Source organism: Podarcis gaigeae (genome assembly GCF_964106915.1).
Source record: "Podarcis gaigeae genome assembly, chromosome: 7".
Lineage (NCBI taxonomy): Eukaryota > Metazoa > Chordata > Lepidosauria > Squamata > Lacertidae > Podarcis > Podarcis gaigeae.
In genome coordinates, this window is record NC_139683.1 from 46,401,669 (window position 1) to 46,536,410 (window position 134,742).

At 40.2% G+C, this 134,742-nt stretch overlaps 4 protein-coding genes across 6 annotated transcripts; 2 read left to right on the plus strand and 2 right to left on the minus strand.

Annotated features, from left to right (window-relative positions):
• The first annotated feature begins 13,018 nt into the window (after positions 1 to 13,018).
• Positions 13,019 to 38,558, plus strand: CLUL1 (clusterin like 1). The gene is made up of 10 exons (XM_083748355.1): positions 13,019 to 13,076; positions 14,458 to 14,527; positions 25,845 to 25,952; positions 26,982 to 27,130; positions 28,955 to 29,122; positions 29,906 to 30,350; positions 34,662 to 34,799; positions 35,244 to 35,458; positions 36,812 to 37,000; positions 37,926 to 38,558. Exons 2-9 carry the CDS (start codon positions 14,509 to 14,511, stop codon positions 36,989 to 36,991), a joined length of 1,422 nt encoding a protein of 473 aa, XP_083604481.1. The 5' UTR covers positions 13,019 to 13,076; positions 14,458 to 14,508; the 3' UTR covers positions 36,992 to 37,000; positions 37,926 to 38,558.
• Positions 38,559 to 39,759: 1,201 nt separating this feature from the next.
• On the plus strand, positions 39,760 to 48,787 carry TYMS (thymidylate synthetase). The gene is made up of 7 exons (XM_083748351.1): positions 39,760 to 40,071; positions 41,652 to 41,725; positions 42,129 to 42,303; positions 43,141 to 43,242; positions 43,726 to 43,901; positions 45,403 to 45,474; positions 46,033 to 48,787. Exons 1-7 carry the CDS (start codon positions 39,882 to 39,884, stop codon positions 46,168 to 46,170), a joined length of 927 nt encoding a protein of 308 aa, XP_083604477.1. The 5' UTR covers positions 39,760 to 39,881; the 3' UTR covers positions 46,171 to 48,787.
• On the minus strand, positions 46,882 to 68,326 carry ENOSF1 (enolase superfamily member 1). 2 transcript variants are annotated; one of them, XM_083748350.1, is made up of 16 exons: positions 67,937 to 68,321; positions 66,729 to 66,837; positions 63,183 to 63,298; positions 61,593 to 61,679; positions 60,318 to 60,344; positions 59,004 to 59,076; positions 57,810 to 57,848; positions 57,243 to 57,325; positions 55,989 to 56,023; positions 53,866 to 53,953; positions 52,644 to 52,778; positions 51,838 to 51,879; positions 49,821 to 49,950; positions 49,424 to 49,523; positions 48,436 to 48,517; positions 46,882 to 47,339 (listed from the first exon to the last, which is right to left on the minus strand). In XM_083748350.1, exons 1-16 carry the CDS (start codon positions 68,018 to 68,020, stop codon positions 47,229 to 47,231), a joined length of 1,341 nt encoding a protein of 446 aa, XP_083604476.1. In that variant the 5' UTR covers positions 68,021 to 68,321; the 3' UTR covers positions 46,882 to 47,228. The 2 variants fall into 2 exon arrangements, 1 of the variants encoding a protein (XP_083604476.1); XR_014566631.1 differs by having other exon boundaries at positions 47,249 to 47,339; positions 48,436 to 48,557; positions 67,937 to 68,326.
• Positions 68,327 to 72,164: 3,838 nt separating this feature from the next.
• Positions 72,165 to 101,792, minus strand: YES1 (YES proto-oncogene 1, Src family tyrosine kinase). 2 transcript variants are annotated; one of them, XM_083748341.1, is made up of 13 exons: positions 101,133 to 101,792; positions 89,653 to 89,925; positions 86,889 to 86,972; positions 84,893 to 84,992; positions 83,549 to 83,647; positions 81,116 to 81,219; positions 80,867 to 81,016; positions 80,528 to 80,683; positions 79,958 to 80,137; positions 78,187 to 78,263; positions 77,679 to 77,832; positions 76,989 to 77,120; positions 72,165 to 75,933 (listed from the first exon to the last, which is right to left on the minus strand). In XM_083748341.1, the coding sequence occupies exons 2-13, from the start codon at positions 89,915 to 89,917 to the stop codon at positions 75,725 to 75,727; spliced, it is 1,710 nt and encodes a 569-aa protein (XP_083604467.1). In that variant the 5' UTR covers positions 89,918 to 89,925; positions 101,133 to 101,792; the 3' UTR covers positions 72,165 to 75,724. The 2 variants fall into 2 exon arrangements, with proteins under 2 accessions (XP_083604467.1, XP_083604466.1); XM_083748340.1 differs by lacking the exon at positions 86,889 to 86,972 and having other exon boundaries at positions 101,133 to 101,787.
• Positions 101,793 to 134,742: the final 32,950 nt, after the last annotated feature.

Consider the following 134,742-nt stretch of genomic DNA (forward strand, 5'->3'; position numbering starts at 1 on the left):
AAAATAAATAAATGGAGGAATAATCGAGGCACACGTGTGCTGAAGGTTGAAGAATCACCACAGAAGTAGCTAATGTCGCTTCAGCTTCGATTGGGTCTTCATTCGAAAATACAGCACAAATGGCATTAAAAAAAAAGTTGATGTGTTTCCCCCCGTTTATAAAACGATGTGAAAAACATAGGTTCAATTTTTAATGCCAGTTTAAAATAAGAACAAACCACATAGGATAAGTTAAGCTTCCTGCCAGTAAACATGCTCTGCAGTCTCAGACATGTTGTAGTCAACATTCACAGTGTAAGTTTAAAGCACATGGCTTCCTCAAAAAATCCCCCGGGGCCATAGTTTACCCCCTTATAGAAGTACAGTTCCCAGGATTATTTGGGAGAAGCCATGAGGTTATCTAGTAGACGCCAAATATACGGAACATTTGACAAAGACAGTCTCTCACAAAAGATCCTCAAATAAGTTTTCTAGTCATGGGATAAGATGGGTAGCCTGTGTGGTGCCCTCCAGATGCTACTGAACCATGATTCCCATAATCCCTGACCATTGGCCCTACTGGCTCTGGCAGATGGGAGCTGTAGTCCAACAGCATTTGTGCCCTCACCATGTTGGCTACCCCTTGGATCAGAGGTCAAAGTGGGGCAGTCATCTCCACCCCTTGGCCATGACTCTAGCTACACACTCTTAGTCTGAGCAATTTCAGCATAGGCTGTGTTGCTTCTATCTTTGTAGAGGAGATCTAGGACTGCACGGTGCAGTCTCCCCGGGACAGTACCATTTTAGGTTGCAAGCAACGCTGCCAAATCGACAGCCCAGAAACCCTGTTTCTCCTCCAAGAGTTGGAGTTGGAGTTGGCTGCTGATACTGAAAAGCATTTGAAGTGGAGGTGATCTGTACATCCTCACCAGAAGAGATTCAAGGCTGCAAGTCAACAGAGGAAATAGATGTTTAAATACTGTTTTCAATGTATATGCTGCTGCCTTCATCTCCTTTGATTTGGGACTGCTGACTATGTCATTTTTAACGGAGATTCCTTGGTCATTTTGTGTGCTTACAGCATGTGTGTGTGTGTGGTTTTTTCATAAACAAATAAATACCACAAATACCAACAGCTCCCCACAAAAATGGCAAAACAAAGATAAGGAAAGGGGGGGCATCAGCCTAATATATGTATACAATTCTATTCCATGGGTACATAATCAGAAGTAATTACGGTATATTGCATTTTAATTCACGCATTCCAAATTTCCGAGGATGCTGCAGGCAGGTGCACTCATTATAGTTTTTACTGGGCATTACACAATGCACAAAAAACTCATTTCAAAACACATTAGATATGACAGGGCACTAGGCGTGTCATAGAAACAACACCATAAAAAATGTTGGAGAACCTTTGGTATTCTGGCATCTGAGAAGGGGACTCCCACTCCCATTACAATGTGTCAGAACTGGTGTAAAAAGAATAATATTGTTTAAGAATAATTAGATTAGTAAGGATCGTGAGAGCAGAGATCTAAAATATTTCCGGATGAAGCATTTGTTGACAATATTTGCAATTGTCGAGATGTGATTTTTAGGAAATTGAGAACAGTAATGCAGGCCTTGCTGAATTGGGCATTTCTTTATTATTCTTTATTGAATTTAAATACCGCCATATACCTGGAGGTCTAACGGCGGTTCACAGAATAAACTATGTCTGCTTAAAAGAAAAATGGAGATGGACATTATTTTTTAATAAGCCTGTTTACATTCTTAAGCATATTGATTCATTTATGTTGTCAGTCTACATTCCAGAAAGAATGACTTAAAGGTGAATAAGTTAAAAAAAAGGGGTTTACATAGTGTAAGCAGGCCGATCCACAACCCAGTTATGACAGAATGTTTGGATGTAAGATGATTTACAGTTTGCTCCTATGTAAACTTGCACAGGATATGGCTGTATGTCATCTTCATCCCAGTTACCTAAGCAATAAATAGAACTGGGGAACCTGATAATGTGCAGCCTGATCCTATGTTTGTTTAAGTAGAAGGAAGCCCCACTGAATCCTATGGGACTTACTCTGAAGTTAGTGTCAGAATTTAGTCCTTCCCAGAAATTGATCCTGAGCTCTCCTCAGATGAACAAGGGGAGCAGGACCCTCCAGCATCTCTCCACACTGCCAATGTCCCTGACCCCCAGGGCTTTGAACAGCTGTTGTTAAACAAGTTATGTGGGAGGAATGGTCCCCATCTGCACAGATAACCAGTTTGAAGGGAGACTGTGCTACAGTCTCGGACTGTTTGTAGTGCATGTGTTAGTTCCATCATTTGAACAAGCAGATACCATTACAGGAGCTGACACAATATCTGTGTGATGGACTTACACGTGCCAGATATGATGATTCGGTTCCGCTTTACCCAGAAACGCCTCAGTCTGGAAGTTCTTTAACTAAACCTGTTGCAGCAGCAGAGCAGCATCGCTGTCACTCAAATGAATGGGGAAGCACAGCTTGCAAAGAATTCTATCCACATGCCAGAGTCCCTGCACATGTACCAGAACTGCTGAATCAACATTATATTTCATGTTTTCTCTCTGGAAAGATAGAATGTGTGTGTGTGATGGGGGAGCCAAGCCTTAAACTGGATCAAAACTGATGAAGCTACAGTGGCTTCAACCCTCATAATTTGTCCTTACTCAAAGAAAATAAAACCTGTATGACGGCCAAGGGGAAATGCTTTTCAAGATACGTACCTGGCTCTGTTCCTAATTATACTCAGCTGGTTTTGTTATCTAAGCTACTGCAGGTCACAAATGCATTGTGATGCATTTTTTTGCCAGTGGCAATTAACTAATTAAAAGACACTGAAGCCTTGTTAGAATGTATACTCTCCCGTTTCCCCTTCTTCAATGGATTCCACAATTAATTGTCTTTTCTGACTAGCTTCTTCTAACTTCATGTGCCACTCCATTATTTATAGAGGAGCTGTAGCAGATGTCCACAGTTTTCCATGCCATTAACCCCAGGGTGAGCTGCAAGCACACAAAGGGTGATTCTTCTCTAGATGCCCCTACCCAGAGTTAGGGGGAAATTATCCCTCACAAGTAGAGTTTGATGAGTTCCCTTGGCTCCTGTTCATAAGACTGGCTCCAGTTATTGCCAGGATCATCTCCACCCCCCTACACACTAACAGATAATGTTCCAGTGGAACAACAAAAATTGCAAGCCAATATGTAAAGTGTCCTCCTGAGTACAAAGGAGATCCCAAACGTGTGAACTGAGACTTTTTCTTTCTAAATGTATGAATGAACTTGAGCAATTCTGTTCTGAAGGCAATTCTTAAATACATGCATAGCAAACACACACTTAATGCACTGCTATTCTGAAAAAAATATATTAAAAAGTGATAGCAGTCACAATTAAAAATTATGGGCCAGATTCATCTAAACAGTTGCACTAGTGAAAGCCAACACAACTAGCACAGTAGTTTGAGAAGTCTTTTCCTCCCCTCCCATACATCCCCCACCCAAATCAGTTCTGGGAGATTGTGAGGACTGCGGGGGGAGGGGAAGAGATTGTTCTATCTAGCAAGACGAAAAGCTTGCACTGATGGAACTATTGTAATAGTATGATGTTGAATTCCACCCCATGTCTAAAATATCATTTATCATTAATAAATTAAGGGCTACTGTTTTACAAGGTGAAAAAATACTGTGTGGCAGGAAAGAGAGATCAACACCTTGACCATGAGACCAAAAGCACACATGGAGGTGCCAAGCATTGCTCCCCCTTTCCCAATAATGCCAAAACAGTTCTGTTTCTTCATGAAACATAAGCGTGAATGCAGCACAGTTCCTGACATTGCAATAAATGGAGGAATCTGTATGTGCATGCACTAGTTGTTCCATATGTTCATTGGAACACCTGCATGCAGGTTTACTGCCCAAATATAGCAGTCTTACTCTTTGCATACTAGGCTATGGGATAGCAGCAGGCAAAGCAAGGAGGCTGTGTAGCAGAGCTAAAATGTCTCCCAGAGATCTGGGTTACTGAATTCTATCAAGGGATTGGGGAGGGGGCGTCACTGTCAGAAATGGAAATACTAACACACCAGACAGGGGCCCCAATTTCCCTTACTGGCACAATGAATGGAATCTATGACAGTGTCTGGGATAGTTGTTTCCCATGTGTCAGGGCAAATTTGAGGCATCTGTAATGTACATCTGATCTATGTAATCTGCACTGTAAACATCTGGAAATCACTACTGGTGCAATGCTACCACCACCCTTCAATGCTAACATTGAGAAGAGGAGCCTGCTATACTTACTACACAAATGTGTGGGGCTGGGCATTCTGAAAACTTGACTATGACCATTGCAATGATGGGTGTGTTTTTGTGTGCCACCATCTCCCCGCCCCTGCCCCCGTTATTACATTGTGCATGTGTGTGTATCTGCATGCTTGTTTCTTCATTTGCTCTGTCTTTTAACATGCACATCTCCGTATCTTCCCACCTCACCCTCTAGCAAAATCCATCCAGGAATTAACAGGTGAGCAATTGGGATATTGGGAATGAGAGATGATGCATGGCAAATGGTGTAAGCCAGTGGTTTTCAACCAGTGTGCCATGGCACCCTGGGATGCTTTGAATGATAGTCCAGGGTGCTGTAGGTGACAGTTTCTTTCTTTCTCCCCCTTCCTCTTCTGATGCCCTCTTGTGTCTCTGCCTCCCAAAGGCTTGCACACCTGTTTGTTGCAGCAGCCCTGGTTAAAAGCTCAGGTGAATGGTGTCTCTGGGTCTGGCCAGGGATGCTTCTCAGGCCCTGGTGGCGCAGTGTGGGGAGGCACCTCTTTTTGGGGCAGGATGGGCACAGCTCAGAGACCAGCGGTGGCAGTTACAGCTTCTCAGAGAACTCCCAAGAAGAGAGGAAACTGAGGAACACTCCCCAAGGGAGGGTGTTTGAAAAGGAGTGAAGGGTTGCTGGCTCTGCAGGCAAGGGGTGATATATGAGGGCTCCTGAGCCCCACAGGGGTGCCGCAGAAAGAATGTAGCTGGTCAAAAAAGGACCCAAAAGATTGAAAATCTCTGGTGTAAGCAACACATATCCAAAATGTGCAGAGCAGAAAAGGAAATACTGTAGTGCCAATACAGCCGAAGAGAAAACAAGGGAGGCAGAGTTACTACTGTAATATAGATTGAGCAATATATTAGAGATTTCTTCCTTCCCCTTCTTATTTGGCTGCATATAAACACATTCCCCTTGTCCACTAAGAATACTGGAAACTAGTTTTTTAAAGGGTGTACTGTAGTTTTAAAGGGGAATTGTGCTGTAAAGGGCAAACTACAGTTCCCAGGATTATTGGTGCGTGTGTGTTTTAAATATATGGTATGTATGCAACCTTCTTCTGGTATGTCTGTTCTTTCTGAAGCCTGCTCAGCTCCCACCCTCTCACCACTACTCCAAAACAATCAAGGTCAAAGAAGAGTAGAAACACTTACTAAAGCAGTTATCCTAGCCAGGAAAGCAAAACATCAAAGGCTCAGTACGTTCATAAACAGTCATTTACATGAATTACAGAGGCACTGACCAAAATACTGTATGATCAGCATCATGCTTAAACAGTTTACAAAGCCTTTGTATGCTCTCCAGTTTCAAATTAGGAGGGAGTAGTGTGTTTCAACACTTATTTTCTCTAAGCTTAGTTATGTTCGCTTTTTGGATGGTAAATCTTAATGACTACAACTGGAATCCGCAAATATTAAAATAGGATACTTGAGTAACAAATCTACATTTCTTGCAGTGATCTTACCATCTTGGCAAGTTTATACATTAAAGTCCAAACATAGCTGTTGATTGAGGCCACATTCCATAGCAGATAAAAGGAACTACAATGCCTTTCAGATATAAGTGTTTCATCGTCTAAAGAAACATCCAGCTTTTGTACACAGCATCACTTCTTAAGGAATGTTCTTCATATCTTGTATTTATTTGATTCTGCATTTTTTAGGCTTGTTGCTGGCTTTCCAGTCAACCACTTCTAAGGGGAAGTCACTGTGATTTAGGCAGTGTACACACTATAGCTTTTAAACCACAATTGAAGCCTATTCTTTGCCTCAAAGAGTTCTGGGTACTGTAGTTTCTTAAGGATTTCTGGGATTTGTAACTCTGTGAGGGGTAAACTACACTGTCCAGAATTGTTTGATCCTTCGAATGTGCTTTGAAAGTATGGCATGTATGCAGGTTTAGTTAAGCAAATGTATCAGAGGAGCCTTGGCCAACCTGGCTCCCTCCAGATCTTTTGGACTACAACTCCCATCAGGCCCAGCCAGCAAGTCCAAAACATCTGGAGGTGAAGGCTGTGTTGGTTCCCACCCTTGGACAAAAGATCTGGGCTATTCAGACTTTAAGATCACCAAATTTGCAGATGACACCAAACTGGCAGGGGTAGCCAATACCACAGAAGATAGAATCAGGATTAACAGATTGCAGAACTGGGGCCAAACAAACAAAATAAATTTCCATAAATTTCCTGCACTTAGGCAGGAAGAACCAGCTGTAACAGAAGAATAGTGTTTTGATCAAGGGAAGTAATAGTCCTACTCTATTCTGCCTTAGCCAGATTCACCACACCTGGAATACTGTGCCCAGTTCTGGGCATCACACTTTAAGAAGGACATTTGCTCCTGCATTGCTTTTAAATAGTGGAGTGGGACCAGTCAGCCACAAAGTTCTCAACCAAAGGGAGAAGTCTGTGCTTTCAAGTGAGCACTCCAATAAGCGGGGGCTGCTGTGCTGGCACAGACAGCAGAGCACCCTTGGCGATTCTACTGAATATAACAAGTGTGTGATTTTTCAGTGCAACCTTATTGTTCTAGTAGGGCTGTCCTAAGTGATTCAGGACTCAATGCATCAAGAAGACAAATACTAAATCATCATAATTTCCAGGAAACATTGAGAAGTTACCCTGTATGCATGCAATATATTTCTCAGTATTTATTTAGATTTTTATCTCATCCTTCAAATACATTATCAGAACAGCATACTGAAATGCTGGAGTTATCATTAAAAGTAGTCCAATAAAATAAAAATATTTTAAAGTAGCATCAAAATCATGCAAGTAATACAGATCCAACTGTGTTTAAATGCCTGTGAGAATAAAAATATATTTGTCTGACACCAGGAAGACATTAGGGTGGATGCCAATGAGAGAATTCAAAGCTCGGGTGCCACCACTGAAAATATTCTCTCTGCAACAGCTACACGCCAAACCTCAGATGTTGGCAAAGATGCAGATGATGGCCTCTGGTGATGATTTCAAAGTATGGGCAAGCACACGTAGTATAAGGTAGAGTGCTGAAGGTAATACATACTTCATCTGTCTTTGATTTAACATAGCATTTGCTTTCCCTCACTGCCCTTTCAAAAATAATGTATGTGGTGAACTATGGAACTTCTTCAAATTAGAAACATAAATTGCAAAGCTCTCTCTTTCAGGAACAAATGTCTGCTTTAAAGCTAAATCCTAAGCAGCAGTCCAAAAATAAGACCTTGGTGTATTTGATTTACAAACATATTTTTGTTATTAATGTTTGCAAGCTTTCCAGCATACTCTGAAGTTTTGCTGTAATGTTATTCCTATTAAGTCACTGATTTCCACATGGCGAGCATGTTAGCTAAAAACACTTTTGCCACTACAATGAAAACACAGAAAGACTGCAGTGCAGCAATATCCAGAATCTAAAAAATCAATTATGCAGCGCAGCTTGTTTAAACCTGAAATTGCATGTGACTTACCTAGAGCTCCCCATATCCTAGGCAACATGTTTAGAACAGCTTTTAAGCAGAAAACCGAAAAAGTGGCAAAAAGAAAACAAAATGCAGTTTTTTTAAAAAAGGGTTAACTTTGTTTGAGATATGTAGACATGGATAATTTATCTGCTTGACAAATAAATGTTTCGGTGCTTTCAGATGAAAACTGTTAACAATGAAATCAGACTTATTTTCAAAGAAGGGGGTTGGGGAAACATCAACCTCCTGAGGTTGTTGGGCTGTAACTCCATTATCCCTGACCATTGACCATGCTGCCTGGGGTTTATGGGAGCTAGAGTTCAACATCATCTCAACAGCTACAGGTTGGCCACTTTTCAAAGTATCATCTTCATCCAACTGTTCTTCAGCTTTGGTGCTAAGGAAGAGAGGAGTGTTGTTTCCAAGATCCAGACTTATGCACGGACATCCCATAGTGATTGCTCTACAGTACTTCCATTTTCCCCCTTTTGGAGGTGTCAGTGAGCAGTAGGAAGAGAATAGTGAACAAGTTGCAGGGCGTGAGGTATAGCTTTGTCAAATACCCTTCAGCTATGAACAAACCTGAACAACCGCCCAATTTTCCAGGAGCTGGTGCTGGTTATATACAGATAGTGCACACATGCTTTCATCAGTAGTACTGAGTAACTCATGAATGTGAACGAGAAACTGGAACCCAGTAAAAACATATGACTGCCATATGTATCATTCCATTGATCACCACAGAGTTTGGCTCAAACTTTTAAATTATTTAAGTTGAGTTTCTTTCTCTCTTCCCCACTCCCAATTTTTGGGCATGGAGAAACCAGAGCACTGTTTGCTTGGCATGCAGAATGTTTTTGCATTCAGCTGAATAGCTTGGATTACATATTATGATTTTAAAGTCACCTTTGGACCAATGAAAGCTGCTGCAGATACCCTGTGTTTGTGCTGTGAGAGCACATTTCCATTTCAGCATAATGAAAGATATGGTAAATGCAAGACAGTGAATAACTTTCTAGAGTCATCTTCAAAGGCAAAAAATATAACTAGTAATGAACAGGTACGCAATAATTTCTTTTGATCGTTCTCCTCTAATTGAGGGTTCATCATATATCAGACATGCCATAATCCTTAAAACGCATGGCGCAAGACATTTGGGGGGAAAGGAAAGAGTATGAAACAAGGTCAGCAAATGTGTGCTATAGTTTTCCTAGAAAGTTCCACTTTCCTCTCGCTCCCATCCAAGACTGTGTGTGTGTGTGTGTGAGAGAGAGAGAGAGAGAGAGAGAGAGATCAGCATTTGGATCGCAAAAATTGCCTCCTCCTGTTCAAAGGAACCTTATGTTTGGATACAATTTGATGCCCTTTTCAAATTATATGCCAGAAGTTTTACTTAATAATTTGTAATTAAAAGAAAGCTTAGTGTTCCCATGGTGAATAAAAGCTCATGTATTACATAAAATAACAATAAAGTAATATTATATAGTTCCTAGATCTGCATTTTATAAGTATCTGTTTGTAATTCCATGAATCTATTATTGGCAAGAGGACGAAAATATATTGCTTAAAACAAACACTGGATTGAGAGCTACTGTAATGGTACCTCAGTGGTGTGTTAGGAATGTGTGATTAATTCTGCATCCGTTATTTCAACAGGAAGAATATCACAGATTTCCATATGGTTGCATGGCTATTTAAGGGCCCCCATAGTAGTTCTGAATAACAGCAACTAAGTAGATTTTTAAACTTTGTTTTTGAGAGCATTACTGGATATTTTATAGACAGAAAATCCATGTCACTGAATCTCCTATATCTGACCTCTCCCCTGCACAGTCAGGGTTCTAAATTGCATGGGGAACCTCCCTGGGTACAGTTTTCATGGTGCAAACATTTGCTGTCTATTGGGTGTAGGATGCTGGGATGGCCCCGGCAAGCATGCTTCCTGTTTCTCCCTTTCATGACTTTATTCAGAGAGAAATAGGGCTGGTGACAGGCAATTTGTCATCCATGTTTCAGTGCCATCCAGCAGAGTCTACATAGCTGCACAGTTCTACCTTGCATTTCATATTCCTTTCCATAATAGTTCAGTGGTGGGGGGGAATCCCATTCTCATCAGTGTTTTCCTTCTTTATCCAGGGGTCACCTTTAGGGGATATTGGGGACATCTGGAATTTTTTTTGGGGGGGTGGGAAATGCTGAGGGGGCTAGTCACAAAATGGCTGGTCATGGGGATGTGGCATAACACAAAATGGCAATTGTTAAGGGGTGTAAAAGAGGTCGATCCGGTCAAAATATTAACTGAGCAGGAGCAGTCTCTCACTCATTGTGCATTGAGAAGATACTTACTGACACCTTTCATGGGTGCCAGAGGAGGTTGGGTGCTGTCCTGGCAGACGGTGACCCCTGGTTCAGCCGTTCATTATGTGGTTTGAGGAACAGCGGGTGGCGCTGTGGTCTAAACCACTGAGTCTAGGGCTTGCCAATCAGAAGATCGGTGGTTCGAATCCCCGCGACGGGGTGAGCTCCCATTGCTCGGTCCCTGCTCCTGCCCACCTAACAGTTCGAAAGCATATCAAGTGCAAATAGATAAAGAGGTACTGCTCTGGTGGGAAGGTAAACAGCATTTCCGTGAGCTGCTCTGGTTCGCCAGAAGCGGCTTAGTCATGCTAGCAACATGACCCGGAAGCTGTACGCCGGCTCCCTTGGCCAATAAAGCGAGATGAGTGCCGCAACCCCAGAGTCGTCCGCGACTGGACCTAATGGCCAGGGGTCCCTTTACTTTTTCACCATGTTTACAGATTACAGGTGTGTTAGGCAACTTGGCCAAGGGGCTTACAATCCTGAAGTAAAGATACAGGTAAACAAAAGGAGAAGTCTGTTGTTAGCTGCACTGGAGCTTCATGTGCTAAATGTGGGATACAGACTGAAGGGAACACACTGTTGCTGCATTTCTGATATAACTCATAGCTGAGAATTACACTGGAAAATTCAAATCCATTTTTTCAGTCTATAAGTAACGTTGAAGTTGTGTTTACAGGCATGTGTTCCATTACATTTTCTTTTTAAGTAACACACAAGAATCAAATATCAAAACTATACATTGAACTATTAAAAGTTGCTACTGGGTCTATGCGTGGGCTAGAAGTAACTTCTGGAACTGCTATGGAGACCCTTATAGGAGACATTAGACACAGAAACATTTGACTAACTAAAACTGCAAAATGAGTTTCTGCATATATATATAATGCCCTAAAGTTGCCACACAACATTGCATTCCATACAATGTGCCCCGTGAATGGCAACTGCATTTACAAACAAAGGGACTTCCATGTGGAATCAGTTAAAATTTGCCTCTGCTGCTTTTTGTATAGGTGATTGCTGAACTGATTTAAAGAGTAAAACACTAAAATAAAAATTATTAGGGTCAATAGACACATAGCAGGAGAGTGCCTGTGCCAAGGACAGTTATTAGACTTCCTGACTCCTCATCCCAGCGGACAACCTTCTTCTTTCCCTTTCAAAATGTGGATGGTTTACTGGAAGAGAAAAATCTACAAACAAGACACATTCCTCTGTCATAGGGTTCCTTTGTTACTTGATATAGGAACTCTTTTAATTACTTAAATAACTTCACTGTATGTGGTGGAGTATGGTAAATTTGTTAGTGGCTTTTATTAACAGTCTGTGTATACTAAGAGTATGGAAACACTCTGAAAATGCTAGGAAGATAGCCCAAGAATATATTGAAGTTCTTTAATTAAGTAATTAAAAGAGTTCTTATATTATCCCCCTTCTCTCTCTCTCTTTTAAAAAAATAGATTACATATGGTTTTCGGATGGACAAATATATTGACTTTTGTTTCCCTCAGTTTTTCAATTTCATGTTCTGTCCACTACTTTTCCCCATCAGTTTGTAATTTATTTTGTGGAAAGATCCTCACAAAAATCCTCAGCATCTCAGTACCCATGCCTCCTAATGTATATACTTTGGGGTTTTGTTTTTGCTTTTTTGCGATTTTTGTCTTGCACCCTGAGTTCCCCATGCTTCGCCCCTACCTGTTGGTTAACTGCAGCAATACAGTCTTACCTTGGATCTCAAATGCCTTGGCTCCCAAACAAATCAGCTCCTGAATGATCGAAACCCAGAAGTCAGTGTTGTGCTTTTTGAATGATTTTCGGAAGCCGAACATCCGGCCCAGCTTCCATGGTTTCCATGGTTTCCATGGAAGCTGTGCCTTGGTTTTCAAACAGTTTCAGGAGTCGAACAGACTCCCGGAACACATTCTGTTTGAGAACCAAGGTACGACTGTACTGGGAATTGGGAAGCCAGGTGAGGAACATCATTCTGCCTCTGCCACTCTTCCAGCCACTACTGCTGCCCCAGGAGAAACGTGACAGTTTCTCAACATGCTTTCTGACATCAACTTTCTTGGCTGTGCCAGTAAAGTGGCTCAGAAGGAAACAGCAGACACTCACAGATGGAAATGTGAGTGCTTTCAGTCATCTGTATTCTACAGATCACATATGACTCCTGTGTTTCCCCTCGAAATAAGAATGCACAGAAAGTGTTTGATTGTACTTTTGTAACATCTACCAAACAGGGTGGGGGCTTGTTTTGTTTTTAACTCATCACAGTTGCTATGGTTCACAAACACAATGGAATTTTTCAATAACTTTTTAGGGAAATCTCTTTCCCCAAAGTAACAAATAATAACGCTGTTACAGCACAGCAAGCTTGGATTGGTTTTGTGATTATTTATTTGCAATTAGACAACAATGCTGGCTCTTAAAAAGACTAGTCAGCAAAACTGGCATAGCTGAGAAGCAGATCAGCTCCGTGGAATGTGGTTTCCTCAAAATCCTCAGGACTGTGAAACATTACAGAACCAGCTAATGTATCTAGAGGTTTGTTTTACATTTGTCTATGTTTTAAATGTCAGCGTCATTGTCTTGATGGTCCCCATATTCAGGCTTAGCAAAATAAAAATACCATTGGTTCCCTAGATGAAGATCACTTATTTTTCCATAAAATTCATCAGCACATCTCACTAACTTTTAAAAAATAACCAGAGAAAATAATTGGTTTCCAGAAAACAATATATTGAGTATTGAAACTAAAGCCTGGCAGCTAATTTCCCCAAGTAATTCCATCTAGAAGCAGCTGTTTTTAATACACAACTAGAGCAGTGGCAATCATTGTCAGTGGAATGAGGGCAGTGCTGTAGTTAGGGCTGAGCCTTGGGGGTGAAGTCTGAAACTGAACAATCCTGCCCTCCTCAAAATGATCGCCCAGATCAGTGACAGGTGGGACTGCAGCGACAAGCAGGTACCGGTAAATGGCAGGTACTCACTAAAGTGAGATATGCACAAAGAGACACCACTGGGATGTGTGCACACACACTCTTGTGTTTTGTTTCTTGTTACAATGTTTAGAATATATGATATGAATACATCATATAATTTGTGAAGATACCTTGTATGAATGAACAAGATTTCATAAAATGTGAATGTTCCAAGGTACCTTCTGTTTTAACGCAGTTCTGATGTCACTGAATACAAATCTGTACTTGAACCAAACTTTCCTCCATAGTTTCATCAGTTTAAGTCTGGGAAATAGAACTGCCTTGTAAACAGCACACAAAAGTTACTAGACTGCTTGCCTACACACCTAATGCTATATTAGGTTCCAGTCCTCTATACAAGCAGCAGGGAATAAGTCTCATTGAAGCCAATGGGGCTTACTTCTAAGTAGACAGGTAAGTCTAAAGGTAAAGGAACCCCTGACCATTAGGTCCAGTCGTGACTGACTCTGGGGTTGCGGCACTCATCTCCCTTTACTGGTCGAGGGAGTCAGCATACAGCTTCCGGGTCATGTGGCCAGCATGACTAAGCCACTTCTGGCGAACCAGAGCAGTGCACGGAAACACCGTTTACCTTCCCGCCAGAGCGGTACCTATTTATCTACTTGCACTTTGACGTGCTTTTGAACTGCTAGGTGGGCAGGAGCAGGGACTGAGCAACGGGAGCTCACCCCGTCACGGAGATTCGAACCACTGACCTTCTGATCGGCAAGTCCTAGGCTCTGTGGTTTAACCCACAGCGCCACCCACGTCCCACGATATGTCTAGTTAGAAGCAATTCTTATTTGTCACAGATGACCAAGCCACTGGCTATTTACAAGCTTGATTTCATGTATATTCAAGGAGATGGCATCATTTACTCTAATAGACAATGCTAGCATTTTAAAGATATGCTTTCCAATAGGTGACTTCACTGCCCTTAATGGTTAAAATAACAAAAGAAAAAGGAACATATTCAAGTAAATTAATTTACTTTTAGTAGCACTTGAGGAATGCTTGCCTGATGGAAGCCCTATTTTAAGCACACTTATGTGCATTTGCATTTTATTGAATCTGTATACATGAAGCCACAGTATGAATGTTCAGGATTAGCATGTTACACTTTTTCAATATTGGAAGAGCTTACACTTTGCCTTAAAAGTTTTCCTCTAGAGTCTACAGAATAATGGAATAATGTTTCTGCCATCACTATTAATAGAACTAGGTAAGACTGATTAGTCAAGCTTAACCTACTTGCTTTGATACCATCTTTCAACTCTGCTGCCTTCTGAAAACAGGCATAAAGCTCAGTATTGAAAAATGTTGTTTAAAACTCTTTTTGACAGGCACGGGGAAGAAAACGTCTAGTTACACCAAAACCCTGAAGGTTTCAATGCATGGAGTTGATAACATCTGGTATGCCTTCCTTAAAAAATCATACGTAATTTCCGAGAAATTGATTAAAGTCTCAATGGTCATACTGTAGAACTAGAAGCAAAATAGAACTGATTTGTACATTTGTTTGTTGACAGATAATGACATAAATAAATAGAGGCAGATAAAAGAGGCACAGGAAGTGAGCATATATGAAATGACCAGCTGGAATGCTATGAAGCAAATATCTTTCAATATGGAATTCTAAGTTCTGAATGTCATTTTAGACATTAAACAGAGATGGAAATGTTGGTGTTTATAAGATATTTGAACCATTGTACAAGTAAATATATCTGTTTACTATGTTTTGGTGTTTTGTTTGCCATTGCCTCCTTCATAGATGCTTTTGACTGATATTATTAATTCTGCATTTTCCACTACCTCATCTTTCTTAGCTTTTGGACAAATAAATAAGGCAGTAGCAATTTATAAGACAATTAAAACCACGTTGTCATTTTCTTATTCAAGACGGGATTTTATAATGCAGAACAGCATCCACAATCGGGTTTAATAGGGTGAAAGCTTCATGAAACAGTTTACAGTGGTACCTCGGGTTAAGAACTTAATTCGTTCTGGAGGTCCGTTCTTAACCTGAAACTGTTCTTAACCTGAAGCACCACTTTAGCTAATGGGGCCTCCTGCTGCCGCCACATGATTTCTGTTCTCCTCCTGAAGCAAAGTTCTTAACCTGAGGTACTATTTCTGGGTTAGCAGAGTCTGTAACCTGAAGCGTATGTAACCTGAAGCGTATGTAACCCGAGGTACCACTGTATATCTATAATAAAAACATTTGACATCTTTCATTGGCTCTCTTTTTAGTTACAGAATATCAGTTTAAGAATAAACTATAGTATGCACACTCATGGACATCTTAAGGTTTGTAACTGAAAGGGTATAATGTTTCAACATTTTGTTTCTTTGTGGGGGCAAATGCATCAGTTGGAATCATATACATTAAACAGTTGAAGAGAAGGAATCTAAATTGTCAACATTTAAAATCTAGATCATATGCAGTTCATCAGTGTGGATATGCCACAGCACAAGTTGCTTTAGATTACTGCTGTATCCTTAAATGTGTGAAATGTTAACAGGCAAAGAGAGCAGTGGTGGATTATCTAAAGGATATGAAACACATCCTTTATATTGCATCAAAATCTCATAAACCACACTGAACTCAATGGGGTTTGCATGCTCCTGGGTACTGTAATTGAAATATCAGATATGCAGTGGTCAGTTTCTAACAGCAAACATGTGGAGGCATGTCTCTATCTTATAACTTAAGATATTCCAGAAATGAACCCAGGTATTTTAAAAATGGTTCTGGGGTTGAGCCCTCAGAGTTCTGCAGTCACCTAGTAATTTTGAAATTTGCACTGTGGGATTCTTCTCTTTTTTTAACTTTTCACTGACCCAGCACATATCACATTAAACCTTCGTTTCAGTCATACAATGGTTTAATGTGAGCAAGCAGCATGCTTAGAGGACAACAAACTCCTGAAAAGTTCCTCTTGCTGCCGCCACAATGTTCTGGATGAAACAAGCCAGTCTAGCTTGTTGGTGTCATCTGAATGAACTTGGGTGCATGGTTTCTTTCTTTCCAAACAAATCAGTATAGTAGTAATCAAAATTTGACCTGGGCTTACCATTTGTGGTTTGCTTGGGGAAAACAAATCATAAGCCCAGGTTCACACAATGACACTGAATGCTGTGGGAGCTTTGAGGAGCGTGCCCATTAACTTTGCTTGTTTGTGTTAAAAAAAAGTTTTATGTGTGACATATGAGCTTGGCAACTCTGTCGCTCATGGATTTGATCTGGATGTAATAGCTGTCGCTCATCTGTTGTTTTGTTATTGGGCTGCCTGTTTATTATCCACGTTAATACATGGTAGCTAATGTTACATATAAATGTTGTTGTTTAGAGGGTAGTCTGCTGATAATTGGGAATCTTCTTGAGCTTTTTAATAAGATAACCTACTGAGTAGATGGGGAGGGCAGAGAAATGGCCAAAAAAGGCAATTGGCAGGTTATGAAAACATAAAAAGAGAATGAGGAGAGAAAGAAAGAAAGAAAGGGAAAGTGTGCAAGTGTTGAGTTTGCTAGATGTACAACTTCTTGGTCTCCAGGCTATTTTTCCTTTAGATGGTCAGATTTGCCTGCTGATGAATGTAGTTGGTAGGGTCCAGTTTGATTCAGTAGGTTTTCTAGGAGTTCCATTTTCTTATAATGATGTCAAATTATAACTATTACTCTCCTACTACTACTCCTCTACCACCTTTACTGGCACAGGATTTAAGTCACCTATCATGAGAAATTATCATGGGATTATGTAGAACAAGACACAGGAGTCTTCTTCAAAGCAAAATAATACTTGTGCTTCAAATGTTTATTTTATTTGAAGAAGTGATAACTTCAGACGCATCCGTTCTTAAGGAAATTAGCCCTGAGTGCTCACTGGAAGGACAGATCATGAAGCTGAGGCTCCAGTACTTTGGCCACCTCATGAGAAGAGAAGACTCCCTGGAAAAGACCCTGATGTTGGGAAAGATGGAGGGCACAAGGAGAAGAGGACGACAGAGGACGAGATGGTTGGACAGTGTTCTTGGAGCTACAAACATGAGTCTGACCAAACTGCGCGAGGCAGTGGAAGACAGGAGTGCCTGGCGTGCTCTGGTCCATGGGGTCACGAAGAGTCTGACATGACTAAACGACTAAACAACAACTCCAGACCCTGACTTGGTTAAGTATCTCCTGTTGTTAGGTAAATTCAAGGTGATATGTTGCCATGAGAACTAACATGGCACAAGAACGCAGAGGTGATAAAGGGTAGAGAAGATCTATATTCTTTCTTCCATTTAGCCAGGGGAAGGAGCAAGGAATCTCTGTGTGAAAAGAACAGATATGCAGTTTTGGAAGCAGAAACAGAGACAACTTTGAGGTTTCCCTATTATTTTTGACATTGATATGCCATCCTTCCTCTGAAAGGAACCCAGATCAGCAAACAAATTAATAACAATACATCCAAAACCATCCAAACGCAATTCCAATACAGATGCAGACTGAGAAATATCTCTACTTAAAAACCCTTTCCAATAGGCACTGAAAAGACAACAAGAACCATTCCCTACTTTGTTCAGAAACATTTCCTCATTTGCCTGTATTTGTAGCTTCCCCCCACTGTCATCTTGTGGTTTAACAGTTTTAAAAATTCTAAACCGATTTTAATTGCAAACAGCTATCTCAAGTCTGTGAACTAATTGAATTTGTTGTCCAGTCACAAGAGTCAGTTCCTGGTTTTAGATCCCAGCAAAGCAGATCTATCTACTAGGCTTGCCTGCTGTCTAGGGCAACTTTGTGCAGGGCCCACATTCTGGCAATGAAATGCATGGACTTACACATAATAGCTTTTCAATCATCTCTCAGCTCTGGGTTATACATGTTTCTGTCAAGCTCCACCATAAAAAGGAAAGCTCAGTGCATATGGTAGCAAATGTGGTGGCAGAATAGATAGCTGAGGGTCAGTGGCATGCAAGGCAAGCTGGGAAGGATGGTAGATGAAGAGTGGACTGCCAGTCCCTAAGGATCAGCAGTCTCAGGAAGCAAAGAGTTGTTGCAGGAATGTGTGAGAAGCAGGTGTCTGTGAAGGAGAAGCAACAGATGGAGAGGAGCTCCAGGATCAATAGGAAGATCTTGCCCCCTAAGGGTGGCTAAGCTTTTTGGGGAGCCTAACACCTTGTGGCAAAGCCCCCGGGGGTTGTGTGCTGAAGTACATGGGGCCACACACACAGGCATAAACACACATACCAACAGACAGGCGCTGTTTGTCCATTCTCAAGTATCTCACCAAGTCCACAACACAGGATGCATCAGTGAAACTGTGTTAAAAGTTACACAATAATGTTAATGCAACCTACACAGATATGGGCTGCGATCCAGCTGTTCTGGTGTGCATCAAAACACTCTGCGTGTACTGTGAGGAAAGGTTTTCAGGAGGCACTGAAACACATCCCTCTCGGCTCCTCTGCAGATCTGCGATTCACAGTGATCACAGGAGACAATTTGCCCAATTCTCCACTGATTGGGGCCCTGATCTGAAATGAGCTCTGTTGGAAAGTGCTCAATGCTCTGAGAAGTACTAAAGGCTTCTGCCTTGACCAGGAAGGGCACCCTGGAGGTCTCTCTTGAAAAATTCTTTGCTCTGCAGATGTGTTCATGCAAAGACTATTGAGTGCTCAGATGGCACTCAGCAATGTGGAAGCAGTTGTGGAACTGATACAATCATGCTGCCATGGTCATGACAGCAAAGACCCCATTCTGCACTCTAAATCCAAGAAAGAAAAACGATGCTGATTCTTACACCACAGCACTTAAGATCTCCATTCCATTGCAGAGCCCCAATGCAGTTTGCAAACTTTAGAAAAATGTTTGGGAGGTTTTTGGATCTGCAGAAAATCACTTGCCAGGGACAGGGGATGAATCAGACCCTCAGGCTGGGTGGTCACCACTCCTGAGCTAGAGCACCAAACCTCTTGTATCCAGCTCTGTCCAAATGAGTTTCCAGCTTGGACCAACACTTCCCAGAGTTGAATGCCATGGCCTTAATAAGAGCTGGAGAAGGCATGATCCACCACACCCAAAACATTTCTAGGAAACCAGCTCATAAGAGTACAAGAGCACAACTCTGTCCCTGAACAATGGCGACAACAGTGACTTACTTCATGGGAACTTTGTGTAGATATATGAGAGGCATCTTATAAATCAGTTCATACGTTAAAAGGGTCTATGGAAATGATATAATAACTCCTCTTTAAGTTGATATGTAAAACGATATATATTGGATCATGCTTCATTGCTTTTGAGGGCAGCGTGACTCAAAGCAAAGTGGCAAATTACAATGGGAAAATGAATCCTAGCCAGTGAAAGTGAGATTTAGAGTCATGCCATCCCCTTTCCCCCTAATATCCTTCTAATTGTCCTTTATAGGAAACATATGGGGGCAGGCAAGACATCCCTCAAACACAATCTGTTTTGAATCTTAACATGACATTGGGCAAGCCTAGTAATGGGGATATTATGACAGGATTAATAGTTGGTTAGCTCCCTCTAAACATTGCCCCGAGCTATGCGTCATTGCCAGCAACCTTAGAATTCAAAAACTTTAAGCTTGGAGGTTGGCACCACCATGCTTGTCTTTATACAGCAGCCATTTTCTAAACGCTGAACGCAGAAGATTATTGATAATGCAGAATCAAGGCATGACTGGTAAGCAAAAAATGGTGGCTGCTGGTAGCAACAGAGGTGGGAAGGTTGCAGTACAATGCCAACTCAGCATATTTTTTTAAAAAAGGTTATCAGTAGCACCTGTACACTTCAGTTAAGGGATAGTTTAGGGGCGTTGGGAGTCCTACGCCATGTGGAAAGCCACAGGTTCCTTCTCTGCTCTTTCAGGTATATGACTCCACTCACTATGGCTGCTACTACTTACAGCAGTGGCATGCATTAGCCTTCCACTGAATATTTCTTTCCCGGAATATATGTGAGCTCATCTTTCTAACTTTCTCTCTGTTAATTCTCCACAATAGTAGTCCTTACCTATCCTCCCGGCAATTCTCCTTCCATCTATGTATGCTCCAATGATGAGTTCCATCTTTCCCCACCACAACCAGTGTTTATATGTAAGAACTTCAAAACATTATGAAATTACATGCTAGCAATAAATGGGCAGCAAAGCAGTCAAATCCCTAGCTGTAAAAACACACATTAATAAGATAATTTTAAAGAAAAGACACTCTTTTCCAGTGTGGTGTAGTGGTTAAGAGCGGTAGTCTCGTAATCTGGGGAACCGGGTTCGAGTCTCCGCTCCTCCACATACAGCTGCTGGGTGACCTTGGGCCAGTCACACTTCTTTGAAGTCTCTCAGCCCCACTCACCTCACAGAGTGTTTGTTGTGGGGGAGGAAGGGAAAGGAGAATGTTAGCCGCTTTGAGACTCCTTAAAGGGAGTGAAAGGCGGGATATCAAATCCAAACTCTTCTTCTCCTCTTCTTCTTCTTCTTCAAGTCATCATTCTAAATTGCAGCAACTTTTACTTCGTACAATTAGAACTGGAATTAACTTTATCCTGCTTATAATTATTATAACTTACAAAGGATTGGATCCAGATTTGCTGTTCTATGCTGAGAAGGGCTCCTTCCATTAACCAAAGTACCAACTCCATTGCTGCATTAGAGGATCCCCAACTTTATGGAACAGATTTAGGAGCGGGGCAGAGGGAATCAGCAAAAATCATATCTTCCCTCCCCATTTAGTGGAATTCTGTTCCAGGCAGAAATCAGCAAATGTAGATTGGGGGAAGGGGGTAAGAATAAATAAAAAACTATCAGTTTCAGGCAGAACTGTAACTGCTTCCTGAAGCCACTTCTGTTCAGCTTCAGCTATGAGTAGAGTGTGGTCATACAAAATATTTTGAAGAAGTGATGCTTTTAAGCATCAGTCATAGGGGAATCCCCCCCCCCCTTTAGACTTTTGGAAACATGACAATGTTACAAACTTAGCCCAAGACAAGGGATCTGGGGTGGTATCTGACTGAGCAGACTTATTGCTGCAGTGAGGTGGGGCACCTTCTGTTGCAGCCTTATGAGAAATGCTATGTGGCACAGGTACTATTTGAAATAGATAAAGTTCTTGGAATTTATAGCACTCACAGGGTGAAAGCCAATGTACTGCTAAATGAATGTTCTCTCGGTGTAAAGATTTCTGCTTGTACAATTAATATTCTCCCTTCCTTCTCCTCTGTACCCCCAATCAAATTTGTCCCAACCCTCTTAAGGAGATTTGGAGCGCGTACAAGGCACACACAGGGGCAGGAGATGGAGGGAAAATCCAGTTGCCCAAGCAGGAATCCTTGCAGCAATAATACTGCCCAGAATTGGTTTGGCTGCATGTGTGTGGAGGTAGGGTATTGGAGGTAGGTGTTTGTTTGTTTGTTTGTTTGTTTGCTTGCTTGCTTGCTTGCTTGCTTGCTTCCTGCAGTAGCCTTTTGTATGGTCTGTAGAGCACATCTGTTTTGGGGAACCTACTTCTGCATGTAGAACATTATCACTGGATCAGAGGATGACCCACACACAAAAGAATTTTCTTCATGTTAATTTACCGTATTTTTCGCTCTATAAGATGCACCACACCACAAGACACATCTAGTTTTTGGAGGGGGAAAACAATAAAAAAAAATATTCTGAATCTCAGAAGCCAGAACAGCAAGAGGGATCGCTGTGCAGTGAAAGCAGCGATCCCTCTTGCTGTTCTGGCTTCTGGGATAGCTGCGCAGCCTGCATTTGCTCCATAAGATGCACACACATTTCCCCTTACTTTTTAGGAGGGAAAAAGTGAGTCTTATAGAGCAAAAAATACGGTAATTTACTTTTGGGCAACTCTGGGCAAAACAAACAATAACAATAGAAATGGTATAAGACATTAGTAGGAATATTATTATTATAGGGTGCATGCCAAACCAAATTTCTTGAGACAGTTTTGTAAGTTTTAAGAATATTGAATGAGAATTTTTTTTTTAAATTGCAACATATATTCTCACTTTAGGGACTTAAGGTTCTTGAATGTTTCCAATACCCTTTTAAAAGCTTTCAAATATCATTGTCTCCTAAAAGGGTATTTATTATTTGTTAATTCCCACAAGGCATTTTCACACACTTCATGAGTAAGTGGCTCCCCCCCCCCCACGCACACCACACACACACTTTTTACTATGTTAACATCCACAACGAAAGCCAAAGGAATTTGCAGACCTTTGTGCATTCCATGTCATATTACTTGGGGCTGGAATGCTGTGTCACAACCTGGGTGGCTTAGAGTAAAATAATGCATTTCTTTCCCCCTTAATATTTGGAATCCACGCATTTTCTAACAGATCATTTATTCTCAGTAATTCACATTTTATCATAGCAAATATTTTATAACAGATGCTTTCCTTATTCTGTGCTCGCTCACTGTCATAACACTGCTAGTTTATGATGCAAGATTATTCCTGCTTCCTGGATTTAGCTGGGTTGCTTCCACACTACTCATTTCCCCTGGAATGGAAGCCAAACTTCATGTAATGCTAAGGGCACAATATCTCTTTCAGAAATAGTGTGTGAGTGTGATCTGGATCGGGACTCTAAAATAGGTGAGTAGGAGGACTCCAGCCTTTGCCCCCTACTGCCGCTGATTTGTATGAGGCCCTCACTTTTCTGCAGTTTGCATGAGGAAAAGTTCCCATTTGCTTCTGTGGGAGCTTTTTTTTTTTTTTGCAATGCAAATTGCATAGGTCTAAGATTTAAAGATACAGGTGGCGCTGTGGTCTAAACCACTGAGCCTCTTGGGCTTGCAGTTCAGGAGGTCAGCGGTTTGAATCCCCGCGATGGGATGAGCTCCCATCAGTCCCAGCTCCTGCCCACCTAGCAGTTTGAAAGCACATCAAAGTGCAAGTAGATAAATAGGTACCGCTCCGGTGGGAAGGTAAACAGCATTTCCGTGCACTGCTCTGGTTTGCCAGAAGCGGCTTAGTCATGCTGGCCACATGACCCGGAAGCTGTCTGTGGACAAACGCTGGCTCCCTCGGCCTGTAAAGCAAGATGAGCGCCGCAACCCCAGAGTCGTTCGCAACTGGACTTAACTGTCAGGGGTCCTTTACCTTTTAAAGATTTAAAGCTCCCCAATACCCCACTCTAAAACACTGGCCAGAATCTCCCCTCCCCCATTTCTTGGGGGGAAACCAAGTTAAGGGCAAAACACTTGATCAACATCACATGTGGTTTGGCTCTCTTTCACTCAGTTATTATGAGGAATTCAGATGTCGTCACTGACAAACTGCTGCATCCCCATGTTTTCTATATTGTACTCCAATCAAGACCTGGTTTGAGTCATTAATCTGGCTTGCTCAGTGGGTAGACAGGTCCTTGAGACTGTTATTGATGCCTGCCCACCTACATTGCTGTCTTGCCTTGATTTTTTTGTATTGCTTGAAGCTGGCCCTTATCATCACTCATAAGTTGCATCCACCCCGTACATTTTAAGAACATGGCTTCCTCCAAAGAACCCTGGGAACTGTAGTTTGTTAAGGATGCTGGGGATTGTAGCTCTGTGAGGGGTACTGTTTGGGGGAAGTTATGTACTTAAAATGTATGAGGTGAATGTAGCCTAAGCAAATTTGTTTTTGATTTATTTTAAATTTAAAATAAATATTTTTAATAAAGATAAAATAAACAAGCAAGTAAGCTCCCATGGAAATGAACAGGCTGATAAAACATATTTGGGATAATTTTGTAATAAAGGTCTAAATTCAAAGACTTGGTCAAAGGGGAAAAGGCAGACATTCCGTTGGGTATGCCCCCAGGGCCTTGAGTTTATCTAAAGTAAATTGTTAGACCCCTAGCAAAAATCTTGTACTGTCGGGCTGTCTGAAAACAGAACAACATATAAAGCACACCATTAAATTGTTCCAGAGTTATAAGAAACAGGCCAGGTTAAAAATAGATGAATTATACATTTCAAAAGGCCTAAAAAGAAGGGCTGTTGCAATATTTTGGCTTTTATCTCTGGCTTTAAGAAGCAGGAAGCCATTGACAATTACATCTAGCTTGCTCTACCCAAGAAAACAGTAAATCCACTTTCCCACAGTTGTGTCTTATGCTCCCTCTAGTGTTTATTTTTGGATGTAAGCACAGGCAGGCTGGAGAGGAAAATCCTGGAGTCTAATCACAACATGTCCCATTAATAGGATTAAGTACCTTGTCATTAGATAAGTAGTACATGGCAAAATCTGTGACACTCATGGAAATTAGAACAGCATCCTGCCTTGGTCTTCCCTGAAGCTTGAAAGAGGTTTGCAAGAAGACGCATCAGAATTTGTGGTAAATATCACATCTTGTTGGTTCTATTACTAAACAGCATCTTTTTTCCCCATAAAATGTGCTGGCCACCTGCTATTGCTGGGCCTACAAATATAAAATCCATGACCTACATTTGTAGGTCTGAATTGTAACTGATTTTATTACTATTCGTTTGATATCACTACACCTTCTAAAAATAAATAAATAAAAACCTAGGTACAATTACTTGAAAAGGAGAAGAAACTAATACAAAACTTTATTTTTTTTCCCTTAGTGAAACAAGAATTGTGTGGTATATATTAATAATATATTGCAAAAAGTGAAATATTTTACAAAATGTAAAAGGGAACATTATGACTTGGGCAGGCATGATCCAGCCAAAGTCAAGCAGTTTAAATTCACCCTTGATATCAGTGGGAAAATTAAGCATGTGCATAAATTTCCTGACCTGGAATGAATGGGACTGAAAGGTGTTTTATTAGACTCCAGAGCATATAGTGGAGAAGGTGGAAGAAAAAATATATGTGTTTTAGTCATTAACTTCAATAGGAAGTTGATTACACTGGATACATTTTCATTGATACTGATACCCCACACATATTACATGTTCTGCATTATTTTAAATAACACCGAAAACAGCTTTAGATCGTGGAAAAGCTAGTTATTTTCAGGAGAGTTAATGAATCCCATTTTAACATGTATATTATTTGCAAAATCATCTCTGCTTAACAAAATGGGAACCCTTTTGGTTTTAATTTTTACACTTCCTGAAGCGGCAAAAGAATGGAAAAGGTTTTCATTAAGGTTAATATATATTATTGGGAGGGGGGGAGAAGAGGAGACACTTTGATACAAAATGTCAGGTTTAGCATCATTTGAAACATTGCCACAATGTTGTTGCACTGTGTGTTTCCACTGTTATAAGATATTGTTACATACTAAAGCATTTTACTACTGGCAGAAGCAGTCTTAAAACTGGGCCATTCTTTGAAGAATTTTTTTTTTTTTTACAAAATGCTGGGGGGAAATATATATTATCATCACAGTAAGAAAATACTAAATGCACAATATTTCTAAATTACCGTATTTTTTGTTCTATAAGACGCACCAGACTACAAGACGCACCTAGGTTTTGGAGGAGGAAAACAAGAAAAAAAATATTCTGAATCCCAGAAGCCAGAACAGCAAGAGGGATCGCTGTGCAGTGAAAGCAGCAATCCCTCTTGCTGTTCTGGCTTCTGGGATAGCTGTGCAGCCTGCATTCGCTCCCTAAGACGCACACACATTTCCCCTTACTTTTTAGGAGGGAAAAAGTCAGTCTTATAGAGCAAAAAAACCGGTAATCTTCCTAGCTGTCTGAGATGTATCTGAAAACCAACTCATTAACCTATTGTATTGTACTCATTCCTAATGCAGAAAACATGAAGCCTGCACTGTTCTTAATAACGTACTTATTATGTCTGAGGGGACATCAGTGTGCACCTACTGTGGAGGGAGACATAAATTTTGTGGAAAACCTGAAAGGTATGTACATGTTAAACCTCTGTGCTGGCCACTATATTTCTGAATAGACAAGTGAATAAAGAAGCCTCATTTGAACCTGGGAACTTCCTACCTCTTTGCTAGGGAGACATTCTCAAGATCACTGTAAACAGATTAGCTATCGCTTAACCCCATTTTACTGTCCTGCTGTAATAACTGTGAGCATTCTAGTCCATGCTGGTAATTGCAAATATAACACCACAACATGTTAACCATTCTACACAAATTGACATGGACCACCAAGATATAGTCTTCTGTATATGGATTATAAGATGATTAGTATCACTTCTAGATCAAATAAATAGGGCAATAATACTATTCTGTGCATATCGACTCAGAGGTAAACTCCACTGAGTTCAATAGGACTTGGCTTTCCTGTCAGTGTGAATTGCCTAGAGCCTAAATTAATGGGAAATCAGCAAAACTCTTGGTTGGTCGTAAGCCCTCTGTATGGAATTAGTTACCTCAGTTATCAATCTGATGGTTTCTGGGGCTATTTTTATTGCAAAGCCTGATTTGAAAAGGACCAAGTCATTTTAAAAAATCAGCAAGAGAATCTGCAGTGATATTAACATAGTTTGTTCAGTAACTAACAGAACAGTAATTCTATACAGTAACAAGATGGCCTGGCTGAATTGCTCATGAAATCCATTGGCTTTTTGCCATTGGGAATAATGCCAAGATGCCTACATTATTTTGACAAAATGTGTTGACACTTGTATGAAATATAGTTTATATGATGAGCATTCTGTAACTTTATTTGAAAATTAAGGTTCAGTAAGTTGAAACATATGATTGTTGAAAAGCATAAACTGCATATGATTAACAGTAGATTCTAGTCCAGATTATCTGTTTGTATATACATTGAGGACAGAAGCAGAAAGACCCAGTATTATTATTATTTTTCTAAGTAGCATGTGTTAATTGTAATTCAGCACCTAGGCCACAATTTAAGGGATTGTTCATTAAAATTATTACTAATAATAATAATAATATGGCGTTTCCCCTCAGTTTTATCTGAAGTTGGAGAGAAATATGTAGATGAAGAGGTAAAGAATGCACTGATTGGCATTAAACAGATGAAAATTATGATGGAAAGAAATGAAGTCAAGCACACTGATCTGATGAAAACTTTAAAGAAGAGCAGTGAAGAAAAAGAGGTGAATTTAGTCATCACAGTTTTAGACCTGGAGTGACTCAAATGTATGACATAACTGTTTTCAATGCTGGGACAAAGGGTATGACCCTTTTTTGAATGCTGTTTTGTTACTTAAATGGAGATGTGATAAAATGGCAATCTTTCTAAATCAGATAATTGAAGCTTGGAGAATAAGCACTCCGAGTCACAAAACATGGGCCTTTAAAGGAATGCAGCACTCTAATTTTCAGAACGTTACCTTGGACAACCTCCACATAGAATAAGTTGCTCAAAGAAATAAACATTTGAGCTATATGATAACTACATATTTTGCTGCACGTGTGTGAGAGAAATGTTTTTCATGTGCCCAAACAATTGTAAGTCAGTGCTTGTTTATTAGGGTAGTTAGGAATGTTGAATAAATGCAGCACTTTGTTATTAAAAACAATATTGTTCAAAATTCCTTGTGCGTTAATCCCTTTAAAAGGAAGCATGCATGTTTTCTAGGAAATCCTCTCCAAACGATAATAAATTGCCAGGAGTCCCTAGTATCTATTTTGGAATAAAACAACAGATGACTGCCATATGGTATGGAGCTGAGGTTTGCTTACCTGACTAACTGTTTGTACGGCTGTGGTTAAGAAGTAATCACTCTCTAGAATTGGAACACAACCATGCTAAGGGCACCCCTAGCAGGACCATGGAAATGGAGGGAAGGGGATTTCAGAGTCTTCAGGAACAACAAATGCCTTGGACTCAGGGAGTTAATGTACCTTACCATGTTCATCTTCTGAGACACAGACAAGTCTCTACCGTCAGCTATACCCTTCTGCTATCAAATCCAGGAGGGGCTGGACAGCCGATCCTATAGTATCACTGCTCAAAGGAGCAGCTGAGGTTGTGATTTGCCCCTGTGATTTGCCAGCTCTATCGAGAAGAGCTGTCAACCAGTGGTAGAACATGTGCTTTTCATGTTCCATGTTCATTCCCCAGCATCTCCAAGTAGAGCTGGGAAAGATTCCTGTCTTCAGGGCAAGACCTGTTGCCAATCAGGGTTGCAGATAACTCTGAGTTAAATGAACCAGTGACCTGACTCATATGGCAGTTTCACGTGCTCATATGGCATGGTGGTGGTGGGGTTAATGGAGGGGGGATAAAAGGAGGGGAAATAGCCTTGCTTTTGCAGTGCCTATCCACAGGTCATTGTGTTGCAAGATCCCACCTGATTTACCGTATTTCTCTGTGTATTAGACTAGGTTCCCCCCCTCAAAAATAATGTAAAAAATTAGGGCGCGTCTTATACACGGATAGTGTCTTCCCCCATTTTCTTAAATCTGAGTCCCCCCAAACAGGGGGCGTCATATACATGGGGGCGTCTTATAGACGAAAAAATATGGTATATGCTCGTTAGGAAGGCACAAAGGAAGCTGCCTTATCCAGAGTCAAACCAATAGTTCATCTTTCTCAATATTGTGGACGCTGACTGGCAAAGGCTCTCCATGGGTTTCAGGAAGGAGGCTCTCCCACCCTGCCAGGCATTGAACCTGAGACCTTCTGCATGCAAGGCAGATGTTCTACCACTGGGCTATGGCCCTTCGCCATGATCTAGTTGTTGACTGAAGCAGGGGAAAAATATGACTGGTACTATCCTTGAACACGGAAATGCAGAAATCTTAACTTGAGGATTATTAAGCACAAACATTTATTGTGTCCTAAAGTGTTTCAGGATGGGACACAGCAATTCTGTAGAAATAATGTATAACTAAGGCCGATTTTCAAAATGCTGACCTGTATTCTGAATTAAGTAACTTTGTAATCCATAAGTTATAACCAATTCCTTAATTAGGAAGCTCTAAGACTTATGAATGAGGTCAAAGAAAGACTGGAAGACGAAGAGCAAATATGCCAGGGGTCTCTGAAGAATTTATGGGACGAGTGCCAATCTTGTCTAGAAAGTAACTGCATGAGATTTTATACCACCTGCCGCCATGGCTTCTCCACATTTACAAGTAAGGTAAGAGGCATGTGAGGGGAAGCAGCATAACTGTATATAGTACGTATTCTGCTAAAAGCCAGGGCTGTGTGCATGCCATCATCTTGAGAGCCCACAGAGAAAAAAGGAGTAGAGTTGAAATTGCAACTTTCTCCAGCTTTATTTTTATTTTATTCAGCATCTTCAAAAGTGGAGCTTTAGTGCATCACATAACCCTTTGCTCTTTGTTTTGATCATCAAAAGCAGATTAAAATATAATCAAGATGCATGCAAATTTTGCCTGGGTTCATAAATTATAGGAGCCACACAGCTTTCCTTGGTGTAGAATTTGAGTTACCTTTTGCAAAGTGTTGACCGGAGGGTTTGACAGTGCCGAAACAGCTCCTTCAGGCTGTAATTATAAAAACAAGAAGAGTAAAATCAGTTGGGCACAGTGGGACTTGCTTCCAAATAAACATAGGATAGCACTGTATATCCCACGGACTGCCACTTACCCTAAACTGGATCAGAATTTTCAGTAATGATATTCATTGTCCAAGTAAAACGCTTGATTTTCTGGTCCTTGGTTAATTTGAAAGATAATACTTGCTTTTGTGCATTTCATTTTAAGGTTAAATGAATATAGCTGCCATGACATATTAGAGTATGGCGTCTCAGCATAATTCAGTTAATATTGAAAATTTGCATTTCAAAAAGTTTGGGGTGTGTCCATGCATGTGCTTTCCAAACATTCCTTTGCACCAATTACCAAAGGATGAGAATTGGACAATTTGCTGACATGAATTATTTTCTCTCTACACGCAGGTTGAAGATTTTTTCAAGAAATTGACTCCATTATCACTTCCTGTTTATGAGCTTCAAGAGCGAGATCTCCAGTTTAAGAAGAAACCTGAAGAAGAGGATGCCCAGCTGGCACAAATGGAACACTTGTTCAACCAGCTGTTATCTGACGTGGGCACAATCTTTGAAAAAAGCTTTGTTTTTTTCAAACGGATGCAAAAAGAATTTGATCAGTCTTTTCAAATGTATTTCATGTCTGATCCAGACTTGACGGAGCCCTACTTTTTGCCAGCTTTTTCTGAGGTAACTGTAAGAAACCCCATTCCCCCTAAAGACTGGGAGGCGCCAGGCTTCCTCCAACTAGTTTTTGACTTCAGCAAAACTGTCCTGGAAGGTGTTGGAGAAGTGATTACTGAGGTATTTGAAGAATACCGAGAGACTGCAAGAGACATGGCAGAACAACTTAAAGGCAAGTTGTAAAACTCGCGTTTTAATATCAGTAGCATTGAACCTTTACTGTAGTTTTTTGCATTTTTAGGAGCATATCTATTCAGGCTGGTGTAAATCACTGCAATGCTATTGTAATATGTTTTATAATATTCTTGTTCTTGTTCTTGTTATTATTTATTGCATTTACATTCCACCTTTTTTGCCAAGGGGCTCAAGGTGGTGTACATCATTCTCTCCCTCATTATTTAATCCCAACAGCTGCCGTATGAGGTAGATTAGGCTTAGAGTTAGTGACAGGCCCAAGATCATACAGTGATATTCATGGCCAAGTGGGGTTTGGATCCTGGTCTCCCAGGTCTTAGTCCAACACTCTATTTTTTTTTAAAAAAAAATATTTACTGAGTTTAACAATTACAAAGAAAGAAAAACAAACAGTAATAATAATAGAAAAGATTACAATACTTCAAAAATACAGAAAAATACAATGCTAAAAAAAAGAGAAAAGAAAAAAAAGAAAACCCCAAAACAATACAGCTAAGCAATAACATTTAAAGACAATAACATCCAGTATTTTCATATCTTTATCTTTCATTTACTTATTTCCATGACTTCCTCACACCTCCCTTTTTGTATTCTTAATTCATAATTGTTTCAGCAAGTCCTTTCCCTCTTTCTCAAATTTTATTCCATAATTTATCTTTTTTTTATGAATATTTTATTAAGATTTTTGAATAAAAATGCAAAGATAAAGAAACAGAATAACATATATCATAACATACTTTCTTAACATCTTTGGACTCCCTCACACCTCCCGCTCCCATTTGCATCGTTGTCAATTCTTGCTCGCAATTTATCATCTTGTTTGCGCTCTTGTGTCAGGTTCATTTAAATATAATCTGTTAGTTCTCCAATAGGTTTATAATTTTTCCTCAAACTTACTTATCATCTTAATTCCATCTAATTTAGTGGTGCACAATTATTTATGATCTAGCATCCTTTCTTAACATTCAACCAAATTACAATGTTTTTTTAAATAAGTCTTGAATTTCTTCCAATCTTCTTCGACCCTCTCCTCTCCCAGGTCTCGGATTCTGCCAGTCATCTCAGCTAGTTCCATATAGTCCATCAGTTGCATCTGCCACTCTTCCAGCGTGGGTAGATCTTGAGTTTTCCAATTCTTAGCGATGAGTATCCTTGCTGCCGTTGTTGCGTACATGAAAAATGTTCGGTCCTTCTTTAACACCTTCTGACCGACAATGCCCAAAAGGAAGGCCTCTGGTTTCTTAGTGAAGGTATACTTAAATACATTTTTCAGCTCATTATATATCATTTCCCAGAAGGCCTTCACCCTAGGGCAGGTCCACCAGAGGTGAAAGAATGTTCCTTCATTTTCTTTACATTTCCAACATTTATTATCAGACATATGGTATATCTTGGCAAGTTTAACTGGGGTCATGTACCATCTATATATCATTTTCATTACATTTTCCTTCAAAGCATTACATGCAGTGAAGTTCAACCCAGTGGTCCACAACCTTTCCCAGTCCTCGAACATGATATTATACCCAATGTCCTGTGCCCACTTTATCATAGCTGATTTAACCATTTCATCTTGTGTGTTCCATTTTAACAGCAAGTTATACATTCTTGAGAGTACCTTAGTCTTTGGTTCTAACAATTCTGTTTCCAACTTTGATTTCTCCACCTGGAACCCTAGCTTTTTGTCGTTTTTAAAGACTTCTTTAATCTGAGCATAATGTAACCAGTCTCGCACTTTATCCTTCATTTTCTCCAAACTCTGCAATTTCCAATTGTCTCCATCTTTTTCTAATATTTCCCAATATTTTGGCCATTTGGCCTCCATATTGGGTCTTTTTCGGGCCTTAGCTTCCAGAGGTGAAAGCCACCTTGGAGTTTTGTTTTCCAATAAGTGTTTGTATTTTGTCCAGACATTAAACACTGCTTTCCTGACAATATGGTTCTTAAAGGCCTTATTGCTCTTAACCTTATCATACCATAAGTATGCATGCCAACCAAAAGCATTATTAAAACCTTCCAAGTCCAGTACATCAGTGTCTTCGAGAAGTAGCCAGTCTTTTAGCCAACAGAAAGCTGCGGCTTCATAGTACAACTTTAAGTCTGGCAGGGCAAAGCCCCCTCTTTCTTTCGCATCAGTTAATATCTTAAACTTAATTCTGGGCTTTTTGCCCTGCCAGACAAATTTAGAGATATCTCTCTGCCACTTCCGGAAGCACTCCGTCTTGTCCACAATCTGTAGTGTTTGAAACAAAAACAACATTTTTGGCAATACATTCATCTTAATAGCAGCAATTCGGCCTAGCAAAGAAAGCTTCAATTTTGTCCAACTGTCCAAATCTCTCTTAATTTCAGACCAACATTTTTCATAGTTATCCTTAAATAGACTCAGATTTTTTGCTGTTATGTTTACCCCTAGGTACTTTACTTTTTTAACCACAGTTAGTTCTGTTTCTCTCTGAAACCGTTCTGACTCTGTATCTGTCAAATTTTTCCCCAACACCTTGGTTTTCTGTTTATTTAATTTAAATCCCGCTACCCGACCAAAGTCTTGTATCAGTTGCAATACTCTTTTTGTACTAGATTCTGGCTCCTGCAGAGTCAAAACTAGGTCATCTGCAAAAGCTTTAAGTTTATATTGTTTCGTTCCGACCTGGATCCCTTCCACCAACCCCTCTGATCATATTCAAGAGCACCTCCAGAACCGATATAAATAGCAGAGGGGAAATCGGGCAGCCTTGTCGTGTTCCTTTTTCAATTTTAAACTCTTCTGTAACCACATTGTTAACTATCAATTTAGCCTTTTGTTCTGAATATATTGCATCAATCCCATTCTCAAAACCCCGTCCCACTCCCATTTCTTTTAGATTTCCCTTCATAAATTTCCAAGAGATATTATCAAAGGCCTTCTCCGCATCTATAAAAATTAACACTGCTTTTGTATTTATGTCTGTTTGCAAAAGTTCCAAGAGGTCAATAATGTTCCTTGTGTTAGCAAACATGTGTCTACCTGGGAGAAAGCCTGCCTGGTCTTTATGGATTACTTCATTTAAAACTCTTTTAAGTCTGCTTCCCAAGACATCTGCAAATATTTTGTAATGCACATTTAAAAGGGAGATGGAATGATAGTTCTTGAGTTGTGTCTTTTCAGTTTCCGATTTTGGTATCAATGTGATGAAAGCTTCCTTCCACGATTCCGGCGCCCTCTTCCCCTCCATGATTTCGTTGCTGACCTCCATCATTGGTTGAATCAAATAGTCTTTTAATGTCTTATAATACTTGGCGGTCAGGCCAGATTCCATAATTTATCTTAACGCAATTTAACCTTAAATTTTACACTTTAACCCATTAACAATCCATTTTAACTTAATTCTTTATAACCTTTCTGCTAAGACCATGCAGGTTCATTCCAGCATCTTTCTAACATTCTTTAATTTTACAATACTTTTTAAAATATACTTTAAATTTTTTCCAATCTGCTTCCATCAACTCTTCTCCCTGGTCTCGGATTCTGCCAGTCATTTCCGCCATTTCCATGTAGTCCATCAGTTTCATCTGCCATTCTTCCCTGGTGGGTAGATCTTGCGTCTTCCAATACTTTGCAATAAGTATTCTTGCTGCTGTTGTGGCATACATAAAGAAAGTTCTATCCTTCTTTGGCACCAATTGGCCGACCATGCCCAGGAGAAAAGCCTCTGGTTTCTTCAGACTTAGTCCAACACTCTAACCCATAGGTAGGGAAACTAAGGCCCGGGGGCCAGATCTGGCCCAATCACCTTCTTAATCCAGCCTGCAGACAGTCCGGGAATCAGTGTGTTTTTACATGAGTAGAATGTGTGCTTTTATTTAAATGTATCTCTGGGTTATTTGTGGGGCATAGGAATTCGTTCATACTTTTTTTTCAAAATACAGTCCAGCCCCCCACAAGGTCTGAGGGACAGTGGACCGGCCCACAGCTGAAAAAGGTTGCTGACCCCTGCTCTAACCACTACACCACACTGGCTATCCAAAAAGCAGCAATTGTATTCACTGGATTGATTTCCATTCCGGACAGGGGATGAACAAACTTGATTTCCCATCCACCTCGTTTTAGGTTACTGACAGTTCCCTATGCGAACACCACCAGACTGCCACTGTCAGCCTCATAAATAGGTCTGCTGCTTTAAAGTTGGTTGTTTCATGTCTACTTTCACGTTTAAACCACTCAAGATCATATTTTACTTAATTATATCTATGTTATCATTAATGTAGTGTACCATGTGTATTGTTAACATCCTATGCATGTTTACTCTAGAGTCTGATGGAAGTGGAATGTTCTCTAAGAACATGGCAGACCATGAGAGAACTCCATGCAATAAGCTGCGTCAGAATTCATCGGGATGCCCTCAATTTCATGAGAGATGCCAAAAATGTCAGGATCATTTTATGCGAGGTAAATAACGGCCCTGTTCATCATCAACAATAGTACTGTCAATTTCTGTTTTGCAAAATAGTCATAACTATTTAGATTTAATTGCTGATGAAATGATTTTGAGAAGCCACAAAAACTTAGTCAAATGATTCAGTAAAACTTTCCTAAGGACAAAATATATTGTAGTAGGTGTTTCTACTTGCTATAGTAAAACCAGGGTTAATATCAACTACATACATACATGTCCAAAATTACATACATGTCCAAAACTACATACTGATAAGCCCACAACAGAATCCAGCTGCATAGACACTGCTCTGCCACTTAAGACTTTTTATAACAATTCTGAGAATAGGTACTTCTATAGATTGATAAGCAATTACACTTTTAAAAAATATATGAATTTTTAAGAATGTTTCTTAAATTTCTTAAGGAAGTTTTCTACATTTTGTTTGATTCCTATAGTTTGCCCCGATGTTCCTGAACTACATACAAAGTATGATGATGCCTCTAAGCTGGTGAACATCTCTGGTGAGCAATACCAACAGATTCTCCAGATGGTCAAACGTCACACAGAAGACACAGCCTACCTGTTGAATAAAATGAAAGAAAGATTTGGCTGGGTGTCCGAACTTTCCAACATGACTATTGGACCAGAAAACATTTTCAATATAGTAAAGGTAAATGCCACCCATTAAAATGCCACTGCACAATGATCTCTCTGTTCTGTTTCACTGATATTTATTGCTTCAGTACTGCCTAGGGAAAATGTGTGTGTGTTATTTTTGTTCTTTAAAATACTAAGATCTTGTGGAGGTAGATTTTAAGTATACTTGATAATCCCTTGATGATCTGAAACTCCAGAGCTTAGACACTAGCCTACTCTAAATCCTTTTAGTGTGATGATGGTTAACTGACCTTTATCACCATCTGACAGCAATGAAATGGCACAAACTGGTTTGAATTTCTGTAAATTACTTTTCAAGAAGAGAGTTTTGCTAGCGTCTGACAGGCGTCTTCTTTAGATCAATATAACAAAAACATAGCTCAGGGCAAAGGGAATGTTATAATCCTTCAGGCACATAGGGTACAAGTCATGCAGTGCCTCCAGTAATTTTCCAAAAGGTGTTTCTAAAAAAAATAAAACCCAAGCTCTCACTTGCACTGAAAATTATAAAGGAAAGATAAATTATGCTATATTGCATGTAATTTACATAGTACCCCCATGGTGACTTAAGAAGGGGAAAAAACCCAGTTGTTGGGAAGTTTGTTTTGTAATCCATGGATGAGGAACTGGCATCACCAAGACCAGGGGTCTAGGAGGTATTGTTCTGGTTGTGCCCATCTGGGAGCTCAGTGCAGAACCAACATATGCTGGAGGGTTCAGGAGGTGCAACGGCTGTAGTCTCTGGAAATTCATATTTCTCTGTCCAGGACTCCTGGCTGCTTGAGTACCAATTTGGAGAATCTGTACCTTAATTGGGCTCTTGGAACAGACAAATTTTGCTGCTAAAAATTGTTTAATGCTGCATTCTACTGTTTATATTGATGCATTTTAATTATGGTAATAAGGGTATTTATATACTGCTTAATAATAACATATAATGCATTGTATAGTATACTTTATTTTACTCTTTTATTTTTGCAAGCCCCCCCCCCCCGAGAACATATGTTGATTGGTGCCTCCATGAATATGGCAAATGAAATAGAGAAAAGAAATAACTGAAATGTGGACAATATATTATCAAATATCACTGAAACTATGCCCCAAATTGCTATCTTTTTTCTGGGCCTCTGCATCCCTAATAGCTACCATCAAACTGTTAGAAATGTATTTCCCATCATCAAAATAATGATGATGATGATGATAAACAAAACCAAGTCAAACAATATAATTTTAGATTGCATTTGATTAATAAACTAATTTAAGAGGGGCACTTTATTATTCCTCCCCTTAAAACTGAGAAGTTTAAAAAATGATGGTGTGTCTTGAGGTGCCGTATTCTCACATATGTCATTTGGTTCTCCTTCAGGTGTCATCAAGTGTCAAAGGAGGTGAAGCTGCCAGTCCAAATGAAACTGTCGTAGATGTGAATATTTTGACTTCACCTACTTTTACTGTCAAGGTTCCCCAAGATCTGGACACTGAGAGTTCAGAATTCATTGAATATGTAGCAGGGAAGGCTTTACAGCTTTACAAAAAGAATTTCTAGGCAAGGCAAGTTGATTGTCTTTACATTAAAAAAGCAACACAACAGTTAAATTGTAATTTGTAAAAAAATTTTATAGACAGGCTTTCGTTACTGAGAATGGGAGGTTGAAAGCAATCATTTACCACAGGTGCACTTGTTGTGGCAAAAGTTTCCTTAACACTTGACAGGATGAGATGACTAAGCAAGTCCACTAAGCAAGGGAACACACTGGTGGTTTGGTCATCTGAATAGCTTCTATGCCAGAGTTTATTGAAATACAGCCCCTCTTTATGTTCCACCCACTGCTTTTTTAGTTACCAGTGGATATACACTCCCACAATGGATTCTCTATTTGTGTGGTTGTGTGTGTGAGAGTGTGTGTGTGTGTGTGTGTGTGAGAGAGAGAGAGAGAGAGAGAGAGGGGGGGGGGCAGACAAAATGAGTTTAGCAGCATGGGACTAGTGGATCTTGCCTGTGTGAGTAGACTCCATTACAGGATGGAATGGCATAATAAATAAAAATAAATAGCTCATTCTCAAGCCTGAACCTCAGGAAGATAGTGACAAAACCAAAGGTTGTTAGATTTTCTAAGTCCAAAGGCCTGATGTTTTCCTAACGAATGTAAAAGTCCTGCACTGCTGCTGAGGAGTGAAGAGATGCATTGGTGCAGTGGCATACATTATATCCTTACAACTTTGGGAAGTTTTCAATGTTTGATGTTTTATTGTGTTTTGAATTTTCTATTGGGAGCCACCTGGAGTGGCTGGGGAAACCCAGTACAATAAATAAACAAACAAACAAACAAACAAACAAACAAACAAACAAACAATAAATAAATAAATTGTTGTTGTTGTTTGTTATTAAAAGCATTTAATGATTTTTTTTAGGTTTGTTATGAAACTTTATTCATAGTTAATTAATACTATTTGTTTTTCTTTTTTATCTCCCTAGAGAGGAAGAAGTGAGCAGTGATTCCTACTTTGAATCCAGCATATTCTCCTTTAGCAAAGTACACCAAAAGTCATCATACAGAAAAAACCTGCAGATGATAAAATGTTTAATAAATGTGTTGAATATCAGTATGAATGTAACTCTTATGATTTCTCTCTGCATTCAGTTGTTGAGAGCACATCTAAAGAGATATAGCTGGTGAATACTGAAAATGTTTCTCCTTAGCATTTGGATTATGTGTCCAAAGAGAGGGGGTAAGAAATACATGCATAGATTTCAGTTGTATTATTTCCAGTAATGTAGACGTTGGAAGAGGTATTTTCAAAGTATACTAAAGTCCTGAATATGTAGTTCCACTTATTAATGATTTAAATCAGTTTTGCATGTGTGCTCTGGTTAAAGAACCTGTCATTACAGTAAACCATAATGGCCAGTATCCAAAGCATGGTATCAAGTCTTTACATTGTAATGGCAATGAAAGAATAGGCTGTGGTCCTTCTCTACTTGACAGGGTTCACTGTGTAGAGGGTGAAATCGCAAAGAGCAAACTTGAAGTGCACATACAAGCCATCTTCAATAGTGTATGAATATTCATATTTTTCATTCATTAAAAAAATACTTATTATTTATATTCTTACTTCCCAAATAAACAAAAAATGCATCAACCTCTTATTTGTAGTTTGAATAATTTTATAACTAGAATCAATTCACTCATTGTGGGACCAAGTTATATCTTATGAGGACAATCAAAACGCCACAAATTAACTGTGCAACTTTTGACTTCTCCAGAACTCTTTATTAGGCTGGTCTAATAAACATGTTGTTCTAAGAGGGATTATTCTCTATTTTGTTTTCTCTTTTTCTCTATTTTGTTTTCATGGCCAAATCCAGGCAATTTCCTATTAAACAAAGAACAAGTAACTTTATGCAAAATTAATATTGTATTCTTTGTGATATTCAAATAGTTGGACATTGCTGGAACAAGATTTTGAGTTTTACTCAGCAGTGCATCTTATCTGACCGCTCATACATTATAAGAATGCAGGTGCAGTCAATTTTGTGCTTGTGTTTTAAGAATGTAACATGGGAAACCTGCTGTACTCCATACATATATACATCCAATGTAATCTAAAGGTATATTCCCTAATATCAGAATATTCCCAATTTCAAAAACTGATTAAGAATCACCATCGTTCATATAAGCTAGAATTTATAAAGTGTGGAAGAGAAAAACCAGTTATATCCACACTACACATGCAAACCATACTTATACCACTTTAACAGTCATGGCTTCCACCAAATAATCCCTAAAATTGTAGTTTACTAAAGGTGTTTAGTTATTAAGAGACCCCCTTCATAGCTGTCAACTTTTCCCTTTTCTTGCGAGGAGTCCTATTCGGAATAAGGGAATTTCTCTTAAAAAAAGGAAAACGTTGACAGCTATGGACCCCTCACAGCACTCCAAAGGAGAGGACCCCAAAATCCAGCCTAATAAGGACTGAGCATGCTCGTTGTAGGGTAATCCACACCCCCGCAAAAGGGTACTGCAACTTTAATAGTTGTGTAAACGGGATTTCCGCCGGCACATCTTGTATAGCAAGCTGGTTGACTGTTGGCGTGGGGAAATGGAACTGGAGTACCCAGAATGCTGCAAAATCTTGTTGCAGCTCCCATTTGTCCCGCCTAATTGAGGGCGGCCGCGTATTCCAAACGACCAACAGCGCGGGCGGCGAGAGGGAAACGCATCTCCCTTCAACTAGAGCCGCGGAGGATATAGGAAACGTGAAAGCCAATAGCAAAGCGGGATCTGCAGCGGTGTCCGCCTCCACACCTCTCTTATTGGCTCGAAGGGGAAATGGGTGGGTGAGCGCGCCAATTCCGAAGTTGCGCCTCTTCAGAAGCGGGAGGCCCTCGTCGTCGCGCTGGGTTTTCCCGCTCGCTTCCTCGTCGCCTCTTCGCTATGCCCGCTGTGGTGACCGAGACCGAAGGCCCTCGCGAGGAGTCCTCCGGCGCGGCGGCGGCGCCTCACGGGGAGCTCCAGTACCTGAGGCAAGTGGAGCAGATCCTGCGCTTCGGGCACAGGAAGGAGGACCGCACGGGCACCGGCACCCTCTCCGTCTTCGGGCTGCAGGCGCGCTACAGCCTCCGAGGTGAGCCTCTCCTCACTCGGCCCCGGCTCTTTCTCCCTCAGCAGAAAGAAACGAGGAGACGCTGCTCCTTCCTTTGAGGGGATAATGGCGCCTCTCGGTCCTGTGGAGACGCTCTTCGATACCTAGCAATCGGCAAGCGTAGTGGGACTGACGACACCATGAAAATAAAGCCCTAAACCTCTTTAAAATGTTCGTTCGTGGGGTTTCTTTCCCTGTTTGAGGAAGGAAGGAATGGACGCCGCCCTGTTTTCACTTCCTCCCAGCAGCAGCAGCAGCAGCAGAGGAAGGACGCAGCGTTTCCCCGCTAAAAACCGGATTATTAACGGCAGAGCGCATTTTGAGTGTGTTTGTTTATGTGCGCGCGATTATTTCCCTCCCAGCTGCCGACTCCCCGATTCCAGGATTATTGGCACAAGCCAAAAGTTAAATGTCAGAATCGTACCATTTCTCTCATCTTGGGGCCGAGGGGTCTTCGGCTCCCTCGCATAAAATATTTGAGCCCCCATAGTTGATGGGCGTGCACCACGCCATGTGGGCTTACCTGCTACCTTCCACCGCCCATATTTTATTTAAGTTGGCACCCCTGTCATAGACAGGCTGGAGCAATCCAGACCCAGGACTGCTTCTTTTGATCCAGGGTGCTGTAGAGGAAAGGGGGGTCAAGCTGGGAAGTTGGCCCATCTAGGAGAAGGAAAGCTCTGGTCCTAAACCTCTGCTGCCTTGCGGGATATCTTGGGGAGAAGAAAAGGCTAAGGCTTACACAAATCTGGAGTGGAGTCCCTTGGATGGCACCTTGTATGCCTCCTTTCTGGCAACTCCTGCAGCCAAGCTGGTGCCAAATGTACTGCTCTGCTTTCCTTTGGACCACATCAGTGAGGTCGAGAGGGGGCTCTTTTCTGGACAGCCCTGGATCTCTATACAACACTTGCGCCCCTGGGAGGTCACTTTGGCAATCTGATGCTTCCTGAAAGGATGTTTCAACAGGTGCATATGATTCGGTGGACCTCCCTCTGTTGGCAGCAAATCCAGAAACAGGATAGGATGTGAATCCACCAGATTTTGCTGCTCTGATGTTACCACCGTAATAGATCTGGATATGACATAGTAAATTGTCTCACTGGAGTCCATTGGGCAGAAGGTAAAGGTTAAAGGAGAACAAATAAAACCATAATCCACCTTCTTCCCTTGCTGCAGCAAAACAACTGGCCTTTAGATGTAACAGCTGGTCTACCATAGATTCTTCTTTTCTCTGCCCCTTCCTACGAATAGAATTCCTCTGTCCATATTTAATATATTTGGTAGGTAATGTTTCATTCCTCTTAAATGTGTACAGTGGTACCTCAGGTTACAGACACTTCAGGTTACAGACTCCGCTAACCCAGAAATAGTACCTCAGGTTAAGAACTTGCTTCAGGATGAGAACAGAAATTGCGCGGCGGTGGAGAGGCAGCAGCGGGAGGCCCCATTAGCTAAAGTGGTGCCCTCTGAAACGAATTAAGTACTTAACCTGAGGTACCACTGTACTGATGAATTACAGATGTTCTCTTATCTGCTCTAACTTTCTTAAAATTTATTTTCAGATAATTTTCCATTGCTAACAACTAAAAGGGTTTTCTGGAAGGGAGTACTTGAAGAACTACTTTGGTTTATCAAGGTATGGTATATAACTGGTCTATACTAGTATGCAGCAATATTCTATGTATTACTTTTAGCTCAGAACTAGTAGATAGATTTAAATTTTTACTGTGTGCTAGGTTTGACAAGGTATGGTGGTCCTTTTTGTGTGTGTTCAAGTCTTCTATATCACCCTTGCTATCTTTGTTCCTGTAGTGTTAAAAAACTGCAGAATGTACTATGCCACACACATTTCTGTACAGTACTGCCTTTTTAACATAAATGCTCACAGAATTGCAGAATTGGAACAGATCCCGAGGGTCATCTAATCCAACCTTTTGCAATGCAGGAAACTCAGCTAATAATAATAATAATTCAGGAAGCATCTTAAAATTATGTTCTTAATTAACATTAATAAATATTTCTTTTTTTACCCCCCACAGGGTTCTACAAATGCAAAAGAACTTTCTGCAAAAGGTGTTAAGATCTGGGATGCCAATGGTTCTCGTGAATTCTTAGACAAACAGGGATTCTTTTCTAGGGAGGAAGGAGACTTGGGCCCAGTTTATGGCTTCCAGTGGAGACATTTTGGAGCTGAGTACAAAGATATGCATACAGGTAATGACACATTCCATTGGTTTCCTATATTTAGGTATCCTCCGTACTGAGGACAGGATTAACTGCTTAATTGAAAATCCAATATTCTAGGTACTGAAGAGATTATGGTAAAATAGTGGATTCATGCCTTAAATAGAACACATTTTCCTCTCTATGGTACACCCCCCACCCTCAGTACAGCTGCACTGGGAAAGAATTAATGTTCCTAAAATATGCCTTTCTGTTCATTTGCCCATTTCACATATTATTGTGGAGATCTTGGGTAAATAAAGAGTACACAAGTATTTAGTACCTTAGCAGAAAGGTACTAGATATGGCTGCAGAGGGCATGCATATAACTACTATCACAATCACTTCCTTCTCACAGACTCCCACCTATCTTATGATAAAGATGTGGTGGGGGTAAAAGGGTGTCAAAAATAGTTCTTCATCATTCAAGCCACTAACCATCAATAATAGTAAATGGCACACATAAGTTCATATGGAAATCTGCACTGAGGGAACACAATAAGCAAAAAGTTATCATAAAAGTAGTGTGAAGTCATAGACTGAAGGGGCAGTATTACTGCAGGTTCTGTGCTTCATGAGCAAGGAAGAAGCAGTAGTACCAGAAAAAGCACTGTTGGATTCAACCTTGCTGTGCATTCAGATCCTTTGTGTTTCTTAGTAGAGGAAAACTATCTCACTATTAAGTAGTTTTGGAAATTTTAGTGGGGTAGTATGAAAATAAATTATATGAATTGCCTCCTAAGAATGAGCCTGACAATTGACGGTTTCACAGATAATTAAAAATTTATCAGTTGTCACATTGTTACACTTTTCCTTCCGTATTTTCAGATTACACAGGGCAAGGAGTAGATCAGCTGCAGCAAGTAATTGATACAATCAGAAACAATCCAGATAACAGAAGAATAATCATGTGTGCATGGAATCCTAAAGGTATGGTTGTGGAATTAATTATGTAATGTCATTGTACCTTGTAGTTGTGCATGATAATCCTTTTCTCAAAAACAGTGGAATAGCTTGCATATGTTGTTTGTAAACTGACTTCTTGTTGGCTTTTGTATGCCTTGTGGTTATGATCAAAGTAAAATATATTTTAAATGTATTTTTAAATTTAAAAAATACACTCAGCTTTTCTTTATAAAATAATCAACAAACTACTGTGTTCACCTGGGAAAAGGGATTGTTCTCAAGCTGCCACTACAATACTCTACACAAATGTATTAAGAACTGGCCAGTTCTTTAGAATTTTGTTTTAACATTCTTTTTCCGTTTTTGTCATTTTCTAACAATGACACACTGTTGCTATGTTGGGAAATGGTAATTGCTAGTTTACAAAACAAGCCAATAAGATCATACTGTGGGTGGAATTTTGCCATTGGACATATTGTAATTTTTGCCGTGTTGTTTGCTTCTCAGATATATCCTCAATGGCCTTGCCTCCATGTCATGCTCTATGCCAGTTCTATGTTTTAAATGGTGAACTCTCTTGTCAGCTGTATCAGCGTTCTGGAGATATGGGATTAGGAGTACCTTTCAACATTGCCAGTTACTCATTGCTCACTTCAATGGTTGCCCATGTTACAGGCTTGAAGGTATTTTTAATGCTTTTATCTATTTTCATTTTCAAAATAAAAAATAAATAAACTAGAAAGAATGTAGTAGTTAATGAAGACTTTCTAAAATGGAGGGTATATAAATTGAAAACCTGAAAATGTGTACATGGTGTTGAACATCAGAACAAGTTTTATATTTCTTTGACAGTGCAATTGTATACACTTCTCAGAAGTATGCCCTATTAAGTTCAGTGTCACTTGACTCCCTAAGTGTGTGTAGGATCTCAGCCTTCATTATTTGGATGGCCTCTTACTTTAACTATTGAAGAGTCAAAAGTAGCTTGTTGGCGTAATTTGTAGAAAAAGATATCTGTCAGTGGTTCTATCAGGTCAAGCATTTTATAGTCCCGTGTGCTTGTTTGTATCTGGCTGCCATAACTTGAGAATCGAAAGACTGTTGTGATGTTGCCAAAATGTCCTGAAAGTTAATACAGCTGCTGTTCTAATATTTCTGTTTATAAAAGCAAGTTATGAGGAACTTGGGAAATGTTTGTAGCAAAGCTAAACATCTCATCACTATAATGGATCAAGGTACAGATGTTCAAACTCCATTTCCTGTGCCCCTTGTGAGAAGCACTTGAATTTTCCATGGCTGCAATTCTGCTCTTTGTGATTATACAGCACAGGGTGCAGAGCAACTCCCAGGTTCTGAAAATTCTCCAAAAACTACTTCTGTGTAAAGCAGGGCAGATCAGTGCCAGACTAGCCTGCCTGTATCTTCTTGGCATGCTGTGCTGGCTTTTGTTCAGGTCCTCTAGTGCAACCTGTTATTGCTTCAAGTGGGAAAAACCTGTGGGGTTCTGCTCCATCTTGCTGGGAGAGTGCTGCTCAGATGTAGGATTTCTGTTAGTTGGCCCCAGTGGATTAAGCAAAAGAGTTATGCAGAGAAGGGATGTTGTCATATCGACTTGTAGGAACCATTAAGCACCTTATAGTCTCTGTAAACATAGCATACAGGATTGCACCATATGTGGGTGGCTGTTTCTTGAGCCAGTAGAACAATTTATCCCACAGAAAGTCATTAATGTTAACAATTTATAGCTGCTACTCTAATGAGACAGATATCCACTAGAAAATTATGAACCACAGATTTTATCTAGAGTATGCAAACATTTCTCCATGTGCTTGTGATAGCAGACCAAGGTTATTGTACACATTTATTGTAATGTATTAACTTGCCTTCAAACCAGTTCAGAATAAGGAATATAACATCTAATTTTGTGTGTATTAAATGACTTGCTGAGGAATCTGGTTAGAGCAATCTTGCTTAAGAAATATATCAGCATGTACAGGGTGGCCCAAAAGTAGGTATACAATTAATTAATTATTTTTTTTTCCTTTACTGATATTGTGAATGATGAGAACTTGAATCAAGAACAAAGAATGTGGATTTTAAAGCAGTATACCTACTTCTGGGCCACCCTATATATTCTTGTTCATTCTGTTTCTAATATTAAGGCTGTGTTTCTTTTTTATATAGCCTGGCGAGTTTATACATACACTAGGAGACGCTCATATTTACCTGAATCATATTGAACCTTTGAAAATCCAGGTAAATAGTTTGGCAAATAGCCAGCCTTACTACTCACACTGTGTATTTCCTTCCATAGCTATATATATATTGAATTAGTTCAATCTTGGAGTTAAAGGAATGATGGAATGCATTACTCATAGTGCTTGTCATTTGCTTAATAATATAAGAACTGCTGAACATGACCAATACATTATGGATGTGATCTCCATGGGCTTTGAGTGGGTTGAACACAGCTTACTAAAAGGTGAAAGGCTGTGCAGTTTACTGGACTGTTCACATTTCTGCAAGCGCTGGAGACAAAACAGGCACAATCTGGCCAAAATGTGACTTTAACATCAGCTGTTCTCCAGCATTGACTAATTGGGCTTATATTGGAGCATTTGTGGGTAGATAAAGCAGCAGCAGAGCAACTACTGGCCATTAAGTGTGCAGTTGATATTCCTAATCAAGTATAATGTTTAATTATACAAGTATTAACATGAAATTTGTTGCTAAAGTGAATACCCCTTGCATAATTAGTTTATTTTATATGAATGCCATCCCTCTGAAATAACCAACTCTACTTTAAAATTTCAGCTTCAGAGGCAACCAAGACCTTTTCCAAAACTGAAAATTCTTCGCAATGTTGAAAACATCAATGACTTCAATGCGGATGACTTTGAACTAGAAGGTTATGATCCTCATCCAGCTATTAAAATGGAAATGGCTGTCTAGGTGACTTGTAACAGTGCTTACTTGCCTTAAGGTCCAATTTGCAGTAGTGCCCTTAGAAGAACCATATTTTGACTTTCTAAATATTAGAAAATACTAAAGATATTTCGTGATAAATTATCATGGTTTTCTTATGGAGTTTGAAGTATGCACTGTATCCAATGAAATACTCTCTCCCCGCCCCCAGGATACTTTTTTCAGCTTCACTTGCTGTGAGAGGTTAACTTTCTAGGTTGTATAATAGAAAAGCACTTTCTACAATTTCTGAACTATGCAATAAAATGCACATATATTGCTTTAGTACATATGTGTTATGTACATCACCTGTATTCTATTACCATAATTTACATAGGTTTCAAGTTTACCTGACAAGGTAATAAAAGGGAAGGGGATGCTGTGTAAAATATGGAACAATTGGATAAGTAGTTGGCAATTGAATAATAATAATAATAATATGCCAAGCCCTCCCCCCACATTCTAGGCTATCAAATAGAAATGATATTTCCTAATGGAACTAGAATGATAGTTCCTAATAAATTGTAGTGATAACTTCCAGTGTCTCCTTCCATTGTAGTTATGGCAGAAGGTGAAAGCAGCAGCCTCTTCCTCCTTTATGATTAATTTTGTATGTATGATATACCCTATACACCACTTCCCCCACCTCCGACATTCCTGAAAACATCCTTAGTATATATGACAGAACAAAACACAGCATCTAGTCATCGTTTCTTTATTTGAAACTTCTAAACTCAGCAGATGCACATTCAAAGTGCAATCTTGCATTATATAATCCTGTAGTTCCTGGAACAGTGTCAGGAAAAATGAATCATGTACCCTTTCAGCTTAACTATTAAAAAGGCTCTTATTTTTTCTTAAAGTGATCGGGAGTTCTATAGTTGGGGCTGCAATCTATTCTTGTTATGTAAGTAGAGGAAAGCTTTCTAAAAGCATTAATTTGAATCCGAAATCATCTTGTAGCTTCAGCAAAACCAACCATTTGTTGTGGTAAATATAGCTCTGGGGAGTTTAAACCTCACCCTGAAAACTTTCAGTGTTTAAGCTTATTTTAGCTGTATTTTATGTTCACAGAGGAGCTTCTGCCAGACTTCTCCTTGTGGAAACTGGTATTTCCTTGCAGAATCTTCTTTCATTTCAGTGGAATATCCAGCTGCCTGAAAGAATGAATTATTATTATTATTATTATTATTATTATTATTATTCCCATTTCATATAAAGATCACAGGGCAGTTTATAGGATAAAAACACAAATAACGTAGCACAACAACAGACAAATTTAAAAGGTCATAGATTTTTTTTTCTATTTAAAACATTCCTCTTCACCAGAGGTGATTAAACAATCTTGCACCTTTGGCTAACTTGCAGCACTTAGGAAACAGGAAGCATGACTAAAGCTGTAATGGAGCTATATCATAGTAGGAGAATAGACACTGCAAGAAGAACAAAATCCCCATTTTTCTTGCTGCCTGATCTTCTACTTCAGCCCTGCTGTGGGGTGAGAAAACAAATATCTGTGTTGGCCACACCTACTCTGACATAGAGACCTCAGAGGCATGACTAACGTTCGGTGTGACACTTGGGTGAAAAAGATTAGCTACTGAAGACAATTTTCATGTAAACTAGTGCATAGAATGAGCCTTAAACATCTTCAGGTTGTATATCCCCACCTCTACTTTGTCACTATTTTGGCAGGTCTGCCTAGAAACAAGCTAGTATGATACAGAACCTGTTAACTTCTGTATAGGTTGCGAATATATTTAGCAGCAACTTACGTATTGCATTCAATAATGCATTTTGGTTTGTGTTTTGCATTAATTGGGCATAGCGTTCACTAGGTTATAGTGAACAAAAATTAATGTTAACATCTGGAAGCTTACTCAAGGACCCTTAATTTCAATAGTAAAATTGTAAATACAAAGCAGCCATATATTTTGTGGATTTGCAAAATATTCTTGAACACTGCTTCAGCAAGAGCCCTAATCCAAACTTCAGAAGCTGTCCTGAGTCTCCTTTATGGGTGGGGAACAGGATCCTGTTAGCAGAACCTAAACTTGCCCACTCCCTACAGGTGTATGGGGCCATCTATCTGTCAATCACCTGATATTGCCATGACATGGCGACCAAATCTAGCCTGTGGGCTGTTTTAAAACAATGACAACTTGCACATGCTGTGGATAGGATATATGTGGATTTCCCTCTTGCTTCCATTAAAGGTTTGAGGAAATACTTGCATTCTGGGAGCACAAATACCTGCGGCGGCATATAGGATGCATTCTTGATTACTACAGGGTACTTGAAGTGTTCATGTAGATGGTCAACATATTCACACATCCTGAAAGGAAAACATTGGTTCACTAGACCCCTTTAAAGTCCTACCAAAAAATAAAGTTATTTCATAATGACTCCAGTTTAACAAAAAGTATTACATTCTGACACAAAAGCTATTTGAGTATAATGTTAACTTAAATTTGTTGGGCTACCAGGAAATATGTAAAGTGAAATACTGAGCTCCTAATAATGGAAGGAGACCATTGTAACCCAGTAAGTTTACCCCCTCAAAAAATATAAATAATAAATTGAGTGTTGTAGCTTTTCACTGTGATAACGTTAACTGCTGCATCAAAATAAAGCCAGCTTGGAGCAGAAATGAATAGCATTGGGGGGGGGGAATTATTTCTGAGCTCCATCATTGCGGTGCTGTACATTTTAGTTACATATAGAAATATATAGGGGGAAATACAAAACCAATATTACAAAACACTTCAAGTACTATATCAACACACAAAGAGAATGTATGATATTGGCAAAAGGCTGTTATTCTGAGAAGTTGCTGAAGATGGAATGGACACCCCACCAATTAGCTGAGTGGTGATTTCACTGTTCATTCCAGTAATAGTATACTGATATTTTTTAAAAAGAACATTGGGGTGGGGAAATGAAACACTACAGGTAGTCGATCCTGTAACTATTGAGAAATACATGGGAGTATGATGGTTGCTCAGATTTGCTAAGTAAACAAAAGTTTTAGAAAGACTTCAGACTATGGCTGGGATTAACAACAAGGGTTAAAGGGAGGGATAAAAATGAAAACCAGGGCTACGGTTGTGGCAAAGAAGGGTAAAGCTTTATCCTGAATTTCTCTATCAAAAAGAACCTAGGCATCGGGTCCAAGAGTCAAAAGCCAGGACTCTTGGAGACTGTTCCAATAGGGAAGAATCAGATAAATACTACTACTAACCTGTTCTCAAGGCTACCAGATATTGAAATGTAGTCAAATATTATCAAGTGCTGTACCAGCTCACAGAGCCCAACCCCTCCAGCATGAGGACACACAGGGACTGAAAACAAAGGATACAAGCTGCATTAGCACTGCTGACAAGACAGCACAACTTGTCATCCCTCTAGCCTAAAATATGCTTTGTGGCACTTAATTCATTTCTTTAGCCTTTTAAAAATATATTTATCATAGATGATTCCTGGAAAAAGCCAAACTTCACTAATACTACCTACTTCTGCTATTAAAAAAATCACATAAAAATCATGCTTACATACAGAAAACCAAATGCTATGCCAGCAGCAGAAATGACCAGAAAACACACCTAGTACTTTTACAGCAGAATTTTCAAGAGCCTTACCTTGAAATTTCTTGGCCATCAGCAGCACAGACAAGTTTTCATTGACACTGCCCAACCTGCAACTATCCACCTGGACGTAACTCAAGGCCTGAGCCTGAAGGAGCTGCTTAAATATCACTCTGTTATGGCACTGCAGATGATGAAAAAAATTGCTTAGCCCAAATAAGATCAAAATATTTGAAGGTTAGCGGTTAGCTTAAAATATATAGAAACGACAGCATTTTATTATAGAGACTATGCTGTTGCCTTTTAAAGCAATGCATATTGAATTTCTGCATCCTAAAAAAAAAAAAAACAGCTGAAGAGACAACTGAAAAGATTCTGTCTGCCCTGTTCCATATGAAGGCTTTAAACTACAGTGGTGCCTCGCAAGACGAAATTAATTCGTTCCGCAAGTCTTTTCGTCTTGCGAGTTTTTCGTCTTGCGAAGCACGGTTTCCCATAGGAATGCATTAAAAATCAATTAATGCGTTCCTATGGAAACCGCCTTCAGACCAGGTCCGGGGACAGTCTGTCCCCCGACCTCTTCTGAAGGCCGGCGGGGGGGGCGAAAGTCTTTGCTCCCCCCCCCGCCTGCCTTCAAAAGCCGTCCGGGGGCTTTTAAATCGCCCTGGGACAGTCCCGGGCGATTTAAAAGCCACCAGGAAGGCAGGCAGGAAGGAACAAAGACTTTTGCCCCCCCCCCACCTTCGGAAGAGGTCCTGGACCTCTTCCGAAGGCGGGCGGGGGGCAAAAGTCTTTGTCCCCCCTGCCTGCCTTCAAAAGCCATCCGGGATAGCGGGAAGCGCTTCCCTGCTATCCCGGACTGCTTTTAAAATGCTGGCGGTGGGGAGCAGAGCCTTTCGGCCCCCGCCGGCCTTCCTGGACCTCTTCTGAAGGCCGGAGAGGGGGGAAAGGCTTTGCTCCCCACCGCTAGCATTTAAAAGAGGCCCCCGGAGATTTCCCTATGGGCTTTCTTCTTGCGAAGCAAGCCCATAGGGAAATTCGTTTTGCGAAGCACCTCCAAAACGGAAAACCCTTTCGTCTAGCGGGTTTTTCGTCTTGCGAGGCGTTCGTCTTGCGGGGCACCACTGTATATGAGGAATGGAACAGGGTGTTATTTTTAGCAATGCACACTCATAAAACAAATGAATGCAGTTGTAATTAACGTATCTAAGGTGACTGCCCCAAAGAAGCATGCATGCATATTTAAAAACAGTGGTACCTCTGGTTATGTACTTAATTCGTTCCGGAGGTCCGTTCTTAACCTGAAACTCTTCTTAACCTGAAGCATCACTTTAGCTAATGGGGCCTCCCACTGCCACTGCGCTGCTGGAGCACAATTTCTGTTCTCATCCTGAAGCAAAGTTCTTAACCCAATGTTTTATTTCTGGGTTAGCGGAGTCTGTAACCCGAGGTACCACTGTATAAAATACATAGCACTTCAGGTGTGCTAAAACTGGTTTCTTGACAATTTTGATTTGTTCCATTTTTTTTCTTAAATGACAATTCAGTAAATATACTTCCATAAGTTGTTTAAATTTTAAGTAGTAGTACAAGGAAATATTTTCCAAGCAAAGCTTTGAATGTAACATTTTATCACAATTGTCATGGCTCCTAAGATAAGCTAGCATAATTTTTTTTAAAGAGAGTTTCCTCCCCACAGATCCATTCCACATAGTTCTGGCACCACCATCATCCTAGCCCTCCAGAGATACTTTTTGTAGGAGAATGAAGGGGACAGGAAACTTTCCTTCCATGAATTTCCTTAAGGTTGCAGTATGTTTTTCCCTGGGAGAAAGTCCCATTGAATTCCAGGGGGCTTACTTCCAATTAGACATCTATTGGATTGCTCTGTAAATTAACTTTGGATCTCTAGCTGATAGGCACACTTTATTTGGCACTTTCTCATAAACAAATATTTCAGTTCAAGGAAATACGATGGGAAGATTTTACCCAATCACACATTTCAGGAAAGTTCGATGGAATGGCTTCCAAGACAACTAATATAAAACAAGACATTTATAAGGAAACTTACTTGTTCTCCTGTTGCAACACCAATCCCTAATGGCGCTAAAGCCTAAAAACAAGAACAGCTTGTGACATGCCATAGGTTTCTGAGTTTTTCCAAATCCAGATATTCACAGGGGGGAAACAAAATGTAATGGTTCAGCAATCATTTCATACAATTAGAAGAAAGCTAAAGGAAATGATAGAATTATTAGCACAGTTGATACTTTCTTTGCTTAATCAATTAGGTGTGAAGAATTACATAAGCGGGTGTGTGCGACCATATGGAATATCCTTGGACTGTAACTGAGCAGTTATGCACACAAATCCCACTGAAATCAATGGTGCTTAAGCATTACTAACTTGGTGTTGGATTTTGGCTATGGTGTACATGCGAGACCACTGGTGCTCTAATAAGTTTTGATCACACATCCTTGGCTAGTATTATATTTCTCATATAATTTGAACTTCAGGCCAAACGTATTAAAGAGCGCTTGAATCACATGCATTTTAGAAGCACTGCTGGTTGGCTTGCACACGGATGTATATATTTTTCAGTCTTTTATTAGCCTTCACAAATATGTTACTCATTTAAAGTTTAATGGAATATATGCTGCATGTGTGACAGGATATTGTAGCAAGTAGATGTTAATGACTTTTGACAACTGTTTGAGCCTGAACTCTGAGTGTTCTAAAGAAAACCACAAGTCAATAAATCATCAAAGTTCTCTGTTATGTAGAGAGTCCAATGCCCTGATTCAGTTGGGACAAAACATAAATCCTAGATCTCAATTAGGTTGTCATCTCACCGAAATGGAAAACAACTCCTCTGACCTTGGCAATGGTTGCGTGCCCAAGAATATCGTCGGGGGAAGTTGGTTCCTCGATCCACAGTGGTTTGAATTCAGCTAGTTTTGTGACCCATTCTATGGCTTCTTTCACTTCCCATCTTTGGTTAGCGTCCAGCATCTGAGAATAGTTACAGACTGCATTCACTCAACTATGTCATTGAACTCAGTGTTGTAACAATGGTGATGTTGATTTTAGACAGATGGAAAGTAAGGAGAATTTGAGTCAAGCTTCTCTTATGACACACGCTAGGTTCATACTGCTGAGGTGTTAAACAATTTGAATCATCTGGTATCTGCTAGCTAGCATTTTCTATTGAAGTAGGAAGAAATAATGTACCCAATTCTCCAAACCACACATTTATTCTAAAGAAATGACGTCCTAATTAATTGACCAACACAGGACTCAAATGTAGTGAAAAATCCTAGCAGTTATGCTTTGGCTAAGGCTGCAGTCCTGTGCATGCTTCAGTCGGACTTGCTTCCAAGTAAATGCACACAATGTGTTAACCTTATTACAATGAATAAGAAAACAAAATACTATACAGTGGAACCTCGGGTTGCGAACGTGATCCATGTCTGTGCATGCATGGGTCATGATTCTGCGCATGCGCAAAGCATGATTTTTTGTTTCTGCGCATGCGCGAGCGCCGAAACCTGGAAGTAACCTGTTCTGTGCTTTTATGTTTGTACATATTTTATGGGCTAACAGCCGTAAATAAATAAATTGAATTGAACCTGTTCTGGTACTTCCGGGTTCGGCGCGGTGCACAACCTAAAAATGCGCAACCTGAAGCGTCTGTAAGCCGAGGTACCACTGTACTAAAGACAGTGCCAGAAGAAAGTTTTGGAGGGCCACATAATTAAAATGTATATTTTTAAACATTAAGTCCATCAAAGCTGATTCCAAAAAATAAAGAGACTCAGATTTGTCAGTATGCGCAAAGCAGGCTTCTTCAACCTTGGCCCTCCAGATGTTTTTGGCCTACAACTCCCATGATCCCTAGCTAGGAGGACCAGTGGTCAGGGATGATGGGAATTGTAGTCTTAAAACATCTGGAGGGCCGAGGTAGAGGAAGCCTGGCCAAAATCAATGGCTGGTTTCTTTCCACCCCAACATAGGGATGGATTCCAACCATCCACATGATCGACAGTGACAGGCAGCATGATATTACAACAAAACATAGCCCTAGATATGTGATATATACCAGTATATTTTCAGGACCAATCATTTCTCTAACAAGTCTGCATCTCCGAATGTCATCCTGGAGATCCGCTCCAACTTTTACTTTGAACCTAGAGACACATTTGTAATAAAATTAAGATGGCTAAAAGTTTGTAAGTTTTTTTCTTCTTCTATGATCACTCATTTCTTTTATCTTTTATGTAACAGCATAAAATGAGAACTGGAGAAGGCCAAGCTTTTCAAGGCTAAACTCAAGTCTTTGCTTGCTTAGAAGGAGCTAATATAGACTCAGTTTAGATCAGGGCAGAATTAATTTATTTTAAACCTGGCCCATCATGTGCTCTGTAACTTGTTGCAGGCCTAGAATACTTCTCTCCCACAATATCCTTGTAAAACACACCCACAGGAACTCAAGGGATTAAGGCCTCCTAGACTCTCTAAAAGCACTCCTGATGCCCCTTTCTACTTTCTCCCAAAATTTATCATGAAATGTTACTTTTTAAGGCCTGCTCCAGGAGCCTTGATTACTTAACTGCTGTAGTAACGATGTTCTGAATGCAAGGATCCCGAGTTCTTAGAAATGATCTGCAAAGTGTGAATAACTATATTTCCCACGAGTCTTGGTGCCCACAATGTTGCTGCCACTTAATACTTCTGAAGGAACAGCCTTTCTTATAGACACCTCTTCCAGGTGTGTGTGTGGGTGTGTGGGTGTATTTGAAAAAATAGGAAATGGCTGTCTGTGGCACTGAGGAACACTGTTGTTAAGAGATGAACTAATTGTGAACCGAGACTGAACTTGTGAAAGACTTGGTTTGGGCTCAGAATTAGCCCAGGAATTCCAAACTGGAAAAGTTTATACTCTACTCTCCAACTCTGAACTTCAGAAGCAATATGAACGACAACAACTGTTGTTCTTTCAAATGTGTGTAAAAACATCTCATGTAAATCCATGCCAACCGGTGGACTCGGTGATATGTGAGCATGAGTAACTTGATGTAGGACTGAGTCCAATGCCCTGATTCAGTTAGGGTGAAACGTAAATCCTAGATCGACGTTCTAGGTTGGTTTCTTCACACCCTAAGTTTGTGTGTGCACAGGAGATACAACTTGCCTCCCCTGCACATGTATGCACATGCTCAGATACCCCTGCAATGCAGAACAAAGGGACCAGCTGTGCTGCTCACCTGTTTGAGGGGCAGAAGGACAGTCATTTCTTCTTTCCTTCAGCCCAGCAATTGAGCTGAGCTGTCAAAACTGACGGCAACAACTTTGCTGTAGTGGTTGGTGGTCCTCACCTGATCGCCCATCACCTGTGTTGCTGCTTCTCACCAGGAGGGTGGGTATGCGGGATGTGGCAGTTAAGGTCTGTCCAGTGCAAATGCACACACTGCTGGTACCATGCAGGCCTTGCCCCTGCCTTGCCCCTACCCCCTACCTCCCATGAAACAGAAGAAGAAATGCAGGCAGCAGGTAGGCAGGTGAAGTACCAACCATGATTGCAACTTTTGGATGTAGTGCCTGTTAGAATTTCTGCTCCATGATTGCAGTCATGGGATTGTTGTCTATCACATGACGGTGTATGTTTTGACTTCACAAAGTGGGAAGTGACGGAGACAGGATGTTTGTTACTGTGTTCTGTGAAGTGGGACTATTGTCCTTCGTTATTTCTCCTTGCTGTCTGATGCTAGAGAGAGAGGGAGCCATGTTGCAGTTCTCCATGCGTGTTTATATTTAAATAAAGTAGATTAGCCAAAATGCTGAGTTGCTGAGGTCTGTTACGCAAGCTGCACAAACTCTGCAGATCCCTAAGCGTGCCGATGTCTGTTGGCATCAGTTGCTGTGATGTTCGGGCTGAAGAAAGCTTTTGAAGCTCCCGAACGAACGACCAGGAGGGAGAGAACATGCCAGTCGGGCATGTCTCTCTGCCAGTGTCCTACTTGAGTGTAGGACGAGCTCCTGACAGTGCCTGTATGTACATAAAGCAGCAATTGTGTCGCCCACTTTGGAAGCAAATCAATAACTTCTGACAACAAAGCTAAGAAAATTCATTTTCTTTTGTCGTTTTCCTGACAAACCAGAACTTGCCTGTTATGTATATCTTATACAACTAGAAGTGAAGTATTCAATATAAATTGACTATACCTGGTCCAACCATCCTTCAGCGCTTCAGTACAAAGCTGCCAAGAAAGTTACATCTGTCACACACACACATATAGCACACGTGAACAACCATTTGTACAAAAGGACTCTTAGCCGAACTGACAGAATCTGTTGGTTTTATTGTCTTGCTTTTCATAGCAGCGTATTTCACATGTTAATGGTGAGTTCACTCGCTTAGCGTGATTTAAGATTTATTGCTTTTTAGGTTCACCCGTCTAGAGCAGCCTCTGCAAAACTAGTACCCTCCAAATATTTTGGAATGCAACTCCCATCAGCGTCGGTCAACACAGTTATGCTGGCTGGAGCTGATGGAAGTTGTGTAGTTCAAAAACATCTGGAGGGCACCAGGTTTGCAAAGACTGAAAAAATAGGGAGTGAGAAGAAATTGTATGTGTACAATACAAGTGTGTCTATCCACCAGGCATGCAGTATTGAAGGGAGAGTCTATTCTGGGAGATCTGTCTGTCACAAAAGAGGGGCAAATGGATCATGGGAGCAATATCTACTTAAACCGGCGTTTCCACACATGGACCTTGATTCATATAAATTGTTCTATGCACAGCAGGAGAAAGAACAAACCCTTTAAGACTTGTTTCCATATCCCACCCACATACAACAGCCAGGGAAAATTGGACAGATTTGCCCATCTCTGCAATTTCGTTCCCTCTCAGTTTCTCCTTTTTAGTCCTAAATTCAGTTCTCCACATTTCAACACTTTGCAATAAAAAAAAAATCATTGTGAAAATCCAACAGCATTTAGTGCACGTCTCCTAATTTACACCTTTTTGTATGCAATCATGCCTAGAGACATATTTTTGTAAAGCACTTTCCCCTAAAATAATGCATTTTTTGAATGTTATTTTCATTAATACATGCACTTTTATGGACACAGTATCCCAGTATATGCATTTTTGCACACATTACTTGGTTTTAAAAGGTCTGAACGGTGGCTGTGTTTCCATTTGCATATTATTTTGGAAACTCTGCATTAGTAAAGTTCGTATTTTAATGCAAACTGGATCAAATTTCTCCTCCATCCCTAGTGTGAACCGGTCTAAGAGCAAGAGTGACCCATGTGCATGCCAAAAAAATGACAATATCTGACAGCTGCATTTGAAAATGGAATTTGCTTCTGACTCTTCCTCTGTACTGCCTAAAGCAATTATGTTTGTTCATCTTTTGTGCATCTGAACTCAAAGCAGAGGTCTAAATGGAAAGAGTGCGGAAGAACCAAACCTGTTTCAGTTGTTGGTCTGGATAGCCTAGCCAAGCACACGATGTGGTATAAGCTGGGTAGCCGCATTCCAACATTTGTTCTTCTACAAAGAGGCAGAACGTCACCACCAGCAATTTAAATGAAATTTCCTTGCAACAGAATCGCTACCCTGGGAAAACACATCTGGATTCCCTGCAACAACTGGACACTAAAGTAAAAATGTTTAAAAAGACCTCTAGGATGAATGAAAAGCCTGGGTTCCCACAGGGTCATTTCCCACTGCTTTGCCTGAAAGTAGCTAGAGTTTCCAAACGCTGCCTTTAAAGAAGGGTTGAGGAACCACCACTTGTTGTTGGATTCGCAACTCTCCTCATCGCCAGCCAGCATGCCCAATGGTCAGGGAAGGTGGGAGTCCAACAACATTTGGAGGGCCACAGACTCCCTGTTTTAAGAAGAAAGAAAAAGAAGGCTATGTCGCTATGGATGTGAGACATCAGTGTCCGTTTCCCATATCCAGTTTCAGAATAACCTTTTGGGAGTCAAACTAATAATCAACTAACAGCAGAAGGAAGAGTTGCTCTGCTTACCTCTTTGTTTTTTCCCCACTAGGCCACTTTGAAGGATTGCTAGTGAAATGAAAAGAGAAAGCACAATGTTAAAACCAAAATGCAATGTCATTCCTATCTTTATTTATAAAGAGTGCTATTTTTATAAAGCAAAATTACATGGAAGTGCACTTGCTGTACAAATAATTACAGGGTCTATATTCTGAGCTGTTGTTACACAGAAGCCTAAATCATGAGCCATGAAGTACAGTTCACAGTTTAAACCTCTGCCTCTTCTTAGTCACAGATTCACTGGTGGCAGGGTGTAATAGGTAAACCATTCCTTTTCAACCTCAGCGCCCTGACTCCCTATTTGGAAGAAGAAGAAGAAGAAGAAGAAGAAGAAGAAGAAGAAGAAGAAGAAGAAGAAGAAGAAGAAGAAGAAAATAATAATAATAATAATAATAATAATAATTTTATTATTTATACCCCGCCCATCTGGATGGGTTTCCACAGCCACTCTGGGCAGCTCCCAACAGAGGACTAAAAACAGAATAAAACTTCAAACATTTAAAACTTCACTAAACAGGGAAGAGATGTTGTAGTGGTCTGCTCTAAGAACAGTTTAAAAGTTTACTGAGCTAATGCACATTAAGTACAGTGGTACCTTGGTTCTCAAACGCCTTGGTACTCAAACAACTTGGAACCCAAACACTGCAAACCCGGAAGTGTTACAGTTTGCGAACTTTTTTCGGAAGCCGAACGTGCTCCGTTTTGAGTGCCACGCTGAGGTCTGTCTGTTTTTGCTATTTATTTTGCGTTTTTGTTTTTGCACCTTTTTTCTTTTGTTTCTGTGACTGTGTGGAACCCAGTTCAGCTACTGATTGATTGTGTGACTGCAGTACATTGTTTATTGCTTTCATTTTATGGATCAATGGTCTCGTGAGATAGTAAAATTCATGTTAAATTGCTGTTTTAGGGGTTGTTTTTAAAAGTCTGGAACAGATTAATCCATTTTGCATTACTTTCTATGGGAAAGCGCACCTTGGTTCTGGAACGGACTTCCAGAATGGATTACAGTAAGTTTGAGAACCAAGGTACCATTGTACTGAGAAAAAGCACTCTACTTACTAATTACTGAATATTAAATTTCTGGACTTGGTTAATAGAAAGAAATCAGTAGGGCTAACCTAAAGTAAGGGAATGTAGGTTTTGCGGCCTATAAAAATAACTTACTGAGAGCTTCTTCTTCTGTCAGGGCATCCGTAATGTATCTGAAATCTATGCAAGATAACAACTGTTTGGGATCCTGGTAAGGAAAAAGGAATCAAATTGTTGTATTATTTGAGAAGTGAAACACCATGTATGATTAACCCAGTCCAAGAGACATTGTCCATGAACAGGTTTGTGTGTTCAGAGGTCTGTTGATGCACGCCCACCTTTGCTGGCTGTGACCAGAGCAAGATGTGAGCCCACAACGTCCTACTCTGGAAATATCCTGGCACCTTACAGTGGTGGAAGCAAAATAACAAAAGGACCAAGTTTGAAACCAACTGTGAGTTTCAATGCTGATATTGTTGCACACATACAAAGCACACCGACGCTCTTCTGTACTCTCCCACTGGGTGGCATTGGTTGAAGTTCAATAAGTTTATTGTGCTAGCTGAAGGCCAGGACAAAAACCATATAAACACAAACAATAAAAATATAGAACAAATCCTGTGCTTAAACCAACAAAACAATGCAAGGGCAGCATTGGTAAAGTGGAACTGTGCTCAGCCAGGGGTGTAATCTGATGTGGCACATGAATTGAAAGCCACTGATCTTTAGAATCTGGTTTGTATAGAGACAGGACCTCAACACAGCAAACATTCATTGAGAAAGCCCTGTGCATAACAGAGGCAAATGCAAACAAGCAGCATAACAAGCTGCAAAATTGATGTTCAAACGAGTAACCTGATGCAACAAATACTAAAACATGCAGGCTGTACAATTTTAGATGTGGATCATGTATATATATATTAGCCTCTTGGAATAGGGACCTGCCAAACTTGTTCGTTATAAAGTGCTCTGTATATAGATGGTGCTACAGGAAAACAAATAATGAAAATACACTAGATTACTTTGAGGACCAAAAGAGCACACAAATTTAAATAGCTATTTGCTTACTTTTCTTTGATTACTTAAGCCTCAAATGTTTAGTGATATCAAATTACACACCAACCAACTTAAAAACAACATAAATATGGATTTCTATTGTAATATTGACAATCATGGCATTTCTTTCTTACTGCACTTTTTTTAAAATGAGCACTATAAATGCCAACTAACATCTGGTACAGCATTGTTCACGGACAATTGTTTGCACAGCAGTGTAGGAAGCACAGAGATGGAAAGTAAACTGTGTAGTCCACAGGACTCAGAAGACTTTGTGGATTTTTGCCACAAACTATTTAACTAGCGATAGGTCGTGATTTGTAACCATAGCTTTATACCATTACTTTAGCACAGCAAGGACATGAATAAACAATAATACAGTTTCTTTCTTACCATGTCAACAAGCAGTTTCCAGAGTGGCTTTAAAAAAAATGAGAGAGAGAGATTGAAATATTTAAAGTTGCTATGTCAGGTCTGAGGGAGGGGAGGCCTGTTGTTGGACTCCAAGTCCCATCAGTTGCAGCTATGACTGACAGCCTGAGATGATAGGAGATGTATTCCAACAAAATCTGAAGGGGGACAGATTTTCCCCATCCCTGTGTTTGAACACTTATAGCAGCTGTTAGGGTAAATTAACAGGTTACAGAAAGACAGCTGCTTATATTCTTTGACATGCGAGCCAGAAATTGTTATGAATTGGTGCTCAGATTCCATTAAGTACAACACCTGCCTTTTGCAACTGGATGATAATAGTCATTTCTGTTAACATGCTCTCTGCAGGGGCCCAGGATGCTGAATGCACAGGTTAGAGGCTGCTTGCTTTCCTCTGATAGGCTGGCCAAGGTGATGAGGGGCTTTGCCCTGAATCTGTGGCTAGTTCCCCAGTATTTTAAGGAGCACCTCTGGATTTTTCTTACACTCTGCATGTATTTGGCCATGCAGATACACTCAACCTCAGATGTCACTGTGGTAGCAGTCAATAACAGGATGCATTATGGGAACATTATGTATTATGACAAGGCATTTCCATTTGGATACTTTGAGCTGATGCAGCCTAAGAATGCTGGCAAGGTATGGAGTGCTACAACCTGCCACCTGTTTGCTCAGCCTTTGCCTCTCATGGCTACTGAGAACTGGCAGGCCTGGGCAGCTCAGTTGATTACAGCATGGTGCTGATAATGCCAAGGTTGCAGGTTCAATCCCTGTATGGGACAACTGCATATTCCTGCATTGCAAGGAGTTGAACTAGATGGTTCTCGGGGTCCCTTTCAGCTCTACAATTCTATGATTCTAGGAGAGAGATGACTGAACGTCTCACCTGCCTTGAAGGAGGTAGAGATGCAACCATGCCTTGGAACTGATCGCTGCTGTCAGTGAGCCCCTTTGAAGGTGCATTTTTGCCTCAGTCAGCTGATTGATGCTAATGGCACACCTTCAAACAGCTTGCTATGAGCCTTGCTTTGTCCATTTGCAGGCATGGTTTGCACCAGTTCTAGCTATTCCTACTCCAGTCATGACTACTGGTGGGCAACACCCACCTACCGCATGTGTCTCTTGAGGGCCACCTGAAATTAGGAAGATTCCTACCCTTCCATTCATGGAAAAACAGAACAGTTGGGAGGTGGACTAAACTGTGATAGTCTTGTCCACTTCTTTCCAATCCATTACCTTCCCTTCCTGTTTGGCCCACAAGTCCCAGACCGCATTCAGAATAGCAGCCGTGGCTAAATGCACAGCTCCTTTCTCAGGACCAATCTGTCGACAAAAGGATGTCGTCAATATATTATGGTAGCCATGAAGAGATAAGTATGACAAGACTCTCTGCAAAGGCCTACAAGGTATCTAAAGCATTTAGAATAATCTAGCTAAGGCAGCCTCCTTGCTTGAAAGATATCAAGAAAAGGTTGAGCAAGGATACCCTTTTCATGGAATAAGCAGCTACATGTCTCCTTGCAGTTCTGTAAGCCTATAATTCTTGGTTCCCAAGAATATGAATACATATTTGTATGGAAGAAAACAGTGAAGGGGAGCTGCATGACACGTTTAGCCAAACTACCTTGGAGCAAGACTGTGAACCATGCAGGCTCCCAAAGAGATGTTTCACAACCACTTTGCTCCTCCCTGGTCAATTAAACCACCATGCAAATATATGGTTTAGCACGCCCTCTGAACAGGGACTCCTGGTTAAGTTCTCTTCTCACTAACTATAAGCTGTAACCAAGAACAAACCTTGCCTCACCAAGCGAGCATAAAACTTACCCACTTGCACTGAGCTTAGCTCTGCCCATCACAGAAGCAAAAAGGACTAGGGAGGAATAAAGTGGTTGAAGCTCCTCTCCAGGATCCCACACATTCTTGGTAAGTCAGAGTTTGGCTTTCCATGTCATGCAAATCAGCCCTTTGAGATTTAGATAAATTGAGGTCAATTATATTCCAAGGCGTATTAAAGTACAGCTAGTATTTTCCAGCACACCCAGCACAAACATATACATTGGCTTGTACAAAACCATAACATGACAGGCGCAACTCACTTAGCAATGTCCCTGCATTGTTTGGGGTTTGTACAATAGTGGTATTTAGTGAATATTTGTTGAAAATGTGTAAGTTAATAAATGGGGCTGAGTGAGAGCATTTGACGTTGCCACAAATACAAGAATACAAGCAATGTTGAACCTAAGTCTTAGGTTGCACCAAGTCAGCTCTACATGTCTGATGGCAGGATCAATACCTACTGTATTGGCCCAAATATAAGCAGCACTTTCCCTCCCAAATTCCAAACATGAAAAGTTAAAAGTGCGGATTACAAAAATTGGCTTTTACAGTATTGCTGCTGAAACAGACATACGGTAAAATGTAACGGAAAAAAAAATGCCTATTTGTGAGCTTGAGACTGTTCATTTGCCATTTATGGGTGTGAGTGCCTGCAGAATTGTAGCAACTGAACAGCAATTTGCGATTTTAGCAATTGTATGGTAACTTTTGCGGGCTTGCAAGATCAAAGCCTTAAATTGGCTTGGAGTTACAATTCTACCAACCACAGCAATTTTCAGCCTGTAACCCAATGTTAAGGGAGCAGCTTATATTCGGGTATTGTATTTTTTTCCTTTTCCCCCTTTGTATTTTAAAGGTGCGGCTTATTTGCGGGTGCGGCTTATATTCGGGCCAATACGGTAAATAGATTTCCAGTTATTTTTTCTTACATGGACACTTTTGCATTCATGCGTTAGCCTTATTCCAAAATGCTGGAAAGTATCTTACCCATCGGAGTTGCCCATCACTGGTGAGCTGGCGGTAGAAACCTCGAAAATCACCAATTATTTCATCCAAGTCTTTATTGACCACATGAGCAGAGAGTGCATTGACTGCACAGACAACTGCAAAATACACCAAGATCTTAAAGGATTTTAAACTGCAAATGAATCCAGGATTTTAGTGAGCTGTGAAAATATTGTGTGTTCAGTCCTTCAAACCAAAAACAACTCTTGAATGAAATCCTAGAGCGATGAAATACCAGTTTGGCCAGGGATGATTGGTTAATTCAAGGAATTGTCATTGGCACTTTACTTCTACCTTTCTGCACTTAGCATGAGGTGGACAACAAAAGTATGTAAAATTACAGTATGACAAATACAGGAGGAGGATTAATCCTAAAGCCACTTAAGCTCAGCTAGGAACTTCTTGGAAGGCAGGTTATAAATCAAGTAAATGGGAGTGGTAAATAATGAGGCCAAAGGCTTGTCTAAACAGGTGGAAAGTGCCATCAGCTCTCACAAGGAAGGGAATTCCAGCCTGAGTGCAGTCACAGACAAAGCCTTCTTCCATGTCCCTTGAAAACACTACCCAGATATTGACAGGGCTTTCCTGAAAATTCTTATACACAATTGGCTTCATAGGGAGGCAGGCAACCTGGTCATTATGAAAGGACTGCTAGTGTTTCAGGAGAACAAATAACAAATTTAATAACAAATTTAAAACATTGTAAAAAATGTATAAATTGCTGTTGGAATGGCATTTGAAAGATGAAGAGGTTAAGACGGGAATGATACATTGGGCCAAAGATTTTGGTTATAATATACAGCTAAAAGACTGGGAGAAATTATGGAAAGAAGGAAGACAATTTATTGCATGCAATGCTTTGAAAGAAAGTGTAATGAAAATGATGTATAGATGCTATATTGCACCAGTGAAATTAGCTAAAATGTATAAAATAAGTAACAAATTTTGGAAATGTAAGGAAAAGGAAGGCACTTTTTATCATCTGTGGTGGGAATGTAAGAAAGTGAAAGGCTTCTGGGAAATGATTTATAATGAGATGAAAAAGATGTTGAAATATACATTTATTTAAAAACAACAACAACCAGAAACATTTTGACTTGATATTGTAAAAGACAAGATAAAAAATTGTTTTTATATGCGACAACTGCAACCAGAGTATTATTGGCACAGAAATGGAAGCAGAAAGAACCACTGATGAAAGAGGAGTGGCAGATGAAGGTAGATTGAACTAATCAGATTTTGTAAAGCAGTTCCTAATTTTGGCAAGAAAATAACAGAACTCCAAAGGGATTGCATGCCATCAATTCCTTCCTAGCAGAAGTGGGATAAGGTAGGGTGTACAGAAAGTATCTGCATTATGCATAAGCCAAACTCCTCTTACTTCAGCTGAGGTGAACAGAAGCAGTAAAGGATATCAAAAGAGAACTGTAAGTCATATAATCCGATTAGGGTTATCACAGCTGCTTGATCAACATCATGCCTTGCAACTCATTTACTAGTGTTAATAGCTGCAGCAAGATACTGCAGTGGAGTGGAAAGGCTTTAAAGGATTATGATTCTGTTGTTGTTGCACTGGGATCGAAGGAACCGCAGGTGGCTAAGACGTTACTATACTAAGCAGAAACCCAAACCTATGGGAAAATTGCTCAGCAGTTTGCATTGGCAGAAGATATGCGGGGGGCGGGGGCAGGTGGGGGGAGGAAGTAGCCAAAATATTTCTAGAAGAAAATAGTAGCTGATATTGCAACTGTTGTGTGTTAAAATCTTTGCTTTAAATCTGATCGTGTTTGCAACATTTTACATCACCATTTATACACACACACCCTGGTAAATGATAGAATTTCACCTGCTGCTTGAGAGTGCTTTCCAGTTATTCCTTAAATGTAAAGCACACCACTGATGATGAGCATAGGAAACTTTTCATGTGTTTTAAAAGAAGCAAAATTTATCCAGGTTGAACTCTGTTGCTAAATGGCAGGCAAATCTACACAGATAACTAGATCAGAATGAATTCTGGGGAGCAGGAGAGTACACGTTATCCACAGAAGTGCCCATTGTGTGTGTATGATTAGAAAATGGCATGAAATTTAAGTAGAGTTTTTCCAGGAATGTGCTACAGGTCTGTGAAGTGCATGTGGCAAGATCGAAACGTGAGAGAACATTAAATGTGGGAAGAGATGGGGCAGTTTGCATCCAGTTATTCTGAAACAGACACGTATGAGGTAAGGTAACTTGCTGGCTAGAGCTGATGGGAACTGGAGTCAAATAACCAATGAAGGGCCACAGTTTCCTATCCCTGTTTTACAATAAATATTAGGTTCCAGATGCAGCAGAAAGGCATCAAGGTCTATATTTACTCATTTAAAGTCAAGACTATACAAAAACATAATTTGAAAATGTTTATTTATTAGATAAATTTTATCTGAAGAACCAGAAGGCTCTTACATCTATAGGGGCTGTTATTTTCACATGGTGACTGAAATTCTTCAAAGAAGGCCCAGAGGTTCCCCAGTCCTGACATCTGGTTGGTTTTTAAGATGCCACAAGCTTGGTTTTTTGCGTCAGCAAACAAATATGGCTGCCCCTCTGGAAGTAGCCAGCAGGTGGTGATAGAGTCCACTAATGGCAGCCCTTCATAATATGGGATTTATGTTTAAAAGCTTCTTAACTCTATGGTTGAGTCCAAAGGAATGCAACAACTTCACATCAGTGCTACCAACCCTGTTGAGTGCTGGCATTAGCACGTTTGAGCTGATGTTCAGGGCAAGAAGTTTTTAAAATATTGTTATGTACTGAATTGAATAGGATCCAAACTGCAACAGTCTGATTGGTCCTAGAACAATAGGATCCAAAAGGCAGCAGTCTGATTGGTCCTAGAACAATAGGATTCAGAATGCAGCAGTCTGATTGGTCTCAGAACAATGCAGCAATATGATTGGTTGGCAGGAACCACCCAATCATGCTGCAGATAGAAGTGAATTCACAACCTGATTGGCTTACAGTAGAATTCCAGAATTAGCCAATCATGTGCAGCCCATTGTGTAAATAATGTATATAAAGCAGATACTTTGAGGGGACATTCATTCCTCCTCACCACTATGAGCTGAATAAAGAGCATGAAATCACTTTGCGACTCTGAGTATATTTCAAATATCATCATGATTGCTGAAAAAATGGAGGGAGGCTGCTTAAAGCAACACTCTGGTAACCTGCAGTTGAGAGCTGCAAGGATAGCTTGCCATTAAATGCCATGCCTAAGGCAACAGGAAATAGCAAGAGTTTTGTAGGTACCCTCAATATTGAAGTAGTATTAACACTAACAGAAGTAATGAAAATTCTCTAACCCTTGGCCAAAAGGCTTCAGTGCTCTATGGCTTTGCAGCGGAGCAGTTGCAATACATGACTTATTAGTACAAAGATCAAGAAAGCTCCTGAACTTAGATTTCCTCTTGGAGGCCCTTTCCAATGAGGAATTGTCATTCTCACAACAGATCATTAATTTAAATCAGAGGCAACATGATAACTTACCCACTTCTGTCCCTTTGCCCAGCGTAAATGTTAAGCCATAACCTTTGAGCCCATCAGGAGCATCTGTTTCTATTTCAACATAAACTGCAGAATAATCTGGGTCGGGGTGCTAAACGGAAGAGCAAAAACAACCAATATTGATGCCAGCAACACACACACACACACACACACACACACACACACACACTTGCATCTACATCTGGCTTCTTACATAGATATCTTCACCAAGTACAATTTTTCTGAATAAGGGTTTTTTTTTTTGTTTTAAATCAAGAGGTGTAGTGTATCTATTTACCATCAGTGTTGTAGGAAAGGGCAGCGAAAGCCTTCAAACAGGAAGCAGCAACTTTTTCTTCATTAAGAAATTTCCCCATGAATTTACTAACAATAAAAGGGAACAGTGTAGAACATGATGTAGTTTCTCCCCTGTGGGTATGGCGTTTATTGTTTTGTGTTTGTTACTATGTTATGTATTTTTCTGTTTTTAAAGGATCATCATGTGATCCTCAGATGAAGGGTGCTATAGAATTTTAGTTAAGAGGTGAAGAGGTGGGGGCAGTCAGGTACACTTGCCCCAACCTCAGAGGGATAAACTGGCCACCACCCCGCTGCTCCCCACGGCACTGGACGGGGGGCGGGGCGGGGGCAGCTGCCCCCCCAGGTCAGGTAAAACAATAGAAATACTTAACTGACCAATCATTTCGGTTCTGCCCACCCAACAAAAGTCTTGTCCGCCCCTAACAAAGCCCTGCACCCCCCCAACAAAAATCCCGGCTACGCCCATGGCACTGGATGCTTTTTGGTTTGAGTTTATAACTTTATTCCAGCGAGATTCCCACCCCGGGCCTCACACAAGCTTGCACGGGGCTGATAATACCTGTCATGAAGCTATTTGCCCATTCAAACCTAGCTGCGTAAAGGGACAAGCAGCGTGGTGTCTAAATCACGACAGATCCAAGAGCAGAGAAAGCAGGAACACGTCTAAAGTGACCGACTAGCATCCTAACCCATTGAAAACTAGGAGATTCAACTTCCGCAGCTCCGTTGAGCTTGGGAAAACGCCCGAGGGAGGAAAGCAAGAGAGGCAGGCGAGCCCAATCGGCGAGATCTAGCGTGGGCGCCCGAGGAGATCTGCCCTGCTGGAGCCGTCGGAGATCCGGCTGCGGCGCGGCGCCTTGGCAGAGGGCGCGCCCGGGCGCAGCGCTTACCATCGCATCTGAGCCATGGCGGGCCAGGGACGTGGGGAAGCGGACGTCGCTGGCGGCCAGACCCAACACCCTCCCTCGGCCCATCGCGACAGGGAGTCTCCGGCGGGAGTTCTGCGGGAATCCGCTTTCCGCCGACCCCTGGGGATCCCTCCGGGACGCCGATTGGCCCGCGCGGCGCTTGTGGGCGGCCGCATCCGAGGGGAGGAGGTTGGAGGGGGAAGCAAATGCCGAGCAGGCTCGAAGAACAGGGAAGAGCTAGAGAGGAAGGGGCGGCCCCACAAGTTAGAGCCCCACAAGGCGGAAAGAGGCTGGCCGGAATCCTGGCTGAGTTAGGGTCGCGCTGCGATGCAACTCCAAGGGGATAATCGTGTGGAGTTTGCGCTTATCCTGGAGCGCCGAGGCTAGCTGCGCAACTGTGCCTTTTTCACGCATTTCCCGCCCTGCCTCAAAGAATTCTGGGCGCTGTAGTTTCTTAAGGGTTGCTGGAAGTAGTAACTCTGCGAGGGATGAACTACAGGGCCCAGAATTCTTTGGTGCTTCCAATGTGCTTTAACGGGGTTTGCGATTGAACTCAGAAAAACAAACAAACCTGTTTCTAACATGCACAGGCGCACTGCAATGCTAACTTTCTCCCAAACACACCCCAAAAATGGATAGTGTTTCTCAGGTTTATTATGGCATAACCTTTTGTGGACTTACGAGTTTATACCATAATAAATGTGTTACAGTACAGTGGTACCTCGGGTTAAGTATTTAATTCGTTCCAGAGGTCCATACTTAACCTTAAACTGTTCTTTACCTGAAGCACCACTTTAGCTAATGGGGCCTCCTCCTGCTGCCGGAGCACGATTTCTGTTCTCATCCTGAAGCAAAGTTCTTAACCCGAGGTACTATTTCTGGGTTAGCGGAGTCTGTAACTTGAAGCATATGTACCCTGTAGTGTATGTAACCCGAGGTACCACTGTACAATTGTCTACCTAGAAGCCCCATTGATGTCAATGTTGCTTACTCCCAGATGAACAGGATCAATTGCAGCCTTAACTCTTGCCCCCCCCCCCCCCCAACAAAGTAACACACCAGAGACTTGGGACTTGAGCATTTATGGACACATCCTCTTTGACTAGGAAGTTCTTTCCTCATTCCTTGATGAGGATAGGGATTCTCCATAGTTACTGGTATAGAACATGCTTTTTGCACACACTCAGGTGCACTTTATATATTCCAGGAGTGGGCAAGCACTTCAGATGTAGTTGGACTCCCAAACTGCCACAAGCCAACGCCAGCATGTCCAGTGGCCAGGTATGGTGGGAGTGGTTATAGAACAGCAGCTGGAGAACCACAGATTCCCTACTCCCTATCTATTCCATTGTTCAGCTCCTGGCACAAAAAAACAGGCATTACTGCTGAGATCTGGCACAAGTTCTGAAGATTTAGCAGCTGAAACTTTTTCCAGCGTGGACCTAATGTTAAATGTGTGCCAAGCAGGTGATGGTCCAGATGCATGGGCGTTAATGATCACTCTAACAAAACAGGCTTTAAATCAAAGGGAATGTTAATGCTTTAATATCTAAAACAAACAGGCCAGGCCAAAAATATCTAAAACAGGCTAATCCAGAGAGCTACTGTACCATTTGTCGCCTTTTGAACTGGAACCTTTAACTGAGCCTGAACAACCCCTTTGATCTGCACCAATGAGCAGCTGATCATGCTTCTCTCTATACCAATGAAAACTTCACTTGCTAATTCTTGCACCCCAAGCTCCTGCTACAGGTGTGCAAGAGCAGGTGAGGCAACGATTAAAATGACAGACTGTTAAGTCAACCCCAATGTTAGAACACATCCTGGAAAACCCCCACAACTAGTTATGTTGTAAGAGCATCTGAAAGGCTAACCAGTTGAGCCTTTGCAATTATCTGGTATTCCTTCTGGTGCCTTCTCCTTGGTCTTCCTGCAGTTCCTGTTGACCTCTTCCCAGCTTTTGTAAACTTCCTTCAGCCCTCAACATTCCCTGTTTCAGTGGGAAGGAATTGTATGTGGTGACAGAAGTTTCAAACTTTTGCTAAGCCCTTATTTACCACCATCACTGATTGAACAGCTTTTGGCCTGGGGTGAAATTGGGCCATTTTGAGAAGGGTTGCACGATACGCTTGTATAAAAAAAGACTGAAATAAGTGGTATTATCCTTATTTAACATGTTCTCCTAAAGAGGCACAACTGGCCCTATGAAACTGCAGAACTCCTATGATACTGTGTTTGAAGCTGCTTCCACTGTAATGTTTTGCATCCCTGAAATGCTTTATCGGTATTGTTACCAGACTCTGTAGAACAGCTCAGTACACACTTAGAAGTCTTTGAGAAGTATAATACTTGTGTTGCTTCTGAAAAGAGTGCCAATAGATAGAAAAGCAACATGATCATTGCACCATTTAAATGGGAGGGCATAGAGATCTAGCAGTTGGAAATGGCAGTTTTGTTTTATTTACGTATTATTTCATAAAAATTATACACTGCTTGATTGTAAACCCCCCCCCAAAGTCGTTTACAAAAGGGTAAGCAATAAAATCTAGGAAAAAATTCAAACATACAAAGTTAAAATGCTAAAACAGATTAAAACTATCTTAACTTTCTAAGCATCTGGGGTAGTATCCAAGTCATACTGAGAGCAGACTGATTGAAATATGGACTGAGTACTTTGTAAAGGTGGTGTTTTATGAAAAGTTCCTACTTCTCTGAAATAGTCAACTGTGTCGATAGTCGAAATAGTCGATGCCAACCTTAGAATTTTTGGAACATGCTAATTGTGGCCACAGTCCAGTTGCCCTGCTCAAAATTAACTGTACAGTACTTGCAAGTCTATGGTTTTGAGGAAATGCTTCTTAAATTCACTAGTCATTTCAAAAACAGCAAAAACTATTAAGCTTGGGTATCTGGGCTTCACACCAGTTTATGTAGACAAAAAAAAAATTAAAATACCTTATGTCGATTATTGGGATAGGCAAACAAATCAGTAAGGAGACATAATTGGCAAGTCAGAAGAGGCTGACGGGTAGAATATGGACTAATGGAGGAAAATACATACCGTAAATTGCTCATAAAAGCACAGTAGAACCAGGTCACAAAACATATTTAAATCAGAGAAATAGGAACTGATAATATCACACCTTGTAATTAACGTATGTCGTTCGTTACTGATGTGAAAGGCTGTGTGCATTTTCACACTCAAAATAGGCCTCAAGCTGATTTCATACACTTGCTATCTCCCTCTCTCTCACACACACGGACAGAGAGAAAGAGAGACAGCAAATAGATGGTATAAATAAGACATAGGAACAACCCCGTGGATATTGGTCTCTGCTGAAACTGCACATAGTGCTGCTTGATTAGCAGGAAGCAAAGCTGTGTCTCTTTCCCTTGAGCTGTGTGGGAGTTTGTCTACTGTACTTCTGAAATTAAGGGGTGAGAGTAGAGAAAGATCATCCCTGCATCTCTCTCCAGTTTCTAGTAACTGGTTGTAGCACCGTTATCCTGAGATTTTCCCACGCCTTTTTGTTCTCCGCAAGGAAACTAATTTTTTCTAAGGCTGTTTTATCCTTGACAGTATTTCACTTGCTCTTCATCACAGATAAATGACTGGCCTAGAACAAAAGCAACAGCTGGCCTAGGAGGCAGCAAAACCAGGGGTAAGAGACGTTTGGGAGTTATCAGTGGAAGTAGCAAGTTTCAGGAATGAGCATCTTCCAAAAGAGTAGGGAGTTGTTAACTGGGGACTTTTTGGATCAGGGTTCACTACCTCATCTAATAGGATATATATGCAAGATGTTTTGATATAATTTCATAGGAATATGAAGTGCTACTACAAATTACCATAATGCTATAGCCTACTTCAATAAGATTAAGAGGCAAATAAGTGGCCACTTTCAATAAGTCTGGGAAAAAGCTGATTTAATCCAGGAAACTTGTATGGGGAAGAGTGGCCTGGATACTGTCTGAAAATACAAATTGTCAATGTCACAGCTATTATTTTTTGAACTTTTATATCAGACATTTTTGAGGAAAGGGCTGTGGTTACGAATTGACATACATCTAGCAAAATATGCCATTTAACAAATAGACTGTAATATAAATAAGCACCACTGCTGAATAGAGGAATAATGAGTTATGCTTAGATTTCCACAGATGTTAAACCATGGTTTGTTTGTTTTTGTAAACAGTATCCACTACACAATGATTATACTTTAGGAAGTTTAATTATGCAAAAGTAATAAAATATTAAAAATATTTAAGCTTGTGTACACAGCATGATAGGAAAACCAAACCAAAATTTAAAAATGAAAAGTTACCACACAATGTAGCTTCAACAAAACAGATGGGCAAGGTTTGCAACACAGTTTTGATCAGAAATGTTACATAACTGTTTCCATTAAAATATCAAAATCATTCTTAAATGATTGATTACAGTAGCACAAGTGCTGAAAATACAATAAATGTAGTAGTTGAAAACATGTAAAAAGTTTGCATCGTCGTTTTGTTTTGTTTAGAAAACAGTATACTAGGATTTCTACAGTCATAATATACAGCGGCACTTCTGTACACTGGAGATGTGGGATTGGCTGTACAATATTGAATGAAGAATGAGGTTGTGGAAGAAGACATGGGAAACAATGCACAAAACTAAGCTTTTGTGTCGTTTGCATTAAAAACGAGCTGAGATGGCATGGAAGTAGTGTCTGAGAAATTATAACCAACAGCACAATCTGTTGGGAACTTTGCCAGCACGGATCCCTTTGAAATGAACAGGAGCAACACAAGGAAATGGTGGCATCCATTCTTTTCAGCTGTGTTTCTGCATAATTTTCTTAGTTAATTATGTTTACCACTCCCAGTCCACTGAGGAGCAAACCACAACCACACACACACACACACACCACTCATGCAAGAGGCTGCTGTGGGGTGCAAACTCCCCAACATCTACCAATGCAGCTCACACATGTGGAAGGAAGTGGAGGGGAGAGAATCCTGAGATCCACACACACACATAGCAGTGATACTATTCAATTCATGGTACAGTTCAGTCTCTGATCTATTTGGCAAAGTACTGGAGCAGGGAAGATCCACAAATACTGCTGCAGTCCTGGGACTGTAGCCCAAGAACCGATGCGAAGTACACAAATGAATAACAAAACATTCATAATATCACAAGACGCCTCATCCACATGGAGCAAAGTAGTCGTTAGTGTTTTCTTATCGTTAATTGGTAAGGGGAAACAGTTCAGAGCGTATCTTAGAAGGGTGCACTTGCTCCCTGATACGGAAACAGGACCGACAAAATAATTCATGAAAAGTAATTAATATTCTAGGGGGGAGAAATTAAGTAAGCCCTGACACCTGCAAGATATAGTCTATATGGACTGCTGAAAAAAATGTTTAGAAGAATGCAAAATGAAACAGAATAGTGATTCTTATAACCCTCTAGAGTTCTAAAGTGATGTTCAAATTATTTATTTATTGCATTTCTAGGTTGCCCTTTTCAGCCCAAGGTGGCACACATAGCTCTCCCCCATCCCCACAACAACCCTGTGAGGTAGGTTAGGCTGAGAGGCAGTGCCTGGCCTAAGGACCCCCAGTGAGCATGAATCCCAAGTGGGGATTTGCACCCTGCTCTCCTTGGCACTCTAACCCCTATGTCATACTGGCTTAAGAAAGCAGCCCAGGAACCTATCAGGATTTTTATTTTCTTTTTAAAAAAAAGATAAGCTGCTATAATTTGGGTGAATTTAATTTAAAATCAATCCTGTTAAAAAAATTAAAAACATACTTTATAAAAATAATTTTTGTAGTGTATTGTATTACTTTTAATAAAAAAGTATGTCAGTGTCAAGTTCTTATTTGCCAAAACAGCTTAATTACATCAAAGATTTGAGGTAAAAGAATTATCACAAAGAAAGTTGTAGATACAGAGGGCATTCTTTTTAAAATACATAATCGTTTTTCATGAACTGGCTCATAAAGTTAAGTGTTTTTTTATTTCCTCACTATACAAATGTTGTTACAGTGAATTGTTCCATTTGTTAATTAACATCCAATCAATATCAGAATAATTTACTGATGTGTTGCATTATTACATAAATGTAATTGCATTACCCATTCTAACATACAGGAAAAATCACAATCCCATAATTTATTTTCTACATAAAACCCTTAGAATATTTCATAGTTAGGGGTGCATAAATGATAAGGGAAAATGCAACATAATTGCACCGTTTTACAAAAAATATTGTAGGAGCAGAATTCAAAACTCCCGATGCAACAAATGTCACCATTAAGAACTAAATCCATATGATTTGTCTGATATGACAATGATGTTGATCATAATTTTCACAGAAAAAGTTTGTTGTGCAGAATTTTTTTTAAAGTAAAATTGGCAAATTCTAACAATGCCAACGGCACATTATTGCTTGATATGTCAGAGGTTATGTTAACTACTATTACTTCCAAATACAACTAAGGACAATATGCAGTTGGAAGAAGGCTTCTCCACGCTTGCCACTAGCTGAATCTAGTGGGGTGAATATGCAAAGCCCAGGGGGGCGGGTATGGTAAATCCTACCAACCACTCCCTCTTCCACACACAGCCACTTATTATTGGGTGTCTGGCTTTTCTAAACAGCCCGTCCATGTGCAAACCCTGCTCTGTATGCATGCTCTGTTGGCTTGGAGCTTGAATATAGTATACAACAGCTGGGCCAACTAACCATCAATAATTTGCTGTCAATAATCTAATACTAAATATATTGGGCTCCTTAACTTTTCACACTTTTTTCCATAAATACTTTGTAAATGATACATAAGAGTATCTTCTTAAGAAAAGCAGAAGTGCAATTTTGTGAATCCCTGAACTAGCAATGTTTTATAGGAAGCATTTGTAGCTACTAACCACCTCTCCCTCCCTCCCTCTCTCTTTCTCTCTCTACCCTGAAAGAATCTCACAAGATTGAGGCATGTTTCACGGGGCATTTCTCTCTGAAAGGCTACCTCTTGAAAGAATGATGAGACTTTCTCTTTCCCCCTGATTGCATTAATTCAACTTGTGGTTACCTTTATCATTTATAATTAAAGTAAAGCAGGAATGGGGGTGGGGTGGGGGGAGATCAACTTGCATATACTAATTTCCAGTTACATTAACATAAAAGTATCTCTGCAGTGCATTAATGCTCTTCATTTCCACTACTGAGGTCTACAATTTAATCAAGTTTATCATAAATTGTCTGGTTTTTAAAAGAATACTTTCCTATCCTAATTAAATCAATGTAAAATGGGTCAGGTCTCAAGATCACAACTGTAGTGCTATCTCAGTTTTTGGACACAGGGCATTTTATAAAATTGGAACTGAATTGTTTGGTCCCGTACACCTCCTTTCTTATTCTCAGAACATTTCCATTCAGAAGTTTATCTAATTGCTGGTGTTCCCTTTGCAGTACAGATAAGACAAGAGAAAAAGAAATAGATTAGCTGTGCCACTCTTATAATGTTCATTTTACCACCAATTTTAAAGTATGCTTCTTGTGGACCCTGACAGAATAAGGAAGGAAAATATCACATCATTGGTACATTTGGGTATAACACTTTAAAAAGTGGTTTTGTGCAATTGTATTATGGAATTCCAGTTTGCTAGCCATCAAGAGCATGCAAATGGCAATTTGCTTTCCTCTGAGTCCTTCCAATCAGCAAGGATTTTTTTGGAAGTATTTTATATTTGGCAGATTTGTGCAATGAATGTAGGCCAAAGACTTATAAATTATCCCCAGGCTGGTACTGTGGTTCTGTTGCAGTAAAATAGTCTTCTAAGAAAGATTGAATATACTCAAATGTTGGTCTTTCATCAGGATCTTTCTTCCAACACAGTTTCATTAACTCATGGAGAGATTCTGGGCATCCTTGAGGACAAGGCATTCTATAGCCACGTTCCACTTGTTCCAAAACTTCCCGGTTTACCATGCCTAAAATTATACAATATGGATTGAAGTTTATAGTCAAGAACATGGAAGAGCATTTAAGGAGTGGCCAGTGATTTTCTGGCCTTTTGAGAATCTATGAATAACGGGTGTATCTGAAACAAGATATTGGCTGGGTTCAGATGTAATTCAAACCCATGGTTTGTGTCACTAAGCTACGATTGTCTGAGTTTTCAAACCTGAAGTCAGTCATAAGTCTTGGTTTGTTTAGGGGGTGACAAACTGAGATCTGAAACGAATAGACACTGTCTTGTTAACTACAGTTTGCAGTTTTGTCTATAGTTAATGTCAGGAGCTGGAGTCAGGGGCAGGTCAGCAAAAAAACCAACCAGTGTTAAGTGAAGTTAACTCCAAAGAAACCAGAACAGCTCAGGCCTAGTGATCAGAGCAACTTTCCCTGGTAGGTCTTGCCCTAACGAGGCAATTGCGAGGACTGAGGGTCTTCACCTTCCCACGGCTCTCCTCACCCAGGTTCTTCCCCAGAAACCTGAGGCTCCTTCACCTTCTCTCTCTTTGCAACAACTTTTATATACCCCCAGGCCTATTGATATCATTTTCATATTAGTCTTTGCTGATAGGTTGGTTTTAGCTCTTTTATTTGTGAAATGTTCTGTTTACTGTGATGGACATTTGTTTTATTTCATGCTGGGACAGCTTTTAGCATTGAATTTATTGTATTATTGTGGTGGTGTAATCTTGTTTCACATATTGGTATGTATACTGTCTAGAGAATTGATTTTCTGAGGTGACCAAAATCAATAATAGTATAATTTATAGGCTCTAGTCCTTTCATAAACCACCTAACTAAACTAACAAATTAATCTTCAGTACTTTTAGTTTAGTGGTGAACTCTTGTTCACATGTGAGAACAATGCTGGAGACAAACCAGTTTTGAATACTAGTGAATAAAACAGGCTATCTTCCACTGCATGAATTTTTAAGCAAAAAACACACAGCAAGAAATAGAACAGTGAGTTGGCTCACACATTCAAGATACCATATAAGCAAACAACAATATTCTTATTCTTTTTTTTTTTTACCTGGATATGGCACACGACCCTTTGTTACAAGCTCTGTCAACAAAATTCCAAATGACCAGACATCAGATTTAATTGTAAATCGACCATATAATGCAGCCTCAGGTGCTGTCCACTTAATTGGGAATTTGGCCCCTAAAAGTGGATAGAAGTATAAAAAGTAGTTTTGGTGTGAACTTGCAAGATTGACTCTGGGGAGAGAATTCATAATTTTACAATGAAAAAGGCCAGAAGTATAAACATTTAAATAACCTTATAAAATGTTTGCAGGTTCGTGGGAAGGCGGGATCAAACAATGATGGGGTAACACCTTTGTTAGGACCAAACCCCCAAATTGCAAAATAATAACGTTTCTGAACTTCAAGCTAGATCTAATGCTAGATAAATAAAGCAATGATAGGGTTCAGGTATTATAAAAAAGCCCCAGTGTAGGACATGGTGTAATTTCAGAAATATAGAAAATGCGATTTCAGAATTGAAATAGAAATTTTTATTTCATGGTTCATGAGACTGCAAGAATGGTATGCAACTGTAATATGTGTGTGAGAGAGGCCCATGTTACAAGCGTGTATTGGGCCCCAAACAGTTATGCTTAGGCCCTGCTGATCATGAACCCAGATGTGGTTCTAGATTTTAAATCTCTCAAATTAATTCTGTTGGTTAATAAGAAATATAACAAAATAACAGATATACCTTGTCTGGCAGTGTACTCATTGTCCTCTATTAACCTTGCTAAGCCAAAGTCTGCAATCTTGCACACCAGGTTGTCTCCTACAAGGATGTTAGCTGCCCGAAGGTCTCTATGGATGTAGTTCATTCTTTCAATGTAGGCCATGCCATCTGCAATCTTTAAAAAACTGTATATTAACAAAACAGCGCATAGCCTCTCAAATACTTAACATATACTAATAAACATGTTTGCTCTTGTTTAGCTGCCTAAGTTACATTTTACAAACATAACACTAGATCTTTACCATTTTTAGATTTAAGATTTTTTGACTTAACCATGCATATATTCTATTCAAGCTTGTAGTAATTATTATTTTGCAACAGAATTAAAAGTTCTTCATAAACTGGAAAAAGCTATACACTAGTTAAAGCAGACTGTTGTGTTCAACCTTTTCTACATGTTACCCAATACTACCATGTTGTAACAAGATAATAATCTAGCAAAATGACTTCTCTTGATTTAAACAAGTACCTGAGCAGCCATATCCACCAACTGCGGAAGCTTTAAATATTTCCCTTCTCCTTCCTTAAGAAAGTCTAGCAAGCTACCTGCAGAAAGACATTAGTGCATTTATTTAGGTGCAGCTGGAAACTTATACGAGACATTATTAAAGTAATTTACAGGGAATAGTTCTAGGCTGTTTTCTCAGCTATGGAATCTGTTAGCATAGATAATATTCTTTGCAAAACACAATAGTGTCCAAAACACAATGATTTCACATAGTTTTGCAAGGGACTCAGTTGAAAATAGGGTTGTCTCAAGCATATTGCACAAACCTAACTCTGACAGAATCAAAACGAAGGAATCGATAGAAGGGACTGCAGTGCTGCTACTGCTGCTAATTCCTTGGGTTTATCTGGATGAGAGGCTCAATGCTGTTAATTTAGAGCCATTTAAAATTTATTGGTTAAACATGAGACTCCCCAAAAAGAAACCACCTCCATAACTTTGTGAGGCATCAATTTTACATCACATATGCACAAACAAACAAGTGACCTGTAGAAATGGATGCAAATGTAGTATTGATTTATCTATTAGTCACAGGCAGCATTTGAGTAGAGCTCTCCCTCTTGCAAAGAGACTGGATTACCAGAATCTGTACAACAGCAGTTTCTACATTTACAGCAAGCAGCTAGGAAAATAATGGAACTGAAGCCAGTTCAAATTTCATCTACTACTGCTATGCACCTGAGTGCATAAGTTTTCATCCACTCATGTGCATTCACATACAGAAGGCAACATTAATTGACAATGGTTGTGTTCGCACACAACACTAAGCTAAGTCATGGTTGAGCACTACATGGAGAGGCTGGAATGAGATTCATGCGCCCGGTCTTTTTATTCTATGTCACTAGCACATGGTTGTTTAAAAATCAAAGATTGTGGTTTATAACTTTTTAAAACTTTAAACTCTGCATTATGAAACTAGCTTTTTAAACTAGTTCATATGCAACAACAAGCTGGGATTCTGTGAAAATATAACTAAATATTGCCAAAATACTCTTCTGGGCCATGTGGAGGAGACTGAAGAGGGGGAGCACAGGAGCCTGTGTCTTGGCCTCATTTCAGCTGATGCACCAAGTGCTAAATTGGAAACAGATCAGCATGTCTGCAGTACAAGAACTATCCTTTTGTTTCAGATGCAAAAGTCTCTATGAAGTCAGACTGTATCTGACATATAGGCTGAGTTTGCACAAAGCACTAAACCACAGTTTAATGTTATGTTCATGAGCTTTGTACTTGTGTCTTCTCCCTCACTTTTCCTTCTGCATAGCTACAAGGGGGATATTGGAAGTATTAAGACTGTTAAGACATGATGACAAACAGTGGTTAGTTGAAAAAGGAAGCAAATACTTCCAACTGACTCATGGTGGTCACAACCAGATAAGAAAGGACAGGGGGGTGCGTGAACCTGAGACTTGTGCATGTAACACTGAACTATTGTTTAGCATTACATAGAAAGCAGACCCTGTTTTAGAAAGTCTTATCTGAAATAGTTTTAAATGAATCTTTATTTTATGTTTTTTATATTGAAGCATATTGATGCCAAATTTTTCCTAATGGAACACCAAACAGCTAAGCAGTTAAAACTGTGACAATGTAAGAAAGAAAAAAGAGAATATGTCAGTCCTTTAAAGACCAGCAAATTATTTGTAAGGGAGACCCAGCAAACCAAACAACAGAATTTACAAAATATTTCCATTTCAATCTCTTTTGTATCCATCTAAGAAGAAACAAGTACCTTTTGTCATGAATTCAGTGACTATGTAGATTGGCTCCTCAGAAACAACAGCATAAAGTGGAACAAGTTTATCATGCCTTAATTTCTTCATTATTTGAGCTTCTTGTAGGAAAGCTTCTGGCATCATTGTACCAGGTTTTAGTGTTTTGATTGCTACTTTTGTAGTTCCATTCCATGTTCCTATGGAAGCAGTGCATTATACTGTCAGTTACAGCAGAGAGAGATTTTCAGAATCTAATAAATAAATGGCATTACACTAATCAGTTACCTATAACTGCTTTATCTTTTTTTTACTTTGAAAACTATAGAGAGAATCATATTAAAATCCCTTTATTCATGCTTCATGAACCGATGAGCAGTGTTAATCTGAATCAGATCAATGGTCCACCTTGTCCAGGGTTGTCTACATTGATTGGCAGTTGCTCTCTAGGGCCTTAAGGCAGAAGTCTTCTTAGCCCTCCTTCCAGGGATCCTTTGCAAATGGGAGGAGCCAGACTGAACCTTGTTTCTTCTGCATGTAGGGCCTATGATGCACCAATTAACTATGGCCCTTCCCTGTGCAATGCTTACCCATCCATACTTCGCCAAAGCATCCTTGACCCAGCTTAACCTCTAGCCGCAAAGACTCTCTAGGAATTTCCCAGGCATCTTTTGCTAAACCTTGTGTCTGAGGTTTCACAGTTGGGCACACAGTTGTTAATTTATGACACAGGCCATCAGCATGATCTGGTAATTAGAAGAAGAAAAAAATCCCAGATAGTCACATTTTTCAACAACAAAAAGTCATTTCCATAAATTCTCTCATTAGACCAAAAGTGCTCTTTATACATCTTTTAAGAATATTAAGATCTGATTCTATATATTTTCATTTCTGCAGCTATATATGAAGCTGGAAGATTTAAGACTTACCTGTATAGTGCTTAACCAGCTTTTGCAAAGATTCAAATTGTGCTCTAGTTGTTATGTAATATCCACCATTATCAAGTTTTCTAATTTTGTAGTGTTTCACATTGTCACCTCTAACCTCATCCCAGTCACGTATAGAAAGGGAATAAGCACCTTGAAAAAAAGATAAAAAAGTAAAGTTTTGCTTTTGTCAATGTATTTATAAACAACAATAGTTGTTTGCCCTATGAAATAACAAAATTAATGATATACCTTTTGTGGTTTCACTCTCACGGACTAAGAAAATACCACGTTGGTTCCCAGGATTTAAAAGTAATCTCTCTGCATCTTTCCTGCCCATCTTACCAAAATACCATCTAGATAATTCAAAGGAAAAAATATATGGTCAAATAAGGATTCTCTTGCAACAGTCTGGATAATACTGCATTGTAAAGATAACATTTTACAAAAAAAAAAGTCAATTGCATTGCATCTCAAGTGATAAGAATATGGCTTTCCACACTGATCCTACTATAAACCTGCAATATTTTCTATTTGAACAGGAAGTATGGTTTCCTTCTTTATGGACTATGGTTTAAGAACCATGGAAATTGTTCCAAAGGCCCAGTAATAGTCTAAGTCTTTATTCTTATTCTTGAACTTTAGCCACTCTCTCATACCCCATGGCAAACTCTTTTGTGACCCACAGTTGTGGAATGACAAGGGGGGTTAACTGCTCAATTAAAATAGTTAAAAATTCCACTGGACTAATGCAATCACTGGTTTTGCTGAGGCAGTCTTTGGATTGTAGCTTCAATGTAATTTTGTTGTTCCCCTACATTTTTTCATTTAACATTCATTGTTTCATTGTAGTTTTGTGGTATTTTTTAAATGTCAAGCATATCAAACAGTATTTTAAAGCGAGGCAATATTTATAACTATTTATTAATTTGGAAAACACATTATGTTATGTGTGACATATCATTTTGTCTCTTATCATATCTTAAACACTCCTGACTAGCATAGAAACAAACATTAAGCAAGCAACAAAATTAAACTTATGCAACTGAATATTTATAGATTAAAAAATAAACTATAGACATGGTTCCTTCTCATAATGATAATGATAATAATAATAATAGTAATAATTTATTTACACCCCGCCCATCTGGCTGAGTTTCACCAGCCACTCTGGGCTGCTTCCAATTGAGTGTTAAAAACAATACAAAATTAAATATTAAAAACTTCCCTAAACAGGGCTGCCTTCAGATGTCTTTTAAAGAGAAGATAGCTGCTTATTTCCTTCACATCTGAAGGGAGGGTGTTCCACATGGCGGGCGCTCATTCATACTGAGGTATGCAAAAGGAGTCTTCTGCTAGTTCTAGCTTTCATTAACAATGTGCTGGGTACAAAGGCAGAGTGGTCATGTGCAACTTAGTTCTCCCAAAGGTGGCTGCAACTGCAGTACCCCACAGGAGACTTTACCTGTCTCATATTTCCCCAGGCTTACTGTCATCTCAGGAAAACAGAAAGAGAGAAGGAACAAAGCCTTTCTGCTTAATTTTCTCCCTTGCCCTATGAATGCTCAGTGCTCCTGCTGCCTCCTTGCAAATGGTAAATGGAATTACATTAAGGGGGAAGCCATTAATTCTTCTCCAAATTTGATCGTGACCTGAGCCAGATAAGAATTTGGGAGTTCTCAGCTGATGTGGTGTTTTAACAAGTTCCTTAAATATGCATCAAAACCTGGGTGAGGATAACTTCAGCACCATCATAAGATGCAATTTCACCTATTCCTAAGATCACTATGCATGCCAGAGGACTTAAGAGAGTGGATTGGTGGCAAGACAAAAACTGGTTGTCTAGTACGCAAAACCTTTTTAAAAAAGCACTTAAAAATGCAGCAATACAGAGAGAGAAAGAACTGCTTTCACCCAAGATTTAGATAACAAAGTATGGTTCATAGCAACAAACACTGCATGATAAATAAATTCTTGGAGTATCTATGTCAAAGGACTTGCTAATGCATGAGTCATCAACCACTATTATTCAATTCCACCCACAGCAAGTTAATGGAAGGTTACTTTCATAATCTACAAGTAGTACTCCAGCACTTTCCCAATGGAAGTGTAACCATCTAGCTGTGTTCCATGACCCTGTTGCCCTTAGTAACTAGGATAGAATGTAAAAAATATTGGTAAATATAAAAATCTGTTAAACGACACAAGCATTGTAGAGTATTCTTCTATCAGCATTAGATTAAACATGTGCAATAATCCTTCATATTATGTGGGACTTCAGTTCCAAGGGTTGCATGTACATATGAAAATCACAAATAATCAAAACCTTGGAGCCATCTCATGCCTAGCGGGTGAGCATGAGAGAGTAGTTGAATCTGGCCCCAAAGCTGTTGCAAATGGTATCTATTAATAATTTAGCTTCTCCCTTACCCAATATCTGCGGGCTGTGATGGGCCAATAATTGCATCAGCAGCTACACATGCAAATACCGTCCCTAAAACTCTGGTGTATGTTATGTAAATATAAGCTAAAATATAAACAATGTTTATGAAGAGATAGGTTTCATTTAGTCCCTCAAGGTACTTGGAATGGGACAATCTTTCGTTTGCCTATAAATCTTCTGCCTATAATTCTGTTGAAAGGTTATGGGTGAAATGACTGACCAAGGACACAACAATGCCTTACTCTTCTGCTTGAATGGAGTCTGCAGGAGCTACATAATTGCTAGGAATGTAGCCACTCTTTCCTGTTGCAATTGATCGTGCTTCCCACCAGTCTCCTTCCCTGGGGAAAAAAAAGGTATTACACTGAATATACATGAACAATAAGTCACTTTGCAAAGTGAAATGACATGCATACATAAACTGATCTTCAGTCCTGGCTTAGCTAATATGGCCTTATTGAAATTTAGGAAAACGGAATCTCAACTAGGTTGCACTAGAAACAAGTAATTCCCCCCCTAATTAGGGGCAACTGTATGCAGTAGAAAGGTCAATTTCCACCTTGCCTCTGGTAAACCTTTGACCAATAATTGGAAAGGATGAATCTAGAAAATGGATCCTGAAAGGCTCTGGTTTCCCAAGGTTAGGAAGCCCTGGAGGAGACAGAATGTCCTCTCAACTCTGGAAAATAATGGAAAGTGACTTTTAAAAATAACTCTTCAATTAGGGAATAAAATATGACCATCTTCTGAATGTCAAAAAGCAGTTTCATTATTAGAGGAGACTTGGAATCTCAGAAGACTTGGAAGTATCTTACTGCATGTTCCAATTTGGCAAAAACTTTCATGATATATGCATATTAGATATAGATAGATAGATGATAGATAGATAGATAGATAGATAGATAGATAGATAGTGTGTGCGTGCGTATATAATTAGATCTACTACCTGCCCTTTATTTTTTTATTTCTTACCCACTCTTCACTGTAAGGTCACAGGATGAGTTACAAAGATAAGATTATACAATTATAAAAAACAAATACAACTGTTACAATTATAAAGCACATAAAACTATTCCAAATGGATTAGAACAATATGAATTCAGCAAGACTTGGGTCCCACAAAATAAGAAACCTTAACTGTTAAAGGGCACAGAGTAAAGAAGTGCAACACTTCTGCAAATGGCATAAACTATACAATGAAGGGAGTTGCACAATTTAGGGGCTGCCACAGAAAAATGCCCTCTTCCAGGCTGCCACTCTCTACACTTCTGACGGTGGTGCAGCTAAGAAGATAATGGTATTGTTTTGGAGATAATCCTGACCCCTAAAATGAACAATGGGTGCAATCCAGTTTCCTTTTGCTCCTACCATTGACCACAGATCCATAGGACCACAAGGGTCTTCTAGTCTAACCGCCTGCAATGCAGGAATCTTTTGCCCAATGTGGGGCTCCAAACAACAACCCTGAGACTAAGAGTCTCATGCTCTACCAACTGAGCTATCCCAGTCAGTAGCCATCCTGTCAGTGGACAGCTACACAAGCCTAACATGTGCAGTCAGGTCTACAGGAAGATGAAAATACTTACGTGTTATTGATTATCTGGAACCGTTCACCCTTCTTGAATGAAAGGTCATCTGTAGTTCTGGCTTCATAGTCATATAAGGCCACAAAAATAGTAACACCACCTTAGGAAAAGCAAAAATATGAAAATCAGTTGTTTTGCTAAAAAGGAGGCATATAAAAGTGTTATTTCAATTTCATCTTGAAGGTAATTTGAATGGGAAGAATGGGCTGCATTCAGAAGAGCTTCGTTGCACCTGGGTCCTACTAAAATCCATGTGAAATGTTAGTCATGATATACCATATTAACCCAAATATAAGCCACACCTGAATATCAGCAGCACCTTTAAAATTCAATGGGGGGGGGGGAGAGGAAAAAAAAACAATACCCGAATATAAGCCGCTCCCTTAAAATTCCACAGGCACTCACACCCATTCCGTTTTACCCTATGTCTGTTTCAGTAGCGATATCATAAAAGCCAATTTTTGGTAAGGTCACGAATTTAAGCCACACTTTAACTTTTCACAGTCGGAATTTGGAAAAAAAAGTGAGGCTTATATTCAGGCCAATACGGTAAGTTCCACTGATTGCAATGGAAACTAAAAGCAATTTTCTTGATCTGGATCTAATGCAATGTCTGTAGGTGTTTTCCAGTGGGAACATTGCCCAATTTCAATTTATTTGTTTTAAGAATTCTGGTTAGCTCCTACTGCTTTAATACTCAAGAGCTGAATATCACATTATGGTTCTAATACAGGCTGACTACATTGCATGTTTAAAAACTCAACAAATACGACTCTACAATAAATGACTGGGCAAGGGTTCCAGCTGTATGTTTACCATGTGTGTTCAGACCCTCAATTGTTCTTCAAACACTTCAGGAAGAAGAAAAAACAAAATAGCACAGTTGAGCTTTGCAGGAACTCCATATACACGTGTGTGAGAGAGAGATGTGTTTCAATGACTGTTTCTTACTCCAACTGCCAGTTGGAGAGTAGCAAATAAGTTTGAAGAATAAGGAATGCAAGTGACACAGATGATGGCACCCTTTCTCACTCAGCAACTCCAATCAGCAGATGTATCTGTTTCCCATTATTCAGCCCCATGTTTTCCTTTCTCCCCATAGGCAGCTAAGCTCAGCACACACAGAGGCCATATTTTTCCAGAGTACACAAGATGCCAGAACTAAACTTCCAGTGTGAATTGCAACTTTCAATAAAAGATGACAAGAACAAAAGAGTGCTGTGATCACTATAATGGAGTTTAAAGAACAATTTAATTGATTTTTCTACAGATGGTAGCTATATATTCTCTCACTGAATTCACTGCTTTGGCACAATGCTTTCAAATGCACATATTTTAATACTGCAGATACATTTACTGCAGTATGCTTTATTTTAAGACTCTACCACAGTTCATTTCAGGAAAGGCCTCAAAGTGGCATTTTGTATAGATCACATTTCAAGAAGAAGCAAGTATCAGTTCAACAGAAAATACAGGCTGCAAACTCTGCCCACATACATCCCTTCACTAAAAACAAGCCACCTCTTCAATTTTGCTGGGTTTCTTTAAGAAAATTCCTAAAGTACAGCACATGCTATGGATAAAACTTCTTAGATTTTTTAATCTTTATGGTTGCAGTTTACACAGAGCCCTCAAAGTACAGTGGTACCTTGGTTCTCGAACTTAATCCATTCCGAGAGCCTGTTTGACTCCCGAAACTGCTCAAAAACCAAGGCACGGCTTCCAATTGGCTGCAGGAGCTTCCTGCACTCAGTCGGAAGCCGCAGAAGCTGCGTTGGATATTCGGCTTTCAAAAAACGTTCACAAACTGGAATATTTACTTCTGGGTTTGCTGCGTTTGGGAGCTGATCTGTTCAACAACTAAGCCATTCAGGAACCAAGGTATCACTGTAAATACTCAATCTCAATTTAGTTTAAGAGAGAACTTTTTTTTTACCCCTCAGTGGTCTAAGGAAATTCATTGTACACACGTATGCGTTTCCTCCTAAAGACTTACACTGAGTACAGATGATCATTGTTGTAGAGTGATTTCCTGTTAATGTAACCATATTATCCCCTTGATCCAGCAAAACTAACATAACTGTCGAAACATAATGTGTGAGGGTGGGGAAATTTCAGCAATTTTTTTTAAATAGAAAACCCTTTGGGGGCTATTCAGTTTGGATATTTCTTTTAAAAAAGGGTTGGAACATGACAGATATTTGCAAAATAATGAATGAATGAAGCATGAATTCTGCAAGCAAATATGCATCCTGGAAGTAGCCATAAATCCAAATTTGAAGAGAAAGCGGAACTCTAGTCTCCAGACGTTCCATTCTATGTGTGGCTTCAGTTGCTCTGTACTGGAATGTTGGCCTCATTATGAGGTAAATGTGATTGTTATGTGCAAAAAGGTCTATTTTTCAGATTTTTCTAGTAATCATCATGTCTAGAAATATATATAAAATATCTATACACTTCTGTTTTCTGGATAGTGTAGAAGCAGTGATGTGACATTGGAAATTTTCTTCTATATTTTTTGTAGAAGTTTCCTCATTTCTAAAAATGAAGTGGTCCATATAATTAATTAATAGCATAAGGAATGGATGTACCACCAGTCAAAAGAGCCATTTCAAAGTTGTCACCTTTTTTCCCAAGTGACTATCCCATGGATGCTCATTTAGCACACAAACAAACACATGTCCTAAAGCTTCAGCAGGGTTTGGTTCAGACATATCCCAAGCCAAATTGGGCTGCCAGGGACAGGTTCAGTGCTGTTTAAGGTGAAGCAGGTGTCCTCTGAGGCATCCTAAACAAAGTCAGTGAAGCCTCATGGCTGCTTTGAAGCTTCAGAGGTCCCAGAGAACTTAGAACTGCCTCCTCAAAATCATAACATTTCCTCAAGATCTCCAAAAAGGACAGGGGGAAGGGAGAGTAGAGGGTGCAGTTTTGTGACTGACTAACTGGAAAATAGCTTCCCCAGGGCTCTTCTTTTTTACTTCCAATCATGGTGCTTCTGCGAGGGAGAGAAGTGTCAACTAAGCAGAAATAAAAAAGAAATGCCACAAACTGTTTTTCATCTATCATACTTCCCCACACCTCTCCTTCTATGCTCCATGCTGTTTTCTACATAAAGGTAAAGGTAAAGGGACCCCTGACCATTAGGTCCAGTCGTGGTCGACTCTGGGGTTGCGATGCTCATCTCACTTTATTGGCCGAGGGAGCCGGCGTACAGCTTCCAGGTCATGTGGCCAGCATGACTAAGCCGCTTCTGGAGAACCAGAGCAGCGCATGGAAATGCCGTTTAACTTCCTGCCAGAGCGGTGCCTATTTATCTACTTGCACTTTGACGTGTTTTCGAACTGCTAGGTTGGCAGGAGCAGGGACCAAGCAACGGCAGCTCACCCCGTTGCGGGGATTCGAACCGCCGACCTTCTGATCGGCAAGTCCTAGGCTCTGTGGTTTAACCCACAGCGCCACCCGCATCCTGTTTTCTACATACTGACCCCCCCAAAAAACACAGAAGGATAAGTTAGTTCCTTTCTGCCAAACACTTTAATAACTGCCCATCCCCTTGTACACCCCCACCCCCTGCCTATCCTCATGAAATTCTACATATTATTTTGGCATCTTTTGACAATGCCATTTTCAGATAAATTCTTCAGAAAAGCCACAGGAGTGATATGCAAGTCTGTTCTTTTCCGCCTTTAAAGACATTCCTTGCACAACCTGCCCTGCACCTATCTGTCTGAAATTGGGGGTGGGGTGGGGGGAGGAGGTCAAACCAACATAAAATTCCATCCACTTCTGTAAAGAAATAAAAAGTATATGCATCCTCTTAAATAAATTTGCAAAGTTTAATTGCACCTAGTGCAAAAGCCCCAAAGCCTCTCTCTAAAATTTGGTGGGCTTCATCCACTTAGAAAGTGCTATTATGCCTGCAAGTTCCATCCACTGCTGTCAAATAGTTAAAAATGCAGCCATTTGTTGATATTTTTGTTACAATGAATGGGGCCATATGAAGTATTGGATTTTCCAAGGTGATACAAGGTTTCATTTCTGAGCCAAAGCAGCTCATGCCCAAGGTGGTCCCTATCTCAGCTCTACTGTCTCCAAGTTACTGGAAAGTTATCTGTGCACAATCTTAAAAACAGAAGGGTTTCCATATGATTTCTTCATTCAATTCAAGTCCCTGTCTTTCCCTAAGACTCTAAAAGCTGTGCAGGTCTCAACCACTCAACTCTAGCCCATGCCAAAGCACCACCAAATAATTCTGAATTCTGCAGAGAGAGTAAATCAATATATGACATTTTCATTTAAAAGGTAACATTAGATGTTTTATTTCCAATGATTTGAGTGTAGTCATACAACACCTGCAGATCCACTGAATCCCTATTCCAGCTCTACTGTCTCCAAGTCATGTTTTTATTTCCAAGGCATGCTTTCCATTAACATTTTCCTCCTGCCATCATTATATTTTAAGTACAAACTCATAGTTAAGTCAAATTTATTTCTGAAGTAATGCCCATCTGTTAGATTACTAGGCTACACCTGCGTGAAGTACAGGTGATTTCACTGGTCAGAATTAGTTTAAGCTTTCTCCTACATTGCTTTATAATTTCCAAAAAATACAATACCTTTTTGACCAGAGACCATGGCAGAGATTAGAAAATGAATGGGTAGACACAGTATAGACCAAATCACATGCAGCTTTTGGTTTAGTTAATTCACTCCTAAGGGACTCTGCTGGAATCTGGAGTTAGTTTTGAAATGATGCTCACCTGTTAAACCGCTAGGATATGGACATGGCACAGATGAAAATGAGGAAGATGCTCCTCCAAACGGTGTCATCCCAGATGGCCCACCAAAAGGAGTCACGGAATGGCTGTTAAAATTAACTGATGATCCCTTTATTGCAGGTGACTGGTTTGCTTGGGTTGGATCTGTTCCATAATGGCTGGCATGGGAAGTAATGGGTTCTGGAGGATTCTCAGTCCTATATTTCATTGTAGGACTTTTATCTTCCTTACTTTTAATACACCCCATGGTCTTTTCTGTAGAGAGAAAGATAGCATCACTTTGATATGTCAATATTTAAATAAGTTATTCTTTCTTAAGTCATTAGATAAGTATTTAGAACAAATTGGAGATCTAAGTGTCTGAGGCTTCGACATCTAAATTCTGAAACTGAATGGCCTTCCTGGTGAATAAAAAGGTGAATTTGTTGACAGCAGAGTTCATAATTTTGAGCCTGGTTGCAATTGTATGGCCTTATTACACTAATAAAGACCCTTCGATCTCTGACATAAGTTATTTTCAGAGATCGAAAATAACTTATGTTATTTTCTGGCTGACCCCTGTGAGAACAGGATGATAGTCTAGATAGGCCATTGGCCTGATCCAGCAGGCTCTTCTTATGTTCATAAGTACATAGTCACACAGTGCAATATTTAGCAGCCCTTTTAAGTTAAAAACTGTTATAAAAAGAATACAAAAAAAAAACATTGCATTTTAAGGCATCAACTTAAAATGGAGTATTTTAATAACTACTCTTGCAATTTTATTCTCTAAACATTAAATAATAATAATAATAATAATAATAAACAAATCCATGCTAGTAATTTCACATCTTTAAATTTAACTTCTCAGTTGTGTAAGCTGCTTCTACTTGCCATTTTTACAGAGGTAACTGAGTTCAAAACATGCTGAGGAAAGAAGTCCTCAGTACTGATAAATTAATGCTAATTAATTTGAAAAAGATAGATAAACTGAAGTAGGTGAATCCTGGGCATTGTTGTTGGCACAGCCTTGGTCATGTTTCTAGGATATGCTAGGTTCACATGGTGTTTATTTATTTTTTGTGCTTTTCTTCCCACTCCAGCTAAGCACCTGTAGAATACGGCTGCTGTTTTGCCAATGTAGCAGTGGTGCAGCTCTTCTTTGATTTAATATCAGTATAGGATTGCTCTGTTACTTTAGTTACACAAAGTGTTTAATTCCATTGCCTCTGTAGAAATGGCAAGTAGTTTACAATGAGCCACCTCAGATAAGCAATTTTAACAAGGTATGTTATTATTGTTTATTCTTCCAGGTTTCTGAAATATAGACATGATCAGCTATGTGATGTTACATGAATGCTGATGAGTAAATATATTGATTTGTGTATGAAGCATTACATTATTCATACTTTTTACTTGCAGGTTAGATACCGCTTCAGCTTTGTTTGGGATTTTAGCTTTTTGTGTGCAAAATTGGCAAATCAGAATGGGTTCAAGTAAGGTAGGAGATCCATGTGGAGGCCACCCATATGTAGCCTTCCACATCTGCATGTGGGCAACTGAGATCACAAATATATGATGTTTTTTCAAACTGTTTAGAAAGATTTAACAAACAGTGTGTTGTAAATTATTATATTCACATTTAATTAAATGGGGTACTTATCAATTTAGTATTTTCATATAGTAAGAACTTATGCCAACATTAACTGACAGTGTCTTTTTACTAAACTCTTTCACGCTTGTGCAAAGTTAAACCAGTTTGGAACTCTCTCTGCTAGCCAATTGTCTCCTTAAAGTGTGAGTCCTATTCACTGAGTTGAATTGCTTCATTAAGGGACAGTTGGCTGGCATGGAGAAGACTGAGCAGACTGACAATGTGCTTCAGTTACAAAGAAACTGCAGCAAGATTTTCTAAAAATCACACTGGGTCTCTCAATAAATGAAGCTAGCTGAAGAGCATACAAATAAAGAATGTTTCCAGGAGAGGCTGAAAGTTCTGTGGCCTTCTGACTTAAACCACATTAAAAAACAACAACACAAAATATGTATTTGATTTATTTGAAAATATGCTCATGTATATTAAATATATTTCCTTTAAAAAGGCAGTTATGAGACCCCTAAAAAAGATATCTCTAAACCTCAAAATTCTGTATAATTTTTAACTAAGGGCCAACGTTCTCTTCTTGGACAAAGAGCCTGATTGGGTGTTTACTCCCATACTCCAGACAAGTCATAGATGAAACATATTAACCCATTTCACTCTGACTTCTAACCTGGTTTTGGAAATTAAACTGCCCTGGTTATTCTGATGAATGACGGATGAGCTGCAACGCTGCTCATTCTCTCATCACCTTTCAATGACCATATTATCCTCTGATTATCAACCATCTGGGGTAAGAATTGGAAGCACTGCATTTTGTTGGTTCCACTCCTACCTGATTGATCAGTTCCAGAATGTGGTGTTGGGAGACAGTTGCTCTGCCCTGTGGTCTTTTTGCTGTGGAATTCCATGAGACTCAATCATTTCCAATATTGTTTAACATTTATGTAAAACCACTGGAAAAGGTCATCAGGATATTTGGAGTGAATAAATATAAAGTCCAATCACAACTCATACGCAAAATCAAACATAGCAAAAAGCTGTCTGAAGTCCTGTGTGGAAGACCTTCCTGTCCCCACTGGTTCCCTAGACTGCAAGATGAGTGGGGAAAGTAGTGAAGGCAGAAAGAGGAAGAAGAAACCTGGTTGCCTCAGCTGTGAAAGGGGGGAGAAAGGCAGGCAAGGAGAGAGGCAGGCAGAAGCTGTAGCTCCATTCTAGCTATTTTGTTTTGCTAGTTTTGCTGTTGGCATTTCCAGAAGCCCATATTTCTTCTTCCTCCATCTACCTTTGTTTCACCACTTGTTTCCGAGTTGCCTCCTACATCGGGGGAAGGTCACTGCTGCCCTCAGACCAAGCGCATATAATTGAATTTTGTGCAAATAAAATGTGTGTGTGTGTGTGTGTTGCGATCATACTGTATTGCTGACGCTGAACTCCTCCTTCTCAAATTATGTTCTGAGTAAGTGCACAGAGTAATAAAAAGCTTGAATGAGAGCCAAGAAATGGAATATTTGAGTCTTAGGTGCTGTTGGTTGGTGAGAAACTTGTTAAATGGCTGACATGAAGCAAATCAGATGGCTAGTTTTGCAGAAACGAAAATCAATTGATGTACAGAAAATGTGGACACTCATGCAACACACTTAACAACGAGAAGAAATGTGCAAGATAGGTCTTTTCCCTTCAGCAGGTGCTGATGTGTATGTACCATGCCCAACCTAGAACAATTTTCTTTTTGAAATTTGCAAGAACGGCATTCCACCATAAACAAAGTATTATTCTGAATTCAAAGAGCTTATTGTTCCAGCCATCATTCAGCTCCTGCCATAGTATCATTGGTCAGTTAGTTCACTGCCTTTAGGTCCAACAAGCCTAGAAATCTAATAATAAACAACATGATAGACCAGGGAATGAAGTTCAGCTTAGAGAAGATGAAAGAAAGAAGGGAATACGAACTCAAACCAATTCAAGGCCAACAATGAACTTTCATGACTGAAGTATTATACAGAGTTGCCCAAACCCAGGATTTTAACTTAATTTCAAATAAACCTCAACAGTCCCACAATAAACATAGATTATTCAACGTGGAGTTTTTGTGCTACCATTTGATGGATGAATGCTGCTCCCACATGGTCCTATGTCTCAGAACAGTATCAGCATAACTATTATGAGATTAATGATGTTTCAGTTACAACTGCATATGCCATTCAGGAGGTGGCTCTGCCCATGTAAACCAAGCAAGCAAATGAAAGTGACGAGTCTTCCCCAAGTGATGGAGATGGTATTACTGAAGCAACAATTTGTTGTTGAAAAACAAATTGAAGTCTAAGTGCAAAATTGGAACTGAGGAACTTTGAGCAGCAAACAAGTTTCCTCAGGCTGCACATACTGTTCCAAGAGGGGTGGTCAATTAGGAATCACAGCTTAGCAACATACTCCCAAGAGAGATGTACATAATGCAGACTCAGGGATAGCTCATGCTTTGTTGGCCAGGAATGCAAATGGTCAGCTGGGCCTTGTTCCTGCCATTCACCAAGGTGGGGCTTGAATTTACATTTCCTGTTTCCCAGTATTATGCCCTAGATTATGGACATACTCCTGGGAGGGTGCAGGTATGGCTGCCCTTATTGCCAGTCCTAGTTCCTCCCTTCCCATGAAGGCAGAAGGCTCCTTCTCCCCTTCAGTAGGTATAGAGCCATGGGTACTGTGAGATACTGCCATCTTTCCTCCACTTTATGTTGTACATTCGAAGGAGTTGTTACTTTTAATGCAAGAGGCATAAAAATACTGAAATCTCCCATGTGCAATGATTTCTGGTGCTTCAGAGTTGCAGGGATCTTGTTGTTTCCATCACAGTGTAGATTGCTTTTGGGTGCCCGTGTATCAGGCTACGCTTTACATGTGTGAGGTGGAGATGGAAAATGTCATGTGCTTCTATACTGTGTACAGATCGGTTTTACCTATGCCTAACTGACAGGTGTCAACGGCATGATGCACCATGATTGTCTGAGTAATACTGACTCTCACCAATGGGGCCTCAACTGTTATAGCTTCTGCATTCTGCTTTTGTGCTATTTTTCTTTGCCCTTTCAACTTTTTACTGTGTAAATTTATGATCCTGATTAAGTTGCATCAAGGCTACCTATGCTGGCCAAAGTAGGTGTCTGACATTGCAGGTCAGTAGGATTGCCTAGTAAGTCTATAAAAGAGTAAGCTCATTGCTGCAGCAGAAGTGACAGATAAAGGATGTTAAGGAATTCTTAATTCTGGACAAGGAATAATTTGTTCATTGATTCAGAGGACATCATTTTACATACCAGATGTTTTGTTCTCAAGAGCTAACTTCCATCAGCTTGACAGATTTTTATATTTAATTGCAAAAGTTGTATGAAGCATTCAAAATGTGCTCATTTATTTGTTAACAGGTTACTAAACTGTATATGGCTTTTGAAGCACGCAGCAACAAATAATATACATCATAACAAAATCTCAGCAAAGCATTTCACCTCTAGGGAGCAACAGAAACAAAGTCATGACAGGAAGAATAATGTTACCTAATTTCCTCTGTCACATACTACAAGAACAAGAACAGAAAACCAGATACTTGTCTGAGGTTTTTGTGGTTATTGCAGCTTCTCCATTCTCCAACTATATCCCATAACACTATGTAGCAATACAATAAGTAAACTTTTGTTCTGACAATCTGCATGGTCTGACCATTTGTTCTATGGTGAACCTAAATGTTAAAGATAAGAACTACAGAACTCTATTGGCTTTCTGGGCATGTGTTAAGACATTTGCCTTGTATTTTCTTCTTTTTTGGAAAGTCTATCAATTATTTTTTCATCAGTCCCATGCATTTTTTAAAGTTCTCCACATTATATAGAAATGTATTCAAATCTGCACCAAGAAATACAGCCAAAGAATTCTACATGTGAATGCACACTATTTTATTCTATATATTAGGAAAGTGGGTGACCCAACTGCAAATATGCTGGTTCCCCAGACTGGTTGGGGAGCGGAGGACAAGATTAATCTCCACCAACAAAGGAACCTCTAGGTGTACAAATGCCCTACACTTTTGAACCCCACTTCCCTTGTGCAGTCCTCCAAACCATCTTAACCCAGAGCTACCTTCATGACATCGTCAAATACTGGCAGCAGACAGAGTACACAGGTACAAACAGACCTTCAGTTTCCAGTGCTGGGAGAAAGGAAAGCAATGGCTTCCTACAGGGGGAGGAAAATGGGCTTGATATAAGTGTATCCTCCATCACAGATACTATGAGGCCAATTGCTTTTAAATGCAGAGCAGAAGGAATGCCCCCTGACTGGGATGTGTTCTTGGGATAGAAGGTGGCCTATCTGAAGATCACCTCCTTATCATAGAATCCATAAGTTAACAACAGGGGTCAGCAACCTTTTTCAGCCGTGGGCCGGTCCACCGTCCCTCTAGACCAGGGGTCAGCAACCCGCGGCTCTGGAGCCGCATGTGGCTCTTTTACAACTTTGCCGCGGCTCCGGGATGGATACTAGCGAGGGAAGGAGGTGCATTGTGCGCCCCGACACTCCCCACTGTGGTGGGCGCTGTACTGGCTGTGACGTCGCATGGGGGCGGTGCGTGCGTTAGTCACACACAGTCCCGACGTCACCTTCCCGCCCGCTGTCAGATCGCGGCTCCGGATATATATTTGTTTTAAATGTTGCAATGGTTTTGCGGCTCCCAGTTTTTTTTCCTTCGGAAACGGGTCCAAGTGGCTCTTTTTGTCGTAAAGGTTGCAGACCCCTGCTCTAGACCATTTGAGATAGTGACAGGCCTATCTTGGAACAGAGAGGAGCACCAAAAGGAAGGAAGAGGAAAAAAAGAACTATAGGAGCAATTCTGGGATGGGGTGGGGGTGAGGTATTTGCTTTATTACCCAAGATCAAGCAGATTTTTTAAATAATTTAGAATGCCTGACCATTTTATGTTCAGTTGTTTTCAAGTGGAATACCATCAAGGGGGGGCTAGATGTCTATATACCTCCAGAAACATCAGTACCAGAATATCATCATCTGTATTCTCAGAGACAATGAATACAAAGCAGAGGCAGTGTTTCCAAGACAACAACCTTTTAGCAAAGAATTGTGGTAATCTAAAAGTATTTCTGTCAGCTAAACGTGTGCAATAGGTTAAACAACGTATCCCAAGAACTAGATTTTCATAAGACATATACAATAATGCAACAGTTGTCTTGTTGATTTAAGGTGGAAGGAAGAGCATGTGGGTATGGAGGATATTTGGTGATATAATCCCATTCCTGAAAATATTTACTTGATATTTCGCTGACATAAATAGAATTCCTTTCAAGCAAAATTAGTTGGGTGGTGTAATGTTGTTCCATCCCATAATAGTATACTGTTATAATAATCTTGTACTAATATACTTGTGTTGCCAATAATTTCTAAGCAGCAAACTTATTTCTAGGAAAACAATGATCTCAGCTCTCTCAGCTCTTTTTCTTAGCTGGCTTTTATCAGAAATCCCAAACATAAGTATATAAGAACGGTCTTGGATGAAAGTGAATCTTCTTCAGGGCCGTAGCTAGGTGATCTTGCGCCCCTGGCGGAACTGTCCAGATTGTGCCCCCTAGCCACAGACAAATTAGCTCCTTTCTGCCTCTCCTCCAACGCTGCCCCCTCCACCCATTCAATTCACCCTCTATTTAAAACCATTTCTTATGAGGCAATAATATTTATATTTATGGACTTTTTTTTAGCCGATTTTGTGCCTCCCCTCATCGCCTGCGCCCCTGGTAGGGGCCCACCTCACCACCCCCTAGCTACAGTCCTGATCTTCTTTCCCAAAGTAGATAGCTTAAATGCATCTGAGAACCCCAAAAAGCACATCATTATGGCAAAAAACATTCTCCATTGCTTGCTTGCCAGCAGTAGGGATTTCAAGGCATACAACAGAGGTTTTGAACCTAAGGTCTGGGAACTGAATTTGACAGAACTACTCCAATAGTCTTCCTAGGAAGATCCCTTAAAGACTGCACAAAAATATTCAGCTGACTCCAAATGCGGTTGTCAACATAACATGCACGTAGAAGCACAACAATCAGATCATATTGATGCTTTTAATTATGTTTTATAGATATTTATAGACACATTTTATTGCACATCATATGCTGTAAGCTGACATGTTAAATTTTATGAAAGCGTGGATTATAAATTTTCAAGTAAAATAAATACAACACCTATTATGCACTGGTTACACTAGCTTACTTTCCAATTTGTTTCCAAGTTAAATTTAAGGTGCTGGTCCAAATCTTTAAACAGTCTGGGGGCTGTTTATCTAAAACAGCCTTGCTCTACCTGGTGTGCTTCATATATTTAGGACTACAGGTCCAATCATCCCTGACTGACGGTCTGATGATAGTTGTTTTCTAAAATATCTGGAAGTCATTAGGTTGGGGGAAAGTGATCTACAGAACTGCCTTTGCTGTTGCACGAATCAAACATTTAAGAGTGCCCCATCACGATCAGCTCTTTGGTATTCATTAAAATCAGACACATTTGAAGGGTACCAGAGACAGGCCCTTTCTTTAGTGATACCAGAATTATGGAAATCCCTCCCTGGGGAAATAGAACAAGCCTCTTTCTTTGTACTTTTGAAACGCAATGCACACTGAAAACATCTTCATTCAGGGAGGAATGATTTTATTTTTTAAAAAGATATATGTGATTGCTTTTTATAGATTTTTTTTCCAAGTAGCCTTGTGAGAAGACTTTTTAGAAGGCGGTATATTAATGCATTCGTAAGATAATAAAGAGTTATTGCTTAAATATAGAAATCTTCATTTAAGTCTATCAATATATTCATTGTAAGTACTGCAACAGCTTAAAAGCAATCTTGTAACTTGAAACTTTCACCTAGCAATCTTATCAACACTACAACAGCTGGGATCCAAAAAAGCCTTTAGGCTCAGAAAATATCTCCTACATCCTTTATTCATTTCAAGACTCACCCACACCATAGCTCTTAGCACTGCACTGGAGGCTGTACATAATGCTAGTTTTCCAATCTTGTGGAGAATGGGGAAATGGCTAGTTGGTGACAACCTTACGCAGCTTTTGGAAAACTGGAAGTTGTACTGTGTACATCCTCTTGACTTTGCATCTCCACCATCAATATTTGACCCCCAAAGCGATTTTGAACTGTTACATGGTAATGCAATCCTATAGACTGGTAGTGGGGTTGACCTTGTTGGGGGTCTTTGGGAATCAAGTTTTTTTTTGGGGGGGGGAGAGATGATCCAGCCCATGGGTTACACCCCCCACTTTACCTACTTACTTGGGACTAAGTTCCATTAAAAATCTGTGCAAAGGATTAAGTTATAAATTCAAAACCTCAGGTTTTCACTCACTAGGATAAAACTGTAATTTAGATAGTACAGCAAGACCTTGAAAAAAACCCAACTGTTGTAACAATTAATGCAAGTGACATATTTCAAGCAGTTTGATTAAAAACTAACATATGAAAACCATGAAACATTATCAGAAATCACTTGCTCTTTGAAGACTGTATGGATTATATTTGATCTGCAACACTATGCTTTGCCTTTATAGTAAATATTGTCTTAACGCTTGACCCTGCTAAGCAAGATCTGCTTGGCATTATGCATTTCACCTCGGGGACTGGGCTTTTTTTGTTTTTGTTTTGCAGTCAAACGTACAGTGGTTGCACTGCTTAACTGAGGAAATTTTTTTTTAGTCAACTAAAAATGTGCCTCTGACTAACCTTACAGCAGCTTTAAATTTTTTTAAAAACAGATTTACTTATAAAAATTTCATCATCTTAAAAGAGGCATTCCATCTTTTCTAACATGTAGGAAGAAATGTCTGCTATGGTATGTGTATGGTATCTAAAACATACGCTTCTTGCTTTCCAATATTTTACACACATACAGCCTGCATAATCCTATGCTTGTTCTTAGATGTAAAGGCTACTGAGTTCATTGATATTGTCAGGTAAATGTGTATAGAATTGCAGCCTAGGGGTGATATCTAACTAAGTCAGAGAAGATCCACTGAAATAAATGGAGCTACTTTGAATAGGACTAACATTGGATACAACTCAAAGTGATTCATTGATAAACTTATATGCTTGTTTGATTAAAATTTATTTCAACAAAATTTCTTTGGAACACTAAAAGTTGCATGTGTTCTTAACTAGAGAACAAGGCCTTCAATACTGATTATTTTATTATTGCATAAAGAAATGCTTTCCTCCTTTAAAACTACTTTTAACTATATCATTTACTCCACTGGCTTTCAAAATAAAAATTAAAGCAAAATGTTAATCTGCTGCAAAGTAGTTTCAGACTGTTTTACTCCAAGACACTTCAGTTAATATCTGAACTTGAAATGGTTTTTATTTGACAATGCAACTTTAATATTCCCCAAGTACTGACAACAGTCCCTCCCTAATCAGCATACTTTAAAAATTACATAACATAGTATCACAAAATGTGATGGGTGGACTCATAGTAAATATTATATTAACTGTTAAGAGTGAAACTGCTCATGATTAATTTAAGGTTTAAACATGCTCAGTGCATGTAAGTACATGTAGTGTGAACATATTCATTTCAAAGAGAAAAATTTTTGTATAGGACCTAACATTTAATAAATTGTTTTGATTGTAAATTCAAGTAAATACTAATTACACTTCAAAATGATGTAGCCTATGGATACATAGATATACTAACTGAAATGTGCCATTATCCTATACATTTTGTATACTGCCTTGTTAACTTAAGCAAGTTCATCATGTCTTCATGTCATGAATTCTCATAAAGTTTCTAAAGGAAGTTACTCCCCCCCCCCAGTGGGAAAATAAATCCCCAAATGCTTGAAGGAAACCACAGTTGTATTTTGTTCTGTAATAAATGCTTAATGATTCTTAAGAGTCATGATCTCTGGTATCATTGTTTGGAAAACAATAAACATATATCGGGACCAAAGTGCAGATCAGGAATCAGCTTTTAGTTTCTGAATTCCTTCTGACCCACAACAACACAGTTGCAGTTTTTGGGGCTGAGAAACAGACTACTGTACATTTAAAACCAAGAACTGTGCTAAATCCTTTAAGACGTTGACACTCAAGAGAACAAATGGTCCCGGCTTACTTTATTAGCAACATACAGCGTATGCTTGAGGGGACTACAAAGAGAGACTTCATCAACTCACTTCGAGACATATTCCAGGAGTTTAAAAGTTGAGAAGACTGGAAAGGGCGCTTGTGAAGGTTGGAAAGCATAACTTGGTACAGTACTTGAGTTTCCTCTCCTATTTCCTCTCCTCCCCTTGCCAAAACAAACAAAACAAACAAAGCCTAACCAGGAAACTTGTTGGGATCGTCAATCAAAGCAAGCGAGGGCGAAGAGGACCCCTTCTGTTGGGAACAGTTGTTATCTGGCTTTCAGGAGCAAACACAAGCAGAAGGCGCGTCTCCTGCCAGGCTGCCACCTCTACACACGAGAAGGGGAGGGAGCGGGGAAGGCGAAAGGGGGGGGGGGACACATCCAAACGCCCCCACCCCATGGAAATGAAACTTTTAAAGGCAGCGTTTTTGAAATATTCCCTCACTGTTGCTTGATTGACAGGCGCAAACTCTCCTAAACGAAAGGGGGGAACCCATATGGGCGGAAGGAGTTGCTTAAAAACTCTGGAAGTGGGGAGCAAAGAAGGAAGAGCCCCCCCCCGCTACCATAAGAAGCCGAGCACTCCCGACCGGAGGGGTCGGTGGGGGGGACGGGTGAGGGGAAGCACGCGGGGCCTAGCGCTCTGCAGCCTCCAGGGAGAGAGCGGGGAAGGCGACGGAAGCGCTCGGGACGCTCACCTGCTTTTTCCTGGGCCCGCTCCGGGAGAAAGCGCCGAGTCCTCCTCTGGGACTGAGGGCGTGAGGGCGCCCTCGCTTCCGCCTCAGGGCAGGAGGCACCTCCGGCCCGTCGAGTAAAGGGGAGCAGGAGCGCGTGAGGGGGAGATGGAGGCAGGAAGGGGGCGCCCGACACGACCCCCCCCACCGCGCAGGTGCCGCCCGGAGCCTTCAGCCCCTCGGCATCAGCCCCGGCCTAGGGTTCCCCGGGCTGAGAGAGATATCTTGGCGGCCGCTTGGCGAGGCGGCGGCGGCACGCGAGCCCAGGCCGTGGGGAGAGGGAGGAGCCGGGAAGCCAGGGCCCTCGCTCGCTCTCCTTCCACGCGCACCAGGGAGGAGGCGGAGGCGGAGGAGGCGCCGGGTCCCCCTCAGCAAAGCCCGAGTTCACCATTCCGACCTAACATGGCGGCCGGCGGAGACCCGGCGAGGGAGGAGGAAGGGGGCAGCAGCTGTTGCTGAGGAGGGGAAAGTCGGGCTCCCTCGACGGAAGGCGGCGGGCTCTCCGACAGCGCCCCCTGACTCTCTCCCGCTGAGCCTCTTTGGCTTGGCGCCGCCAGGCCCAGGCCGCTCCCTGGGAATCCTGGGCTGGCGGTGCCTCCGGGAGAAGAGAGGCGGCGGGAAGGGAAGCTTTGGGAGCGGGACTCGGGAGCCTGCTGGGAAGAGCAGCCCTGGGGTGGGGCAGGGATCGCGGAGGGCTTGTTTCGCAAGTTTATTCCATAATGACGACGACGGTGTTGTGAATGCAATGTTAATATAGGAAACTTTAAGCGCTGCCGTCCATCCTCACGACGCGCCTGGTGTCCCGTGGCCAATCCGTGTTTCCGCATCGTCAGGAAATAAATCGGGGCTGCTTCCTCAAAAAGCAGTCGACGCGGCAGAGGGCTGTTTCTGTCAGCAGAATTGGCTTCCACTTAAAAAGACTTGGGGTGGTTATTATATTGTGTTCAGAGTCGTGGCTTCAGCTAAACTGAATTTTTAAAAGTCCTTGGAGACTCTACAGTAAACTAAAACGTTTTAGGTGAACCATTGGTATAACAACCCTAGAAAATGCTCCAGGTCTGACCTGGCAGCGCAAGGGTCCAAATTAGTGCTGGATGCATTGGAAGGCTTTTATAATAATTGCTCTTGAGCCCTGCAAGAGTGTCTTAAGCTTGCAAGAGTTGATCTGCTTAGCAATGGTCCAGGAAAATATCATGCTCTATCACAAAAAACGAATGTTTTATAAAATGTGTGTGTTGAATTCTGTTTGTGAAACAAAGCCAAATACTAAAACAAGCAGCTGATAATGCATTTTGAAACTTATTGCAGTGTGTCAGTATACTGCTTCTGTTGCCACTTAGTCTTTCAAGTCCTGAATGAAGCATTTCCCAAAGTTGCTTGAAGTTCTGTGCTCAAGTTCTAAAATTCAGTACTTGACTTTCACTTAGGCTGAGCTATGTGAAGGCTTAACGTTAGTCCATATTTAGTCCATTCATATTGAATATGAATTTTTATTCTATTCTAAAAGTATATTCTTACTAAAAGTAGAGCTTAAGAAACCAAACTTAATACTTTTATGTGTCTTGTGTATAGTTATTTGCAATGCAGAAACAGAACAGAACAAGCATGCTTGCTTCTTGGTATCGTATGAGGTTATATATATGTCAACTATCAGTAAAATCAACTTTCCCTTAAAATTATATTGTAAATTATATAAGCTATACTATATATAACTATAAAATTGTTTTATGTAAATTGCTCATGTAAAATCTGAGGTAACAATACCGAAAAGGAAAAAAAATGACAAAAATATATAAGAAATTGTCCAGGAGTGTATAAAGTAACCACAACTAGAAATCATTGTATTTTCATTGGAAACATTTTATTTAATACACACAAAACTACTGACAGTGTTTGCTTGTCTCATACACATTGTATTTTGGTCAACATTTCACCTGGTAAAAGGCCCATAAATACCTTCCCCTTGTTAACTGTAATGGAAATGATAGGAAAGGAAGGCACAAAAAGGCAGGTTTAGTACCTCTGTTATATCAGCCGTCATAGACTAATTTTTCCCCAGTGCACACAGTTATTTTCATCATTGGAAACGCTTAATACTGATCAACAAGGACATACTAGGCATCACATTCTAGCAATTAGAAAAGTTGCATAGCAACCAAAATACCTCTTGTTACACTAAGGATGTATAATAAATTAGGCAAAGGAAAGTGACTACATGACAAGTCTGGAAGTAGAAGAGAAAAATTAACATTGATATGCAGAAACAAGCAACAGTTAGCACAGCCAATTGCATACAGTTGCATGAGACTTCTGGACTTTGAGAACTGGATCTCCAGGAATTTTACAAAACAAATCTTTTTTAAAAAGGTTTTCTAAGTACTTGCCTGTCCGTAGTCATGCTTTCATATGCACTGCTACCTAGGTGCACTTCTTGCATATGTAGTTAACAGAAAGTGCCATGGTAGATTGTGCATTTTGGAAACACAAGGGAGGGAAAGCATGTTAGTAATTGCTGACCTATTGCCTGTAAATGTGAAAACTGCAAATTATATAACTTATTATCAGCTGTAGGCAAGCAGTTCTAATTAATAAAGACCAAATCACATTGGCGTATACCACCTAGATGCTAAATCATTATTCAAACGTATCCGTTTCAGACTGTGATTGCCGCACATGAACTCAAAACTAGTGTAAGATCACATTTGTGACTAGGCAGATCCACACCAAACATTTAAAGTACATCCAGTTCACATTTACACTTCATACCCAAGGAACCTGGGAATTGTAGCTTTCCTCTCACAGAGCTACAAATCCCAGCATCCTTAACAAACTACAGTTCACTTATAAAGAAGTCTCAGTGATCATCGTTTGACTTATAGTCACTTTTTAGAGCTCTATTTAAAATGAGAGCTATTAGGATCAGAGTTCTACATTTCTAACATTAGCTGTTTTAGCTCATATTAAGCTGTTTTTATGAAGTTTCTGTAAATTACTCGGAGACATGTATGGAGGTTCATAAATAAACAGATAATACATATTTAATGGCTGCTCTTCTAGTAATCTGTATGAAAAACAACAGATTAATAAATACACTTTCCTTAAGCATCTGTTGACTGTTTATTTGCTCCATGAGGTAAACAAAGCCTTCATGTGGGCTTGGTAAAGATTGCATTTTCATTTTGTTTCTAGGAAAACTCTTGTTTAAAAAAGCAAAGCAAAATAGACTACTTTTTGAGTGACCCAAATTGTTCACTACTGAAAAGCATTTGCAAACATCGTATTAACAATTCTAGGTCTTTGCTGTTCAGAAATGTTTGTGTCAGAAGCAGTTACAGCAGACAAATCGGATTACATTATATAAAGCAAACCGTATTGCTGTTCGCTAATCTTTATCTCTCTATATCCTGTCTCCATTTGTTGACACATGAGTGTTGCTTATGGCTGCTTAAAATAACCACTTCCTTGTTCACCTCTCCAGGGCATTGTGTAGCTCACACTTTGATTCTTTGCTTGCTACAGCAGGATTGTATCCATTGTCAGTCTGCAATATTTTTTTCATTTGAAATGTGTTCTTAAACCTTTTAAATGTTTAAATAAAACACTTGAAATTCATGTGGTTCTATTGCTTTTTAGTCAGATTATGTGTCCTATGAAACAGGTAGAATTTTACAGTTTTTCATAAACAAGATTTACAAAAACAAGAATGAAAATATTAAATAAAAATAGTTTGTAATTCTGGCCAGGCATTTCACTTTCAAGTTAATGCTGAGCTTCCAATATTTAATGTATGGGAACAATTGCCATTCATGTGAGAAACTTGCATAACCAGTGCAATGATTTGGAACAAGGAAACTGGGTTACTCTTGAATTTTAAATAGATGACAGGATTTATCTCTTAATTAACAAAATAAACATAAACATGCATACGATTTAAATCTACTTAATTTGTTGTGTGAGGTCTCTCATTAGATAAGAAATCTTTTAAATTAAAAGTGACTGCTTACCTTTACATTTTGGAATCCTGTACTCCATAAGGAATGAACTCACTAGAACTTGTGTTTGAGTGGATACAAGATGTTACAATCCTAAGTGTACTTATGGGCAATAAGGCCCATAACTCTGTGGAACTGCTTGTTAGTTTTACATGTATAGGGCTGCAATATTAAAGGATGCACATGGTTTGACATCATTCACTAGCATAGTCCCAAACTCATTTTAATTTAGGGTATGTCTAGAACAGGCATAGGAAAACTCAGCCCTCCAGATGTTTTGGGACTACAACTCCCATCATCCCTGACCACTGGTCTTGCTAGCTAGGGATGATGGGAGTTGTAGGCCAAAAACATCTGGAGGCACAAGGTTGGGAAACACTGGTCTAGAATATAGCAAGCTAAACAAGCAAAAGAGAAAATGCCTTTTTATAATCTATTAAAAATACATGATTTTTTAAAATAAAATAAATCACTATGACTATTCTTTACGATAGAAATTTAACAAGCAAATAATTTATAATGGCATTTTAAAAGATTTTGTGGTCCTTAAAACTAGCAGGGGCATAGCACCATCTGCTGAACTGAAGCTGAAATTAAACTCAAGTATGACCTAATTGTTAATTTCCAGATGAGTAGCCATGTTACTCTGTTGCAGCAAAAACAACAGTGTTGTGCCTCTTAAATATTAACAAATTTATTACTGTGGACTACCATCCACTTCATCAGAAGTTTGAAGTGTTGTCATGAGTTGCAGGCATAGATACATATGACAGCAGCAATGAATTACAGCAAGATGAGAAGGAAAATTAGTGCTAATTATGTTATTAACAGGGACACAGGTGGCGCTGTGGGTTAAACCACAGAGTCTAGGACTTGCCGGTCAGAAGACAGGCCGTTCGAATCCCTGTGACAGGGTGAGCTCCTGTTGCTCGGTCCCTGCTCCTGCCAACCTAGCAGTTTGAAAGCACGTAAAAGTGCAGGTAGATAAATAGGTACCGCTCCGGCGGGGAGGTAAACGGCGTTTCCGTGCACTGCTCTGGTTCACCAGAAGCGGCTTCATCATGCTGGCCACATGACCCGGAAGCTGTACGCCTGCTCCCTCGGCCTATAGAGCGAGATGAGCGCCACAACCCCAGAGTCGGTCACGACTGGACCTAATGGTCAGGGGTCCCTTTACCTTTATGTTATTAACAGTGGCCATTCATACAAAATATTAGTAATGCAGATAACCTGGCATTGGAAGGCAATGAACTCATGTAGCACAACTGAAATTTATCCTGATTCAGTATACATCAGGGGTTGCCAACTCCTAAGAGACTGTGATCTACTTACAGAGTTAAAAATTGGCAGTGATTTACCCCATTTTTGGGGGTGCAGGGCATGCCTGGTATACATGATAACGTTGAACCTCTTTATGAATTATAATTTAGCAGTTTCATATTGCAGCCTGTCTCTGAGATTTCTTTGTTCATAAATGGTCATCTTAAGGTCAGCTACAGGATGTCATGGGGTGCTGAAATGTTCCCATGCCAGTTTTTGGATGTTAGCCCGTTCTACGTAGAAAACATATTTTTCAGTTTTGTACTGAGGTCATACTCTGTCTATAGTAACTATCTCTCCCTACACACACACACACACACGTTTGTGTAAACATGTGCAGGTAGAACTCTGAATGGATAAATTACATTTCCTGTTCAGGGATTTCCACATGTACAAAGCTCTTCTTGATCAAACCTGGCAGTTTTGTTCCAGTGCCTCATATCGTAGCTCAGGTTTCTTTGAGTCAGTGCTTATGCATTTGGAAGGCAGAAACATAGCCACATTAGCTCATTCCCTTGATTCCTATAGTTACTACCACATTAGGTCAATTCATACAAAACATACCCCTCAGTGCAATACATTGGAATGGCACTTTCAACTTCAATGTGCTTCTATGAGCAGGTTAGTGATGTTGAGTCTCAGGACAATCAACCTGGTCATGTAGCATGGGGACATAGATTTTCTCAGAATTACTTCAGTGTCTCTTTGTATTATCAAGTACTGCTAGAAGAACTTGGTTATTTCGGTGGAGGGGGTTACTGAAATATTTTCAAGAAAAAGATGTAACAGTGAAAAAGATGTTTGGAGGGTTGGACGCAGGAATGAATACTGAGGTATCATCACTCTAGACTTCTTTTTCACTAAAAAAAAAGGCACTAGAAAAGCATTTTAGATCCATTATTCTAGCAATATCAAAAAGATTGATTAAAAAAACAAAACTGATGAAATGGTGTCCACCATAAGGATTATACAGTAGTGGATAAGTAAAAGGTAAAGGGACCCCTGACCATTAGGACCAGTCATGGCCGACTCTGGGGTTGCGGCGCTCATCTTGCTTTACTGGCCGAGGGAGCCGGCGTACAGCCAGCATGTGGCCAGCATGACTAAACCACTTCTGGCGAACCAGAGCAGCGCACGGAAACGCCGTTTACCTTCCCGCCGGAGCGGTACCTATTTATCTACTTGCACTTTGATGTGCCTTTGAATTGCTAGGTTGTCAGGAGCAGGAACCGAACAGCGGGAGCTCACCCCGTCGTGGGGATTTGAACCGCTGACCTTCTGATTGGCAAGTCCTAGCCTCTGTGGTTTAACCGTCAGCACCACCCAGATAAGTACTGAGCTTCAAATGGCCCAAGCACAGCAGCTCATTGTGCCCTCTGATGCTCCTGATACTGTGGGAAATCCGCTGCAATTTTCACGGTAAGCTTACAGTGGAAGAGCCACTTGTCTGTAAGCAGCCCCAGTCTTGGCAACATGCCTTGCTGCTTATGGACTGTGACCTGTCTTGGATAGTGCTATTGTTCCTGGTCCATCTGATCTTCAGTTGCCAGTTTTAGATTTGCCTGTCTTTCCCCATGTGACTCTTCTCCCCACCCCCACCAGAACAACTGGGAGCCATCTGGATCTGGAGATATGACCACCTGGCGTGCAACCCCAACACACCCTGACAGTACCTACCTACATTAGCATATAGAAATACAGTGGTACCTAGGTTCTCAAACTTAATCCATTCTGGAAGTCCATTCCAAAACCAAAGCGTTCCAAAACCAATGCATGCTTTCCAATAGAAAGTAATGCAAAACGGATTCATCCGTTCCAGAATTTTAAAAACAACCTCTATCTGAAGAAGAGTGCATGCACATGAAAGCTCATACCAATAACAAACTTAGTTGGTCTCTAAGGTGCTACTGGAAGGATTTTTTATTATTTTGTTTTGAACCTCTAAAACAGCAATTCAACATGAATTTTACTATCTAATGAGACCATTGATCTATAAAATGAAAGCAATATTCAATGTACTATATTATAAAATAAATAAGACTATATTGTAGATGATTTATTATTATTTTTCTTACCTGCACTGAAGATAGTCATTGTTTCGATGGGAGGCTTTTATCCATTTCCGCAGTCACACTATCAATCAATCAATCAATCAATCAATAGCTGGAATGGGTTCCACACAGTCACAAAAACAAATTAACCCAAAAGCCTAAAGAATAAATAGCAAAAACAAAAGCACTAAACTTAATCCGCTCCGGAAGTCTGTCTGAGTTCTGAAATGTTCAAAAACCAAGGTGCAGCTTCTGATTGGTGCAGGCGCCCTGGAAACAATAGCCGACAACCACATTGGATGTTCAGCTTCCGAAAATCATTAAAAAACCAGAACACTTACTTCCGGGTTTTCGGCATTTGGGAACTAAGGTGTTTGAGAACCAAGGCATTTGAAAACCAAGATACCACTGTATAACCTGCAGACATACTGAAGGAATGGGTTTCCAAAACCCAAAAACTGACTGTGCAGGCAGTTTTTAAACTGCACCAAAATCCCCATTTCTCCTTAGCTAAAATGCATAAACTTCAGCCGTTGAGCAAATGCAAAACAAGAACACAGCTCTCTCCCTTATCAGTTTGACGGCAAGACTGGCCTTGACTCTACCAGTAGAACAGACACAGACATATCTTATGTTCTGAACACAAATGATGCAGAGACCCAAGTCTGGGACTAACGCCAGAGCATGTTTTCGGAAGTAGTGACCTCTTGCTCCAAGATAGGAGTAGGAACAGGAATATCCTTTTATGGTCAGGAGTGCAGGAAGGAAGATCCCTTTATGGTTGAGAGTACCAGAGCAGGAACATATGTGATGTCAACCTGTGTACGTACGCCGACGTGGTTGGGCTCCTAGGGGAGGAGTGAGAGGGTGCCTGGAGGATATATAAACTGCATGAAACCTGTCATTTCTTTGTACTTGCTGTGGACTCACCACGCAGGTGCCTTCTGCTATCCGGAGAGCAGAATAAACTCTTTCTTTGAACCAACCTCGGTGTCGTTTTGACTTCCTTCCTCCTGTCCCGGAGCAACGCAGACCCAATCGGTGAACTCCAATAAGGCTACAATACAACTCTAAAAATGTGTATTGATCTGAAGGTCTTAAATTCCTGGTCTCATTTCTCAGGACAAATGCTGGTGTTCTTCAGAATATTAGAGAATATGACTCAAAATATTTTTCTGTAAAAAATATTTCACTCATATACTTCTTGGATGATCTTATGAGAAAGCCAAGGTTTTTCTGAGAACCCAAAGATGTTTGAACAGTAAATACACAGATCATCTTATCCTTCCTTTCAATGACCTGCGCATTAGATATATAAATATTCTTTTACAGCAGCTGTTAGGACTCATTAATCACTTCTGAAAGGAAGCATATGACTCAGAGCAAGCATGCAGACAGAATAATAGGTGAGTCTTTGATGCCTAATGATCGCTGACTTGTGCTCTTGTCCCAGTTGGCTAACAAGCTCGTCTGGACCAGATGGTGCCATGACTGAAGGAACTTCTTTCAGGAGTGTTGATGGTTAAACCCACTGAAAGTAGGGAAGGAGGCGGAGGAGAACGACAAATTGTCCAGAGTCTTTTGCGACAGAGAGCTAAATAGATTGAACAGATTTGCTTCCCCTTCCCCTTGCTTTGCAGTCTACCTCAAAAGGTTCAAACATCCTTTTGGGGGCTGTTTTTTCTGCTTTTGTAAACTTGCCACTAGCAATCCAAGCACTACAGGTGTACCTGCCCTTTTGCCCAATGCATCACTGCACTCTAGGTGCCTCTGCTGTCCTCTTTTTGGCAGCTGTTTAAAACATTTTTGTTTAGGCATATACTGTAAATACATATACTGTATTTACTCAAATCTAATGCTCACTTTTCGTTGTGAAAATTAAGGTGCGCATTAGATTCAATGGCACATTAGACTTGAGTAAATATGGTGTGCTGTAGTGCTTTAATCTTTTTTTACTATTAATTTTAATTATTTTAAAATGTTTTAAACTGTTTTTCTTGATAGCATTGATATTTTTGCAAATCACTTAGAGGTTTTACTACAATCAAGTAGTATATATACTTTGTCAAATATATAAAACATATTGGAAAATGAGCTGCTTTGGGGCTTCAGACCAAAAGGGATTCAGCTGCTTCTGGTCCTGAAAACAGCAGATCCATCAACTCTTTTCATCTAGTCCAGTTCTCTGCTGTGCTTCTAGTTTCAAAATCCATGGATGGCTTACTTATTGTATTGCTCTGTGTGAAAAGCATGTCCCAGAAAACTTCTGACACCGTATGTTCTTTTCAACTGTTTATGCAGAAACTCACGACAGGCTGAGTTAATGGTTAACAAACATTATTTCTAAAGAGGCCTGAGAGCCTGCCTAAAGTAGTGGCAAACTTCTACAGCCAGTTTTAAGTCCGCTCTCCAGGACATCTCTCCAGTTGTTTCTCTTAAAAGGGTAAGTGTGCTAGATACTGCACTTAGTTGAAAATACATATATTACACTGGCTGGGGCGGGAAGAACGCAGTTTAAATGTGCTTTAGATGTCTGGTGTGTACACAGCCTGCTCTTTTTTTAGGAGACTATACATACACTGTGGTGATATTAAAAAAGAATAAAACTTTGGAATATGTGCACGCTCTCTCTCTCTCTCTCTGTGCATGCACACTTTAACTTGCTTATAACGATTAATTTGACAATGCTGAGTAGAAAAATCTAATCACCACACACCATTTGAACAGCCCTTTACAAACGATTTTACACAAATAGCTCAAATGGCATTCTGGGATATTGAGTTAACCTTTTGTGTATAATTGAAAGAGAATGGCAAGTAAGGGCCTGAAGTAAAACAATTGTGCTGGGCATTACACAGGATCTTAAGTTGGGATTGTACAAGGGAGCTAAGTGGTTTATTATCTCAAAAGACAGGGGGAAGGAGTAAATTCCACATTTCTCCCAATTGTAAACAAATGTACTGGCCTCTATCTTTTTCTTTCTCTCTCCCCCTGATTCTTCAATCTTTTATTTAAAAGTCAATTTATAGTTTGTAGAGGCTTCATTCCTGCTTGCCAGCTGGCACCCTCTCCCTGTGCATCCATCCACTTCTAGATTCCTAGTATTACTGTAATTGGCCGGTGTCCACAGCAAATGATTTATTGGTTTATTCTTGTAGGACTCTATAAAATGCCTGTTTTAACAGACTTTGGGCTGTTTTAAGCAGAGCACAGTCAAAGTCGAAGGTTTTTTTGCGGTTTATGAGGAAAGACACATGGAGGCTAAATATTTATAGTAACAATGTGATTGTCTACATCAGGTATTGCCAAACTGGCTCCTGTACGTGCCAAGTTGGCATAGCTGTCAACTATTCCCTTTTCTTGTGAGGAATCCTATTTGGAATAAGGGAATTTCCCTTAAAAAATGGGAAAAGTTGACAGCTATGCAATTTGGTGGCCTTCACATGCCAGGTTGGTGTCTGAGAGTGGAGCGGAAGGGGAAGTGTGTCTGTTTGTGTGGTCCGAGAGAGAATGAGAGATGCATATGTGTGTGTGTGGGGGGGGGGGTAGACAGGTGTGTGTGTTGACTGCTTGTGTGACAGAGGGAGAGATGAAGGTGTGGCTGTGAATATGTGGAGTGCATGTGTGCAGTGTGATCTGTGCTGTGTGTATGAGGGACCATAGACACCGCAACTGAAAATTCATGTTTCCCCTATTCTATTTGTCCTCTGTTGCCCTCTGTGGTTCTGTACGTGACCACTTTGTATACAAATCATGCCGGTTTTCCAGTTCAGAGTTTCAAGGACCATACATTGCAAATTTGCGTATTTTGATTTTTCATCTCTCTGCCCCTGTGTCAACCCTTAGACCCACCCCTCCTATTTTCAACAGTGCATATACATCCAGCCCCACCCCCCTCCAGTGCATCCAGAAATGAATGTGTTTCCTTGGAAACAAGCAGGAAGGCATTGTAAACCCCCTCCTTCCTGCCCTCCCCCAACTCAATTTTAAATTAAAAAAAAATTATTTGTGAAAAATCTGATTGCTGCTCAGTATCGCTGGCTGCTTATAGACCTTTGCCACACTAAACCAGTGATTGCTTTACACGTCTGGCAATGCTTTTAATAGACATCTGACTTCAGTGTGGATATAAACAAGTGAGAGCATTTACTTCCTTCAAAAAATTATGGGATAATAGATACAAGAACTATCAATTTCAGGAATTCATGTGGCTGTGAATTTTGATGCTATAGATCTTTCTTTAAAGGATAGCAATTTCACCCCAAAATTGTCCAAAGGGCATCCCAGGTTTTGTTAAAATACGTAGGTTCCAAGTGCCATCTTGTGTTCAGAGTGATAATTTCAATCCTTCTGGGCCCCGGACATGATTCATTATGAATCACTGAGAGCAAGTGTAATTTGTTGCCTATCAGACCAGAATATGATTCCAGCAGCCTGGAAATAAGTGAGCTGAGATGCATTCATCCTTCTGAGAAGGAGTTTTGCAGAGGTAGACTGGTGCATTGGGCACACAGCCACAGCCTGCCTGTTTAATGATCCTGTGGTTTGGATTTAGCTTTAACAGTGGCCATTTGTATCATAGCAACTAAAGCAGTGAGGGACGCAGGTGGTGCTGTGGGTTAAAGCCTCAGCGCCTAGGACTTGCCGATCGAAAGGTCGGCGGTTCGAATCCCTGCGGCGGGGTGCGCTCCCGCTGCTCGGTCCCAGCGCCTGCCAACCTAGCAGTTCGAAAGCACCTCCAGGTGCAAGTAGATAAATAGGGACCGCTTTCTAGCGGGAAGGTAAACGGCGTTTCCGTGTGCAGCTCTGGCTCGCCAGAGCAGCGATGTCACGCTGGCCACGTGACCCGGAAGTGTCTCCGGACAGCGCTGGCCCCTGGCCTCTTAAGTGAGATGGGCGCACAACCCCAGAGTCTGTCAAGACTGGCCCATATGGGCAGGGGTACCTTTACCTTTACCTTAACTAAAGCAGTGGCCTATACAAAGTGAGTACAGACATTATATTGCTATCTCAGACAGAAGGGTTGTCCCTTTGTTATAGAGATGCTTTTACATATAGTTTCATCAGTGATTCCAGTTCTAGAGATGATAAATGCCTAAGGGGTCATTGCTAAATCCAACCTCTTTTCCTTGAAAGAATCTTCTTTTGCAGCTGTATTCTCCATGGAAAAGGAAAGAATGCAGGTGTAATAGTGTGTGGATGGTGACTTTTGTGCATGTGCCTTTGTTGGGGTCAGTTTCTGGCACCACAACAAAGGAACATCCTGCTCTCTTGCCCCACTACTTGAACCTGAACACTAAGTCCTGTATGCTGAATTTTCCTGCTTGGCAGGGGGTTGGACTCAATGGCCCTTGTGGTCTCTTCCAGCTCTATGATTCTATGATTCTATGATTCTATAATTCTATAACTCTATGAACTCCTGCCACAAGTAGAGTTAAAGATTGCCAGTCTATCAAAACTTTTGGCTAACCTGACCCCTCTTTGGACTGTCTGAGTCTGGGTTCAAAGAAAGGAAAAGCCACATTTTTTTTGTAGACTCCAGTTCTCTCTCCCACCTCATGGTTAATTTTATTATTCAGGAAATTAGTTTATTTTGCACAGCTTTGTGTTGCACAGGTAAGGCTGGTCCTAATACTAGACAGGGTGAGGCAAATGCTTCAGGCAGCAGGTGCTGAGGAACTGTGATGAATTTTGGAAGACAGCCACACAGCTTGTCTAGTGCAGGCTAAGTAAGCTTGCTAACCTCAGGTTCAGTGGAGGACTCTGACCCATCACCAGTGTTGGAAATCCTCTCAGCAATGAGAGAAGATGCTGTCTTGTCCTTTGCCTCAGGCAGCAAAACTTCTTGTGTCACCTCTGAGTGCCCACATGTATCCTGGGTAAGGGGAAGCAGTTGAGAAACTGGTTTGTGTGTTTTGTTCGCATTTGCACTGGTGTCTGCATAACGTTCAAAAGAGCCGAGTTGCCTCCTTTCAGCAGCAGCCTCTCTCAAGAATCAGTGCCAGATCCTAGGAATGTAGAAGAAAGTTCTGGGCTCAGCCTTACCAGACCAAGACTTCTCTTCCAAGTTCCCACCTGAGAAGGTTAACCCAAAGGGAGACCATGTGGGAATGAAGGGATCCCTTGCTGGCTTTTGCATGTCCCCTGGACTGCTGAGCATAGCCCACCTTGTCACTAGCTCACCCAGCACTGGTGCTCCTGAGTCCCAGCTGCTGTGGCAGCTGCTGGCATGGGTTGGGTAGTAACTGGTAGCAAGTCTGATTGGGTAGTGGCAGTCTTGCTCAAGTTGTCCCATTCATGAACAGGGTAGTGGTGGCAGACATGATTGGTGGCAGCTGCAAAGGCTGAAGGCAAAGATGGGAAGCCAGTGGTTCCCCACATGTTGTTGGACTTCATCTCCCATCAGCCCCAGCCAGCAAGGCCAATGTTTAAGGATTATAGGAACTGTAGTCCAACAACATCTAGAGGAAACTTGGAAGGGACAAGGTGGGTAAAAGAAAACATTGGATCTTCTGCTTTTGAATTATGGTGCTGGAGGAGACTTTTGAGAGTCCCATGGACTGCAAGAAGAAAATCAGCCCTGAGTGCTCACTGGAACGACAGATCCTGAAGCTGAGGCTCCAATACTTTGGCCACCTCATGAGAAGAGAAGACTCCCTGGAAAAGACCCTGATGCTGGGAAAGATGGACGGCACAAGGAGAAGGGGACGACAGAGGAGGAGATGGTTGGATAGTGTTCTCGAAGCTACCAGCATGAGTTTGACCAAACTGCGAGAGGCAGTGGAAGACAGGAGTGCCTGGCGTGCTCTGGTCCATGGGGTCACGAAGAGTCAGACACGACTAAACGACTAAACAACAACAACAAGCTAATCTGTACACCATGGGAATGGTGACACTGTTGGGCCCATGGCTCCTTTACCAACTTTGGGACTCCAGCAAATGCTTAACACAGTACCTCCATTTTCAGTCAGTCCTTTCTTCTTCCTGCTACTCTTTCTCAAAGTCACCACACTATTGAAAGGACCCCAGAATTAAGGAAACTGCCAATTAGGCAGAATAGAACATATTAACTTTTGCATGTGTGAAAGACTGTGCATGCACCGCTCCTGATTTAATGCAACTTCACAAGTTAGGATCATCATTAGTACTGCTTGCTTATAAATATTGGGGGGTGGAATAGAAGAAATGTCAGAACCTGAACTCGACGGAGTGGGAGCAATCTTGTATTATGCACATACTGAAAAGTCACTTGGTTAGTGGCATTTCACCTTCAGCAGTGGCTGCTGAGGGACTAATTTCCAGTAAGATCAAATAAGGTTTCGATAGGTTTGCCCCCTACAGATCTATTTGCTGTTTTCATAAACTAAATACCACATCTGATATAGAACCTTCCCAAAGGAAATCCATTCTCTTCTACCCACATGTCATTACCTAAAATGAGATGAAGATTTGCATAGACAGCTTGTGGAAGGTAGGGAATGAGCTGGTATTATGCTACCCCTGGGAATAATACCTTCCCCTGTACAATTCTTCTTACAAGAAAAAAAAGACACCCTAGCCTTAAGTTATTCAGTTTCAGGAAACAAGATGTCTGACTTCCCATTTCCTTTTCTCAGAATCATTCTTAAATTGGAAAGGAATAACAATGAAATGTGTCTTTGATGGGAAAGGTTGTTTTCGGTTTGGCAGTTTTAGACATAGAACTCTGCCAGTGTGATTCATGCACTTGGATGAAGAGCAGTGATATTAATGAATCTTTAATATTCTAATTACTGGATCAATAGGCACTGCAGAGTTGTCTGAAAGGAACAGGTGAGTAAATTATCCCCACTAATATCTAGGTGAAAAGGTACATAGGTGGGTTTATATATTGGTAAATTGGCCGATATACGGAGGGAATAAACAAAAGAAGCAATATGTGAATCAGGCAACGTATTGTCAGGAGTGGCAGTCTGGGGCAGAACAGCAATAACTCACAAGACACCAGTGAATTTAACTCTTTAGTCAAAGAAACCAAAACCACACAGGCCTAGTGAGCACAGCAACTCTTCCTAGTCGGTCTTGCCCCAATGAGGCAGCTGTGAGGAATGATGTTTCCTGCCTTCCCACCACTCTCCAAGACTCCTCCCCCAGGTCCTTTCCCAGCAATCTGAAGCTCCTTTGTCTTGTCTCTCTGTGCTCCCTCTTCATTCCTCTTCATGTTCTGGGAGACTGGAGGGAGGGGAGCTGGTCACAGCAGAACTGGAAGACTCCCTGGCCTCTTCAGCAGCCCGCCTCATCTCTGCCTCTTGGCCCCCCTCCTTTCCAGCTTCTGCTTCTGCCTCTGATTCTGGACTGCTCTCTGCCCCAGCCTCTTCCTGCTCACCTAAACCCTATTATGTCTTCAGCTTGCAACATGTCTTCCTCCCAGTCTGCTCTCTCTTCTCCCTCTGATCACTCAGCACCATCCCACCGCCAATCCTCTGGCTCTGAGACTTCTTCCCCTGGGGGTTCCCTAGGGAGTTCCCCAGCTGGGGAATTGGGAATATTATGCATCTGCTATATGCCTGTACTGCTTGAACCACCCACTGCTTCTTATGTAAAATTGAGTTCTTTTCAATTGCCTTGTAGGTAACTAGGGGCAACAGAGCCAATAATCTGTTCGGTGGTAGGAGAGGTGCTGCCCCTTGCTTTCATCCTTGCTAAAGTTTATGAGCAGTAGGCAAACAGAATTTATATTAGGAGTTGCTCTGCATATCAGCATTTGTCTAACAGAACAAGAGCTGCTTATTGAAAAGCCAGACTTGTCTTTTTTAGAGCAGGGGTGGACAGACATCAGGCTAGCAAGATATAATCCATTTCTGTTACTAAATCCTTGGATCCACCACACAAAGTCTAGGAGCAAAAGACATATAATCGAATAATAGCAAGTTCAGGATTTTGTTCTGAGTACCAGAACTGGAGCTCACGGTTCTTCTTCAGTCTTGGTTATCCTTTCCCTCATCTGCCAGCTTTCTTCATTTCAGTGGGTTAATTTAGGGGAGAGTTGTTTTTTTGTTGCCGTTGTTAAACAATTGGGAGTCAGAAATCATTAATGACCTCCTACAAATCACCAAGAGATCTGCCAGTTGATTCTGATCTATGTTACTGTTGTTAACTTCATTTATGAAAGGTGATGAGCCATTAATAATAATAATAATAATAATAATTATTATTATTATTTATACCCCGCCTATCTGGCTGGGTTTCCCTAGCCACTCTGGGCGGCTTCCAACAAAACACTAAAATACAATATTATAAATAAATATTAAAATACTTTAAAACACAAAAAGAACATTGGAAAGGCGATGGGCCATTAAGAAAGCAAAGGAGAGGGGGCATCATGACTGATGGCAAATGGGTGGTTTCCCTCCTCTAGCTCTCAGATAGCTAGAAGGACAAAGCCTGAGTGTTGAGGGCAGAGTTGGCTGTGATGTGACCTAGAGAAAAATGCTACAGGCTGGAAAGACAGAGCGAGAGAGGGCCATGGCTGTTTTCTGCTTGAATCCAAGGATACAGCTATGGGATAAACAAGACCTTCTTGTTGTGAACCCCTCCATAGTAGGCTCAGGTTGTGTATATGTATAAATAAACCATATATCATAATGACACCAAAGTCTCCACTGGGCCTCATTCCCAAAAGGAAAGATGGATCTGAAATCCCTGGAATCTCTCCTCAGAGATTGGGGTGGTGCGCAACAAAATGCTTTTTTTTTTTAAAGCGAAGTTTTGGGTTGGCAAACTGCATAATTTCAAAAGGTTTGTGTAATGTTTTTGGGAGTATGAATTAGGACCAAAATTCTCTCCCGTATCTAATAGCTTCCCACCATTATTTGTCATGGTATGTAAAACTAAACTAGAAATGAAATAAAGTTCTTACTGTTATGCATGTACTGCTCTGGGAGTCCATATATTCTTCTTATGAACTGCTGTATCACAGCACTGAAGAGGTATTGCACAAAGAAAACTTACCAGAAGTGCCGTTTTCTTTCCTGGAACCTTGATAATGACTGAGAAGCAAATGTGGGGAATATTTGTCATATGTTCTTTGTTCTATAAATAACAATTGAGCTTTTGACATACTATACAATCTTGTGGCTTTCTTTTCCCATGCTCGGAATGAGTTCATTAAATGGTGATTAAAACAGGGCAAAAAAAAATTACTTCTTTTTATTGCTGTGAAAAAAGGAAGACAAATAGATATTGTGAAAAAGGAGAGAGTGATTTACAACTGGAAGTGAATGAATGCACAAAGTACTTTTTTCATCTGATGAATTCTACTTCTGTTCAGTATCAAAAACACTGAAATTTTACATCTCCCCAAAGACTTTATTTAGGACTGTGATGGATTCAGCTTTGCTCATCAGTGCTATACCAAGTTGCTTCAACTTCCAGAGTCTTTTATGACCTCTGGGTTATAAAAACTTTAGGTATCTTTTCTTCCATATGCATGAAGAAAAGTTAGATGGGCAAATTTTCAGCAACCTTTCTAGGAGGAGGGGAAAAAAAATCCCATTAAATGGTTGTGCTAGGGCTAGGCTATACCCATATGGTTACAGATAAATAAAAGGAAACTGCTTTCCAAAGGTTAAAACATTACTGAATGCACCCATTTCTATTTTACAACAGTTCTGGGAACTGTGGTTCCCACTAACAGTGTTACAATTCACAGCACCCTTAACAAGCTATATTTCCCAGCATTCTTTGGGGAAGTCATGTGCTTTGAATGTGAGTTGGATGTGCTTTAAATGTTTGGTGTAGGAACACGACAGGGTTGCCCTATCTCTCCATTGCTATTTATTTCGGTCCTGGAGGTGCTCTTGAATATGATTAGGAAGGACCAGTTGGTGAAAGGAATTCAAGTCAGAGCCAAACAATATAAACTTAAAACTTTCGCAGATGACCTGGTTTTGACGTTGCAGGAGCCAGAATCTAGTACGAAAAGAGTTTTAGAACTGATTCAGGAATTTGGTCAGGTGGCAGGATTTAAATTGAATAAGCAAAAAACCAAAGTATTGGAGAAAAATATGATTTTAACGGAAATAGAAAAGCTTCAGAAAGAGACAGATTTAAATGTGGTGAAGAAAGTGAAATACCTAGGGATAAATATGACAGCCAAAAACCTGAACTTATTTAAAGATAACTATGAAAAATGTTGGTCAGAGGTAAAAAAAGATCTAGAAATTTGGTCAAACTTGAAGCTCTCCTTGTTGGGTTGAATTGCTGCTATAAAGATGAATGTATTGCCAAAAATGTTGTTTTTGTTTCAGATCTTGCAGATTGTGGACAGGATGGATTGTTTCAAGAAGTGGCAGAGAGATATTTCTAAATTTGTCTGGCAGGGCAAAAAGCCCAGAATAAAATTTAAAATACTGACTGATGCTAAAGAAAGAGGGGGGTTTGCCCTGCCAGACATGAAGCTATATTATGAACCAGCAGCTTTTTGCTGGATGAAGGATTGGCTACGTCTGGAAAACACCGATATCTTGGATTTGGAAGGGTTCAACAATGCGTTTGGGTGGCATGCATATTTGTGGTATGACAAGGTTAGAGCTCATAAAGCATTTAAGAACCATATTGTCAGGAAAGCAGTTTTTAATGTCTGGACAAGGTACAAAGATTTATTAGAAAACAAGACCCCAAGGTGGTTGTCACCTATGGAAGCTAAGGCTCTGAAAAGACTCAATATGGAGGCCAAATGGCCAAAATATTGGGAGATACTAGAACAAAATGGAGACACATGGAAATTGCAGAGTTTTGAGAAACTAAAAGATAAAGTGTGAGATTGGCTACATTATTACCAAATCAGAGAGGTCTTTAATATGGATAAAAAAATAGGTTTCCAGGTGGAAAAATCGAAATTAGAAACGGAATTGTTAGAACCTAAAACTAAGGTATTGTCAAGAATGTACAACTTGCTGTTAAAATGGAATACTCAGGATGAAACGGTCAAATCAGCTATGATTAAGTGGGCACAAGACATTGGTTATAACATTATGGTTGCTGACTGGGAACGGTTATGGACCACTGGTATGAAATTTACGGCATGTAATGCTTTGAAAGAAAATATTATGAAAATGATTTACAGGTGGTACATGACACCAGTCAAGCTTGCAAAGATATATCATTTGCCTGACAATAAGTGTTGGAAATGTAAGGAAACTGAGGGAACATTCTTTCACCTCTGGTGGACGTGCCCAAAGGTAAAGGCTTTCTGGGAAATGATATATAATGAACTGAAAAAGGTATTTAAGTATACCTTCCTTAAGAAACCAGAGGCCTTCCTCTTGGGCATTGTTGGCCAGAAGGTGTTAAAGAAGGATAGAACCTTTTTTATGTATGCAACAACAGCAGCAAGAATACTTATCGCAAAGTATTGGAAGACACAAGATTTGCCCACCTTGGAAGAATGGCAGATGCAATTGATAGACTACATGGAACTGGCAGAAATGACTGGCAGAATCCGAGACATGGGAGAAGAACAAACAGAAGAAGACTGGAAGAAATTTAAAGATTATCTGCAAAAACATTGTAAATTATTTGAATGCTAAAGTGATGCAGGATAGTGAGATAATGTGGCATTAGTGACAAAACTGAAAGGAATGTGCAAAGATGTTTTATAAGTAACAAGTAAAGAAACACAGCTAAATTAATCAAATGATGGGGGATTAGAAGATAAGTGGACAGCAGTGGGAATGGTTAATTTAAAAGAAATTAAGTAATATTAAAATTAGTCAAAATAGAGGAAGAATTTGCTGAAACTAAATTGGAAATTTGAATACAGAAAAGGGAGATGTGAGGAAGTCAGGAAAGTAAGTTATATGAAATTAAGAGTTGAATTTATATATTTTTGTTTGATTTTTGTGTTTTTTACCGTTTATTGTTTGTTATTGTGTTGTTTTGTCTTGTTTGTTATTATAAAATCTGTTGTAACTTTAATAAAAATCTTTTGAAAAAAATAAAAAATAAATGTTTGGTGTAGATCTACCCTAACTTGAACATGACTGAGATATCTTGCTAAACTTAAAAGACCTCAAGTCTATCTCCTCCAACTTTCTCTTCTCCAATTCCAGGAAATCTGCATTGAGATGGGCAACTTTACTAGAACTGGGCAGAGAATGTCTGCTGATGTAATGGATGTGAGAAACAACTAAACCTGGCATTTTATGCAAATCTGTTTTCTTGGAGAGCACAGTACACACACAGTAAATTGGGCACAGGAACACCTGTCGGAATCCCTACCAATTCCCCATCCCTGTCCAGCCATCGGTACACATACTGTTAATTTAGAATCATGGGCGTACTCAGGATTTTGGTTGGGGGAAAGGCTTTTGTTAGGTGGGAGCAGAACCTCATATTTGTATTTTTTACTTTTTTACTGATTGGGAAGCAACTCCCCCTGCCCCCTCTTGGCTACACCCATATTCAGAATAGCACTTCATACATCTGATGATGTGTGCTCTATTCCATGAAAGCTTCCATGAGAGCCAGTGTGGTGTAGTGGTTAAGAGTGGTAGCCTCGTAATCTGGTGAACCGGGTTCGCGTCTCCGCTCCTCCACATGCAGCTGTTGGGTGACCTTGGGCTAGTCACACTTCTTTGAAGTCTCTCAGCCCCACTCACCTCACAGAGTGTTTGTTGTGGGGGAGGAAGGGAAAAGAGAATGTTAGCTGCTTTAAGACTCCTTCGGGTAGTGATAAAGTGGGATATCAAATCCAAACTCCTCCTCCTCCTCCTCCTCCTCCTCCTCCTCCTCCTCCTTATGCCAAAATAGTCTTTAAGGCACTACAAGCTGATTGTCATCCCCCACTCCCTTTCTCCCTGCAACAGACTAACATGGCAGGCATTTTGGATATTGTTGTTACCAAATGACACTTGCAGGGAAGGAGACAGGAGAACGTCTTGAAATTCCAACGCAACTACAGTATTTAACACAGAAAGTAAAGCTGTGACCTTTACGTCTATCAGGATTCCTCTGAGGCTTCATTATGTACTGGATCTGAAAACTGGAAATAGCATACTTTTCTGTGTACTTCTGTCTAGCTCAATAAAGGCTACTTGGTATCTTCAATAGGCAACAGGCAAACTCAAACAGCAGGGAGAATAATCTCCAAGGTAGATGCAACTTCAGATGTTGAAGTCAGCCTATATATTTGGCAAGAGTTAAACAAATTTGTTGAGGAGAGTGATAAATGTTTTTATTTTAGATCTTCCTTCTACCTTTTCAGTGATGTCTGAGCATATTGTGGGGAGCAGAGGGGAAATGGAACTGTTTAGGATATTACACAACACCACTACTCTTTAATGTCAGCTGCAACACTAGCATCCAAAAGCAAGAGTCTTTTGTGCTGGAATCCACCATTCATCACGGCATTTTCCAGAATGCTATACCTGAACACAGCTGTGTGGATTCCTAATTAACAAATTGCCCCGGAGGTACTGACCCACACTGAACTCATCTATCTCCTTGTGAAATGACTAAGCCCTGTCCTGCATTAAAGATGTAAAAGGCCACAAATTACTTTCACAGTCTGCCTAGCAAGGGGGGAAAGAGAAAAGAAAGAGGCATCACTGCTTGGTGAATAACAATTTTGGTACTTGGGGGAAAATGTTCTGTGTTAAAGGTTACTTAACTTTTAAATTCTGTTACAACTGAAAGACCTTATGGGACCATTCATTCATTTATCCATGCATGCAATGCATTCATTCAACCGACTGGTAGCCTCCTAGAGCCAAGTAAAAATTGGTTGCTTCCTATGCAAAGTACTAAATGCCTAAAGAAGACCCTATAGCATTTTTTTCAACACACTGTGGCCAAATCCAAAGGTAGGAGGAATTGCAAGACAATCCCAAACTGCTGAAGACTAAACAGCACTGGATAGCTACATAGATCTAGTTGCCATATTAAATCTTGAGGCAGGATCACTCTGAAGCATTGTGGGAAATTAAGATGGCGTCTTGACTCAGTCACCTGGTGCTACTTGTAGGGGAACTCAAAGTTCTGCTGTCACAGCCAAGCCCTGTGGGGCCCCAGTAGAGATAATTTTACCCTAGGCACCCTCAAACCTGGAGACAGCCTTGATAAAGTAGATGCAACTGCCTCACACATTTCCTGTTTGTTCCCACGAGGCTTGTTCAAGTCAATTTCTTGGTGGGCTGATGATTACAAATGATTTTGTAGAAAGCTATTGAAAAGGGCTAGAGGACCTTACCGGGGCTGGCTTTTCAGAGTTGCTTCATGCATGATATTTTTACAGACCTTGGTGTAGGGCAGTGAATGTCACCAATTGGTGCTACATGCAAACATAATACAATGGACTATTTTGCCATGTTAAGAAGCTGCTGCAGGCTTTCACATTACTCTTGCTGCAGAAATCTCCACAAAATGTGCATCTTTTTTGGGGAGGGGATGGAAGGGCTTGAACTAAAAAACAGGAGCAGCAAAGGTAAGCAAAGAACTGAAGCGGAGCACACATAAATCAATGTGATGATAGTGTGCAGTCCAGTTGATCCAGGCAGGATCATACTTTCTTTAATAGAGCAATGTTTGCAATGGCTGCTCTCTTTGGCTTAGTCTTGCTACTTGATGCTCAGGTAATTAGGCTGACTAGAGGTGCTTTGAAAAATAAAACCAGCTCCATCAGACATGTCATCTTGAGAATAGGGATCTTACCATTGTCTGCCAAGATGATCCAGCCCAGCTGAAAATAATGTTAATATCTGTTGGCTTCACTGGAAGGTATGTAATCCCCATACCTTGCCTGTTGAAATAAATGGTGCTTGATGTCCTCTTAATTCCAGGAGCTCCTAGAGCCAGAACCAGTAATCTATATCACTATTCAGATGTTCTATGTAATAAGACACTAGGGTTACATGTAAGAGCTACAGAACAGCGAGAGTGGGGGAGGGTGTCTGAGTCTAGAGTTGCCTCACTGTAAAAGTGAGGGCCTAAGCCATGGTTGGGGAACCTATGACCCTTCAGATGTTGCTTGACTAGAACTCCCATTATCTCTGGCCATTGGCCATGCTAACTGGGTCTGATGGGAACTGGAGTCCAACAATACTTGCAGGGCTATGAGCTTCCCACTCCTGCCCTCAGTAGTAAAGGTTTCTGGTGGCAAGGAGTGATTTTACTTGCTCAGAATGGCCATTTGTTCTCCTCATTGGTAAGGGATACCATTCCTGTTCAGGGTGGAACTTTATCTAGGCAGTTATAGAGTTAAAGTATTTATAGGCTCTGGGTCTGAATTTAGGTCTGGTTTCTGGTTTCCGGATGACAGGTGCCTACAATTTAGCTCTGATGCCTGCACCAACTGTATTTAAATTTAGTTTCATTTCAACATAAACATTTGTGCATATATTAAAAGATGTATATATAAAAATATGGTAAGTTAAATAAAACATGCTGAAATATGCTTTGAATGGAAACATGTTTGCATTAAAATATATCCATTTGCATTTATGTATTTGGTGTAATTCAGCATGAATGGGTCTTCATTAAAGTTGCTCTTTAACAAATTGAGACTTCACTTTCTGACATGAACATGGATCCTGCATTATTAGAAGACCAGACAAGGGCTTACATGGATGACATGATGGCTGATTTCTTGGAACTGAAATGTATTTATTTCCCAGAAAGCACCTTATCTTAACCTTTTCACCTTCTCACTGATGCTGACGTAGAATGAAAGGATAAAATGATAAATAAAAGTTCAAGGAAATGTTTTTTCAGACGTTGAAAGTTCTGAAACATTTGAAACATTCCCTGTCAGACTTCTTGATGTCCGTTTGAAAGACATTGTGGTGTAAAATGATCCGCTTAGTGGCTTTCAGAAAGCAATTATGTAAAAGAACAAGAAAACGTTTTTTCTCTCCACCAGCCACTGAGTTTCCCTAGGCCTTTAATAAACAAACTGAAATGAGGCTTTGTATAACACTGAGGGTTTAGGAAAATTTGTGTTTCTGTATATGAAACTCATCACATCCCATTCAGCCTGGTAGCCCAGGAAAAAGATGTTTTTGTACAGGAATTTTATAATGGAGAATTTCCTGGATGCCAAGATCCAGATTGGTGAAATAACCCCAGCAGAGATTTAAAATCACAAAATATGAAGAAGAAGAAGAGTTTGGATTTGATATCCCGCCTTTCACTCCCTTTAAGGAGTCTCAAAGCGGCTAACATTCTCCTTTCCCTTCCTCCCCCACAACAAACACTCTGTGAGGTGAGTGGGGCTGAGAGACTTCAAGGAAGTGTGACTGGCCCAAGGTCACCCAGCAGCTGCATGTGGAGGAGCGGAGACGCGAACCCGGTTCCCCAGGATTACGAGACTACCGCTCTTAACCACTACACCACACTGGCCACATATGCAGCAAAGTGTGGAAATATAGACTGTTAGACCTTTAAAATATGCCCTTCTAAGTTCCTTCCAAAGTTCCCCTTTTCCACTAGCATAGAAGAAGACCACACATTTAGTAAGTTAATAATTGGTTTACTTACAAACTCTTCAAAAGTCAAGTTCATGTGCTTTTCCTACATCAGTCAGAAAACACAGGCAGTAAAACTTGGCTTAATTGCAGTGGTGAAAGTTCCTAAATGATTGGTATAGGAACTCAAGAGAGGCTGGAACAACCAGCTCAGACTTCTTTGCACACTGAGCTTCTAAGGTAGACTAGGAGAGAACAATAGGCTCGATTACCTTCCTCTCAAGGTGAGGGGGAGTGACCTAGCTAAGCCTGGCAGGACAGCTTACTCTATGGTCTTAACCCCTTCATGTGTTAATTAGACTTAAGCATGTTGGTTATATGAGACTGGTTATCCCACAAAATATGTCCCTCCATCCTTCAGTTCACCAGCCAACTTTCTAGTGTCCATGAAAAACATAGAAACCTTTTCTATGTACTGACTATGGGAAATCGCTTTAGGAAGCATAGGGACATAGAAAGCTGTTTTATACCAAGTCAGACCATTGGACCATCTAGATTGGGGGCCTTCAGATTTGCTGGACTACAACTCACTATAACCCTGACCATTGCCTATGCTGACTGGAGTTGATGGGAGTTGTAGTGCAATAACATTTGAAAGACCACAGGTTTCCTACCCATGATCTTGCTCCATGTTATCTACACAGAGAGGGGTCCATCTCAGCCCTATCCTGAGATCCCAGAGAGCAAAGCAGATGTTCTATCAGCCCTTTGATTTTCACAGTGCACTTTCCCTTGTTGTAATAAGGGTGATATGAATCACTGTGTATTGCTCAGTGCCGTGGTCATGTCCGGAATCTGCTTGCTTTTGGCATTGTCTTGGTGCATTGTCATCAGCCCTTTTGAGAAAACTGTGTTGCTATACCCTTTAGTCCCAAGAATGTTTTCTAAAACCTCTCATGCAGATCCTCATTCTGGAAAACACTGCCTTATGATGACAATACCAGAAGAACATTCCAGTGAGATGACATTATGGCTTTCTGGAGTGTCAACCGTGAACCCTAAATGAAAATGAATGATTTTGTTCAGTAGGATAGAAATATATCTACAGGACTGAATCACTCAAATCCTGCGTCCCAACGCACTTGTAGGACACAAGTTCACAGCTGAGTGGAATGACAAACCCGGCCATGAATCAACACTGAAAAGAGGAAGGAAGTAAAAACACATTCAGGTGAAGGGCATCTTTACATATAGCTGAGAACTCTTTTCAATTATTCCATCCTGTATGGATGAGTAATGCAGTTTTCAATAATATTTTGCTTACCTCAATGCTATGAGATTAATCATGTTCCACAAAAAAAAGTATCAATGGCTGTAAAATGTTGTGTGGAATTTCTGCTGTTCTGCATTCATAACTTTTCCTCTCACTCATAGTGACAGAAAGTACATCTTTTGGGAAGGGCATCTTTCATTGTCTGCTTTCTTAGAGACTAGGTAGCTGCTCATCTTTAGCAACATTTTATAATGTGGGATCCAAAGGTGATGCTAACCCCAGTCCATACAAGTAACTTCATGTTTAAGAGCTGCTTATTGGTGGAATCTGTTGAAAGAAACTGAAACATGTGGATCCTTGAAGGCACTTCTGCCACTCATCCAAATGTCCTGCCACCATAGTTTGGTCCCCCCATCCTTACGAAATGTTGAGAGCCGGTAGAAGTTGATTGGCTTACCCAGACATGAAATATGGGGTATTCATCAAAGTCACCTCACAAATTATTGTTATGGGTAATGTAGGGTTGAAATATTAGCAAAGCTGCTATCAAAAGCACTAGGTTTTCTATGATGGCTTTATCTGTTTGAAGGAAGTATTTTATAGTCTCATAGAATGATGATCTTTGGTATCTTAGGTTGAAAACCCAGAAATGCACCATTTCACTGTAAAAAAACCCCACATGGTTTATATTCACATGGTTCAAAAAAAAAGTGTAGTTCAGGATATAACAATCAAATTATGTTTGGTTATTCCCACATAGGTGATTTAACCTAGTAGGAAAATCCTCTGAAAATTGCCAAGGGCTCTTATAACATCATGTTTAGTAGCCTGCTTGAATGAATTGAGTATTTCCCAAGGTATTCTTAATACGGTTCTAAAATATAGGAAGAAGCAAATAACAGAAACCTCCATCTCAGTTTCGAACCAGGCCCCTTGAGAGAATGTTTGAACTTTGGGAAACAGATGTTCACAGGGCTGTTCTCCCTGCCCCCTCCTCAAAATGAAGACCACAGCTTGTTTGGCTCTGAATTTCTATTTGTGCACTGGACTGAATGTAGCTGCCATCTTTTTCTGGATTGCAGTATATGGAAAATTACGAGCTCAACCCAACCTCCAGTTTAAACAAAAAATGACAAAGTTTCATTGATCAATGACTGGGACAAGGGTTGACATTTTTCAAAATGGTTTGTTTTAAATAAATATCAAGTTTACTTCACATCCAGTTTTTCACACAGTCTCACAAAATAAGATGGGGATGATTCTGTAGCAACAGGGATAGGTTTAAACAAGAAGCTTTAATCTAGGAGGCAATATGTGGATTCAAACATCCCTCTTCTGACTTTAAAACAAGGTAGTTTTATCTTAAGCATCTATCTAAAATTTTATTCAAAACTTGTAAGAAAGACTATCACAGTTTCCCCTTGGCACTGTTCTTACTGTTATGAACCTTGTCCTGAAAACTCTAGTCCTAATTTAAATTGCATAGAGAGGCTATGAAATTTTTGCCTTCCCAGTTTTCTATAATATTTTGGAGTGACATCTCCTAGGTAAGTTTCAAATATCCAGTTATATATGTGTGTGTGTGTGTGTGTGTGTGTGTTTCTGTGTGCATGTGCTCTTAAGATCATGTTAATTTTGGGGATCTTTCAGGTGTACTTCTCAGTTCTTCTGCATACCTCCAGCTGGAGATACCTTTATTTCTTTATTCCAGTAGTGAGTGGTGGTAGTGAGTGGGGAAACCAGAAGGTAAATTGTGGTTCATTGGTGGACCATAGAGCTTTTTGTGGTCTGGCCGATTGCTGGTATTCTTGCAGAGTATGTTGGACCAGGTGGACCTGATCCTGAAAGATGCGTTTACGTTCTTAAGCAATATTGTATAGTCAGGATCACTTAACACACATGAAAAGATCCTGATTTTGCATCTTGTTCTTGCATCTTGTTGTATAATTTCAAACCACACCTTTAAACCAAGAGGATTATAGTTTTTAAAAGCACCACAATAAACCAAGCAAGACTGAATACAGCCCTGCTTTGCATTAACCTCAACCCAGTCGTTCTAGAAGTCTGTTAAACCCATCTGACAAAAAATCCTTAGCAAAAAGTCAAGGATTTTACTACGGGGGTTTTTATCAATCCCATCTAAAATCAATGCAGAGCAACAAAAATTTCTGCAGTCAAAACAAGGACACTTTGACCCTTCGACATCTCTTTAAGTGATACCACAAGAAAAACAGAGTAAATGGTTATCCTGCTAATGATGCGTAATGCATTTTGGAGCAAGAAACCAGGGATGTCTTTTATTCACTTATCTTCTCTCCTCTGGTGAGATGAAATGGCCTTTTGATTAATTATTTAGAATTTGGCCTATTTGCTTCTCTGTGCTTATGTTTGACATTATGTATTCCACTAAGTTATACCTCAGAAATACAAATATCTCTTTTAAAGAGGTGCATCAAAACCCCCACAATCGCATAAAATGTCACTTAATTATAAATCCAATGTTCTGTTGGCACAGTTATTGGCAGATAACATTCCCATTAGTTTGCATGACATTATACAGAATCTTATATGGGAAGATCACTTTTGGGGATATATATAAATCAGAGAAGCTAAAAAAAAGTCTTTCACCTTTCTTTTTAACCCAATGAGACAAACATTCTTGTGTTGTTTTTGGGGATTAGCAACAGTCACTTGTGTGGCTACTTGCTCCTCATGTGCTGAACCTGAAAATTGGCTAACATTACGAAAGCAAAAAGCAAAAAACACAACTTCCCAGTTTGCTCTCCTCATGGGAAAATGCCCCCTGTATATGCTTGCATCGATCAACATGCAGACCACAGGAATATGTGGTGGTTGCCATGGGAATTCTTGAGACTGGAGGTGCCAGTGAGTTGGAGAAGAATAGCCAGCACAGCCGTCTGCATGTCTACTCAGAAGTAAGTCATGCTGAGTTCAACGGGACTTCCTCTCAGGTAAGTTTGAACTGGATTGCAGCCTCAGGTAGTAGGAAATGTTGTAAAAAGCCAGTATGGTGTAATGGTTCAAGTTCTGGACTAAGATAAGGGGGACCCAAGTTCAAATGAAGACAGCTGGGTGACCTTGAGTCATTCACAGTCTCCTAGTCTAACTTGGCTCACAGGATTGTTATGAGGATACCAAGTAGCAGGGAAACCATGGATGGTTCTTTTAAGGGAGGAAAGAATGGAGAGAAATGGAATGATTACATGATATGGGATGAGATACTATGCATGAAAAGAAGAGAAAAATGAAGGGAAGGGACTAGGGATGAGATTAGACTACAGAACCACTAATCACTGTGTGTACATCGCTCCGTGTCATTTCCCCCTTTGAGGGGTGATTTGATATGCCCCCTCCCACATGTCTTTCAGCATGTTACCTCTCATTTATAAAACAGAGATTACAATTCGTTATGTTACGGTCAGTGGATATGCAAGGCTGAAACAGAAATTAAGAGTGTCTGTTCTGATGGACGAGCTTTTTCATTTCATTCCATATGTGGACACAGCAGTAGAAAAATAGCTTACCAAAAATGGCTCTACTTGGGTCATTCTTTATGTGTATATCTGAGTCATCCTACCTAAAAGGCACCTGCGTAGAAGACATGGAGCATTTTGCATCATACCAGGCATCTGCACATGAACACTGCTTTAATTGGCACCTAAGCTGGAAACAAACTTTTATTGTGAAGTCAGGCTGAAGTCTTTTGCCTGAATACGAAAAACTGTGAAGCTAGTTCTGTGTGTCCAAGGACGCTCTGGATTTGTGAAACTTAGAAAGCTCCCTGCTTTTGTGAACTCCATCATACATGACAAACTATTTTGAAACAGATAGAAGTGTTTCTGCTTTTCAAGGTAACAAAATTACCAGACTTTAAATTCTCACTTGCTGTGCACAAGCCTTTATGTTCATCTTAACAGCACCGTTCATGCTTACTCAATAGTAAGTCCCATTGTATTCACTTTGGCTTACTCCCAAGTAAGTGCATTTAGGATTTTGGCCTTCATCCTATTCTGCCATTCATTGTTATATTCTATTGAATTTTTTGTATAATACAGTTCATACTGATCTCGACTATCCCATTTTGCTTTTTTTCTAACTATCACTATGGATACTTTATTTTATTTGTTGCATTAAAGATATTTATATCCCACCTTTTCATGGACAGCTAACAGCAAGAGATAAAAGCTATGACAGGCAAAATAGCAAATTCAAAAGCATTAGCCAATCAAAACATAATGAATAACAGATGAAATATAAACAAATAAAATATGAACAATGTAAATAATAATGAGAACACACAAAAATAATCTTACAGGCTAAAGCTCTGTCTAAACACCATTGAGGGGGATAGAGGTGGGTAGCCATGTCTGGAAACACCTAGCCACTTCTGAATGATTAAATCATGTTACTTTTTATTCTGGTCAGTAGAACAGCAAAAGATTCATAAAATGAATTATGAATAATGCAAGTCAAGAATCTGGTTGACATTGATTTACACATACTCAAGACCCAACGTCTTTCTAATTTCCTATGTGGGTATGGTACTATTTCTGGGTAGGAAATACTATACAGTATTTGACATTTCTTGTGATGATTGCACATAGTGTCTATTCTGCTTCGTATGCCTCATACATGTAGTTTAAGTGCACTGGACGTCTGAGGCTAATAGGCACATGTATAAACACATGATGAGATATGTGTCAATTATTTCCTTGGATAGACAACAGTTTCCTGCCCCACCATGTTAATTAGCATAATGACACAAAGGATATTAGTGTTATCACCGATTTCTGCTGTCATGAATGGTCACTTTGCATAACAGATACATCACTTAGCATTTCCATAGACTATATATATTTTTTTGCATTTCATTGCCGCTTAGCACAAATATACATTTGGCAGCCGAGGATAACACTTCATGCATCCAGCAAAGTGGACTCTGGTCCACAAAAGCTTATGCTAGAAACCATCTGTTAGTTCCTGAGTTTATTTGCATGTCATCTCCTAGAATAAAGTTCTTTGTAGGATTTTTATTTTTATTTTAAAAAATGTATTTCTTCTCCTGAATTCCACTGGTCACAACAGAAAGAAAGAAATATAGGCAACAAACACTAGAGAGCTACGAGACCAGACGCTGAACATCTGGAATGATGAAAAAGCACTTCTAGGTAGGAGGATGTGCCCCTGGGGATCGTTGAGCCCCAGCACCTCTGTGTTATAAAGATTCAGCACTGCCTGCAGAATACATGACAGAGGGTTCCTTGCACATTAATCATTGTGTGAGCAGGGGGCCTGGAGTGCAGTTAACAATGCAAGATTGGGAAATAGGTTATTTAAGGGAAAGTGCCCTACCTTTCCCAGTGACATTCTGCTTTTTTTCACTTGTACACTATTTGGAGCATAGAAATATACCATGAGTATTTGTCTACCACTGAGTAGACCAATGAGTGTGCTGCTTTCAGACTTGTGTCCAAGTAATAGATTTGGGATCAAGATGTTGGAATCATAGACTCCTAATATCACAGGCTTTTGTTGTTGTTGTTTAGTCATTTAGTCGTTTAGTCGTGTCCGACTCTTCGTGACCCCATGGACCAGAGCACGCCAGGCACTCCTGTCTTCCACTGCCTCCCGCAGTTTGGTCAAACTCATGCTGGTAGCTTCGAGAACACTGTCCAACCATCACAGGCTTTTAATTCTGGGCTTTTCTTTCGCTTTTAGTCATGGAGGGAAAGCAACTATTTAGAAAACAACAACAAACCCAGACACGAGAGAAACCATTTCAGATGGGCTGATTTGATTCCCCAGCGCCTTCAGCTACAGTAAAAGTAGAGTAAAATGCAGGGCTGTGAAGCTTTCGTTTTGTGATACTTCATTCCCAAGTCCCTGTACAGAAGATAGCTCTGAACGCGAGTTTGAGTCACGCACCTTTTAAACTTTCCACAAGGTGGCGAACGCTGCTTGCAACAGGTTTTCTGTAGTGAAACGCATCAGAAGGTTTCAATGATTTTTTTGTAAGTCCATAAATTAGTTATTTGAAGACGGGAGAAAATAAACTTTATTTTTATCGGCTCACACGAATTATAGTGAAAGTTAAAAAAGCACAAGCGAATAGTGTTCCTCGATGGCAACTGATTCCTATCAGAAAAACAAACATTATTTACCCAATAAATATTATTTTCTTGCTACATGCTCAAGGAGAAAGTCTAATATTTCTACATGTTTATAAAAAGCTAAAACACAATTAAAATTAATCGACAAAATCTGATTAAAACTATCGTAAACATTGTGTGTCCTTCAGCTGCTGAAAGCCGTGGAGCTTATTTTCTGTTAAATTATATAAACATTTTGAGTTTTGAGAACTCGATGTTTCAAAGCGCTCCTGCGTGCATGTTCAAGCCAAATAACTGAATCAGGAAGTTAAAAAAAATCATTGTGGTTCCGCTTCTTCCTGCTTTTTTTGCTCATCAGCTTAATAATTAACATGCACGGCAGTGGCTCCATCAGTCTGCATTTCTTGAGACAATTTTCTGAAATGGATCTGGACTTCTACCTTGAAGAAGGAAATAAGAAGCCAGTAAAACCAAATTACTTGAAACGGAGACCAGACGTGATCTTTTCCCCATCGCCCCTCTTTCTCTACATCATTTTCAGGAAAGTAATGCTTATGGATTGTGAATTCCCAAGGAGGGATTCCCTTAAGAATTCCCTTGCATATGAAGTTTTAATGGAAACCCTCCCCGCCTGCGTGTGCTTCCCTGCCAAGTCCAAGCTGCTTGGGTTTACAGGGGGGAAAGGGGGGGATGGGAGGAAGAAGATACAAACATAACTTTCCCAGAATTATCAATTTCTAATCATTTCCTTGCGTCTCATTGCCTGGGCGTTTGTGTTATTTGTTGTTGAAATTCTCAGGTGGCGTCTAAAACCGAGATCTGTCCACATTTTTTTTTAAAAAGCATACAACCCCTTTCCACATTCAGAGAATAAATATGCGTATGTTCATTACACTTTCAAAATGGGCAAATAAATCACAGTGAATATGGTATGACAACAAGCCACCATCACCGTATGAATAAAACGATGACATTTCTAATTTTGCCCTGCCAGCATGGGAGCTCTGTAAATATGGAGCAATCTTGGGGGCAACATTCTTCCAAGTTCTTTGTGCAGTTGCCAAAGCCATTCAGCACCACAGTGTTTGGACAGCTCCGGTGGGAAAGCAACTGTTCGCCCAGCGGGTAATCAATCCACCCGACTGTCAATTGCCATCTCTAATTAGAAAATTATAGAGAATCCTCTAAGACTTCAAACAGCTTTGGGGGGGAAATTAATAGTAATGTAATGACGACGGCAACAAAAACAGAGATTGAAATATTTAATTGCACTGGTTAAAGAAGCACATGCCCAAGATTTCTTGGCTTCGTAAACAAATAGCAAGTCTTCTGTTTGAAAAATGACCGGTGTCCACTTACTTGGAAG

Excerpts from the sequence above, each read along its gene's own strand:
- CLUL1 (XM_083748355.1), top strand. Across the intron at positions 25,953-26,981 it reads TTTTGTGGAAAACCTGAAAG|TTTTATCTGAAGTTGGAGAG; the intron begins GTATGTACATGT and ends GTTTCCCCTCAG. Across the intron at positions 29,123-29,905 it reads TCTCCACATTTACAAGTAAG|GTTGAAGATTTTTTCAAGAA; the intron begins GTAAGAGGCATG and ends CTCTACACGCAG.
- TYMS (XM_083748351.1), top strand. The coding sequence starts at position 39,882 with ATGCCCGCTGTGGTGACCGAGACCGAAGGCCCTCGCGAGGAGTCCTCC. Across the intron at positions 40,072-41,651 it reads GGCGCGCTACAGCCTCCGAG|ATAATTTTCCATTGCTAACA; the intron begins GTGAGCCTCTCC and ends ATTTATTTTCAG. Across the intron at positions 43,243-43,725 it reads GTGTGCATGGAATCCTAAAG|ATATATCCTCAATGGCCTTG; the intron begins GTATGGTTGTGG and ends TTTGCTTCTCAG.
- ENOSF1 (XM_083748350.1), bottom strand. The coding sequence starts at position 68,020 with ATGGGCCGAGGGAGGGTGTTGGGTCTGGCCGCCAGCGACGTCCGCTTC. Across the intron at positions 53,954-55,988 it reads CTGAAGGATGGTTGGACCAG|GTTCAAAGTAAAAGTTGGAG; the intron begins GTATAGTCAATT and ends ATGTGTCTCTAG. Across the intron at positions 49,951-51,837 it reads GTGTTGCAACAGGAGAACAA|TGCCATAACAGAGTGATATT; the intron begins GTAAGTTTCCTT and ends CATCATCTGCAG.
- YES1 (XM_083748341.1), bottom strand. The coding sequence starts at position 89,917 with ATGGGGTGTATTAAAAGTAAGGAAGATAAAAGTCCTACAATGAAATAT. Across the intron at positions 86,973-89,652 it reads ATATCCTAGCGGTTTAACAG|TTATGTTAGTTTTGCTGGAT; the intron begins GTGAGCATCATT and ends ATGTTTCGACAG. Across the intron at positions 83,648-84,892 it reads TTCCAGATAATCAATAACAC|GGAAGGAGACTGGTGGGAAG; the intron begins GTAAGTATTTTC and ends TTTTTTCCCCAG.